A 144,179-nucleotide genomic window follows, 5' to 3' on the forward strand; every position below is an offset into this window, starting at 1 on the left:
TTGGGAGGAAAGGGGCTGCAAGGGGCCTGGGGGCCCATGTTGACAGCCTGGGCTGCTCGGGAGCACGAGCACCTGCAGAGGGCGCAGGCCATGCCAGGGTCTGCCCAGGGGTGGGTGCTGGGGAGAGGGATGAGGCGTGAGGCCTGACCTTCCCCCTTCCTGCCCCCAAGCTGTGTACAGCGGTATGCCTGTGCTGGCCTCGGCCATGCCCGTACAGTACCAGTGCCCCTACTGCGGGAACTACATCATCACGACGACCACCCCCATCCCGGGGATCCTCACCTGGGTGCTGTGTACCAGCCTCTTCATGTTCGGGTGAGTAGGCGCCCTGACCGTGGCAGCTGAGCGCCTGCCGGGTGGGGAGGGCCGGCTCCGGGCGGAGGGGGCAGGGCAGGGCCGGGCTTGGGGGGCACGGGCTTGGCTTAGCAGGGGTGAGTCCAGCCCACCTCAGCCTGGGCCCGGCCCCGGCCCCCTGCTCCCGAGGCTGCAGGTGTGTCCTGGGCTGCTGTCTCTTCCCCTTCTGCATGGACAGCCTAATGGACGTGAAGCACACGTGCCCTGTGTGCCGACAAGAACTCTTCCGCTACCATCGCCTGTGAATCCCCTCAAAATAAATGTCTATTGAGTGACCTTTACCTGCTCGCGTCTGTCCTGCTGGGTCCCCCCATCCCACCCCGGCCCGGCCCAGGGGGCTGTGAAGGGACTGAGGCAGTGCCCACCAGCCCTTCCCCTGCCCTCCTGTCTCCATGGAGGTCAGGCTGGCGTTCAGACCGGCACCTGCACGTAAAAGGTGCTGCTAGCACTGGGTGAACGGATGATGCCTAGCCCTCCCTTCTCAGGGCCTGTGCTCTTCTGACCCCTTCAAAACCACAACCCATTGATCAGCTCTCACCTCTCCCGCCGATTCCCATCAGCTCAGGCTTCTGAGTCCTCTTGTCAACACCTCTCTGCATCTCCAGCCAGGGGGACCTGTGCTCCCTGTCACCTACCTCCTCCCCTGCCACTCACTCTGCGACCCATGTCCAGGCCCACACCTGGTCCCCTGCCCCTCACCCCGCTGTCCACCTGTACCGCAGTGGTTCCCGGCCACCTCCTGTGGGCCATCCTGCTGATGCCCCCCCCCCCGCCCGCCCCCACCCATGGTCCCGTCTTAGGTCTCTTCTCACATCACTACTCCATCCCACAACCCTTCCCTCGGATGCCTCAGGGGTCCTGCAAACCCAGCAAGTCTCAAGGTGACTCCCTTTTCCCACCTCCTTGTGTGGCCCTGGGGGCTGCGGATGGCATGACCACCTCCCTGCAGCCCCTCCTCTGGTCCCAGTCCCTCAGCACCACCCTTCTCCTGTCCTTTTTGCCCAATAACTTTTCCCTCCTTGATACCCCACCCTGGTCTTCCTTGGAGGCACCAGTCTCTGACCGGCCTCCCTGCCCCAAGTCTTGCCTGCTCCCTCCAGTCTCACCAGCAACCAGTGCCCGGCACAGAGCAAGCTCAATTAACACGGGTGAGAATTAGTAACTTCAGCTCTGATTGTGCCAGACACCTGCCTACAACTCACCATAACAGGGGGTCACCTGAGGCCATTGTGAGCAGGCGTCTGCCTCCCTCCCCCACTCTCATGTGTCCGGACTCCTCCCCTTGCCGCCTCTGGAGTGCCCTGCCCGCCCTCCTCTCACCTACTCCCTCATCTGGCCCAGCAGTGCCATCACTCATTCTTGGGTCTCTTGTCACTTTCCCAGGCGGGGACAGGTGGGTTCATGGAGGCTGGGAGGGGGAAGCAAATCTTCCCAAATCTCTGTCCCCAGCCCCCAAGATGAGATTTAAATGTTTTTGATTTTTTAGAAAGAGAGCCTTCCTTTTGCAGAGGGAGAGGGATAGACAGAAACATCGATGAGAAACATTGATCGGCTGCCTCCTGCACTCCCCCCACGTGGGATCTAACCTGCAACAGGGCGTATGTCCCGACTGGAAATCGAACTGGCGACCTCTTGGTTAATGGGTGGACATTCAACTGGCTGGGCTAATTCTTAAAATTCCCTCACAGCTACAGCACAGTGGTAGGCTATCCTATCCTGTACAGCAGAGGTGACTATGCGGGAACTTGGCAGCAGCTTAGAACGCTACAGGCCCAAGTTGGCTTAGGAACGGGGTCCCTTGTAGGTAAAATGGGGTTTCCCTGGGGATGAGGTCAGTTGTGAGTATGGTAAGGAAAACCTGGGGCACACCTGAGGGACATTTGGCAAAGTACAAAAAAAAAAAAAAAAAAAGATCCCACCCATCTTTTCAATTAAAATGAACTTCATCGAGAAGGGAAGTGAGAGCATTAGGGGCCGAAGAGAGTAACAGGAAGGGCCTGTGAAGTTCATTTCATTCATTAAAGTGAGGCAGGTGGTTGGCTGCAATGCTCACCGCTGCCCAGGAGAGCAGTGCTCCCCCACCCAGCGTATACAGATGCCAGGGTTCCAGGTCCAGGAATCAGACCAGCAGCTGGAAACTCACGCTGTCTACCCAACGCGAATGCGGGGCAGCAGCAACGTGAAGCACAGCGGCAGGAAGATGCGCACGTGTCTGCTTGTCTGTGCGTGGGTGCCTGTCCCTGCGTCCGCGTGTAGGGCTGAAGTCATGGAGGCATCGGAGCATCACGGTGGCCTCTTTTCAAGCCATCTTCGGCAGGCAGACACGTTCCTGGAAGCCTAACCCCGTGAGGGGAGCGCTACTCTGCCCACACCTGTTGTGACCGCTGTGTTGCACCAGCCAGGGAGCTGGTCACATCAGCCACAAAGGAGGATGACAGATACCTCTACATCTGAGTATCAGCCCTGCAAAGATGCCCCTGCAGCTGCCCCTTTGCCATCCCCCACACTCCCAGATGCCCTGGAGAACCAGGTGAGCACCAGCTTCCGAGTAGGCACTAGCTGTGAGAACGAGTCCTAATTTCCACATCCAAACAGAGACCCATTTTAGCGAGATTTTGGGATTTCAGTAGAAGGTGAAGCATCTGACAAACCAGGCCCCCAGTTCCTGGGAACCCAACCCCTCATATATCATAAAGCAGGGCAGAGTAGTGTCAAATGAACCCAGGGAGACAGAAAGGCCTCAGGTCCGCAAGACAGGGCTCTGTGGTTAAAGGCAAGACCACGCCGTCTCAAACATGGTTATCGCTGAAAGGGAGAGCGAGTCACGGCGGCCAGGATGGGCCCACGGGCCACCATCCAGAGAAAGAAGTCTTTTTTTTTACGTTTTTATTGATTTTACAGAGAGAACAGGAAGGGGGAGAGAAACATCACTGATTGGCTGCCTCCTGCACGCCCCCTACGGGGATCAAGCCTGCAACCTGGGCATGTGCCCTAACCAGGAATTAAGCCAGTGACCTCTTAGTGGTTGGGCCGAGGCTCAACCACTAAACCACACTGGCTGGACCAGACGCAGAAGTCTTGACCTGGGACTTGACCAACCACTGGTTGGGAGGGGTCCACCCCTCTGCAGAGGTGCCCAGGCTTTGCGGATTAGTCACAGGGCATGCCTGGCTCTGCCAAGAGGCTACGGCTGGACCAGATATATCCGAAGAGCTTGACTCAAGGCTGGTGACTGATCCCATGTTCACAAGGCAACTTGCTTGTTTTGACTTGGATCCCGACAGCTCCACAGACACAGCATTTAGTCCCATGACAGTGACCACCACAGCAAGCGCAGGGCCACGGAAGCACATCTGAGCTCTGCCCGCTGTGGAGCTGGTGTCCCAAGGTCCTCCCTTCACTCACCTGGCTCAGACCCCACTGCACCTTCCACAGGGACCCATCTGGCCCAGGCAGCAACCTTGCGTGAGCCATGGACCAATCCCCAGGCCTTTCTGATTAGACTGCTCAGTGTTAAGAAAAAGTCGTTTGTTGACTTGTAAATATTGGGAAAGTTGCACTGAAAATCCAGACTTTTCAGCTTCTTTAAAAACTCTGAAGGTCCAGCTGCATAGGGCCCACACTCAGTAACCGTCACACTGAACGTGTCTCTGCGGCCCAGTATCCCAGGTGACCTTACTCACTGCCTTGGGCACCAGGGCCTAAACCACTGTTTCCACTTCATAAGTCTTTTAGTGTCTGAGGCCTGGTCCCAGGGCAGCCTTGGTTCTCCTGTCCCAGGATCTCACTGTAGAACCAGTCTGATGTGCATGGGGGGGCCAGCCTTTCTCCTTGCACACACCTTTCTCTAAAGGTTGACTTGGCTTCTCCATGCCCAAGTTTGTCTCTGCACCACTGGGCGCTGCCAGGAGTGTAGCCTGGACGGCATGTCCTGGAGGGCCCAGGGCTCAGAGGGAGACAGTTCTTGCAGCTCCCACCTAAAGGGGGACAGACCTCCTTCCACCCCGAGGGCTAGCTGGGGCACCTGGGAGGCAGGATGGCATGTGGCGATGAGGTTTTCAAGGCCAGCTCTGCACTTAGCAAGCTCCCCAAGAGCCCAGCTGGGCTGCTCAGCCTGTGTCCTGGTATCTCTGGGCCGCCTAGATGCCTCACCAGGAACTGATATGCAGTGCTCAGTAGTGAGTTGTTTGAGGACTGAAGACTTCTGACTCATGGCCAAAGGCAAGACAGGACAGGCCTTGCCTTCGTTATCACGGGAGCACAGAGGAGGGTGTGGTGCTGGCCTCCCAGTCCAGCACTGTTCAGTGGCTGGTGAGCAGGTCACAGCCTGGGATACCTCCTGCCCATTTCCAGTGGTGGTCACCTTAAGTCAAGCCCATGTTGTGTGGACAGAGGCAAGGAAGCAGCAATGCCTGGCAGGATGAAGGCAGGGAGGGGCCATGGTTGTATAGACTGTCACGCCCCCATCTCATGCCTGTGAGTGGACGCAGCTGACCCTGAACCTCTCTGCCACCCCCATGATCCACTGCAATGCCGACTGCAGGAAGGAGTTGGGGAGGGCTGAGGGCGCCCACTCCACTGGTGGGGAAGGGGACAGGCCAGCATCACTTGCTGAGTTGGGCTTCACAGGGGCTCAGCATGTAGGTTTTTCTCTCCATTTTATTGTGACATTTTTAAACACAAATCAAACTTAGCAGGATCTTGGGGTCAACACCCATATGCCCACTATGGATCCATTCATTGATGGTTCTTAGCCTCCTGGTGGGTCAGTGGTCCCTTGGAGCTGACGTGCACGTGCCCTACCTCTGGAACCTGCAGACACAACTTTGCCCAGACCACTCTCCTAAAGGCCCCAACGAACGGCTCCAAGGCCTCATTCTAAGTCAGCACAAGCCCCCCACCCCACCCTGAATGGCAAGGTACAGAGAACCTAGGAGCTTGGTCTTTATCTTTGCTTCCATCCAGTAAGTGAACACTCCGGAAGTCTTTGCTAATGAAAAGGTCAGAAAAGCTAGAGCCCCACTGCTCTAGTGTTTTCCATATCAACTCCACTGCTAATCATTGTAACAAACCAGTGAGGAACATTTGGTCACAGTGGCTTTTCCCAATAGGGAAGGCATTAGCCACATGTGGCAGCTTGAAGCTGTTTTAGCCACATATGGCTCATGGTCTACTGCATGGGGTGGTGCAAATGAAGCCGCTGTGGCAGACTGGACAGAGCCAGGTCACAACAAACTGCCGATGGCCAGACACGCCACTCAGTGGCCCACAAACACGAGGTGTGGCTCTCACTGGGCAGTACTTGTGCATGTTTTCAGGGAGGGGCAAGGCTGGCTCCAAGGTCACTCTGACGCACTTTCTCCCTAGTGGGCCACCCTCCCAATCAGACCGCTGCAGCCAGCCAGGAGTCCCCCACAGGCGCTCCTTTTCTGTCTAGCCCAGGGGTCGGCGAACTCTGACTTTTGCCTGTTTTATAAAAGAAGTGCGACCAGCTCGGCCTCACCCCTCCACTGAAGTGTGGTCTGCAGCCGCGTTCCGGCTCCAATGGCAGAGTTGTGGTCCCGAGACGACCATGAGGCCCACAAGGCCAAAGCTTATCACACACTCAGCTGCATGGGTGGTTTCAAACTGGAGGCTTTGGTGAACTACTAGAAACCTCAACCCCACGCACCACCCACACCATGAGCACTTGCCTCAAAACAAGGCATGGAGAGGCAGCAGGAGGAAAGCCCAGGATAAGGCCTTGCTTAGGAAGAGAGGGTTCTGGACACAGCTTGTTCTCACTGCTGTCACAAAATTGTGGCCCAGGGTCACCACTGAGGCCCCTAGTCACAGGGCACTCTGCAGCGGATGCTTCTTGTGCACAGCGTTATACGCCAAAGCCACCCCCACTGGTGTGGTACAGGCTCAGGGTTTAAAACATTAATATGGTAATACTTGCAAACACTACTGGAGACACGTGCCCCACTTCTTGCTAGATGTGGTGGTCCCCACACTGGACGAGCAAGGACACTGGGAAGTGCTCTGGGAGCTGCTGTTACACAGACGGCGATGACAGGCCCTGTTCCCTACCCTGCATGCTCCTTAAATTTTAAAATGCGAGTTTCTTCCACCACACTTCTGTCTACACGGGACTGGGCCCCTCTTCCCACCACACTATGGCTGCCAGGGACCCACTGTTCTAGGGACTCGGACCTCCATCACAAGACAGTGACACCGAAGAGGACGGGACCTCCTCAGGGCTCAGAGTGAGCTGACTGAAAGGCAGTTTGTTCCCATCCCTGTCCCCGAAACTGTTTTATGAACTTGATGCCGTAACTGGGAGTGGATGGAAAAGAAACGCAGCACATGTCATCCACATGGCAGAATGTTTTTGTAAAGTCAGTCATTTAATAATTTCAGGGAGACTTCTGTCTCAATTACCTAAGACTATAACCTACTCTCAGCCAAAAAAAGCCAAAACAAAAACTTGAAGTTCTTTAAAAGACTGAGGGGAGGGTGGTCCACACACTGGCCGAGGGCAGCTCTGGGGTGTGAAAGCACACGTCACAGCGGAACCGGACCGGAGTCACAGGGCACAGCCCAGTCTGGAGCCCAGGAACAGCACATGGGGTGAAGACACAAGGCCGCTGAGGACGGCCATGGCCACTGGCACGCCAGCGCCCCTCCCACCATTTCAGTAATATTTCCAGCCATTTTATTTGTACATGGTTCCCACCTGGAAAGCCTTTTATTCCTTAAGCTTAAATGAGACTAGTAAAAGGCAAAAAAAAAAAAAAAAAGAGAAAGAAGCCAGAATTGTACATCAGCAATATTGAAATTAGAAGGGAAGTATCTCGGTAAAACCTTGTTATAAATGAAAAGGTTTCCCAAGCCTCTTTCTGGAGAGGGCAGAAATCTTCCTCAATTTCCACGTCACTCACTGAATTATAATTTTAATAGAAAATTTTATTCAACATACAACATTTTCCAGCAAAAAGGCAATATACAGGAAGAGTTGGTGTACACCGCTGCTACAGAAACAAACAAAAGATACTGAAAAGAATGAAAAATAAGTGTGATCTGCTGATTCTATTTTACTGCACTCAAAACTAGACACGCAGCTGGCATTAGCTCCAAATAAAAGGTCGGGACTGAAATAAAACTACACACAATGAGTATCAACATCAGTGAGTCACCTGTAGATTCATTCACCCAACAGAAAGTCACCTCCTCCCAGCAGTAAATTGTACATGTTCATTCATTAAATATACAATTTCATTTTCCCTGTTTTTTTTTTCTTTTAACTTTTTTACAAAGTCAACAGCTTACTACCACTAGTGAGCATGCCCTCTTTGCTAAAAAGGCTCTCTTTTGCTCCATCTGTTCCATCTGAAGGAGATTCTATAATTTTCACCTGCTTGAAAGAACTCTTGAGATCAGTAAGTCTGCCGAAGGCAGCAGAATACACCTTAATTGTAATTAACAGTGCTTTCCACTTAATAAAAGACCCCAGAAGGTCTGTCAGACTGTCCTCAGTGCACCCACTTTGCCAATGGGCTGCAGAACAGTAGTGGCTGACAGAAGTGAGACAAGTTTATTAAAAAGACCCAGGCAGCTGGGGAGAGAACCGAGGAAGGGGCGACAGGACACGCAGTGAAGGAAAGAGCGCTATTTATTAGCTTGTGAGTTTCTCTGTTTTGCCTTTACAGATGCACAAAAGGCCATTGAAAGTATAACTGAAGGAAATACGTCAGATGAGCCTAAACATAAGACTTACTAGCTGCGGGGTGGTGATCGGGACCCCAGAGGCAGCCAGGCACCTTATGCCAACTAGACACAGACCAGAGACCGTTGCCAGTGCCACGCGTCCCACTAACCTCTTCTCCCCGTTATGCTGACAGTTGCCTTGCATTGTGGTTACCATAAAATAACTCTCATTGGCATCCAAGCTTTATAAAAACACCTTCATTTTGCTCAAAAAGGGCAGTCAATAGATACAGAGAAGCCAAACTGAACAGCCTCAACAAAATAAAATTAACACCAGCAGCAAATCCTCTTGCTGAAGACTTCGGCTAGAGCGCACGTGTACCAAAGTTCTCGCTGTTAAAAAGGGGCACACACCCACACGCGGTCCTCGCCTTGCACACACGGGTGAGGAAGTCAGTTATGGATTTTAATGGCCTTTTCAAGGTAAGTGTAGCGACTTCTCTTTGGGGCTTTGTTGAAGTGGTCGAGCCCTAGCCATGGCCGAGGGTGAGACATGTTACCTGGTAGGGAGAGAGGGGCGATGAGACCACAGAGCAAGTACCGGAACCCCACGCCAGGAGTGGTCAAAGTGACCACAAGAGCAGAGATGCCAGGTGTGGGTTCAGTGAGGCTGGGGCTTCTGAGCTGCGCACACCTGGAGCCAAGGGCACCCACACCCTGACCGAATGTCTTGGTGGCTTTGACATGCAGCACGGTCAGAGCCAGCCAGCATGTTTTAATCCTTAAGAGAATTCGTGGATTACAGGCTGCTGTTCCTATTACAAACGAGCCAAGCAAGCCCAGGCCGCCTGCTGTAGGAATGCGAGAGGTGGCAATCAACCCAGGGCTCTCCACCTCCATCTACTTACCACTTGCTTATTAGACTTAACCCGATACGGAAGGAAAGCAGTGGGAGGGCTCTTACCAGGCTGAGGTTCAAAGTCTTTCAAGTTTACTTCGTACTCATCTTCATTTATGTACTGGTGCCGGCCCATCATCACAATGGCAAATTTAAACTAAAAGACAAAAATGAAAACTCCTCCATCAACTCGGGATGTCTCTGGCAACGTCTAGGCCGCTTCCTAGTCAAGCCTCCAGCATGCTGCTCGCTGTCACTGGGCGTCCAGGAAGTGCGTACCTTCTCAAACTCCTTCTCCTGGATGTCTAGCAGACACTGAATCCGCTTCATGACTTCTCTGAAATGCTCGCCCTGCGAACAGGAAAGGACACGAGCGCTCACGCACCTGTGCTGCACCATGGCAGCGGCTCATGGCCCACAGGGATGGCACTGAAGCCCACGGTCTGCCCACAGAGGCAGGAAAGCAGATTTAGCAATGCTGATCCAAAAGGGGGGGGAGGGGGGGGAGGCTTCACGGTTTGACATGTGATGCTCAACCTTTTACCCAGAAAACCTCACCTGGTGTATCCTCAGCAAAAATGGGATTCCAAATGTCCCGAACACCTCCTTGTGAAAATGTGCCACCGTGATCAGCATTTCATTCTCCTTGTCTATGTCCACCTGGTCCAAAGGTATTTCCTGGGGGCACATTGAAACAGGGAGCTTAATAAAGCACCTGATGCAGATAAAATGCCACGCTTTAATACTGAACTGCTCCTGCAATGAGGAAGTTAGCTCATATTTTTGCCAAAATGCCATGTTTGGGTGTTGTTAGAATGGTAAGAGCTCAGAGCAGGAAAAATATAAGTTTTTAAGGAAAATGCTGGGTTTTAAGACACTAGATAATGGGTTTTTCTAGTTACTGTGGGAATTTCAGCAACTCTAGAAACCAAAGGGGACCCATTTTCTGAATAGATTTGTCTGGTGGCCAATATTTAAAATTAATTTCTAAGTACAAACTGTGTATGATTCTTCTTATATGAGGTACCTAGTATAGTCAAATTCAGATAAAGTAGAGTGGTGGTTGCCAGGGACTGGCGGAGGGAGACTGTTAATGGGTACGGAGTTTTCGTTAGGAAGGCAACGGATGGTGGTGACAAGTGCTCAAGTGTGAATGTACTTAATGCCATTGGGCTGTGCACTTAAAATGGTAAAGTTTAAGTTACGTATATTTTATCACAATAAGACAATCCAACGTGGCTGACAGCTGCCCCACCCACCAAGGGCTCAGAGCTTTCACTGGTGCCAAGAATGGGGCAGTTACCTCTATTCGAAATGTTCTACTTGTCGCAGGAGATAAACATTCTAATAGCTCATCTTCTTGGTGCACACCAATAATTTTGTAGCTTACAATTTCTAGCAGCCTGTACAAAACAGGATGAAAGTGGAAAATATAAATTCATGTGAAAACAGACTGACAAATTGTTTTCTTATTATAAAGCTATCAAGATTTGCGTGTCTTCTTTCTTCTTAAAAGATCTGAAATGTCCAAAGCAGGCACTCACAGAAGCAGACACAATACTGGCCAGGTGGCCCTGAGCGAGCAATTCGAGGAGCATGACCTGCAAGCCTCAGTGAGCCGAGTCTCCCGGAGCTGGTGAATCTCCCGCCAGTCCCACACAGAGAATAAAGGGCTCCTTCTTTTATTAATATTAGAGGGAAAAACACTCTGGGAGCCAATAGCCACAAGGGCTGTTTTGTCCTGAAGCTGATTATGAAGAGACATAAGAAAAGCACCCAGCTCTCTGAAATAAAAACCGATCATCATGCCTGCGGCTTCTGCCCACAGCATGACTGCTGGCTACACAAATCAGCAGTAGCCCAGTTTCTCAAACACAATCAGCGCAGCTTTTTCCAGTTTCAGTTATCATTCTATTGGAATCCTATCCTCCTGCTTGGCTTTTCTACCTGAAGCGCACATTTTTACTATAGGTTGTTAGTATCAGGAGACTGGAAGGGAAGGAGGAAAAAGGGCTTAACTGTGAAATATTTAAAAACTGCTGCAAAAGATGGGCTGAGAGATGAGTCTGGCAACAATGCACAGGGCTCTGGCTGTGCTCAATTCCCACTCACACACTGAGAGTCTGGGGCTGGTACCAACCAACTCCCGCCGCCTTAGGGCTCCAGGAAATACTTGCCTAAGTTTCCCTGATGCCTTCTCCCCAAGCTCTACAGCCTTTTTACATTCTTCTAACAGGTCCCGGACACACCCGTGCTTGTCTGGATATAGTGTTATTTCCTAAGAAATGACAAGATGAAATAAATGCTTTAAAGAAAACATAAAGAGTCTGTTACAGCAAACCAGTTTTGCTTGAAGAGAGAAAAAACGGCAACAGAAGTCCTCAACTGTGTCTAGGTCCCCAGGACGCCCTCACTTACATTCCCGCCATGAAGGCCCTGATGTGTGAGCTCACTCAGACGATCTGCCCAAACCTGAGACTCACGAAGTACTGACGGGACTTAGGAAATGCCACTTTCTGGACACCTGAAACCTATAACTTTATTAACCAGTGTCACCCCAATAGATCCAATAAAAGAAAACAAACAAAAAATGCCACTTTGATGCAAAAAGTTGCCATTTCCACGGCAGCTTCTCAGGAAATGGTCCCCCTGGAAGATCTACAAGCCTTTCCGATTCTCAGCAGAGAGAGGCTAATTAGTCTAGACCGTAACCAGAGAAGACCTTTACAATTTCAGTGTGATCAGCTCCACATAGGTGTAAATGTCTGTGGCATGTGGCTCAAATTTCCCCTCAAAACTGGCAGAGCAAGAAAGGTGAAAAAGACTTGCAATCCCAGGCAGTACAGATGTTCTAGAAGAACCACACAGCTGGACATGACTGCTGTGTGCAACAAGCATGACACTGGAGTGGCCCATGTTAATAACTTCCGATGTGTGTGCCCAGCACAGTCAGTGTCTGCTCACTCACAGAGGCCAGACATGGTTTGAGAAAAATGCTGCCCTGGGCCAAGCAGCAGTGCACTAACTTAAGATGGACACGTCAGTAAGAAAAGAGTTCCTGGAGGGTTCAGGCAGATGATATTGTTATTTTCCCCCCAGGGCTCAGAGGTAGTGCAGGAGGACACAAAGCTCACTGCCATGCCCAGGTTCTCAAACTCTGGGCCCAGGGGCCACTAACATGCTATCACCCATTGTGCTTTATTTTGTTGTTTTAGTTTTCAAGGTCTGGGGAGACAAACACTACAGACAAGCTCCAATAAAAATAAAAATTCACACCATTAAAAAAAAAAACTTACCTCTTCCCTAAATTGGCTGTTTAACCATATACACTTAAAACTTCGCCTGTTTTCAAAGTCTGTGATTTTCATCTTAAGCTATTAAAAAAAGAGAGGCTTGTTTTAGATGTGCTTCCACAAAAACCCAAGGCTTCTCTGTATTACCCATGGGCACATTAATTTGGACTCGTACCTGCTGATAGTAAAGTTTCTTAGGTTGTCTAGGCTTGAAGAACTGTAGAAGATCTCTTAAAGTACCTTCATAATTATGCCTAAGAGGATTACCTGGGCCGTCCCTATAACTACACAAGAAAACAGCATATAAGTAAATGACTTGTTTATCCGCCGGAAACAAATATCTTTGAGTGAGCAGAAAAGCAAACCACTGGCCTTGCACCTAGATTTGAAATTGGGGCCTGGCACAGGGTTCCACTCTAACGCTATTTCCCAAGTCCTAAGTCCCCCTGGCTGTCACACCTGAACGCTCTCTGCAATAGTAACACGGCATACCTAAGTCTGGCTGGGGTGGACCCAGCTGGACACAAGGGAGTGGGGAGGTGATGTGTTTATTGATGATGTATCTAAAGTAAGTCTGACTGTAGATGAGGCAGCCAATTATTTTGATATCTTGTAGTAGTGTGGTCAAGATATGAGTGGTGACAATTCTATATCTGAAACTAAGCAATAAATGGCATGTCAGGTGATGTGGCCAGCTACTTATTAAAATTAGTTCCAAGATGTCTGGATGAACTATGGAGAGCATGCGGTAACGACCTAACACCGAGTGTCCGTGAGTGTGGCTTACCCTTGAGACTTGAAAAACTGGAGTAACATTGGGTCGGTGTTGAGCCTCTGTGCAACAGTCTTTGCGACCTGGGAGAAGGGGATAAATCAGAAATCAGAAAAGGTTCATTTGGGAAAATGAACTGAAATGTGCTTATAAACTTTATCATTAATGAGCCTCTTCATATTCTTAAATGTGGTATGAGCAGCCTGAATGTAAATGCCCTAGGCATTTACTATCTAACTTAAAGTACAAAGCACATCATCAAGGAGTAGCATATCTGATGAAGAGAGCTTTTAAAGGGTTTTTCACTTTTAATGGTGAAGTCTATAGATTTTTTATTTCCTGATGAGTCCTAAAAATGCTTCACAAGTGGCATGTTATAACTGAAGCAAAGGAGCCTTCTTTACACCATCACCTCTGAAACCAAATTGTGCTGGGGTAGAGGATTTTGAGGGTCAAGAGTGCAGATGGACATCATGGTGGATGAGGGAGGGGAAGGGAGGAAGGGTGGCTTTGGTCCCATGGCAATCTTAGCACCAACCCACTTCAGTCAGGAATTTCTCAGACAGTGGGACTAACCCCTCCTCCTGAACCAAATCCATCAGCCTCATCAGCGAACATTTTTTTAAAGAACTTGGTCTTCTGGTGTGGAATCTGAAGGGAGAAGAGCACTTATCAAATACCTGAAAATAATTCATTCTATTTGATAACGTGACCACAAATCCAGGATCATTAGGGATTGTCTTATCACAGAAAATGACATCAACACGATGATAGAGGTCTCTGAAGTATTCTTTTGCGGTGGGTAATTCACTATTATCATTTTCAGGGTCATCCCTGGGGGGAGAAAAAACAATTTGTAGACTGAATCAAAGCCCAGGCTAGGGGTCATCATGTCTCATGCAACAGTGACACCAATAGCTCAGGGTCATATTTCAGGATGCTGGGGGTCTGCCCAGCTACCTTTGTGAGCCAGGGACAATGGGGAAAGGCCATCGTGTACAGAAGGTGTGCTCTGAGCCATGCACAGTGCCAACTGCTTTCTGTCCTTGATCGCAATACAAAAACCGGTGCCCTCTCCTCTAGAGATAAGGGGAAGGCCTCAGGTGAAGTAGGGGCCCACAGAGCTGGCTCATGGCAGAGCCTCCTTTCTGACCAAGAGTCGGCAGATGGCACTTTCAGGCCGAGGCAGCAGGATACGACAAAAGAGTGCCAGACCCTGCTCTTGGCCACTGCATTCCTCGGCCTGCCCACAGCCTATGTCAGGACCGCCCTAGCGAGATGCTTCAAGAACAAGGAAAAGGCACCCCAAGGCTGCTTTCAGACTAAGAGTGCAAGCCTGCCGGTTTTACGTGGAGGTTAAGTCAATTACCTATGTAGGTACATGCTAAGGGAAACCCTGTGTCTCGAGGACAGAAACAGTCTTGCCATTTCACAAAGCCCCCACCACCCTGCGAACAGCTGTCATGCTCACTACAGACAGTTCTCGGGAATCAGGGCCCTGATGAAATTGCTCACCACCCCAAATTCCCAAACCCAGAGAGAGCCAACTTCCTTCCCGGCAGCACTGTGAGGCGCTTCAAACAAAAGGACTCAGGATCTAGTCACGATTTTGTTTCCTGTTATAGGACTTATGAAAAACAATTCTGCTATCAGTACAAAGTGATAAAATCCTTCAGAAAGTACATACTTCTGAAACACGATAATATCACCATCCATTAGCTCATCAAGGGCTTTATCAAGAGACACATCATAGTCCTGAATTCTCTCTGTTAAATTCGGTTTAACTTCCTAGAATAAAAGAAATGAAATAGTTACAATGCAACATTTGTCTAATGTTTAATATGGTCATACACTATCTGTATTTTCTCTACACCTAATTCGATATATCAGCCCTGTATTTTTAATAAGTTAAAATGCTAACGGGAAATACTGATGTCTGTAAAGATGTAATAATCACTGATCAATCTCAACTGGTAAAAATCACAAATCTACAGATGTGATCCTCAACTGGAGGTCACCTTAGTTGCAGGCATTACATATAACAAATTCAGGGCTAGAAAACAATCAATAAAAACCCTCTCCAAACCACTAACAATACAATGATTATAAAAAAATAAACAATCCAAACCTCATAGAGGATAAGGCTAGTATCTGGGATAAATCCTGCTCTGTCACACATAACCGGAAGCAAGTCACCTAGGAGAAAGAAAAGAATCCAAAGTTGTAATACACCAAGACTTTAGCACTATTGACCCAGAAGGTGAATGTAGCGGGACTTACGTATTTTACAGGATATTGGCGTGTAGATGTGCCCACAGTAGTTCAAGCTCCGTGTTTTGGGGTCATACATCTTCAAAAATAACATCACATCATCTACAAGGTTCATAAACAGGTTTTGTTAGGATCTTAACACTCAGTATACCATTAAAAAAACAGTAATAGAAAACTCAGTAAGCCATTGAAATGACAGCTTAACTGCACCTAGTTATTGTGTCAGACGAGGCCTGTGACTGCAGCATCACAAACACCAAACCCCTGGAAACACTCCATGTGACACAGTGAGGATGGAATTGGGGGCAGTGAATTTAGAAATCCTAGCTTCCAAGACCTAGTAGTAACTAGATGGCTGAGTGTTGTCATCCATCACTCACAGGTTAATGGTTGTATATCTTTGCTAGAGAAGTGGACACTTATAGCAATAAAAAGACAATCTCATAGCAAACTCTGATCCACCTGTTTTGTGTATAAAGTAGTGCTGGAATACAGCCAGACTGTTCACTTACACATCCTGTGGCCACTTTCATGCTACAACGGCAGGCAGAAACCATATGGCCCACAATGCATGAAATACAGTTGACCTTTAACAACTCTAGGACTAGCAGAAAATCGACTCCTCAAAAACCTATCATTAGCCTACTGTTGACTGAAATCTGATGGATAACATAAACAGTCGACTAGCATATATTTTATGTATTATATACTATATTCTTCTAATAAAACAAGCTAGATAAAAGGTTATTAAAGAAATCATAAGAAAAATACATACAGTACTTATTTTTAAAACTCCACAAGTAAGTAGGCCCATGCAGCTCAAGCCCACGTTACGCAAGAGTCCACTGTATTTACTATTTGGCCCTTGGCAGAGAAAGTCTGCAATCCCTGCTCTGTATGAACTGCCCAATACATAGAAGACCAAAGTGATCAGCAATACACAGGATGAAGGCTAAAGATGGAACATGACGACAACACTGCTACCCCCCCCGCCCCCCCCCCCCCCCGCCAACACTACAAACCCATGGTCAGTTGTACTTGGCTTCATCAAGAAGCCTTGACCATGATAGTTTATGAGCATTTCTGGAATTAAAAAGATTTCACTGCAAGGGAACAGCGCTTAACCCAGTGAGTTTAGAAAGATGGTCCAGGAATCCAACTCTACTGCTCTGAAGGCGATTGGGTGTTTGGTGGACACTTACGATCTTTATCAAACTTGGGTAACGTCGCTCCACTAGCGGCCAGCTCCGGATCAACTGTTTCCAGGAATATAGTCCAAGGGTTTTCATTATCACTGAGTTCAATCATCTATTTCCAAAAGAGATGCTGATTTCAGAAAGTTTTACTGGTGAATTGAGAGTGAAAAACCATGCTCATGTCCTGAAGAAATGATCTAACTAGATCGAAAGGGGGGCACTGCTGCCTCATCAGCAGAGTGCACTGCGGTGTGCAGCTCATCAACACTCACTGTTTTATTGCCATCTGCCTCGTTATCTAACATCGCTGGGCGTTTGGTTCCATTGCTCCTGGCTTGCATGGGCCATAATCGAATTTGATCCTGTGGAAATCCCTGGAAAAAATTTTAAATTAAAACAATATCAGTTCATATTTTAATTCTGAATCACTGTAAACATTCTAAGAAAAAAATCCTAATTACAGCTCTCCCTGCCTTCAGAGCACTAATATTTCAAGACTCAAGTGCCCATTTTACCAAAAAATAAAAATTAAAATTAAAAAAAGGAGAGGGCGTGCAAAAGAGAAGACTCATCACACATTCAACTTCTTTCATTGCTGCTTCTGTTGAAAAATTAGGTCACAGTCAGAATAGGCACAACCCAGAAGGAAATGAGCTCAGGCCACTTACCTCACTTCTAAGGCAGTGCCTAGACGCAGCACCTACCCCAAAAGGAACTATCTTGTCCAGTTATAAAGGAGGAGGGTGGAACTGGAAGTCAGAATAAACCATCAGGAGAGCACCTGGCACTCACCATGGTCTGCGAGAGGTTCTGCACAAACTCAGAGAGCGAGGAGTTTTTCAGTACTTTGAACACAGTGTATTTTACTTTCTCTTCGTCGTACATGTCATTTCCTTGGTGGCCACAAAACTGGTCCTCTGCGACTATCTGGAAATCCGTGGAAAAATGGACATACAAAATGAAATGAGACCACACTTGTGAAGAATAAGTTCGAATAGCTCTGGCCAGTGTGGCTCAGTTGGCCGTGGCATCGTCCCATACACCGAAAGGTCCCAGGTTCAATTCCCGGGCAGGGCACATGCCCAGGTTTCGAGCTCTGTCCCTGGTTGGTGCACATATTAGAGGCAACAGATCGCTGCTTCTCTTTCACATCGATATTTCTCTCAACCGATGTCTGCCCATCTGTCTGTCTCCTCCCCATTCCACCTTCCTCTCTCTCAAATCAATAAGCATATCCTCAGACAAGGGTAAAAACAGTTCAAGTAGTAAAACTAGAACAACTAGTGTGGCTTCCATGAACCTTCTTCAGAAGACCCGAGGAGAAAAGTCTCAAAACGGTGAAGAACTCAATCAAGGTATGTATTTAGAAAAGACAAAAACCTACATTTTCATGCAGCCATTCTTAACTGATCTATAAGCATTAGCTAGAAATCCACCTACATGGTGATCAGGCTTTCCCACGGCCTGGTGTGCCACCTCCACACCCCCTCTGGGCTGCGCTCCCTCTCCCAGAGGGAGCCCTCCCTTTTTACACACCCTTCCACTGAGGCCTCCACCCCGCTGACCCCTCTGCACTTTCCATAAATACTCTGATGTACTGCTGCTCTGTGGTAGCCTGAGTACTTCTCACATCTAAGTCTTTACCCTGGACTGCAGTGTATATTCCAAACGGTCAGGAGCCTGGCCTATGTAGTCACTCAGGTAAACACACCCAAGAGGCTGCAGAGAGCAGCCCCCGACCCGGCAGCAGGAAGCCCGGGCTCCGCCAGCTGGGCGGGCGGGGGACTGACCTGCACTTGCATGTAGAGGTGCGCCTCCTGCCGCTCCTTCCGCTTCTGGGCCTCGATCCTCTTCTCCTCCTGCAGCCGCTCCACCAGCTGCTGCGGGATGTCATGGTCGGTGACAGCCTGCAGCACCTCGCCTGCAGGACAAATGCCTCCACTCAGGTTCCGCCTTCCCCTCCTCGGAAGGCCCCAATTTTACGGCATTACTACTACAGGAGTCTAGTCAAGTGAAACCACATGGTGCCAGGAGCCCGCATCAAAGCCCACAAGTCCTCCCGCCCTGCTTCCAGATGCTGTGCACAGGGCAGAATGGGAGCCCGTGTTTGGACAGGAGACACAGCTAAGGTCCACCGTAACGTGGCCTGAACACCACCGCAGGGACTGATGGTAGAACCGCAGAGCTCCCCACAGCGCAGAGCACAGCAGACCAGCTCTACTCACTCAGCTTGGATTCCCTGATGTAAACCAACATGTACGCGTTTGTGCAGTGCCGGACGGAGAGGTCGTCGTCGTGGCCCCCATAATTGTGCTCAATGGCTTCTTCTTTCGTACACCTTGACACCACGTCGTCATCAAATTTACACCACTGGACAGGAGAGCCAGAAGACATCAGCAGAGAGAAAGCGCTTTGCGAAGCACACAAATTCTCAGGCAGTGTTTTCCTAGAACAGATCCTCTGATGCTGTGCTGGGCTGCACTGCCTCAGCCTTCCCTCTAAGAAGACTCAACAGTCCCTCCGCTTTCCACGCTCCATATTCTGGGGATTGCTAATATTCACCCATTGGCAATTCCTGTAACGTACTCAGCCCACTTTCAACCTAGGTCCAATTTACTGACACTACAACCCTCCACAGAACTGAGAAAGCCATACAGAGTACACCTAACTCGGCTAGTAAAATTGTAGTTTTATGGTGTGGTTAATAAATTAAATGGGACGTTTTATCCTGTATCTCATGACATATTATCACAGCAAGTAAGGGCCTGACTAAAAAGTCAGGGCTTGCACATAGTTAGCTTCCAATCTCTTCATTGTGGATTGGGGTATTTTAAATGGTACTCAACCTCATAGTTAAAGCTAACTACAGGCCCACTGCTGTGGGGTTCCCTCAGCATGAGGTAGGCAGGCTCCACCTTTGCTGGGTTCCTCATTGGCCCTATGCTGCTGGATGAGGACCCTGAGACCCTCATCTGCTTCCCTTGGGGAAGATTATGTGATGAGATCCACGCAAACCAGGAAAAGATGGAGCATCACACAGTGTGCACAAGGTGGCACGCGGACTACCATGCAACCAATGCTGCCTCCCCTGCCTCAGCCCCAGCGAATGATCTGCGCTTATTCTGAAGTGGGAAATAAGTGCCTTATTTTCCCTAGATGTACAGGGATTCTGAGAGGTCCAACATTCAATACTAACAGACACACACATACATAAAGTGTGATCACTAATTTACTATTCACCTTTAGAGCATCAGCGATTAATACACATCAGAACATACAGATAAATCAGAGGCCAGGAAGGAATCCCTTGCTAACAAGGCCATCAGGAAGGACCAGGGAAAGGCTGGGCTGAGCATCACTGTAAATCCCCCACAGGCAATTACATTCAACTCCACCCCCCCACCCAGCACTTACTTTACCATCCCCTTTAGGGTTTAGATACACCACATAATGTCCACCATGATTATCTCCACTATGAACCAGGACTGCATGAAGAATATAATTTGCAGGGTCCTTAGGATCTGTTTTTTGCAAAAATTCATCAAGCGGTAACTGTTCGGGGAATTCAAACCTATTAAAAAAAACATTTTTTAAAGAAATCCAGGTTTCATTTACACATAAAGTATTTCACCTTTAGGCTTTATTTCTTGCTAGACCTAATTTACTGGCTCATCTTTATCTGGAAAGGGAAGTACGACTCTGACGTGGAAGGCCCTATGAACTGCTTCAGACAAAGCTCTTACTCATAAGAACAAATTAACAAATTAACTGTTCATACATCAGTGCAAAATTTGAAGCTAGACATGAAGAAAATGCCGATGAAGCACCGAGGTACCTAACAGTGTTAAATTCAAGGGTATGAGACAACAGTCAGTCTAGTGATAAATGTACACAAGGATGAGCCAAGGAGCCAAGACCCAGCTGGTGGCAGGTAATCTGACTGGGTTGTTTTCCCCTCAAGTGTGAAGGAAGGGTGTCTGACCAACCTCTGTCCTGTACAAAGCTGGTGCTTAAACTAACCAGGAAAAAATTCTGTATTCTAAACCAGATATAGTAGTATATAGTGTCATCTTGTAGTTTGTATTTTAATAATCTAGAAAACACCTGTAAAGAGGCACATGCACACCTAATTCAGCATTCCTGACAATAACCACATTCTACAAGTCAACACCAACTGAGATATTACAGAATATTGGAGAATCCAGTTTAAACAAATACAATACTATTGAATTCCAATTCTGAGGTGGCATCTGCATTCTGGTGACTGCAGTCTGTGGAGCAGGAAGGACTCCTCACAGACTCCAACCTGTCACTGTGCAGAGTGGCTAGGGCTCCCTCTTAAGGAGTAGCCCAAATTTAAGTAAAAATATTCCTTTAAAATTACACCCAGGTAAATGGGAAACCTAAATAAATCAGAGGTGAGACAGAAAATACATATACAGACTAAACAAAGCACTGAGATTAACCCCCTAAAAACCTGGTGGTGATTAAATCGTAACCTTCACACCCCACTTAGATTACCTGTCATTGATCTTGATGTTTTGGTCCGTCTGAGGGTCATACATAAATCTCATCAGTTGTAGATGTAACACTGGTGGCAATGTTAGGAATTTCACACCTTTCTCTGCCTCCTGAACATTGAATAGAAATGCAAATTCAGTTCAGCGCTATTTATTTCCTGAAGCAATGAAAGCAACAGCGTTTCAGCAAGATTGGAACACGTTGGGGACTTCAGGAGGCGAGATGCGAGCTTAGGTATCTATCTGGGGCACTTCTAAAATGTTTAGGCCTATATTTATTACTATGAAAATCATGCTTGTGTGAGAGCTTCCCTTACTTGGAATTATATTCTATCTTGATATCCAGCAATAGGGAAACAGTTAGGTAAATTAAGGTTTGGTCCCTTTCAGACATATTATATGGTTCGTTAAACCCTGAAACGTAAGAAGGAACACAGGAAAACCACTAAGTGGGAAAGCGGAAGATCAACTACAGTTATGTAAGCTCGGGTGTGCCATGACTGCCTGGACAGAAGTACAGACGAGCAGAGTTATGGTCGGGGGCACTCTTGGTGACCGCCTTCCTTCCCTGGACTTTTATGATGTTTACTTGAGAACGTGCATTGTGGAGCACAACCCAGTGCTTACTGTTTAGGCCTCTTCTACAGAATGTCCTGAGTCAGTATCAGCACGGCCTTTCCCGTTACTGCCTGTGCTACATGACACCCCCAACTCCCAAACTTGGCTTCTTCAGGGACCTGTGACTCCACAGCTCTCGCCCCTCTTCTCCATCTCTGCTCCAACTCAACGAACTTTTTTTTTTTTTTAAATATATCTTTATTGATTTCAGAGAGGGAGGGAGAGGAAGAGAGAGACAGAAATATCAATGATGGGACAATCGTCACTGATTGGCGGCCTCCTGCACGCCCGACTGGGGATCTCCTGGATCCTAGGTCAATGCTCAACTGCTGAGTCACCCCCGGTCGGGCTCAGACAACTCTTTTCCCCTCAATAAAACAAGCCTTTGCCAAACTCAGCCACTACCAGGCCATCGGTGACCCTCATATCAGGTTTATCTCCAACCCATACCTCCCTTCTGCACCGCAAAACTTTTTCCAACAACTGCTAGAGAATGTCCACCTAAAGGAACTGGAGGCTGTGCCAAGGCAAACCTACTTGGCAATGTTCTATGATGTGCACTAGTGTGTCTAAAAGCACAGGGTTGGGGGGGGGGGGGAGACAGGATATCTAGAAGGAAAAACACAAATCCAGGAACCTACTACCACACAAAGGAATGGCATAGTTTCAATACTACCTGGAATAATAATAAAAAAATTCTGTTTTTCCACCACTGCCCACTGAGACTATGATTCTGAAATATGTATTGCTCACCCAGGCCCCAAATATCCAGTGTGGATAAGGGTAATTCTCCAGAGTTAATGAAAGTATCTCCTAGCACATCCAGATGCATGTTCGCAAAGTGACTTTCTAATTTACAACTTGGTGTCCTGAGCGGCCTAAGCAGAAAAAGAGCAGGTCTGTGGCCACTGCAAAAAGGTACATTAGTACCATGAATTATATATCAGTAGGCTCAGTAAACACAGGATGGTTTAAAAAGCTGTAAGTCAGTTGACCAATGAGTCATGGTTGAGGTTACAATACAGACCCTGGAGGGGTCCAGACTAAGAAATGAAATCCTTTTGAGTTCTAAATACCAGCAGCATATAGAAAGATATGAGTAAATTGTTAGCTCACAATTAACCAAAAGATTTGAGAAGACAGTGAAAAGCTACACCAGGAGAGTAGTACAAAATTTCCAAGTTACCTGCAAGCCGTGCTCTCCGGCATCATACTTGTTGTCACCGTCTAGTTGTTCTACTGCCACATAATCCACAAATGATTCAAATACTTTAAAGAGAGAGAAAGAAAAGTCAGCCAAAGTTATCAGTAAAGCTTTGCTTACAATAAGGCCAACTCAGCACATTGAGGAATGCCAGAGGAGGGAATGTAACTAACTGGCTGTGAGCAGTAAGTCTCAGCCCCCGGCAGAGGCCAGTTAGACAGGCCATGCCCACCTTCACTAACCCAGCAAAGGCGTAAACTCTAGGATAGGGACGTGTCCTAAGGGTCTGACAAAGGATAACATGGAGTCAATAGTCTAGGACTTTAACAAAATCAAGTAACAAATTGTGACCAAAACACTTATTATAAAGCTACAATTATTAAGACAGTGTAGAAAGGAAGAAGGACTTGGGTCGGGAGGCTGGGTGGTGAGGGAAGTAAGGAGAGGGTAGTAAAAGGGTATGGACATTCAGCAGTAACACAGATGAGGTCTGAGGACCTAGTGTAAAACATGGTGCCTGGAGTTGTTAAAACCATATTGAACAATTGAAATTTGCTGGGAGTAGAATTTAAATGTACTCTGCAAAAGAAACAAATAAATACAGAAGCGAAATATGTGAGGTGATGGATGTATTACAAGTATATGTAGGTCAAATATGACGTGCACTTTAAATATCTTATGTCAATTAAACTGCACCACAGAGCAATGGAGAAAATGCGATGGGACCACTTGATACCCATATGGAGGGAGGGGTTGGGGGTGAAAATCAATCTTAACATCCTACCACACACAAAAAGAACTATTCCAAGTGGGTTGTAGATAAATAGAAAAAATAAAACAATAACAGATAAGAGAATATCTTATGACTTTCAGGACAGGTATTCTTAGGACACAAAGAGCAAAGACGCCTGGCCGAGCGTGGCTCAGTGGCTGAGCGTCGACCTGGGATCCAGGCGATTGGGGTTCGATTCCCAGTCAGGGCACATGCCCAGGTTGTGGGATCGATCAATGACTTTCTCATCATTGATGTTTCTATCTTTCTCTCTCCCTCTCCTTTCCTCTCTCTGAAATCAATAAAGATATATTAAAAAAAAACACAAACAAAAACAAAGAGCAAAGACTTCAGGCTGAAAACTCAGAAAGGTGTAGCCTTAGTTGTGGGGACAAATTAGCTCTGAACTAAAAACCTCACACAGTGTTTTAAAATAATTAAAACAAATATTGCCAAGTAAGTTAACTGTGTCCCAGAATAAAGGTTAATAAGCATATTCAACCTCCAGCAAAATGAAAATCACAAGGCTGGCATCCACTGAAAGCTTGCCAGACATACCACAACGCTGGAAAATGCAGCCATGATGAAGACAAAGGTGACTCAACAGAAACCCCATAGGTGGCAGAACTTACAGACAACGACATTAAGCTATTATTAACTGACTTCCATTATGTTTGGAAAGATAACCAAACTGCCAAAAAGTATTGGAAAAGGTGAGCACTTCATGATCTTTAATGTGAATTAAAACCCAAGATAGCACCATACTCCCACCAAAATGTTCACAGTCTGATAACTGACAGCTCTCACACATTGCTGGTAGGGGAGAGTGAAACTGATAAATCGACTTGGGAAACTTGCTGGCTTTATCTATTAAGGTGGACATATATGTACCCTGTGAGCCAGCAGTCCCACTCACCATAAATGAAAATATATATGCGCACCAGAGACAGAAATAAGCCTGGTCAAGGAGCTTATGCCTAACAGCCTCAAACTGAAAACAACCCAGACGTCTATCAAGAAAAGGTGGTTTCAAAACTCATACCATAGTTTCAAAGTGGAATCTATAAGTCAATGAAAATGACCAAATTATTGCTACTCACAACACAGGTGAACTGCACCGAAATAATGCTGAGCAAAGTAAGTGAGAAAAGCACTACATACTACATAAATATTCACAACACGCAAATATAACCTATAATAGGATGTTAGAAACCCAGGTAGTGGTTTCCTCTGAGGAGGCAGGGACTGGGAAGGGCCGGGCGGGGCTCAGTGTGAGTGCTCACTCAGGGAGCTGTGCCCTCGTTTGGGCAGTTTGCTGTCTATGCTTTGGCTCAGTAACAAGCACTTGGTAAGTGAAGCATTCAGCCACAACAGAAATGATCAGGTCAGCAGGCCACTGCATGCACAGAACTTACTGTTCTTCTTTCCTTTTATGCTCAGCTGGATGTCATAATAATCTTCTCTTCTATCAGATCGATAGTCCACCTCTTTACACTGGATATAGGACTACAAACAAGGGGGAAATGGTGCAAGTGTTACTAATCAGAAAACAGCTAGCATTTTAAAATCTTTTAAAATCAGTCTCTCAGAGCAATAACCACGTACCACCATCTTGCCTCTGAATAATTTAGGTATGGTGCCTTCCACACACGTGCCTTTCATCTTATTCTCCACGTTATCAAGCAACTGGAAGAGAAGGTTTTGGCTTTTGAGAAAATGTTTTGCTTAATTAATATACAGTAATTTGCAATTTGACTGGGAAATTTCAATGGTCAAAGAAATTCTAGACTATAAATATTATGACCTTTGGCATGCAATTATCAAAAACATACACAACCTTCTTCCTTGGTTGGATATTTACAAAAATATCTACATGCAACAGTTGAGATTAACCCTCTATACAGCTTTCGGAATGAATTAGTAATCTGTAGCACCTTTAGAAGCATTTTTATATTCATTTTACCTCTGTGGAAAAGCATGTAAATTGAGCACTAAACTTAACTCGTATTGGTCCACACCAAGAGATTAATGAGGTTGAGCCTGTCAACAGGATTGACTGGTTTGTCCATGGATATTTAATGAACTGGATTCAATCCAGCTAGTGCTGCAAAAAAGAAAACACACCTTGCCCAGCCAATCACCTTGAATAGCCATTTCATGTGTGTGTGTTTGTGTGTCTTTCATCACAACTGGAAGAATGGGAATTTGCTAGCTACTAAAGCTGGTTTGGGGGAGAATCGCCCACACAGAGGTCTGCCTCAACCAGAATTTCTGTGCAAAGGAAGGGTCTGGATGCTGCAGGGCAGTAACAGAATCACTCTTCTAAAGTGAGGCAGGGTAGTCAGGAGAGCTACTGAAGCCCAACTGTGATTTCTTTTAATAACAACTCAAGCAGATATTCTAGTTTAACACATTAAGCATATACTACCAACCACTATTTAAATTCAAGTTTCCCCTCATACTTCCCTCTCAAATAATTTCTTTTAATCCTTTCTGGCTTTTAAACTAGACAGATTCTGCTATTTCATTCTATCCTAGTTTTGGTCCTGAACAAAGATGGGTGTGTCTGAATTACAGTGACGTGAAGTAGGTCTGAGGTTTTACTTGGTAACAACTTCTGACAGTGCTTCAAAATTTTAGATGTCAGCAGTATACAATTATAGCTTCAAACTTACCACTCGACATAGCTCTTGAACATCATGTTGCATGAAGCTATCTAAAGTTTCCCACCTTGGAAAGATAAAATGAATGTTTATATTGCAACTTCAAAATCTCAAGTAAGAGTAAATTAACAAGCAGCTTAGACTAAAAAACTAAACTGTATAATCGGCCATTATCTTAAATTCCTTTTCTGAGAAGATTATTTGGGGGTTATAATTCAAACATAAACTGAGTTTTATCAGGACACCCAAATGTTCACAACTTTATCTTGCTCTAAACAACTTACTGCAAGGGGAGGTCATGTTTGCAAGGAAATATACATTCGTTTAAAGACTATATGACTATATGTGTCCTTTTCTTGACAGGTAAAGCTTTTATGTGGTGAATTAAACATCAAGCAAAGTTCTAAAACTAAGCCATTATTTCCAAAGGGGTCAAATAAAATGCAATGATAAAAACACTGACATGATTAAAAGCCTACACTATGCTCGCAATTCTTCTTATACTCATTCATCCTTAAGGAAAGCAGCAGAATGGGAAGGCAGATTTCCAGCACGTACCCGAATGACTTGGTTAGCTTTTTTGTTCCTACGGGCTTATCGCTGTGCTGTAGTTCATAGAACACCCTCTGCAATGCTAAAGGGACACTTTTGGATGAATCGTCACCCTCTGTTGGCATCATGTACACGGCCTAAAAGAATTAAGAAATAAAAATGAAATTTGATGTGAAAGTATCATTTCTAATATCACAGTGTCTAAGGTAGTTTAAGGCTTTCACTTATTCCCTAAATAGGCCAGAAAGTTTGTTGTTTTTTAAATCATGAACATCTTTAGAGACAATCTAAAATACAAGGCAAAAAAACATATTTTTTAAATTACCTACAGAACTCATCATCCAAAGAGAACCACATTTATTTCATACTTCTCGGAGCAACATTTTTAAACTTAGCATTACTTGTAAACAAAAGACTTGATGGAACAAATGCTACAGAAATTATCCGCATTCAGCTATCCCCAGGATAAAAGCCTACTGTGGTAACTAACTAGAGGAACAGTGCAAACATAAAGGGACAGCCAGCAGAGCAGCCAGTGGTGCCCCCAAACCAGGAGTCCAAGCTGCCCCACTGCTCCATGCCGCTCACAACATCCTTAAGGAAGAAATGACTCTCTCCTGCATTAGATTCAAGGGAGATCCGTCTTGGCTTACCTATTCTTACCAAAAAAATGTTTTATCTATAGTAGGTGAAAAAGATTTCACAGCCAGTAGTTGTCTAATTGATCAATTTTTTTTTTTTTAATCTTTATTGATTTCAGAGAGAGGAAAGGAGAGGGAGAGAGAGAGAGAGAGAGAGAAACATCAGTGATGAGAGTCATTGATTGGCTGCCTCCTGCACGCCCCTGACTGGGGATCGAGCCTGCAACCTGGGCCTGTGCCCTGACCGGGAATCGAACCCCGATCGCCTGGATCCTGGGTCAGTGCTCAACCACTGAGCCACGCCCCGGCTGGGCTAATTGATCAATTTTTGATCTAAAACTTTTCAAATGTTGCTAATGGCTTTCACATTTAAAACAAACCGTATTATTTGTAGTGCAGAGTTAGGACTGTTAGCTGTAGTGAACCTTTGATCACCCCATGAGGAATAAAGCTGTGCACAAGAACAGAACAAGGGCGCCTCTGGAGGCAGATAGCACTGTGGTACGGGGAGAAGACAAGGCCAAGTTTGGCGAGAGAACTTTGCTTGTCCCTTAACACCTGAGAGAAAAGGGCGGGTGGAAGGTGGAGGAGAGAAATGCCATCCATTTACCTTTCGTAGTTGATTTGTGAAAAATAAAGTCTGCAGCAGGCTGTTCATGTAACAAGTCGCTCCCTGATTCTTTAAACCGACATAGCCCGTGTGCTTCTTTGAATCCCACCTACAAGATCAGTTTGAGGTTGAGGGAAAACTGCACAGGACACCTCCTAGCTTCTGCAACGTGTGTGGAGCAATTCGACTAAATGTCAACATGGTGGCCAACATTTCACTGCTATTTCCCACCATCCAGTCACAGGAATGAAGGCTGAGCACTCCTCCAAGTTAGTAATTCATCGCCAGGCCATGGCACTAAGGACACCAAGGCCAACAGTTCTTATCACACTGCTCCCCTCTGTCTGCCCAAGTGCATGGACCAGTGCTTATTCAACCCCAGCCCTTGAGAAGCAGCTTCAAATGCTGTCTGCTGACAGTAGCATCCCCATCATTTACCAAGATCAACATTCAGATATGAATTCAATTCTCTACACTTATATCAAATGGACCCCCAGTGCAGTTCTATTACATACACAGTAGGTCACATGTAGTCAGCAAGAAATGCAAACAGCTGAGACCCCTCTTTTCTGTAGTCACATACACAGGAAAAAGACAAGCATGTATATTGGCAAGTTTTAATGCACACTTTTAAACATCTAGAGCTTTTTTTCTTTAGTCTTTTATTTTGGTAGTTGAAGAAAAGGTAGATTTTTCTCAATTAATACACTGTCTCCACTGCCCGCCCCCTATAACAGGAAGCTGAAGAGAAGCCACCTGAAAGCAGGACAATCCCCCAACCTCCATCTCCGTCTGTATATATATAATGCAAAGACAAACAAACGTGATCACCACTAAGTGACCAACCCCAGAGGAGACATTTATTGTGAAGTCAAATGTCACCAGTACTCTGATTCCAGGGGTTAGTCCATGGCCATGCAAACACACTCAGGTGTGTCAAATGGCCCAGTTAAAATTGGCACGAATGTAAAAATAATTTTTTTTAATTGCAAGAATCCTGAATTATAGATGGTTATTTTAAGAACTATAATCATAAAGATTTAAGTAATAATGGTTGAATGAGTTTTGACAAATTTGGCTAAACCAATAAATCTGCTTTGATTTGTAAAGCAGAAAAACCGAATTTACTTTTTATGACAAGTAGGGAATAGTGTTTTTAAATGGGGGTTGGGGGGCAAGGCAAAAAAATTTGATTAGAAAATACCTTGTTTCAGCCCCCACTTCTGATATCAGAATACAATGTAAGTATATGTTTTAAAAAGGCACTCAAGAAAAGAGTGATTCTTCCTGTATCAGTCCAATTAACATAAAACTAATATATGTTATTTGCTTTTTAAAAAAAAAATTCCCAGTGCCACTCCCAGGCCATGTTAGCCAGGACCTGGACTAAGTCACAGCTCCTTCATGGCCACCCCACTGCTCTCTGCCCCATTCTGTCAGGGTCAAGCCGATGATGAGCTCTTGCCTGAGAGTAGGGCCTTGTGGAAAAAAATTATTGCAAAGTAAGAGACTGGTATCTGTCACTTCTTCGTAGACAGAATGTGACTGTTGTCGCTTTGGGCCCTCCAAGTGTGTTGGTCTTCTACAACCTGATCCCAACTCACCATCTCACCTTCAGTTCCACACTTCACACTTTCCTGATATTCTGCCCAAACCCAAACTTTCCTGCTGGTATCTGTACTCACGCTGCTCTCCCTACCCCCAATTCCACAGTCCCTCCTTATCAACCAATAACACACTCTTTAAGGCCAAAACTTCCTCTTGCACACAGACCATCCTGGACCGAGTGAGAGAAGAAGCATCTCCTCCCAGGCCCTTCTCTAAGCTCTATGGTACCATACCCACTGCTTCACAGCTCAGTGGCACACCCCCATCAGCATGCACTGAATGCTCCCTGATCTGTTCATCCCTGACCTCTTCAAAATAAAAACAGAGCAGCTCCTGCTGTAGTTATTTTACAGACTGGTCTTACTCCTTTACCTGACCAGCCTGTATGTTCTTTGAGGACAGAAACCCAAGGCTATCGTGTTGGCCCTATAATTTTATATTCCTAGTGCACAGCAGGGTTTGGCATAAGGAAACTACTTACAACGGCTAAAAGCAAGCAGTGAATGTGAAGCTGGTATACTTGTCTGTGTTCCGTGTGTGCCAGGGGGCAAGCACAGAGTGCTTATCTGTGGAATACATGCATCTCTGACAGTAATGCAAACTCTGCCCTCACTACAGCACAAAACACTTCTTAACAGCACCCAGTTAAAGAAAAACTTACGCAACTCCATGGGGAGCATCCGCCTGTACAAAGACTTCAAAAGTCACTTTGTCATCATCTATAAATCCTTTCTCGGGATCAGTCACTTCCTATAAAAAAAATTAAAATGTCCAACTTGCATAAGATCACACATATGCCTACTTCATTCCAAAGAGATAATTACCCTAGTGTCCTGTACTTAACAGATCAAAATACCAGTTTTTCAAACACCCAAATTATGCTTTTAAGTTTTGTAATGTTTTGGTTTTAAACAGTGTTCTCTGAACAAAAGGAAGCATCCCAGAGGCATTGGGGGTGCACATCATAGCATGGAAATTGAGGGATCAGTGTCTGCTTATCAGAGCAGGGCTGGGAGATTCCAGAGAACACATGCTAGAAGAATGTCTCCAGCTCTGCAAAAGGCAGCCAAAACGAACTGACTTGAGAATTAATGAAGTACATGAAACCACCTCATACTATGTGTGACTCAGGGAAGGACCCCAACTGGTATTATTTCTTTTAAAGGAAATTTACCTATCAGGAAAGCTACTAAACTAGCTTATGATGTTTGACAAAATATTGAGACTTGAGTCCTGTTGACTGCTAAAACAGGAAAACACAAATAACAAAACCACATATAGATACCTGTCCAACTTATTCTAAAATAAATAGAAGGCTTTGAACAATGAAAGATTTAGGGGAACACAGAATAATGCTCAGATTATTCAGGCTAAATCCACTGTTACTTACACTCCAGGCCATAAAATTGGAAAATCCCCAATCATTTTCTTTATGGAAGAACAAATGACTAATACGACGACTGAATGACTTCTCGTCATCTCTGTAATTTATTATCTTCAGCACTGCTTGTGCATGACAAGACCACGACCTGTTTAAAGAAAACAATCTAAGGCTTAGGTGACATATTTTGTTGATGTTTATACATTTTTAAAAACACAGCACATAAAAATTCGCATATTTATTTTCCCTTTTGGAGGGAATAGGAAGGAAATATTTCTCTTAGATAAAAAAGCTAAAAGGGTTTGGGGGTACCCCTAAGTACTGATTTATTAACTCATGGTTTTGGGGGTACCCCTAAGTACTGATTTATTAACTCATGGTTTTATTTATTTTTTAATTTTTCAAAAGTTTAAGTCAAGATTATTGGTATCTATAAAACATGTTTAGATTTTATAAGAGATTATAGCTTTTGGATCAGGTTATAGTTCTATTACCTGAAAAGAATAGAAAAAAAGGTTCTACTAATAAAGGTGTCACTACAAAGCATCACTCCTACCCCTGGGTAGCTCACAGATCCTGTGCTGTCAAGTTCTCAAGAGCAACTATGCCCAGAGCTCCTGAGAAACCTTAAGCATGGGCACCAAATCACAACCAAGAGACATGACCATAGATGCCATCAGTCATGTTTGGGGCAGAACACAAAGGGTCAATGGATCAATGTTTAAAAACTAAAAAAGAAACGCCACTTTACAAGTCCACCATTAGATTTAGAGTGAAAGCTCTGCAAACCTTATGTTATGACTGCACTTTGAACGGGCTGCAAACTCACTGACACCTAGGAAAGCAGTGCTGTCGGGACGACACTCCTACTTGCTCAGGATCCTTATACCAGATGGACAGCTCGCTGTGCTTACAAAATTCTGTCAGGCTAAAGCTGTAAGACTAGAGTCTAGCCCAATACTCATCAGATCAGATCACATAAAATGGGGTTGGCACTTCTTAAGATTCAAGTAAAATGAAAAATACAATGAGCTGTGTTCTCTGGAGCTTTGGCAGAACAGCTAGAGCCAGTGCCCTCGGGGGTGACACCGAGACTGGGCAGATGTGGTCCAAAGAAGCAGCTTGGTGATGAAGTGATCTGGAATCTAGGGGATTAGTGTTAACTAGGGGATCTGATAAACGCTGAACAGTGACAGTTCTTAACGAAAGGGGAGAAGAGTAGTCAGACTTTCTGGAAATAGGCAGAAAATGTGAAGTCTTTAATCTTCGGCTTCATCTGAATAGAGAGACCACCAAGACACTTCTTAATTCTAAGGTCATTTTATAATATACCTCTTTTTAGAAATTACATGCATAAAAAACAATTTCTAGAATAAGCCAGATAGGTTCATGTTATAAAACCCTTGAATGTTTTAATTTCAATTTTCTGAATAACCCACAGGAATTAACACACAATGAGAAGGATGTCATCCTAATGAATTTTCCTTAACTACAATTTTCAACTTGGAGAGTTACTGGTGAAAAAGAATTAAGCCTGGTAACCAGTAGTCAGCTAATCCACTGGGCCCTGGTTCTATGTTCATACAAACTTTAGGTTTTTATTTGCAAGAAGAAAATATATGTTTTCTAGTTTGGATATAATACCTACCGGTGAGTTTTAAAGAGGGACATGTATTTAATCTAATTTAAAATCAGAGGACTATGTAGAGGTAGCAAGGAAATTCCCCCCAAATTTCAAAATTCAAAAAGAATTCAGCCAATCAAATTTGACTTCCAATGTATTATAACTATCTGTGGATTTGTAATTGCATCATTTAAACTGTCTTACGTGGAATCAGATTCAGCATTGCACTGGAGAAAGAATCCTACGCTTTTTTGGTGTGGTCTGTCTGGATAAAAGCGTGGCATCACCATAATCTTCCATGGCAGATTTCGCACAAAACACGGAGGGCTAAGGACCGACTCACTCAGTCTGCTGAAGCGCTCGACAGTGAACTGAAAGGTTGCCTCGGAGCGCCAACTCGTGTCTGCAAGAAAACACGTTGTCAATCAGAGCCCGCGCACTGTAAAAGAGCCCTGAAAACACCAACAAACAGAATAAACTATTCTATACAACCGCAACCTAGCTGCTGAAACCTAGCTCTCTGGAAAAATGACAGTATCAGTCCAATTGACTAATGACCTAAAACAGCACAATGACATACAGTTTCTGTGAATTAAACCCCAAACTCAGAAGGCTAGCAACACACACCTGCCTTCCCTCCTGGATATAAGAGTCCAGTGTGATAAGAACAGCTATTCTACTCTCTCTTAATTCTCACAGAAGCCTTAGCACATGGAGGGGCTTTCGAGTGAGGGGATGAAATGTAACGCCTGCCAAGGACAGGGGTTGTGAAGGAAAAGGCAAAGGCTTGAGACCTGAGCTGAGCTGGAGAGGGGAAATGAAGGGGGCACTGAGCTTGCGAACACAGGCGGCCTTTGGAGGAAGTGGGAAGCCAACACTCCCAAGGAAGCCCAGCACTGTTTAGAGACGACTGCTAAAAAGTTAGCCTAAAATTAAAGGTAAACTTTTGTTAGTTCACAATTTTTGTGAAACATCAGCCTGGACTCCCTAGGAAGAATAACTTTCAAAAGGCAGAAAGATACTGGTATTCTTTATTACTTGAGAGTGAAGGCCAATTTAAGGAATTAGGATTTTCTCCAGTAAAAAGCAAGGTGTTGATATGGTGCCTCAGACGGTCAACTAGCGTCACACACTTTAGAATGCAACCTTTTACTGATGGTGGCTGTTCATTTACAAGCAAGATGGGCCCAGATTAGCTTTGACAAACCCAGCGGTGTCCATATTGATGGTTCTCAGGCTCCTTGTGTGAAGGAGTGGTTCTCCCAAGGCCACCCGCCGATCTGTCCCTGCCAGCACTTCATAGCAAAACATCCTAAAACTGCCACAGCAAGGTACGTTTCTAAATGCTTTCTCTCACTTTCTGTACCTATCTCCTTGCAGACTGGGAAAGATTCACAGCCAGGAAGGGGACCAAGGGCCACAGTGTGAAGAGCCACAATTGGTCTAGGAATAGGAGGAGCCCGGAAGGTTTTTTAAGAATCAGGCACTACTGTGACATCCTGTTCCCCAGGCTCCTGAGGTACCCAATGAGCCTGGAGGCTTCAGGGGAGAAGAGCGGGTTAAGGGCACACTCCCTTCCTTTATCCTTCAGTCTCCAAGCTGCACCAAGACAGCTGAGTGCTCAGGATGCAGACTACTCAGTGTAAACAAACTGCTTAATTTGTGACTAACTGAATTTGTTCTTAGGAAAACATGTCCATCAGTCCTCATGAGAGGGTAATATTCTTTACCAAAGAAAGGAAAACCGAAAGTATGTGTGACAGTTGGCATTTTTACCTTCTTTTAAACACTCTTTCTTCATCCCTAATTCTTTTTCCTACACGTAACCCTGCTCGGCAGTTTACACAGAAGCCCTTTGAAAGGAGAGCAGCTGAGCAGGGTGAGTCATGTCTAAGAGGTGATGGCATTCTGTATTCAAGGCTCTCCTGGTGGCAGGCAACCCTAATCCCTTTGATAGTAAAAGTCCACAGAAGAGGCAAGAATCTTGCTCAAGAAAATGGTGTCTAGAATGGCTTAGGAGAAAAGTAGCCATTTTTTCATAGACACACAGATCACATTTGAGCTGCATCTAAATCCTGCAAGGTAGACAAGGGCAACTATTACTTAATTCCTACTTTATAGATGAGGAAACTGTGGCTCGCTGAGGTTAAGTGGCTCATCTTACCAAAGGTGTTTTACAAAGTGACCACAGGGGTTTCAATATCCAGGATCTGTGAACACTAAGCACAATGACCCTGACTCTGATTTATAGATTGCCATTCTAACACTCCACCAAACACAGACCCCAATAAAACTGACCTACATTACAGTGATTGAAGAACTGAAAGGAACCAAATGAAAAGCATCCCAGGACACTAACTTCTGGGCCCTAAAGAGTTGAACGTTGCAGGATCTCATCTCTCTTCTAATTCTCTGATTTTGTTTTCAGATACAACTCAGCTGTTTGTAGGATTAGATTTTTATATAGATAAAGATTGATACATATTATAACTGCTTTTCTGTTCTTCTACCCCACACTTTTAATCAAATCCTAAATTAATCTTTAAATATTAAATAGGACCTAACAACAGTGAAGTCAGTGAGGCACTGAGTCCACGAGATGGCAGGCCCAGCAGAGGCTCAGTGCCCCAAGCCTGGTGCTGCCCGGGCTCATGGTACTCAGTTCACACTCACTGAATTATATACTAGATGTGAGATTCTGCCTCACACTGAAGGCACACATCCTTAGAACAGACTTATCTTCCAAAACATGATAATCAGGAAATTTAACATAAGATTTCATGTAAACAGAAAGCTCACCCTATGGCTGGGAATTCTTTATACAAATTGAATGACTGAAAAATTATACTAAATACCAAAAGGTCAAAAACAAATTGTCTACAAAATAGAGAAGCTGACTTGAAACCCATCTTTGGCAGGTAAGGCTGGTCTAAAATCCCCCTATGAGGAATTACAAGAGGCCAATATAAGTCTTTGCTCAAGAAACTGGATGAAAGGTACTAGGGATTCTATGTACTATTTTTGCAATTTCCTGTGTCTATAATTACTTCAAAACTAAAAATGTTTTTAAAAGCAGTATACCTAGGATTATGAAAGATACCCCACATTCTACAGTATTTGTATTTCATACAAACAGAAACTCTAAACCACCAGAATGCCACAGAGCACCTATCTCATCACTCCGAGGACCTTCCTACTGTAAATAATAGGACCATGAGCTGTGTTTCTGCTGTCATCAGACATCCTCAGTCAGAAAAATACGTTCTTCCCATCCTGTCCCCAAAGAGCAGCAGCTCCCATACAGTCCCCAACTACCACTATGCCTATTCTTACAACAATCTTTTCTTCCCAGGTCAAAGGCCAAAGTACCAGCCTGGGGTTCAGTTGTGTGAAAAAGTAGAGGAAGATACAACACTTTGGTTTTCTGAATCAGAAAGATTAGCCTGAAGTTTTCACAAAGGGCACTGTTGCAGCTAATTTTATCAAGCCTCAATTATTCATTCAAATAGAAGTCTTTACAAGTCCTAGTTAACTCCCAGAAATTACTGTTGTTTCAAGGGTACAAACAGTTTCAATATAGGATCCATCTAGATCTCCAGACGCTGTATTTGCTCTAAAACTGTTCATGGTCATCTCAGGAAAAACAGTAAGAAACTAAAATCAAAGTAGAGTAGGTGGGCACAACCAGAAAATGATTCTGATACCTGCCCACAATTCTATGTTAACAGGATTTGCAAATGCTCTGTATCTCATCCAATCTGTGTTATTAGCTATTTAACCTCTGTATAAGAAAGGTCCCTTACTAAAGCCTCTCTGCACAGTTAAGGCACTGATCACTGAAATCCAGTGTTTTCCAGATTGAGATGTTAAAAGGAGATTCAGGGAAGGGGTTCTAAAGTCCAGAGTCTTGGGGAATCATTAACAAAAAGAGTCTTTCAGAGAAAGATGTTCGGGTACCAACGGCTTGGAGAACTATCATATAGAAACTTATTTAACAGAGCACTCCTCAAACTTCCTAGACTCACAACACACTTATGTTCTGCAGAAAACGGTCTGGAAATACACATCACGGCTGGGAAAATGCTGCCCTTTTAAGTAAGGCTTCCACTCCTGGAGCCAGAAGCACCTCCCACCCGCATCTCTGCCATCAAATGGAAATAATTTTATTCACTGTCTTACGCCTGGGCCTTTCAAAAGCACCTAGAATCCAAACCAGGAAGAAAGTGCTATTGAAGACCACTCTATTTTCTCCTACAACATGCTTTTTTCATTTGGTAGTTCACAACAGGAACATTTCCACTTTTAGGTTCTATGGTTCAGCATCATTACTACTAATAATTCAGTAAAACTGCCTCAAGAGGAAAGGGATTTTTTACATACATTATGATCTCATAAAAGTGGTTCACAAATGAGGCTATTCCAGATCCCAGGAGACAAGTGCAGTGTTTAGCCATCTGGTTGTCACGACTGGGGGTATATGGGTGGTATAACACTGGAGTCCTATAATGCATAGGACAGCCCCCTACAACAAAGAATGACCCTCCCAAAATGGCAACAGAACTGAGGCTGAGATGCACCCTGCCCTTTTATCTGCACCTGTGCCTTCTCCCAAGCCCTCCCCCCATAAAAAACCCAATGGAAATATCAGATTGAAATTGCTCTGAGAAAACTAGACTGAGAGTGCTGAGACTGGGTTGAGACTGCTATGCTCTACAAGTGGCTAGAATTGGTCCTTAACTCACACCTGGCATATCAGACCTGGCTATGCCTTCCCACTGCGTTCTCTGAATCACTTTTGGCATCTCCGGTGTCTAAAATAAAACCAAGAGCCCAGCAACCAAAGAGACCACACCCACACCGTTGCCCTTGGTCTAGAGTGGAAAGCGCACTCCACAGGTAACAAAGCAGCGGGGTTTAGACCACGCCTCTTTACCTTCCTCAGATATTGCCTCAGCCAGCTGCCAGGGGGTAAACCGCACTGTGAGAGAACTCTCAACTACGGCTGCAGTTTCTCATGGAGGCTGAACTTTTGGCAGGAGGTCTGAACAGCAGTCCTTCTGGTGGTGCAGCCCGTGGCTGATGAGGTTTCTTTCAACTGCCCCGTTACACCCCTGGGAAGGACACAACCCTCATGAGGATTGATGGACATGCTTTTGACAGAACATGGTTTCATATTACACTGCAAGATTCCAGGAGCTGCATAAAGTGATTACTAGCTGCTACCTGCTCACGATTTTGACCTTGCAAATGTACAGGTCACATAATCTGATAAACTATAAAGAAGAAACTGCCTCAAAAGCAAACGGTTCCCTAGGCACAAAATGTCCATGCATGTACATATGTATATGTTTTTTGCATAGAAGATTCAGACCTAAAGTTAGTGTGGGAGAATGAAGCCCAAAAATCAGTCTGATTTCACACCTAACAGGAGTGGGGTATAGACAACTGACATACACGCTACACTAAGAATGTAATGGAAAGCCAGGTTACAATGTCTAGAAGTATCTTGTGGCAAACAAGGAGGAAAGGAGAGTAATGTACTTATTCTGAATACTAACAGTGGCTGGAAAATTGCAGGCCTGAGTACCCATCTATTACAAACTTCTGTATTTAAACCTTCTCGCTTAGGCTGGGGAAAATCAACTTACCTTGAAATTTGTAAATTATCTTGAAACCCAACACCAATTCAACGCCTAATTTTTCTTCAGATACAACAGCCTAAAAAATAGCTACTTTTAAGAAACTTCGAAGTACTTGAGGAAGAAACAGGGACCACATCTACTTGTGTTTCTGACAGAGTTTTCTGCCCAATGCAAGTAAGCAAACCACATGTACTTACCATCCTCCATGTCTTCCTCTGTGTTGTTGTGCCCATCACTCATGGTTACATTCCCATTGATAACGGGGTTTTGAGTAATTCTTGGTGGGTCATCTGTATCTCCAGCTTTAAAGAAAACAAAGGAATTACATGATTTTTACCATCATAACTTAACAAAAATATATTGGTATTTTTATTTCTATGCACTAAGTTCAAACTGTGCCATAATAAATGCGCCCTAACCCAAAGGGTATTTACTAGTATGTTTACTAAATATGAACTTGAGCTGATTCCAAAATGCTACATGTACTTGAACATGCACTTGAATTGGGAAGGAGGTACCACAAAATAATCTATGGTATTTATTTTGAAGTATGTTTCCTACTCATTAAAACCCAATAGATCTTACAGAAAGTATTGCTGAGGATTTACTAAATATATACAAAAGAGTGTACATACATTAGATCTTTTTACAATGAATACATGTCAGTGCCTTAAAACATTAAATTGTCATTCTCAAAGTCTCTGGAAAATTACTGTATTAATCAAGTATTAATCCATGCAAAACTAGGACCAATGTTTTGGAGGGCACAGGGAATTGGGAAGGAGGTTCCTGGGAGGATTGGCACTTATAAAGAGTCCAGAAAAGATAGAGAAACTAATAAAAAGGTTTTGTTATTCTAAATGTTTGCTGAAATTTGGCTTGAAAAACATTTACATATAATCAGAAGTGGGGACTCAAAACTTTTAAGAAATGACTGGCAAATATAAGGTGTAATTCTAACATTCTCACCACTATTTTCACGAATTAATTTAAAAGCAATCTTCTTACACTGGCATAGGCTCATGATTTAAAAGGGGGGGGGGAGAGAATGATGGCAAGAAAGGATTTAAACTGTCTCTACTGGTCAAAAGGCCATACTTCACATTTTTAGATCCTTCCCTTCTTCCACATATCAGAATAGCTCACTACAACTAATGCTGGTCCCCATGTTGCCTGTGCCCTCAGCTTTCCCTGGGGCATCAGATACTTCGATAGAAATAAAAAAGTCTCAGCTACAAACAGGAGATGTAGTTTTAAAAATATCTGCATAGGTATGTCCTTGGCCTCCAATATTTTAGAGCCTTTCCAGCATTCAGATCTGGGCCGTCAGGTTCAGCACCACGGATAGCACCCTCATCTTCCCTCTCTAGACATTCTCCAAAACCCCAAACTATCAGGTTACGTATCTCAAATAATTCCAGATCATAAAATGTATTTTATCCTTCTTTTATATATATATATATATATATATATATATATATATATAATTTTATTGACCTCAGAGAGAGGAAGGGAGAGGGAGACAGAAACATCAATGATGAGAGAGTCATTGATCGGCTGCCTCCTGCACACCCCCGACTGGGGATTAAGCCCGCAACCCGGGCATGTGCCCTGACCAGGAATCGAACCACGCCTGGATCCTGGGTCTACGCTCAGCCGCTGAGCCACGCTAGCTGGACTATTTTATCCTTAAGTATCTCACACATACCTTAAAGATCCTTGGAAGCCAAGAAACAGGCACTGCCACCCACATTTCGACAGACCATTCCCAAAGTTGCTTTATTAAATAACATATACCCTTAATTAACAGTGTTAAAAACTATTTTTAAAAATAAACATTGTTTTAAACTGGTCCCTCGACCACCACACCCTGACAGAAAAATTGGGGGAGTGAAATGTGGCAAGCTAAATTCCTTTTACCACTGCTTAACTAGCTCAAACTCTAAATGCTAAAACATATGTGCTCAAAAAGCAATGAGAAACCAGGCACTTTGACTGAAATGTCTTTCACCCACATCTTCCTAAATTAACCACATGAAACCACCATAAAAATACTTTATGAGGAAAAAGTTCTGAGAAGGCCTATGAAAGACATACAAGTCCACCAATGGAATATTATGCAGCAGGTTTTTTTTTTAGAAGTACCTATATGGAAAATTCTCTAAATTATGTTTAAAAAAATCTTTTAGACACCAAGCAATAAATGCAACTATTGTTATGAAAGAGATAGAATATGTTGGAACAATAATATATAAATTGTTATTTCCCTTTATATGAATAAACCAATACTGAGAGGACCCATAGAAACTATAAAGAGGTTATATAGAAACAGAAGAGTAATCACCATATACACACACTAACATCATGTGAATGTACTATAAATCTTAAAAGTAATTTGATGCATGGCCAGTACTTTCAATTTAGTCCCTTGGTTTAAATCTGTCCCACTACAACTGCTTTAAAACATGGTTTGTAAAATTAAGATGTTATATAAATGTAAGCAGTCTAAACTGTGGCAAGTCATAACTTGCCTGATCCGTGATTCTGAAGATTCTGAGATCCAAATGAATTCATATTATTGCTGAAAGTATCTTTCAAGGTTTGTTTTGGTGACTTGAGCTAGAGTACTTTTTCACCAGAAGTTATGGTAATAAAAGTCGAGATCAATTCAAGAGATCTTATGGATCACCATCCACACCACCTTACTGTGTAGGGTGGGAAAATGAATAAACTGGACCACCATTTTTCAACAGCAGAATTAACTGCAATATGGAGAACGAAGAAAGCCTAATATTTTATAAAATGAGAGATCCTGTTCTAGTGTTAATGAAAATAGGATTTCTCTGTAGTTGACCCTGGAAGGCAAGGCAAGTAGAGTTCTACAGTTGAACAGGGTTCTCCTGAGCAATAACCCATCTTTTACACAGCAAGGTACACATTTTTGCTGGCCTGACCAATTTGCTCTTTTCCACCTTTCATAAGCATGGAGATGGTGGTCAAAACCAGTGGATGTGAAATGGCACAAAGTCCCAGGTTGGTCCACCATGACATGAGAAACCAAGACAACAGGCCCCATGAATCTCCAAACCACCATGGGACCTTTGCAGAAAGTTGGCAACTCAAGTCTGGCTCTTGGGGGACGGAAGATCCAATTTTTAAAAGCTCCTCATGAATGAGTTAGTTCAACAAAAGGATTAAAAATTTAATTAAGACAGTAAATCCCTGACCAGAAAGCACCCGATACCCACAAATGTCTGTACTAGGCTTCCAGAAATATTCTAAATGATAAATAAAACTACCTTCTTTATCATCAAAAAAGTACAAGATTGGTGTATATATACATTTATCGCTGTGTGTGTACGTGTGTGTGTGTGTATATATATATGTATATAGTGATCACACTTCTGAATTTTGTCCCGCCTAGCTGGAATTTTCCCAGATATGTCAACTCTCGTATGTCCCATATGAAAACCACTAATTTTTTGATACACAATGATCTCAAATAATAAGACTGGAGACATGCCTGGCAAACACCAATGACAATATCGAATGCCTCAAAAAGACAGACCAAAGTCTCTGATAGGCCATATGTCTGCAGGGTAAAAAAAAAAAAAGCAATTATCAATGCAAAACATACACGACAACCAGAAAAATAACAGATCATTTGTATTACTCATGATTGGTAAGCCTTTTCACAACAAACCTTGTGATAAGTATCAGAGGCAAAATTTTAACATTTGTGTAAAAAAGAACAAAAGTTCCTTTTTTTTAAAAAGTAACTTTAGAAACACACAAAAGACTACCTTTGCTAGTTACAAATCCTCTATACCCTCCTCTTTTACTGAGGATGCCTATACTTATGTACAGCTTTCCTTCCTGCTGATTTTCATTTGTGATGTCATAACAGAACTACTAACCCAGAGAACATGGCCAATTGCTATGGAAATGATGCAGCACTAATTTAGCATCTGACTCTCACTCCTGGATGAGCTAACAGATAAAGAACATTATTCCAATTTGTTGGTTTTGGCATTTTCTGTCACTTCATAAAGATTTCTCAAACCTCTCCCAAAAAGGCTGGGGTTAGGGAAACCAACCACCACAATAAAACTTCAGTCTTCCAACTAAGATAGTTTCAGGACCACAAAGATCCTGGTACGCAAAGATCCCGACATGCCTCAGATTCACTCTCTACTCAGTCTCCCAGAGTCCTACTTGAATTTCCCAACTAGTGACACAGCCCAGTGAGCAAAATGGCAGAACACAGACTACCAACTCAGTCCCTGAAGTGGTCAAGCAAAGCCTTTAACTGCGCATCTTAATCCCAAATCTACCAGTTCACAGTGAATTCCAAGTCAACCCCCCATCCCCAGCCCCCACTGCCCCAGCTTTTCTTGGTCTTCCTCATCTATCCTCCAGCACTGAACCCATTTTAAAGAATATTACATAAAACAGAGGTTATAGTGGTAAATTAGAACACTGGTATCTTTCTGGGTACTCATTTCTTAATTGGCAATCCCAAATATATTTCAGAAGGACAGTTCAGAAATATCAGTATTGATTCTGGAAACCCATCAAGCAGCATTAAGTCTCCAATCTGAACTCTAGTCACCTTCTTGTCCAAGTCTGTGGTTTCCAGCCATGTCTGCATGGCTCTGCAGCAGAATCTGCTGGGCTGGGGGAGGGGAGGGTTCTCTCATCCACATCAGAGTGACTACATAGAATCTCTAGGAGCTCTATACCTCAACATTCTTTTTTTAAAGTTCCCCACAAAATAAGGACCAAAAATAGATTCAAGCAATTTTAGCATTTAAATAATCACCTTCAAAAGGCAAAGTACCTGGCTCTATGGGGTGGCTTTCAGGGCACAATACTACTCTGTTAGGTTCTCTATGTGTGTAGTTTAACAAGATGTAAACTGTGCGTGTGGTTGTACGCATACATTCTTATTGTGAAGCTGTACATTGTGAAGTAGTTTGGAAATTTGAAAAGCACTAAAGCACAACCACAAAAGATGATGTGCAGTTATCAAACTTGATGTAGCTTAATTGTAACATTTAGCTTATAAAAGGTTCTCTTTTGTATGGCCATGATTTTGACATCTGAAAAAGAGAAGCAATATTTGATTTATTTTTGTTAAGTATTTAGGGTGGTGATCTGGTTGGAAGCATTTGAGATCTTGCTCCCCTGTATATGCTGTCAACTTAGCTCAAATAAACTCTTATAAAGAGTTTATTTTTTAAAATCTGCTTCCCTGGCCTGTTTGGCTCATTGGTTAGAGTATCGGCCCATGGACTGAAGGGTCCCGGGTTCGATTCCAGCCAAGGACATGTACCTCAGGTTGCAGGCTCGATCCCCTGGGTCAGGGAGGATGTGGAAGGTGGCCAATTAATGTATCTCTCTCTCATCAATGTTTCTCCCCCTATCTCTGAGAAGAAATGGGAAAAATATCCTTGTGTGAGGATTAAAAAAAAAGAAAAAGTTTAAAGAATAGACTACTTCTTGGAAAACTCCATAACACAATAAATTGTATTGAAACCTCTTTTAAAAATCTGTTAAAAAAAAAAAAATCTGTTACTCGTTCCTTAGTTGTTGATTTAAGTTGCTAACACTGGGAAACCAGGTGAGGGGAACATGGGGACACACTGCACTAGCTTTCCAACAAATCCAGAACTTAAAAGTTTAAAAAGAGACAACATAGCAAGCCCTCAAACCTAGGAAGCAAGGAATATAACATTAAATTTATATATGAAAAATATGAGCATGGAGCATCCACATAAGCATATCTGAAATTCTCACACAATTAAGAGGAGAAATGGAGAGAGACTTGATTTTGGGAGGCGAGCATACAATGCAGTACACAGATGATGGTGTTAGAGAATTGTACACTTGAAACCTGTGTGGTTTTATTAACCAATGTCACCCCAATACATTCAATAATAAGTGAGTGAATAAATAATGGAGAAAGAAAAAAAAAAAAGAACCTGGAAGCTGAGGAATGAAAAGCTTTCACAGATGCCTGGGCAGGTGCACAGAGCAGAGCTCTTCAGGAGGGTCACCGGGAGGAGAGTTTGTGCCTGGGCTGGGGAGGTGTGAGCAGCACCTTGTTTGCTTGGAATAGTTCATGAAGCATTTACTGGCTCCCTACTGGATCTCAGGTAGTGATCATAAGCCCCGGGGTGAGGGCTTATTTTCCCATTTCCAGATGGAAACTTGGGCTTGGAGAGACTTTGTTGCCAGACCAGGGTCACAGGTAGGTATTGTGAGGGCACTGCCACCAGAGGAACCCAGGTCTGTAAGGCTATGGAGCCCCTGCTCTTTATCTTCCCTCCCTAAGATACTATCTGTGGCTCTTTGCTCAAGGAGGCATGCTCACTCCTTAGGTACAGTGCAAGTTTGATGGAGCAGCCAAATGAACCCAGAGGCACTAGTCAGGAAGAAATAAAGATGAAAAAGTCCTAAGCCCAGAGGCATGATGCTGTGAGAAGGCTGAGGTTCTTAACTCTACGGATATACTTTTTTAAATGCCTAATATAAACATAACCTTTAGTCCTGCACAACTTCTACTATATCCGCCCAATTTCATTTTTCTATGAAACTCACTGTGATATCTGCAGATTCACAATTACTATAGAAATAGCAGAGGTCCCTTTCCCTTTACCCAATTTTCCCCAAAAGGAAGATTTATGACATGTGTATGTGTGTCCACCACAGTCAAAGACATTGAACAGTAACAGAAGGACTCTCAGTGGGGGCTTTCATAGACACACTCATGTCCCTTATGTGTGCCCCTCCCCAAACCCTGGCAATGACTAATCTCCACATCTGTAATTTGTCATTTCGACGACGTTACAGAAATGGATGTAGGTATGTAACCTTCTGGAAGGAATTCTGAGACTCAGCAACTCCCCTGAGACATATATTGCTAAGCAGAGTTCCGTTCCATTCCACGGCAGGGACACACCACCATCTGACCACTCACCTGGATAAAATCTGGGCTGTTTCCAGTTTGGGGATAGAATGAATAAAACTGCTATAAATACTTTTGTACAGGTCCTGGTTTCACAATTATTTTTACTTTTGTATTTTAAAGAATGAAATGCTCAGAGTGGAAAGGCAAGGGGTGCAGAGAGAAATTATGACCTTCCCCCCTTTGAGCCAAATGGGAAGAAAGCCATCATTTGATGTGTCACCTTCCACCATTTCTCAATGTTCACATGTAGGCACATATGCATAACATGCATGCACTTTTTCTCAGGAATAGAAAAAATGGCACACTAATCACACTACATGGGTAAATTACAGCTATCCTGAGTCAGTATGCATATACATATGCATAAATATGTAGATGGATTTAATTCTGAAAAGCACCATAACATTATGTGATGATTTACTCAACCATTCCCTTACAGATGATAGTTTCCAGTTTGGGGGGATTTTTATTGGGGAGGGGGGCACATGCATGATGCATAGCAAACAACTCTGTACTACGGTTTTTGCCCTGCTGCACGTTTTGTAACCAGGCCTATTCTCAAACAGATCTGGTCCCCACAAGTAGTTTGCCATGCTCGTCCCAGTAGCATTTATCAACAATGCAGACAAGAAGCAGAACACTACCAAATGGCTCCGAACAGCTAACTCCAAGACACACCTCCGGCATAAAGCTCACATACTGTTCAGAACTCCTCCTGCTCTTACACACAGGTCCATTACTATTATTTGGAGGAATTCAAATACAAATTCTCAATGTATGGAGCCTAGCTCCAAGCTCACTGAGAAAAGCAAAAGGCAGCTGACAATCCAACAGAGAAAGACAGAAGGTACGCTGAGCGGGACTGAGAAGCAGGATGCAGCAATCGGGCCAGTTATAAGGGAGGGTGTCCAAAAGCCAGGGAAGCACTGACATGTGGGGCACAGCAGGGGCAGAGCAACCAGGAGGGAGGTGGGTAGACATAAGGGACACCCAGGCTGGGAGCTGCACACTCCCTAAGAAACCAGAGCCTCCTGAGATCTGAGAAACAACTTCCTGCCACTCGGAGAGAACACTGGGTTCTGTGGGAAAACTCGGCAACTGTGAAGTCAACTCCAGTTCCCTCTGGGGGAGTCTTCCACGGCAACCCTGGGCCTCAGATGAGACCATGGAATACAGCCAGTCCTTGGACAGACCTGGAGGTTGCCAGGGACTGAAGTTCTTACAAGGATACAAACGTAAAGATTCGCATGTCTGAGTTACTCTCATACCCCAAGTCTGACAATCAGTCTTTTCTCCCTTCCCGGACTCGGTGGCTCCCAAAGTTTATGACCCTCATGGCCACTGGGTGGGGGGAAGGAGGTGCCAACAAGGCAACATGGCCCATTTGCTAACAAGCTCACCTTCCAGTTACAGACAAAGGTGCCCGCTGCCCACTGGCTCTGCGGAAACAAAGCACTTTTCAGCCCTCACTCCCTCTGTGCCTCACTAGGAAAGTGGAGCCTCCCAGAAGCAGTCCATTTCTGAATGTGGTCCTAAGTGGAAATCTTTACGTATGCTCCAGAAAGATAATTTCTAATCCAAATCAATCCAGTACCAAGGACTTCAAGTATCCCCCCTAAAGGGTGGGCATTACACTATTTGCCTGCAATTACAGACATTCTAATTACCTCTAGCATGTCTTTCCCAAGCAGGAAGAACCTAGAGGTGCAGGCAAGCATTTCTGGCCAGGACTGACCAGAGCCCACGCTCTTCTTTCCGAAATTAGTCAACCTACTTATCAACTGTCTTGTGTATGCCAACAGCTGGGAGGGGCCCTGGGCATCTGGAGGGAACACACAGATAAGCTTCCCAGTCCCCTGGAGCTTACTTACTTTCTTGTGGGAGGAGACAAGAGGGGACAATTGCAATGGAGGGGAAAAGAGAGTATTAACAGAGGACATGTACCATCGGCTATGAAGAAAGAGGCAACATCTAGGTCAAAACTGCAAATGAAAAAGAGCCAGGTGGGCAGAGATCCTAGAGATGCACATTCTAGATAAGCAAAGGAGAAGGTGGGAGGCGTGATTCGGACAAAAGCTGGGCAGGGCCAAGGCTGTGGATGGCCTTGAAGACCATGATAAGGACTCTGAATTTCATTCCAAATGTTTCCTCTGGGCATGTGCCCCTCACCAAATGAAAAGAAAGCTGCCATTGGGGGGAGAGTAAAGGGGCGATAAATGGTGACAAAAGGAGACTTGACTTTAGGTGAACGCAACAAAATATACAGATGGTGTATTATAGAATTATATATATAAACCTATTTAATTAATAACCTATGTCACCCCAATAAATTCAATAAAAATTTAAAGAAAAAAGAAAAGAAAGTCACCATGACCTTGAAAGCACTGCTCAAAGAGCGGCTCTCTGATCCGTGACAGCTAAGATGGTTCCAGTTTGGACCTTGGCTGCCAACCCCATATACCCACCTGGTCAAGCCTGTCCTGATCGTCACAGGCAGACAGATGCTCCCTTGCTGTTCTGCAGAGGGTGTGAGTGCCCCTTAGGGCTAGCCTGCCAGGTTAGCAGGGCAGCATCCTCTGGTAGCTCTACGAATTCCTCTGGTCATATTATTAACAAGGAAATTATGGCTTAATCAATACAACTCCAAGGTGTTCTGGTTTTATTACTTTTATGATTTTTACATGATTTGGCTACATGTACCTCCCATTAAACTGGCTGGGAGCCCACTTCCAGGTGGCAGTCCTGTCCTACTAAACCAGGCCGCCTTTGGTCCTCTGTCATTGTTGGGCTACCACAGAGCCTAAAGTCAGTCTCTGCCCAGCTACTAAGTAGTAGAGCCTGAAGGTTCGAAGTAGACACTTGTATTGAAACCCAATGGTTGGTTCTATACTCTGAAATTATCCCAATTTAAATTAGTTATATGAAAATAAAGCCACAAAGAAGGTCACATATAAATTTGTGTTCCTTAAATAAAACTATTTGTTTGGGGCTTTCTGTTTGGCGTGATTATGTAAAAACCATCTGCTCCCTGGAGGATCATCCTAACTGCCAATCATGTCCCACAAACCCTAACTGATGACTATGAATGCTGGCTGAACACTGAGAGGGGTATGCAATCCTGCACAACTGCAGAGCCTATAATTATGTCTGTATTACTTTCTTACACATCCGGTCTTGTTCCACAGAACACGAGGACCAGCATTATCTGCTAAGTTGTGTGGCACAGGCCACTTGTGGAAAAGAAAGTCCCAGCACACCCTGCAGAAACAGCTTCACTGAAGCTACAGGATGAAGGGAGAAAATGTTTGCAACACGTAAGAGCCACAGGATTGATACCCAGAACACACCAAGCTCCCAAGAGTTAAGAACATCCCAACTACAAAAAGGAGAAATTCATAAGAAAGAAAAAAGACTAAAAAATATGCTCAACGTCCCTAATTAACACAATACCATTTTTCATCTATCATATTACCAATGAAAAATATTGGAAATGCCCACTGACAGTGAGGGTCTTGCAAAATGGGTGGTGTTAAATGGCTAGCTGGAGCGTAAATTTACAATTATTCCCCCCGAAGGTAGTATTTAATAAAACCAAAAGTCAAATCTTTTCACACAAAATGTCATTTCTAAGAATTCATTCCAAAGAAAACTAGCATATATACCCAAAGATATACACAAGCAAATTTCTTACAATGAAATACCTTTTTACAGAGAAAAATGAACAAACAATATAAGTGCCCATTAATACCAAGGGCCAGCTATTATATGGGTCCATTTATATGAAATGCCCAGAAAAGGCAAATCTTTAGAGACAAATGTAGATCAGCGGTTGCTTAGAGTTGAGAGGGATGGGTACATAAGGAATGCAGAGAATGGAGAGGGGTACAGGGGTTTCTTTCTGGTGTGATAAGAATATTCCAAAGTTGAGTGGGGTGATGGCTGGAAAACTCTGGGACTATATTAAAAGCCTTTGAATTGTACACTTTAAATGAGTGAATTGCAAGGTATGTGAATTATGTATCAATAAAGCTCTATTAAAAGGGGGGGCACAAGAACAAATAAACAGGCCTTTTCACCTGAGGACAAAGAGTTCCACAATCACAAATTTCTGAGAGATCTGCATAGTAAATGATGTGCATACTAAGCAACAGTGTCATGTATAAATGGTATATTTTCTGCAGAATTTCTCTAAAAATAATATTAAACAGTTTGGTATTTTAAAAATTCAATTATATAAACGTTTTCTTATGTGTGTAACTTTACATTCATGTAGGTTTAAATAAAGTAAAAGTATATAATCAGGAAACATATCCTTCAACAGAGGAATCATTGAATAAATTACAAGGATGTCCTTACGGAATGAATGAACCTCATGTATGGACCTGTGGCAATATCCATAATATATTAAGGATACAATGTTTACTCTTCCGAGGAATAGAGTCTTTCTTTCTAGCTTCCATGTTGTTTGACTGTTTCAGTGAATATGTATTACCTTTACAACCAAAGTAAAAACATACACATAGAAGGAAAGCAAATCATGGTGCAAAAACAGCATGACCTATTGCACAAGCATGGCACCACCTCAATAGCCCTCAGAAGTTGTGGCAGAGAAGGGAAAAGACGGTGTGCCGGCTGCCTCTTTGGAGTCAGAAGGAAGCGGGAATCTGGAACAGAACCCAGAACAAAGGTATTGCCTAAGCAATCTGTGGCCTAGAAGGTCAGTTTACACCTTGGCAAAAGGCAACACCCTCTCTTAAATGCCTGGATTTTCCTTAAAAACTATTTAAAAAGACAGGGCAGTGGGGGCCGGGGGGTGAGGTCAGAGGTAGAGAGATTTTAAACAAGCTAATTAAAACTCAACAATTAGTCAAATACAACCAATTTCAAAGGAATTCCTTTATTTGAATAAAACCACAAACAGAATAACCTAGAACAGAAGACTAAGTTGTTCCGTTTTGTTTGTTTTTAACAGGTTGGTGCAGGCAGACAACCACTCAGGTTTTACCCTCCTTTTGAGGGGACCCACCCTGGGTTTTAAAAGAACACCCCCATTCAAGACCTTATGAAAAACGGATGGCCAAAGAAATGGTTTAAAAGTTCCTGGAAGACTAGTTTCCCAGGAGTAGCAAAACAATTCTGGGCTTTTTTTTTTTTTTTTTAAAGGGGGGTGGTCAGTCCACAAACCAGTAGAGACCTTGAATATCTTTGGTGCACTAGCAATGTCCCCTGTGAAAACTGGACATCAAGAGGTAAAGTCACTGGCACAGGAGACATACAGTGTTCACTGACTGGAAATCTCACAGTAAAGATATCAGTTCTTTTCAAATTAAACTATATGTCTAAACACAGTCCCAATGAAATCCCAGCAGCATTTTTTTCTACCTCTAGGCAAGCTGATTCTAAAATGTATATGAAAAAGTAAAGGAAATGAAGTAAATAAAACAACTTGGAAAACTAAGCACACAGTTGGAGGAATTCCACTACCTGATTTTAAGATTCACTATGAAGCTTCACTAATCAAGATGGTGTTGCACTTGCAAAGTGAGACACACAGACCAATGAAACAGGAAGTGTCCAAAAACAGACCCACATAAGCACGACTATTTGATTTAACAAAGGTATAAGCAATTCAGTGGAAAAAGAACAACTGGACACCCACAGGGCAAAGCAAAGACCCTCAACCTCATACCTTATACAAACATTAACTCATGATTGTAGATGTAAATATAAAATTTAAAACTAAAACTTTAGATGAAAACAAGTAGGGTGGGCAAAGAATTCTTTGTCATAACAACAAAAGCAATACTCATAAAAGAACATTTTGATAGACTAGACTTCATTAAAACGAAAAAGTTTTGCTCCAGAAAGACAATGTCAAGAGAATAGACAAAGTACAGGTTGGGAGTAAATATCTGCAAATCACCCATCTCACAAAGAACTTGTATCCCAAGTATATAAAGAGGTCTCAAAACTTCATAGTAATAAAAAACCCCAATATTTGAACAGATACTTCAAAGAGGAATGGCAAATAAACAAAACCTGTTTGACCATTGGCAAGTAGATATATGCGAATTAAAACCGCACGAAGACACCACTACCACTACCACTACAGGACCACCTTTAAGTGGAAAGCAAATTTCGGGTCTCCATTTCCAATTCATAGTATGCCCCCATCCCAGGGACCATCCAGCACGGCTTGCTCCCCACCCCAATGGTATTAACTAATACAGAAGTGGGCAGCCCCCTCCTGTGGGTGACTAGGCTGCCACAAATCACCTTCCAAACATCTTCACCCACTCTGCCAAGGAGTTTTAAGACTTACATATAGAACAAAAGTCAATGCTCTCTTTGTCCCAATGAGCTTTTGGGAGTTAGAACTACTACAATTCTGTCCCCAGTTGGGTTAATAGCACGAGGCTGCCACACACATGAATGTGATGTTTTAGGCACTTACACTCAATTTTTTAAACTGGAACTGTAATAATGAAATATGTCAATATTTAGAAGATCTGTGTAACTCAGTGAATCATATTTTCCAAATAACCAACGAATGGTATTAGAAAAGATCCATTCAAAGTACAAAACAGACCAATGAATTTTAACATATTAGAACATGAAAAGTTAATTCACACGGTTCCAATCTGCATGGTGCTATTAACCTTAAGAAGCTACCAAGCTTTGGTGTGACACTGAAAAACTGCCACAAGTATCTGAAAAGGGTATTCAAGTACACTCCCTCTTCTAACTATATGCCTCTGTAAGACTGGGTTTTCTTTACATTTCCACTAAAATTTCCACAAGCAGCTATGAGAATCCAGCTGTCTTCTATTATGTAGACAATAACAGAAATTTTTAGAAATGTAAAACTAATGCCATTCCTCATTAAATTGTTTTGAAAAATAACTTATTCCTATAAAAAGTGTGTTCTTTGTGTTTCCATCTACTGGTTTATAATCTTTAAGTAAATACCTAAGATTGACCTTAGATTGCATTTTTAATATGGCAAATAATGATATAACCCACTTACCCAAAAGCTCGTTGGGGTTCTGACTTAAAAACTCTAACAGGATTCTCACGACAAAAAGTTCTGATAGTCCAAATATCAGACTGACTGGTGGATTTGTAGTGTGTTGCTTTAGTTACATGCCCCTCCCTGCAGGGTTCCCACTTAGGAGACACTGCTAGCAATTTGGAGGGCGAAAAGTAAAGGAGCCCCACATTCCTTTATGCCTGGGGTTTCTCTGCCTTGCGGGCCCTTAGCTTTGTGAGATTTAAGGGCACCTGAAATGGATGCTAGTGTTTCTTCCCTTGCACACCACATACGTGCCTGATAAACTTCAGCTCCAGAAGAGACCAAGACTCAGAATCCATGGACTGTCAGCAGCATCTACAGCTGTCCATTGTAAAAATCTAGAAAATTCCTTTATCCATCTCCACTGCTACTCTGATTGGACCCTCAACTGACAGGGATAACCTCATGTTATGCCAATCTGTTAATTTCATTTAGTGGTGAAGCACATTCATAACCACAAAAAAGGTCCGTTTTAAAAACACTGAATAAAATCTAATACAGAGACAGAATCATGAGAACCTGCACATTCTTTGATCCAATATGGTGAGGTTCTACAGACAAAATACTATTCTGCAATAAAAAGGAATGAAACACTGAAAGGGCTGGGGGAAGACAGGAAGTGCCTTAAAAACTACAAGATTTCTTTTTGGGGTAATGAAAATGTTCCAATTTTGATTGTGTTGATAGTTACACAATTGTGAACATACTAAAACCTACTTAATTATACACTTTAAATAGGTGAATTGTGATGTATGCGAAATATACCTCATATAAGTTGCTATTTTTAAAATCATGCTGGTAACTAACATTTTATCAGAAAGACATAGAAGGGCAGATGTAAATCTAACCCTTTGTAACTGTTACCAAAGTGGGTAAAATTAAGGTTAACTAACATTGTGGCATGTTTCAGTCTGACAAACTAAAATATGAAAATGCATTTGATTATTTGGTACTGAGGACAAACTATTGTTCAAGGAGTAGAAAACGACCTTGGCTTGTCCCTATGCTTCTGACCTAGACCTAAGGTAGGGGAGAGAAAAGCAAAGGAACACAACTCTGTGTGTCAATTACAACACAATGGACTGCCCAGGAAATACGAAGAAGATACCTCTATTTTCCTATTTTCATCTCCCCAGAAGCCTTGCCTCTGGAAGTCTTACCTCGAATTCCCCTGAACTCAAATCCTAACCCTCCCTTACAGGCGAATGCAAGTACCACTTCACCAAACCTTCCAGCTTCCCCACAGCCTAATGTGATCCCTCTCTTCTCAACTTCCAGAGCCCTATCTTTTCAACCCTACTGGCATTCATCCCTTTCTATCTGACATTAATTATGTATGCATTAATTATATATATAATCTCCCCTGCTGACTTCCTTAAGCAAAGACATCTTATCATTTCTTCATCTTTGAACCACCCCACACAGTGATTCAGTGATGGCCGGATTCTGGGGCAAGTATGCAATATTCTGAGGCTGTTTGGAGAGCCTTCTTTCTAGCTTATTACAGAAGAAAATGCTTGGTTTCCATTATTCTAAACATTCTTGTTCAAGGCAAAAAGCCCACTAGAAAGGCAAAGGTAAAACTGAGTTCACAGGCTGGGTCTAGAGCAGCACTGGCCATACAACTTTCTGTGACCATGCAGATGTTCTACAGCTGTGCTGTCTGATATAGAAACCATGTGGCAACTAAGCCCCTGAAATATGGCTAATGAGACTGAGGAACTGTTTGATTTTACTTAATTTTCATTAATATAAACCTAATCAACCAAGAGGCCACAATACTAGACAGTGCAGGTCTAGAAATCACTTCATCCTTCAGAGCCTGGGTTTCTTCGCCTGTAGAGTTGGGGGTATAATTAACACTTTCTGACCTAAAACAAATTCATACAACCAAGTGCCCTCTGATATCAACATACCCAAAATGAAAACAGCATTTTAAGAAAAATAAAGGGCTTCTTTAAGAAAAAAACAAAACAAAAAAAGGATAGAACTGAACTTCATCAAAAGAGAAATTAGACTTACACGACTGAGCTGGGTTGGCTCAGTGGTTGAGCATCAACCTATGAACCAAGAGATCATGGTTCAATTCCCTGTCAGGGCACATGCCTGGATTGTGGGCTCAATCCCCAGTGGGGGGCAGGCAGGAGGCAGCAGATCAATGACTCTCTCATCATTGATGTTTCTCTCCCTTCTCCCTTCCTCTCTCTGAAATCAATAAAGATATATTGAGAGAGAGAGAGAAATTAGATTTTAAGTACTGGCCATTACAGGAAGCATTCTGATTTGCAGTAGTTAATTCCCCCTCTCCTCATATCCCCACTCCCAAAGTAATTAATAACCAACTTTAGAATAATCCTGAAGATTTATTAATTTGGCAAGGACTATGCTTTTAACATCACAATCCGGGTGAGCTGAGAATGCTGAAGGAGGCGACAACCACCTGTCACTAACTCACACTGCCGTGTCTAAGATACAGAAGCTGTGCAGCTGGCTGCCATGTGTCTTGAAGCTGAACTAGTCAGCTCAAGAAACCATATGCAATTCTGTTTATCACTAAGAGGTCCACAGATGACCTCACTTATTTGCATCCTCTCCAGACACCCCCCAAATTAACTTGCTTGACGGTCCTGACTTTGCCAACCCACTGCTCAACACATTGGCAATTATCATTTGGTACTATAGGTCATTCTGTAGACATCTTCACTCCTGGCCAAGTTCCTTGAGACCAGAATTTGTCTCTCATCTTCACATCTTTTCCCTGCAGAAACTTACACACAATTGGTAGCCAATAAATATCCTAAATCTACCATCTGCACAGTGACTGAAATCACCCATCTGATGCAATGTCCAAAAAAGGGTAGGCTTTCAGAGGAAATCACAGAAACTTAAGACTCCTCTGCTCACACAATGCCCGAGAGATGGGTCCTACACTACATTGTGAGAGCAGAGGGGACATTCAGAAAAACTAAGAGCAAAAAGCCACATTTGTTTAAGCTTTCTTCAGTCGGTGACTTAATAGGTAAAGGCTGATATCCAGCCAAGTGAGGCTTTCTGTATATTTAAAACTGTTTTGCTACAGTTTTTGACTACTACAATCACTTTACAAACTAAACATGCTTCCCGAAGTTGCCTATGAAGATAGATATCCTATTTTAAAATTCCATGTCATGAAAAGAAGCCCCAAAGAAAAACATTCAAAATATGCCACAAAAACAATACCACACAGCTAACTGGAAGTTTAGTTGGGCAAGGAGACTAGCCTCTAAAGTCACCTCATTCCTTTGAACCCCTACTCAGTTAAGGAATCCTGGAGCCCTGACACCTCTGACCCAGTATTCCTTCCACCTCGTGAAAGTTTGTGTCCCAAGAAAGAAACCAAGTGATCTGTAAAAGTGAAGGAAAACAGAGCTGGCCAGGGCTTTCGAAACAGAACATGGTCCAGGGAGAACAGCCAGGTTCATGCCATGTGTGGTGGCCTGCTCATCTGTAATGCTGTTGTGGGGACAGGACCTGAGTAGACGAGGTCTGTACCCTGGATTAGGTGCCCCACTAGCTAACCCTGTAGGTCTACAGAATTGGGTGCTTTGAAATGCATCACACTTGTGCCCTGAGCCACAGCTGACAAGACTTGGGCTTTCTTCATATGCCCAGAGCCCAGCTAGTTTGCTTTAGGGATGATTCATTTCAGCTCAGGATCTTACAGCATGATACTGAATATCTGGATTCAGTTAGTTACTTCAATCCTCGGAGGGAGGAATCATCTACCTTTAAAAACTCATACTATTTTGTTCTGTGTCTTCTGCCACCCTATTCCACTTAAACTGTAGGAGTGACCCCAGATGATTTTGGCAATGAGCTACTTTCTATATTCAAACCATGTGATGAACCACACAAAAATGTTCAGACTAGGAAAACCAGCTGCACCTTACCAGTATGGGGTGGTGAGGGAAGAAACATAGAGAAAGCAGCAGGGGTGTCCCTTTTGAAGTTAAAAAGCAGTGACTGCCCTGGTCGATGTGGCTCCGTCGTTGGCTGGAGCACTGTCCAGTGCACCAAAAGGTCACAGGTTCAATTCCTGGTCACGACACATACCCAAGGTTTTAGATTCGATCCCAGATCAGGGCATGTAGCCTGGGCACGTATGGAAGGAAACGGATATTTCTCTCTCACATAGACGTTTCTCTCTCTCCCCCTCTCCATCCTAAGATCAGTAAAAATATATCCTTGGGTGAGTATTAAAAAAAAAAATAGTGACCACTACCTTTATGACCAATGGTGTCTACTGGCCAAGATGAATCTCAAATGGCTGTGAAGCCAGAATGTGTAGGTTCATATCCCCTAACTGTCCCTGAGAAAGGTTAACTTGCTCAATGCTTGTTTTGTGCTGCTGCATCTATTTTAGTATTGCAGTAAGGAGCGCAGCCTGCACATCATATGTCCTGGCAGAGTGAGGGTTAGCTGCCTCGTACTCATCTAGCTTCTCTGCAGTCTCTAGTTCAAGGCTAGCTACATTTATTGGGCACCCACCTCCTTAGGTCTTGTATTAGTTTCTAACTGCTGCTAGAATTACCACAAATATAGTAGCCTAAACAACACACACTTATTCTTTTACAGTTCTAAAGGTCAGAAGTCTGAAAATGAGGTTCACTGGACTAAATAGGAGGTGTCAAAAAGGCATGTCCCTTTTGAAGGCTCAGGGGGAGAATCTGTTTCCTCCCCTTTCCAGCTTCTAAGACCACCTGCGTTCCTTGGCTCCCCTTCCATCTTCAAAGCCAACACACCACACCTCTCTGACACTCCAACCTCCCTCTTTCATATGTTAGGACCCTTCTGATTACAGTGGGCCACCTGGATAATGCTGAATAATCTCCCCATCTGGTTATCCTTAACTTAATCACATCTGCAAAGTCCCTTTGACTTGCAGGTGACAGAGTCACAGGTTCTGAGGATTAGGACACAGACACCTTTGAGGGCCATTATTCGGCTGGCCATAGATCCTGAACCTCTAGTGAGAGGCCTGCAGGTCCCTACCCCACCCTGCTGCTATTCTATACCTCCAGCACAACCATTCCAGCCCTTCCCTCTTTTCTAACGCAGCTGTGCATCCCTTCCCCAGTGTAAACCAGTCCTGTAGTGCAGCCACCTCCTCTTCACCATTCCATTAAAACCCTTCATGACGCCTCCCCTGCACATGTTTAACAGGTGCCTTCGCTCTATGATGTTGTCAATTTGGGGGGGAAGGAGACGGGGGGGGGGGCATGGCCTGCACTGTACTCGCTAGTCAAGAAGGATTTCATGAGTGTCTGATAAAGAAAGCCCTACGACAGGCTCTGTGAGCACCACACCAGAGTCAACTCTCCTACCACTAGAGTCAGGAGCAAGCCATGATCAATGGCCCACAAGGAAAACCAGAAAGCAAAAGTGGTGGGACTAAAAACAAAGACGCTCTGGGCAGAGTCTGCACAGCCCCCGAAGCAGACCTGCCAACATGAAGAACAAGTACAGGCACTTTTTAGCAATTGGACTTTCCTGCGACATCCAAGCTTGGGCCAGTGGGGTTAACTGGGGTATTGTCAAACTTGTGTGGCACATGTCACCTAGGACCACATTACAGCTTGGCAGACTTTAAGGCTAGTCTGTTAACTGCAATCCAAAAGCAGATGTAACCCAGAATCCATTTCTTTCAATGGAAGATAATTTAGCCTTAAGTTTATAAGCTACAGTTGAAGGTGTCTCCAGATAGATTTTGGAAAATTCTTTAAAGATCTCTCCCATTCTCATTGCTACCTCTGCAGCACTGGGTTCACACGGTTCACGTGAGTTATCAGTAAAACAAAGAAGCAGTCTGAATAGCCATCATCCTCTCTGAGGAGCAGGGATCTGTCCATCCAAGCAGGAAGATTATGTTACCTCAAAAACTATTCGTGTAAGCTGCATTCTTCAAAGTGTGCATGTAGGCTTCCAATATAGGGAACTGTGATAGCATTTCTTTATATTAATGGCCTATACACATACTTTTAACACACACATACAGTTGTGCAATACTTTTCTTTCCTCCTGTGCATGTTTTGTTCTAAGTGTTGAAATGAAACTTTACCTTTGTTGAATTTAATAATAACCTGGGGCTTGTATTCTGTGTATTTTATTTCACTTCTTAAATAATTTGTTTGCACTGTATTTCTACAAAATACAGTTTCGAAATTGTCCACAATGGACTGGAAGTTAAAGAAAAAAAACCTGCTTCTGTACCACAAATAACCAGAGAAGCAGAGCTCTAAATAAAGGGTTTGCCCAAGAACCACTTACCCATAAGTTTCCCAATTTTCCAATGTTCTTACTCATTTTTACTTTTCCAGGACACACTGGAACACTTTCCAAAATTCAATGTGACACTAATGCTACCAGAAACACCTTCAAGCCAAGGATCCAACCAGACCAGTGCTAGCCACTAACACATTCTGCAGTGAGGGACAGGTTCATCTGCACTGTCCACCAGCACGTGTGATTACTGAACGCTTAAAATGCAGCTCATTGGTTAAGAAATGGAATTTTAATTTTATTTTAAACTTAAAATCACTACCATGCGGCTGGTGGCTACCATATTGCACAGCACAATAAACCCTTAAGGGTCTTCTCGCACGTCATCTCCCCATGCCCCCATATGAAAACAAGTGGCTTTCTGGAGAAAGATGGATCTAAAGTAGGAAAACCACCTCAGTTTGTTACCATCAATACCAGTAACAGGAGACCTGGAGCGCTCCAGAGAAATAAGGACTCCTTCTGGCTAGGGAAGACAAGATACCACACTGACCAGAAGAAGCAGCCATGGGCCACCAGTGTTCCCAGTCTTGACAGGGAGCGACAGTCCAAAGGCTGGGGCTCACAAGAGGCCATAGCAACCCTCACTCCACCAGCTACTTTTGAGGGTGTTCTGCAAGTCAGGTACTGCCCTTATATGGTCACCTTTAGTCCTCACAAGCTCAAGACAAAACACAAAAAAGCTGAGATTCTTGGGAAGAATTCTGATAAGCATCTATGATGGTTATAAAACAATGATCTGCCCAGCCGGGCATGGCTCAGGAGTTGAGCGTCGACCTAGGATCCAGGCAATCGGGGTGTGATTCCTGGTCAGGGCACATGCCCGGGTTGCAAGCTTGATCCCCAGTCGGAGGCATGCAGGAAGCAGACCATCAATGACTCTCTCATCATTGATGTTTCTAACTCTCTCTCTCCTTCTGCTTTCCTCTCTCTGAAATCAATAATGATATATTTAAAAAAAAAAAAAAGAGAGAAAGTTGCCTGTTTCTCTGTGGTTTACACTGCTAGTAGCAGTTTCTGTTTAAAAAAGACAAAACAAAACAATGATCTGGGCTATGGAATGTTTTTAATGACTTCACACACAGTTTACATGATTGAATAATTTCTCCTCCAAGATGATATAAACTACTAACTGTACGAAGCAAGCACTTCGAAATGATCTACCCTACATTTAAAAAGAAGCTGGATTATGTAACCATGTAAACAGCTTAAGGAGTGTTAACATGTGCTTGTTTTACTTCATTTCTTTTTAATTTTATTTATGGATTTTTAAATTTTTTTTTTAAGGCAGAGAGCAAAGGAGAGGGAGAGAGAGAGACAGAAACATCAACTTGCTGTTCCACTCATCCATGCACTCCTTGGTTGATTTCTGTATGTGCCCCAAATGGGGGTCAAACCCACAACCCTGGCATACCACGACAACCTCCAACCAAGCTACCCAGCCAGGGCAACATGTGCTTGTTTTAAAACAGCAAGTGATCTGAGATCTTGCTTCCTGGCAATGTCGTCAGTTGGGCTCAAATAAACCCCTATATAAAAATTCAAAAAATAAATAAACAGCAACTTGCACAAGGTCAATTAAGAGCCTGAAATAGAATTTATTCCCCAAAGTCATATTGATGAAATGTATTTGCAACTCTAGGTAAATCGCCCATACACCTGCCTTTTCATAAGGGGCCATAGAGTGGCGAGGTCTGCTCAGCCACCATGTTATAGCAATGACACATGGTTTCCCTTGGAAATGCTCCCTTCAACTCTTTCTGAACGTCCCATGAGTAGGGTGGCAAGAAGGACAGCCAAGAGAAGTGAGATTACCACCTAGACACCTGTGGCTACACCCTGAGGTGTGAGCTCACTCTGCAATACAGGTCATCCTCACAAACGCATACAACTACTCATTTCCAAACCAGAGGCCAGCTCAACAACTTATTGCAAGGGCTAGACCTTCCCTGGTCAATATTCTGGAGGCTGGTACATAACACAGGACCCTGCCCTCCCAGTAGTAGGATGCTAGGGAAACCAATTTAGTCACTGGCATGAAATCAAAACGGAGGGAGGGCCTGGGTTTCAAATATTCTATGCCAGGCAGGAAAATCAGGTAGAACTGTACTGTCATACAAGGGAACCTCCTTCTCCATAGCTTTTTTAGATTCTCTGTGACCCAAAAAGAAAAAGAACCATCACCTTGTGACTCAGACAATATTCACTCACGTTTCAAACATTTAGTAAAATAAAGCTCCTGTCAATGAGTAGCTCAGGCTCCTTGAAAGAACATCTGGGCATCTCTGTGAATATTAACAGCTGTGACCTCACAAAAGTGGTCCCCACACCTCATCGGTTGACCAAGAACTGAACTGGCTACAATGGCCTTTGCACAGCCTAGTGAGGTCCCAGCCAGCACCAGGCAGTGAGCCAGCCGTCATTATAACCCCAGTGTGGTCTTCTATTCCCAGTTCTTGTCCACCCAACAACACAGGCAGTGATGCTATTTCTCAGGGTATGTTCTCCAAGAGGCTCCTCTTTCTTGCTAGTCTCATACTCAATGTGTCATCAAGTTCTGGAAGCATTTGGCTCTTACCCAGGTTGGTATATTTCCCTACATGAGAAACTTTCTAATTACCTCCATTCCCAACTTCCAAGCTTAAACTGCCAACCCTCAGAAGTAAGCCTGCTTCTCTTCAAGAGAATTTCAACACATCTGACTTCTCATTAGCCAAGGCATGTGTTAACGCACTAGAAAAATGGCGTAACTAACTTTCTTGCCTATACATGGCACTTAAAATCCTGCTTCCTCCAACTTTCCTAAGTCCAAATTAATTCAGAACAAGAAGTTTATGAAGCAGGTGACATTTAACATTGAATGCAGTCACAATATGTGTCAAGAAATACCTTGTTACAACTCTTGGTCTACCGAGTAAAATTTCTTTGCCTTGGAAATAGAGAAGAACCCAGGCTACACACCGCTCATCCAAAAACCAGAAAGAGTGACAAAAACAAATTTGAAAACACTCAAAAGATATCCCCAGTAATTTATAAAAGGCCTGTCAATGTCCTTATCTGGAAAACAAGTTTTTCCTTCAAAAAGGATCAAAAATATCATTTGAAGCAAGTTAACGTTAAAAGCAATAAAACTGAATTAGCAGCTATCAAAGCAACATTGGTTTATGGCTTCGGCATTCTCTTTACAGCCACCTTGCCAGCCAGCCAGCAGCCATATCCTGTTCTGCTACCGTTTAGCCTTAGAACTGCTGCTTCCTGAAGGAGTATCTTCCGCAGTACATTTAAGAAAAAGGGGAAATAAGACGTCACCTTCGGCAGGAGCAATCCAACAGTGAGGAAGATGGGTACACAAGTGATGATCTCACAGGTGGCACAGGGGGCAAAAGGTTGACGTGCCTCTTAAGCAAGGCAAGTGGCCGAGGTGACCAGAAAGGTTTAGGAAAAAGGTGGCATCTGAATGGGTTTTGAACCTCCTTCCTGGGGTATCTGTCCCGTGCATTCCAGAAAAAGAAGCTGTCGCATTGCCATCTATGCAACTGTGGAGCCTGTACCCTGGAGCTGTACCCCATGCAACACAAATGTGTGCCTGCTGGGAGCCTGAAGCAGGAGGCTGAGGCCATCCTGAGGACCCTGATGGTCTAGACTAGGCTGTGTGATTTACCCTCTACAGGGAAGGCAGCACACCTGAGTCCTTTTAAGCAGGACAGCGACAGGGCCAAGGAGTCCTGTAAGCGGTCTGTTTTTATAGCTGTGTGGGAATCAGGAAGGGTAGAAGCAAAGACCAGTAGGAAGACTATTGCAAAGTCCCAGCATGAGGCAACAGGGGCCTTGCTTTAGGGTGGCAGCTGGAAAACCAAAAGGGCTTGGGGGATCCAGAGAGAATTCAAAGCCAATTCCCAAAGTCTGGAGGCTTGGCGACCTGGCTCCCCTGCTACGGCCTGATGCTCAACCTCCCATTAGATGATCTAACACTAGTGCCAAGAACAAGAACACCCTTCTCAGAAGGCTACAGAGCTGACCAAACCGCAGTACCAGTGTCAGAACACGCCGAACACACTCAGCTCCTCTATTACCCATTTAACCTTTCTTAAAATATTTACCCCTTTGGCCTTAAATACCTATTCAGGGGCATCAAGTCCAAAATTTCATAAATAATGTTGCTTACACTGAGGCAGGTTGTGTTTTCTTCCTAATCCACATTAGGATGTAATTCCCCTAGGACATTTTCCCATACCGTCAAAAATCAACTGGCCCCACCTGGATGTGGCAAGCGCTGTTCTTCCTCAGGTACAAAGGTTTGACCATCACAGCAACACCACTGCCTGAACCTCTTCCGCACTCCCAACTCTGTGCCTTCACCCTCACAATCTTGCAAGATAGAATTCACCTCCTTTTCGAAGGTGAAGAAACTGAGGCACCAGGAGCTTAAGCAATGTACATAGGGTCACACAACAATTAAATGGCAAAGTCAACATTCAAACTCAGGCCTGGCCCTAAGCCTATACTTAGTCACTGCACTGCCCCAAGTTTTCAATGGCCTCTTCCCACAAAACCGATTCCAGAAAAATAAAAAAATCAAGGAGGAAAAGTATATACTTTCTTCCCATATTTGCTGTATCAATTTTTTATTTGTTTACAGAAAATAAAAAATCAGCAGCCTGAAAGAATAAGGAAGGCTGATTCCTGTGGGTGTAACTTCCAATCTGTTCAAAAACTGACAGGCTCACATCAGATTATGTTTCTAGGTTTGGCCTAATTTATTCTATATTTCTTCTGAGTCCTCCAAGTTGATGTTCACTTTGTAGCTTCACAGAGTTCTTCTACCAAACCAAGCTATCATTCTTCTACCAAACCAAGCTACCGTGAGAAGAAAATCAATGTTCTCATATTATTTAATTTGTCTTGTTACAATGCTATTTGAAAAGGAAATGTTTTAGATATAATAAAATGCACAAGTTTGGTTTATCTGGGTATATGTGTGCAAGAGAACTCATTTTCCACCCTCAAACCTGCTTTAGCAGAAAAGTAGCTTGAAACTCCATCTACCCACACAAGTTTGAAAGAAAAAGAAACCCACCACTGTTGGCCCCCCAAACAAAAAACATGGAAGGCAGCAGTCAACTCTTCTCAGAAACTGACAATGACTGACTCACTGATTTGCTCACAGCTTGGTGTCCCTAATAGCAGTAGTCTGAGTGCTGTACAAAAGTCCAACAAAACTGTCCCCATTAGTCTTAGAGATTACACTCTGAAACAGACTGCTCACAAGGGCAGAAGAAACACACCAGGGAAAAAACATGAGGATATTTACATTGGTGCTAGCCAGCCTATGCAGCAGAAGCAAGGCCTTGGGAAAAACTTCCTGTTGACAGGACATAACACCGACCAGATTATCACCTCTCCAAAGTACTCACAGGGGCCTGTGCAAGTCCTTCTTTCAGCCTCTTGGTCTGCACTGCCTCTGAGTTAGTGAGTAAATAAACTGCCAAGAACATTCATTCCTGGCCAGACCTAGTAGAGTCACCGCCTCCACAGTGCTATATGCCCCCAACTCAAAACGTGAGATTGGCTGCTTCGGGCCTTACAGGAAGCATGTGGTCCCGACCCCAAAGAAATGTCGTGTCCCCACCTATTCCCTCTCTGCCCTTCACCCTTCATTACTTTCCTAACTGCTCAGTCCTTTTCACCATCACTAATCCTGAGCACTGTTATTCTCCAGAAGATATGCAAGGACTGTGCAGAGTTCAGTCAAGAACAAATGCAATCCCAACAAAGTGAAGGAGGGCAGCAAAAACAAACCAAACACACCAGTCTCCTTTGAATCCGCCCTGACCCAGGGTGGCAGGCAGGACGCTCACCGACGAAGCCTTCCCTTCCTCGAGCTGATCAGACACAGGAGATTCCAGCTGCTGATGCTACTGGAATTAAGGCAAAGGCACTGAACAGGTGCAGGTCACTATCACGGCCTGACATATGGAGCCAACCAGACTTAATAAGAACTAAAGCCCACCCCGCTGCCGTCTTGAGAGCATTCTTTCACTCTTCCTGATCCTAAACTACAACACAGGGTGGGGCAAACGTAGGTTTTCAGTTGTTAGTATGGAAAATAACATAATAACACAAGATTAAACTCTGAGTTTTGTGTACTCACAACTGTAAACCTACTTTTGCCCTACTTGTATATTAACCTAGCACCACACTGTAGGAGTGGGAAGGCTTAAAAAAAAAAAAAAAAGAGGGCAGAAATAGACTGCTTAATACATAGGCAGCTTTTTAAACCACACACCTGTGGGTTGCTCAACCACGGTGTCAACCACAAGCCTGACAAAGACAAGGTACCTTCTGGATGATGAATCTGGGAAGGAAGCCCACTTGAAACAAGTTTCTTACGTTTAAGGAATCAGCCTAAATAACTGCAACCTTTGCCATTCAATTTGACTTTCTATTAAGTCTGCAGATGAATGGTTTAAGGGGGGGTGACCTTTCTAATACAAACCCTGATGTGAAAGCATGCACCAACTTCTAAAAATTCTTCCACCACTCTTCAAAAACTCCTTCAAACTTGTGGACATGAACATTTCCCCGAAAAACAAAGTTCTGTACCAGAAATACTCTTCAGTGACGTCTATGTCTATTAATTGTCACTAGTATCCCAACACTTGAAATGAGGTAAAGCAATGCAGGTGGAAAATTGATACACTAGCACTTTTGGATATTTGTCCTGACTGGGTGATATCCCACAAAGAAACTGAAAAGCAACCCTTTTTGTTACGTAGCATCAAAGGAACAGACAAAATTCAGCAATGTATTCCTTCAGCTAGGTGCGTGCCAAAAGCTCAGCAAAGTGACTGCCTTGCTGGGGCCAAGTGAAATAGATAGCCCAGCCCTTGGGGGGACTCGGCTCTCCTGTCCCCCATTACTGCCATTGTAACTACCACTGGGCAGTGCTTTCTGCATGCATCTCAGCCACTCGGCCTTTTGCAATCTGGCAGGCCAGTTTTTCAGTCAACACCCAATTATTGGCAGTAAATTATTCACAAGGGAATACCAGTCATGGTAAGTATTTCCACCAACCAGCACAGCACCCCACATGTTTAGCCAGGGCACAGGACAAATGCTGCTTTCCCCAACTTCCTTGGTGCCTCCATTCATTTACGCAACTCAAGATCCTTTGCTAAAAGCAAAACAAGAACAAAACATTCAATGCCAGCTTCACTCAAGTGTCCCCTTTTGAATCGGGCCCGTCGGACCTCTCCAGGTGTAAGGAAACTATTTTCATTAAGACAACTCTGACTTTACCCTCTTAAGGACGGGGCGCCGTGAGAAATGAAAGAGGCCCCCAATGACCATCTCCGCTTGAGCTAGGTAAGTCAAAGTCCCTTTCCCTTCCAGCGCCTTTACAAACCTTCTAACCTCAGACCTTACATCTCCAAGTACAGCGCCTTGGAAAACTGCTGCCACACGGGCAGAAAATTAAATTCCCTCCGGAGTCGGGTTTGGTGAGGACGCAGGTAGCCACGTGTGGCGGGGCGCTCGCGGAGTTTCACACACACACCTGGCCGGATGCTGACTGCGCCGCACACAGTCGCGGACCAAACTCCCCGAAAAGCTGCTAACTTAGAAACCGAGCGCGCCCGGCTCACAACTCCGAGCCAGTCCGAAGGCTGGGGATACGTGCGCTCCCGGCAGGTGTTTCAAAATGAAGCCCGACGCTGGCAAGCGCTGCTCCGGGGCGATCGGGGAGACGGCCGCCCAGCCCGGCGGGCTCTCCGGGGCAGCGCGCGGGAGGAGCAGGTGCCGGCGAGCCCCGCGTCCACCGAGACCGAGTTCCCGAGCTTACCCGGCAGGACCCGGCCGGGCGAGCGGGCCTCAGGGACGCCCGACAGGGGAGACGGTCCCGGGAGCCCAGCTCCCCGCCCGGGCGGCGGGGCGGCCCCCAGCAGCGAGAAAACGCCCGCGTCCCTGCGCGGCCCAGGCGCCCTAATTTACAACTCCGAGCGCTTTGTGCCGGGAGGCCGCCCGGGGCCCGGGGCCGGGACAATGAGCCGAGCGGGGGCCGCCGGCCGCCCCTGCCCGCGGGCCCGGCATGACGGTGCAGCCTCGCCGGCCGGGCCAGCCGCCCGGGCCTGCTTTAAAGATGGCGAGCCCCCCGCGTGGCTCCCGCGGCTCCCCCCGGCCACAATGGAAGGCGCCCCCGGCCCCGCCGCCGCCGCCCGCGGGCCTCACCTTCCATCTCCATGTCCTCGGGCTCGCTCAGCTGCTGCTCGCCCGCTTTCTGCTGCTGCTGCTGCTGCTGCTGGTGGTTCATGTCGGCCGCGGCCTGGGCCTCGCCTGCGGCCGGTGGCCCTGGCTGCGGGTCCGGAGGGCCGGAGGCGGCGAGCCGGGGCGGCGGCGGCGGCGGCGGCGGCGGCGGGGCGGCCTCCTCCTCCTCCTCCCGCGCGTCGTCGGCGGCGGCCCCGGGGCGGCCGGCGGCGGGCGGCGGCGGCGGCGGCGGCAGGGAGACGCGCACGTACTTGCTCGCGATTCGCCCAATCTCGGCGCCGAGGCGGGAGGACGGCCGGCGGGCCGGGACGGCCGGCCTCGTCGCTGGCTGCGGCCGCCGCCGCCGCCGCCGCCGCGGGGCCCGCCTCCCGCCGCCGGGGCCGGGGCTGCGGGGCTGCGGGCCGGCCGGGGGCGGAGGGCGGCCGGGCGGGGGCCGCGGAGTCAGCCCCGCCTCGGGCCGGACGCGGCGGGCGGGAGGCCTGGCCTGGCGCGGCGGGCCTGCGGGGCCTGGGGCCGGCGGGAGCGGCGGCGGCGCGGGCGGGCGACGGGCCGGCCGCGCTCGGGGCGCTGCGGCCTCAGCCTCCTCGGCGGCGGCGGGGCTCCGGCGGCGGACGCGGCGCCCAGCGGCTCGGCTCGGCTCGTTCTCAAAATGGCGGCGGCCTGAAATGTCACATCCGCATGAGGGGCCCGAGAGCGAGCAGCAAGCGAGGAGACCAAACGGGCGGGCGAAGCCGGGCCGGAGGGCGGAGCGGGAGCGGGAGGCGGAGCAGGGGAGGCGGAGCCCGGCGGGGCCCGCCCGCCGCCTCCGCCACCGCCGCCGCCGCCGCGGTCGCCGCCTCGGCCCCGTGGCCCGCCGCGCCGCGCCCCCCGCGCAGCCCCGGCCCTCCTCGGCCCGTCGCCCAGTCCCCGCCTTCGCCCCTGCCCCTGAGCCTCCGGCGCCGGCCCCGGCGCCCCGAGGTCCGTTTGGCCCCGAGGACGCTCGGACGCGGGCGGCCCAGCCCCCCCCAGGTGAGTGAGCGCCCCGGAATCTCCCCATCCCCGCCACTTGGTCGCCGAGACGGAGCCCGCGGCGTCAGGGGCGGGGGCGGGAAACCTGCCCCCGCCGGGTGACCTTGGGCAGGCGGCCGGTGCCGCCCGTCCGCGGCCGGGGCGAGGGCCCGGGGCCGAGCGGTCGCCGGTGTCCCGCATCCTTCCGCCGGGACCTGCCTGCTCGCCGGCGCCCATCGTGAGAGCGCTGACTCCCCGCTGCCGCCCGAGCCGGGAAAGTTGGCTCCTCAGAACCGGCCCGAACAGCGCTCCCCTTGGCGTCGGCTGTCGCCCTTCCTATCTGCCCGGGGCCTGCGGTGCACGCAGAGCCTCCCTCGTTCCCGTGGATGCCCGGCGGACCCCCTAACGACGCCGCCTCCCGGCCCTGAGACCCGCGGTTGGGTCCCAACTCGTCCGCGGTAACCGCGGCGGTCTCCCGAGCGCGGGTGCGGGAAAGGGCGCGTACCTCTCCACGCACCTGCACGTCTGCGTGGCCGTCTCGAGTGAGGAGGTAGTTTTACACTGAAAAAGGCCAGGAAGTTGGCCCGGCCAGGTAGCCCCGTTGGTTAGGGGGCTGCCCTCATAGGCCAAGGTTGTGCCAAGGTTTGGAATTCCTTCCCCATCAGGGCACAGACAAGAATCATCAGTGAGTGCCCAAAAAAGTAGGACAGATGGATGTCTCTGTCTCTCTGTGTCTCTCTCTGTCTCTGTCTCTTTCTCCCCCTTCCTCTCTAAAATCAATAAAAATAAAAAATTTAAATAAAAAGGCCAGGAAATTGTCATTCTGATCACTTGCGACCTTTCCATCTCCTCCCCCTGCATTTTTCTCCAGGTTACTTACTGTCCATATCCCCACCCACAAAAGATGTTTAGGACACTGCAGTCTCCCCAATGCCTGGGACACAGCTAGAACAAAGTGAATGTTTGTGGGGTGAACGTACGATTCGAATGTGACTGAATCCTCCCAGGCATTTCATACACTTGAAGGTTACCCACCAGTGAAATTCCTGCCGGGGGAAAGTGAGCAGACAAAAGGAAGCAGGTACTTCATGGGGACTCAGTCTTAGCCCCGGATGCCCCCAGATTCTGGACAGGTGTTATTCACACAGTTCTCCCAGATGCTACAATAAACACTCCCCAGGCGCAAAGCTATACTTCCCTCCAGCTAGAGACTTGTGGGAGGGCAGAAAGGACTCTTCCGGCACAGGAAGGGCGGCAGGGTGAGAAATACCTGTTGAGTTCCACTCTGGCCCACCTGATCTTCATCACTGGGTTCAAAACCAACCAGGAAGTTAGGAGGAGTAAAAAGGCTACCTTGCAAGATGCATAATTACACATTGTACACCCATATGAGGAAATGCTGTTTGGCAATAAAAAAGAATGCGCACTGACAGAGGCTACAACTGGATGAGCCTTGAAAACAGTCTTGAGTGAAAGAAGCCAGAAGCAGAATACCACATAGTATGCGATTCCAATTACATAAAATGTGCAGAGCAGGTAAGTCAGTTTATAGAGACAGAAGGTAGATTGGGGACTGAGGAGTTAAGGGTTTGGTATAGGATTTCTTTTGGGGCTGGTGAAAATGTGCTGAAATTTGATTCTGATAATGGTTGCACAACTCTGTTGAATATACTAAAACCTATCGAATTGTACACTTTAAATGGGCAAATTGTATGGCACATGAATCATATCACAATAAAACTAATTTTTTAAAGGGTATCTTGCAAAGAAAAAGAATGAGTGAGGAAGCACAGAGTGGGGGCTGTTCATAGTCTAGACAAGAGATGGAGGGGGATTGGACTAGGGCAGCGGAGACGGAGAAAAGAGGACAGGTTTGGGAAAGTGGGCAGGTAGAACTGGCTGCACTTGCAGATAGACTTGGAGCTGGATGGGAGGGGAAGGGAAGAATTGAGCACTGCTCAGATCTTTGGCTTGAGCATAGAGTTCATTTCTAGGACACAACAGCTACTAGGAAAGCAATACCAGCGCCCTCTGAGGCCTACCAAGAAGGCCCAGACTCAATTATTCCAGGGGCTGTGCTAGCCTGTTTTCTTCTTTCCCTGGTGGAATTATGCCTGCATTAGCCATAAGGCCCATTTGCACACAGAAGGGGTGTGTGTTGAAGAACTCCACAGAAGATGTGAAATAGCTGAGTAATGCCAGCTTCCTGGGAGGCTTAATGCCAAGATGCCTCAAAGGACCTGGAGAGTTCCAAAGAGGGAGAGGACTGAGGGCACCATGTCTGATCATTGCAAATTTTTTATAATTTTATACCACCTACCCTGGTTCAGAAACCAGGGACCAGAGGACAAGGGGGAAAACCAAAAACCGGGAAGACAAGAACCACTGGAGCAGCTGACTTGTCATTAGGTATAGTCAGTCAAGTGTAGGGAGGGGCTATCCTATCATTACTCTCAGAGCAAAACATATTTTGCTGCTCCCAGGGCCATGACTTGGCATAAACAGAATAAACAGAGGGTTGGTTTTTCTTCTTGAGAACCAAAATAATTACCTGGAAGCTATGTTGGTCAGGGTCTGAAACAATTTAATGGAAGTATCAGAGAAGAAATGGGCATTAGCAGGTGGTTTTTGTATTTTGGTGTGTTTTTTTACAGGACATTTACATTCTTAGATAATCCATACCTGTATAGATGACCTAAAACCCCAACCACAAATTTAGAGAAGGATTTCAGTTTAGACAAGATAAGGCATTTGCCAAGGGCAGGCATCTGGAAACAGTTTCCGAGGGCAAGGGGTTTCCTGATTCAGAACCAGATGGGGGGGGGGATCTGCAAACTTGAAATTGGGAAGTTGATTTAACCTCTTATCAGACTTAACTTTCCTATCAGAGAAATGAGGAGGAAAGTTTCTACCTAAAGGGACTATTGTAGAAATCATATGAAATGTTAAAACGTTATCAAAACTCTTCACAATCCAGAGGTGGTGAAATGGTTATTGTAAGAGCAAGGGCAGAATGAGATGAGGCCCTAGCCCCTAGTTCCTGACCTACCATCCTTGCACTCAAAACTGTTCATAAGTGGCCCAGCCGGCATGGCTCAGCAGTTGAACATCGACCTAGGATCCAGGAGATAGGTTAGATTCCAGTAGGAACATGCCTGGGTTGTAGGCTTGATCCCCAGTAGGCAGGAGGCAGCCGATCAATGACTCTTTAATCATTGATGTTTCTATCTATCTCCCTTCCTCTCTCTGAAATCAATAAAGACATATTTAAAAACAAAACAAAACAAAAAAACTGTTTATAGGTGGAGAACCTATGTACCAGGGGCTGGGCTGCCCTATGTTAGATGAATGGCAAAAATGAGCACTGGGTGACTAATTAAACAGTGTCATGTTACCAACATTCTTCTCTGCTGTGAAATGGCAAAATATTAATGCAATGACTGCTCATGGTTGGCCAGGTGTGCATACAGATGCTGGCTCTAGTTCTTTGGTTTTTTTAAAAGTCACAAAAGATGCTTTGGTAGTGTGTGACTGGGTTGACTCAAATTTTAAAAACAAAGATGCAGTGCTGAGAGTTAATGAGAACATGAGCAGCCAAGGGTGTCTTCTTTTTCTTTTTGGTTATTAGGAAAATTTATCAAACTTACCCACTCCTCTCGGTTAGACCTTTTTTTGGGGGGGGGGGGAGAGGAAGGGAGAAAGAAAGAAATATCAATTTATTGTTCCTCTTATTTATGCTTTCATTAGTTGATTTTTTTGTATGGGCCCTGACCCCGATCGAACTCACAACGTTGTCATATTGGGGCGACACTCTAGCCAACCAAGCTACCCAGCCAGGGCTTAGTCAGACTTTTTTAAAAGGATAAGAATAGGGAATAGTGGAATCTTTTAAATTGTGTGATTTTGAAAAAAAATTGGATTCAGCAATACATTAAAAAGATCATACACCATGACCTAGTGGGATTTATTCCAGGGATGCAAGGATGGCACAATATTCCCAAATCAATAAATGTGATACATAATTTGAAAAACAAAAATCACATGATCATATCAATAGGTGCAGAAAAAGCATTCGAAAAAATCCAACGCCCATTTTTGATAAAATTCTCAGCAAAGTGGGAATAGAGGGATCATACCTAAACACAATAAAGGCCATATATGACAAACTTACAGCCAACATCATACTCAATGGGCAAAAACTAAAGTAATTTCCCCTAAGAACAGGAACAAGACAGGGATGTCCCCTTTCACCACTTTTATTCAACATAGTGTTGGAAGTCCTAGCCACAGAGATCAGATAAGAAGGAAACATAAAAGGCATATGAATTGGAAAGGAAAGAAGTAAAGCTGTCACTATTCACAGATGACATGATATTGTACATGAAGAACCCTAAAGACTCCACCAAAAGACTACTAGATTTAATCAATGAATTCAGCAATGTAGCAGGATACAAAATTAATGCCCAGGAATCAATGGCATTTTTATACACCAATAATGAAGTCTTAGAAAGAGAAACTAAAAAGCAATCCCATTTACCATTGCAACAAAAAAATTAAGATACTTAGGAATAAACTTAACCAAGGAGGTAAAAGTTCTGTACTCAGAAAATTACAGGACACTGAATAAAGAGATAGAGGAAGATATAAACAAGTGAAGGAATATACCATGCTCATGGATTGGTAGAATCAACATCATTAAAATGTCCATACTATCCAAAGCAATCTATAGATTCGAATAGCCACAGCAATCTTGAGAAAGAACAAGGTTGGAGGGATCACAATACCAGATATCAAGTTATACCACAAACGCCACTGTAATCAAAACAGCCTGGTACTGGCGCAAGAACAGACATACAGATCAGTGGAACAGAACAGAGAACCCAGAAATCGACCCAAGCCATTATGCTCAATTAATATTTGACAAAGGAGGCAGGAGCATACAATGGAGTAAAAACAGTCTCTTCAATAAATGGTGTTGGGCAAACTGGGCAGGTACATGCAAGAAAATGAAACTAGACCACCAACTTACTCCATACACAAAAATAAACTCAAAATGGGTAAGTCTTAAATGTAAGTTGTGATACCGTAAAAATCCTAGAAGAAAACATAGGTAGCAAAATATCAGAAATCTCTAGTAGAAATCTGTTTGCTGATACATTTCTTAGGGCAAGGGAAACAAAGGAGGAAATAAACAAGTGGGGCTACATCAAAACAAAAAGCTTCTGCACAGCAAAAGAAACCATCAACAAAATGCAAAGGGAGCCTACTATATTTGCCAAGGATACATCGTAAGCGGTTAATATCTAAAATATATAAGGAACTCATACAACTTAACAAAAAGACAAAGAATCCAATTAAAAATGGGCAAAGGACCTAAATAGACACTTCTCCAAAGCAGATATACAGATGGCCAAGAGACATGAAAAAGTGCTCAAAGTCACTAATCATCAGAGAGATGCAAATTAAAACCACAATGAGGTATCACTTCACACCAGTCAGAATGGCTCCATCAACACACCAACAAACCACAAGTGCTGGCGAGGGTGTGGAGAAAGGGGAGCCCTGTGCACTGCTGGTGGGGATGCAGACTGGGGCAGCCACTGTGGAAGGCAGCATGGAGTTTCCTCAAAAGATTGACCTGCCATTTGACCCAGTGTTCCCACTTCTTGGAATATATCCTAAGAAACCTAAAACACCAACCAGAAAGAACATATGCACCCCTCTGTTCGTAGCAGCGCTACTCACAATCGCCAAAACAACCCAAGCGACCATGGGCAGACGAATGGATAAAAAAATGCGGTCGGCCCTGGCCGGTCTGGCTCACTGGTTAGAGTGTCGGCCCATGGACTGGAGGGTCCCAGGTTCAATCCCAGCCAAGGGCATGTACCTCAGTTGCAGGCCCGATCCAGAGGCCTCTGTGAGAGGCAACCATTGGATATGTCTCTCTCACATGGATGTTTCTCTTTCTCTCTCCCTCCCTCTCTCTCTTCCACTCTCTCTGAAAAGCAATGGAAAAAAATATCCTCAGGTAAGGATTGAAAAAAAAAGGTGGCCCGGCCAGGAGTGGCTCGGTGGTTAAACGTCAACCTGGGATCCAGGCGATCGCAGTTCCGATTCCCGGTCAGGGCACATGGCCGGGTTGCTGGCTCGATCCCCAGTAGGGGGCGTGCAGGAGGCAGCCGATCAATGACTCATCACTGATGTTTCTATCTCTCTCCCTCGCCCTTCCTCTCTCTGGGATCAATAAAGATATATATATTTTTAAAAATGCGGTTGATCCATACAATAGAATATTCTTCAGCTATTAAAAAGAAGTTCTGACACATGCTAGCACATGGATGAACCTAGAAAACATTCTGGTAGATGGAAGAAGACTGACACAAAAGGCCACATATCGTATGATTCCATTCATATGAAATACCCAGAGTGGGCAAATCCACAGAGACAGAAAACAGATTAGTGGTTGCTGAGGGCTGGGTATGGGGATGGGAAAAGTGGCTGCTTAATGAAAATGGGCTTCCCTTTTGTGGGTGATGAAAATGTCCTGGAAATAGAGAGTGATGATAGTTGCATAACATGGTAAATGTACCTATTGTCACTACTGGTAAATTTTATGTTACATGTATTTTACTCCAAAAAAAAAAAAAAAGCAAAGTAAAGATTTCAACCAGAGTAACCTCTCATTCCATAGTAGATGCCTCTAACCACTGTGCCATGCTTTACATTCTGGTAGAAAGTGCTGTTATTCTCATTTTACAAAAAAGGAAACTGAGGCACAGCTAGGCAATGGGATTCAAGCTTAGCTCTGCCCATAGCAGAAGTCAAGGCACCCCCTGCTGTTTGCCTTAGTCAGTGACTCAATTTACTCTTAACAACCCTAAAAATAAGCTGCCCCTCCGGAAAATTAAATTATTTTTGAAGACATTTGAAAATGAGGGTTGAGAATATCTATGTGTTAAAAGTAAAATTCATTGAACAGTTCTGAACCTCACACACATTCATTCATTCACTCAACAAATATCCGTGGACCGCCTTTCCTGGCCCCACATTCAAAGTCTAGATCGGAGGCCGCTCTACCAGGAGAAAGGGGACTGTGAGGCAGTAAGATGGGTCCCCTGTCCGGTAAAACCGAGGCTCATGTTTCCAGCTGGAAATGTCTTTCTTGGAAGCTTCCTCTCATCTCTTAGGACACCCATGTGCAGGACACAGCTATGCTACTGGCCTCTGCATGTCAGTCAAGAAGCAGATCCTTCCTTCATTAGTTCTTGCTCAAGAAATATTTTTTTATCTAATCAATGAATATATACACTGACAACAGTTAAATGGCATATTTTTTGCAACAGTTCAGTGACTGTTGCAAGCAGTAACTGGATTTTATCTGCCAGAGGGGAACTCCTGGAATTTAAATTAATTAAAATAATGGCATTTGATACCAGGGTTGATAGGGAAACAGTATCAGTCTCAGATTCTAAGGGCTACAAACAAACTTCAGAACACCTTTGTGTTAAAGAAAATCACACATACACAATGGCCCTTTATTTAGCACTTACTATGTGCCAGGCACCCTGGTGAGTGTTTTACCTAGCATTTTTTCTGAAATAACCTAGAATCTCCAAAGACTTAATACAGAAAGATAATGTCCCATGTTAATAACTGTCATATTTTTTTAGAAAGTAATTTTTGTTCACAAATAATCTCTGCTCCTCCCCACCATGTCTACCAAAGTAAAATGTAAAGGAAATTCTTGTCTATAACACAAGTATCCCCATTTTGGCAGAGCCTTTCAAGTTTCTTTTAAAAACAACATCAACAATGTTTTTAAATGGCACAGAACAACCTGTGTTAGGATTCGGTGTTATTTAGATAGTTTTCTCACAATAAGAAAAATTGAGGCCTTAAAAAGAGTGACCTAGTTAGCTATTTTTCAGTCAGAGGGCTCCACAGGTTCTGCCATAGTCGGCATCACTGGACACTTCCTTTGTCTCTTTTTCCCCCACAGTCACTTTGCTGGCTTCCAGCACTACCTTCCCACCCCCAAGGGACAAAGCTCTGCCCATGGCCTCTAAAATGTCTCGTAGTTACAACAGCTCACCTGCAATGGGCACTTAATATATGCCAGGCCCAGTCCTGAATGCTTTCTATGAACTAACACATTTAAATATCACAACAAGCCCATGAGCAGAGCCTTGCTTGTAGTTGTGTAGTTTGTGTGTTGTACAGAAAGTGGGGCTTGGGGAGAAGGCTTTGGCTGCAAAGGGACCAGCAGGGGAATCTGAGGTGTTCGGTTTGATAGTGGGGAAGGGGGATACATGACCCTATGCGTTTGTAAAACCCATAAAATTTTACATCACATGCAGTGACCTTTAATGTATGTCATCTTTTTCAAAAAGTTAAGAAGGACACTGGGGGAATCCCAGGATGGAATGCAAACTATGAAGAGTGAATCTCACTGTACCCAAGGTCTAGGACATAACCTCATCGAAGGGAGTGGAGAAAAAAAAGGAGCTGATCTCAGTGACTTTGGAAAATTGCATTTAATGGAAACTGTAAAGCTAAAATCGAAGAACTGTACATTTAAAGAAAAGGGGGCTGCAATCCTGCCTAAGAACCCCTGGTAACAAAGGCTTCATCTGCTCGCCCTGCCTTGTGATGAGACCGGTGTCTGCCAAGAGGGGCACTTCTCTCTGATTTTAAAAAAAGGGTCTATAATGTAGAAAATGAACTCAAAATGGATCATAGACCTAAATTTGAGACCTGAAACAAGAAGTTACATAGAAGAAAACATAGGTACCAAACTCATGGACCTTGGTTGTAGAGAACATTTTATGAACATGACCCCAAAGGCAAGGGAAGTAAAGGCAAAAATAAACGGATGGGGCTCTATCAGACTAAAAAACTCCTGCACAGCAAAGGAAACTGACAACAAAGCAGAGGCAGCCAACCAGATGGGAGATGATATTTGCAAACAGGAGTAAAACAAAGGTTTAATTCCCAAAATAGATAAAGAACTCATAAAAGTCAACACCAAACAACCAACCCAATCAAAAGGTGGGCAGAGGACCTGAACAGACACCTCTCCCAAGAAGACATATAAACAGGCAATAGACATAGGACAAGATGTTCACCCTCACTAGCAATCAGGGAAATGCAGATCAAAACTACCATGAGATACCGCCTCACACCTGTTAAGAGCGGCTGTGATCCACAAGACAAGTAATAGTTGGCGTTGGAGAGGCTGTGGAGAAAGGGGAACCGTCCACTGCTGGTGGGAATGCAGACTGGTACAACCGCTATGGAAAACAGTCTGGCAATTCCTCAAAAAATTAAGACTAGAGCTGTCATATGACCCAGCCATCCCTCTCCTGGGTATATACCCAAAAACTCAAAAACATGTATTCACAAAGATGTATGCACCCCTATGTTCATTAAAGCAATATTCATGGTGGCCAAGGCATGGAGACAACCAAGGTGTCCTGCGACAGAGGACTGGGTAAAGAAGATCTGGGACATGTACACGATGGAACACTACTCAGCCATAAGGAAAGATGAAACACTGCCATTTGTAACAAGGTGGATGGACCTGGAGAATATTATGCTAAGTGAAATAAGTCAGTAGGAAAAAGCTAAGAGCTATGTGATTTTCCTCATATGTGGGATATAAAACTGCAATTCATGGACACGAACAGCATTGTGGTGGTTGCCAGAGGGAAGGGGGTGGGAGGTGGGGAGTGAAGGGGGTCTTAATATATGGTGACAGGAGAAAATATGACTTTGGGTGGTGGGCACACAGAGCAATATACAGATCTTGTAACATAGAAACCCACACCTGAAACCTGTATGTTCATATTAACCAGTCACCTCAATAAATTTAATAAAGTGTTTTTTTAAAAAAGATAAGACATTGACTTGGCTATTAATCACCGATTTTGACCAAATTTCTTAACTAGTATGTTTTATATTATTAATTTCATATATTAAATAAAAGTTATACAATATAAATATTTAAACCAGAAAAAAAAAAGGTCTATATAGGCCAGAGGTGACCCTGCCTATGATGAGGGGGCTATTACTACCCTATTTTACAGATGAGGAGGCCAAGGCAGCAGGAGCTAAACTGGCCCTGAAACAGGTCAAGAAAGTGCCAAGATTTCACCTCTGGGAAAAGCTCAAAATACCCATAGAAAGATGATTGGATAAATAAGTGGTATAGCCTACAATGGAATACTATTTAACCATAATATTGTATGATTCTATTTATATGAATTGCCCATAACAGGTAAATCCATAGATACAGTAAATAGATTACTGGTTGCCAGCAGCTGGGGGGAGGGGAGAATGGGGAGTGACCACCAACGGGCATAGGATTTGGGGGTAGGAATGAAAATGCTGGAAATCCACTATGGTAATAGTTGAACAACTCTCTGAATACATTACAAGCCATTGAATTAATTGTACACTTAAAATAAGTAAGTTGTGTAGTATGTGAATTATATCTTAATAAAGCTGTTATTTAAAGGGGGGCGAAAAAAAGACTTCTACTCTGGCAACCTGCACACCACTTCACAGGAGTTCTTAACAGTCACACCGGGCCGCCTTCACCCCTCGCAGGCCTGTCAATACTTCAAAACCCACCCAAGGGATTCCTAAATTAATACTCTGCCACTGAATACAAATAGCTGTTTTTTTGCTTGGTCCTTTCCTTATATTAAATCCACTTTTCACACCAGCAGGGCAGGTTGGAGTCCAGACTCCCCTACTTTCTGGGAAGATTGTGTCCCTGAAGACTTGCCCACATTTAAAGACAATCATTCAAGACTAACGTTGACAATCGAGGGTGTGGATTTCTGTTTACCAGCTCCCTGGGGTTGCCCTAGTGGTAAGAGTATGGACACAGGATTCTGCAGGCCTCTTGGTCCTATCCACCTTGAGGTTACTGGATCCTTAAATTAATGTTTGGGGTAAGGAATTTGCATTATTTCACTTCAAGGCAAAAAGTGAGACTTTACCCATATTTTTGTTGTATTGATTCAACTTGTAATGAAAATGACAACCCTATATGACCATCTTTCTTTTATGATCAACTTTGGCAACTTGTCCAAAGTCACACAGCAAATAACTGATGGAATCAGGATTCTAAGCTTATCCAAATCTGAAGCTGGGGCTCCATCTCCCCCAGTTCTTCTGGTCATTTGAAAGGCTCAACCTCTCAGAGTTTTAAGTGGAAAGTATTGATGGGATCCAGTCGGGCAAGTGTTGAGACAGCTAGTCTCAAAGAGACATAGTATTCCTTTTTTAAAGTATTTGGTTGCTCTCCGAACACACACACACACACACACACACACACACACACACACACACACACGCGTGTTTGGTCTAGGAATTGTTAAAACCTTAGATTTGTTAAAAACTTAGTTTAAGCTGATGATTGCCAGATGGGAGGAGAATTGGGGTTGGGTGAAGGGATTAAGGAGTACAAATTGGCAGTCACAGAACAGTCACAGGAATTAAAGTACAGCATAGGGAATAGTCAATAATATTGTAATAACTATGTGTGGTGTGAGGTGGGTGCTAGACTTATGGGGGGGGTCACTTTATAAGTTATATAAATGTCTAGTCACTATGCTGTATACCTGAAACTAATATAATACTGAATGTCAACTGTAATCGAAAAAGTTTTTAATCTAAAAAGATAAATTTAGAGTTTGGAAACTTTTAAGTTTCTAAAACCTGGAACAGTTTGTATTTGAATAACTTTTGTCCCCCATGGAATCATTTGCTCTTTTGTTTATCTTTTGTGCATCTGTGTGGAATGGAACAGGCTCCAACCAGACCCCCTGAGCTTGCTGCCCTCACCCCCCTGAACCTGCCTCTGCATGTACTGAAAGTGGGAAAGCGTTGACCAATGTCACCCCAGTAAGTGTAATAAAAATTAAAAGGAAAAAAAAAAGTGGAAAATCGTGCCTCCTTGTCCACCTCACTGTGCCACAGTCAAGTTCAAATGGGATAAAGCAGGACTTGACAAACTACAGCCCCTGGGCCATGTCAGGTCTGTTTCCTGTTTTGTATAACCCAAGGGCTAAGAATGGTTTTTACATCTTTGTAATGGTTGAAAAAAAATCAGAGAAGAATAACATTTCATGACGTGAAAATTATGTGAACTTCACATTTCAGTGTCCATAAATAAGGTTTTACTGTAACGTGGTCACACCCATTCATTTACTTAGTGTCTACGGCTGTCACAGTGGCAGAGATCTGGGACAGACTGGACAGCCCGTAGCAAAGTCCCAACTATTTCCTAGTTGGACCTTTATAAAAAAGAGTGCGGCCCCTGGGTAAAGGATGCTCTTGGTAAAATACCACATGCTATGGAAATATCAGCTATTATTTATTCTTCCTTATGATCAATGTTCCTAATATACACACCGAACTTTCTTTAACTTCCTATATTTTTCAACTATTAGAGTCATTTGTGAGCATGCATTTCCTTCTATAAGATATTTTTCAAAACGTTAACTCAATAAATGAAAAATAGGAAAACATCCTCATGACATAGTCAAAGGACAGAGATTTTTGATGTGAAAGGAATACTTTTAGATAAAGACAAGCTAAGCTTATATCATTCAGTTGGTCATAAAACTAAATAAGTAACAGTGAACAAACAAAAGATGTTCAACCTAGTTTGTAACAAAGAAACCCAAATTAAATACAAGATGCTTTTCACCCAGCAGATTGGCCATGCTTAGAAATTAAAAAGGTGTATACTGCCTTAGCCAGCTTTCTCAGTGGCTAGAGCATCGGCCCTCACTGTTGATTCCTGTCAAGGGCAGGTACCTGGATTGCAGGTTCGATTCCCAGCCCCCTGCCCCCCACTCCCCACCCCTGTGAGTGCGGGATGCAAACAATAAATGTGTCTCTCTCACATCGATGTTTCTCCACCCTCCCTCCTTCCCTTCTACTCTCTCTAAAAATCAATGGAAAAAATATCCTCAGGTGATGATTAACAAAATAATTAAATAAAAATAAAAAAGTGTATACTCAGTGATGGAGAAGATACAGAAAAATGGACATACGTTGCACGTGGTATGTTTCCCTGAATAGTAAATAATTTTATCTGTTTCATTTTTTTAATGTAAAATGTCTTTAAATTTAATATATATATATAGGTTTGGAACAAAATAACATAAAATATTGTCCATTATTTGTTCACAAATATTTCGTGGGTGTCAAATGAATGCCAGACCATGGGAAAGAATTTGCATTTGATATCATTGCAATGGGAAGCCATTGAAGGGTTTTAAGCAGGGAATGGCATGATCAGATTTACACTTTTAAAAATATCTCTGGCTGCTGGCTAGAGATTTGACCCTGGAGCAGAGACCAGTTAACAGGCTTTCGAACTTAGCATCAAGAGAGATGAAAGTACATAAAGTAAAATATGAAAGTTACCAAAGGGTGCATCCCCATTGTCCATCACAACCTTCAGTTTATTTTTCCAACTTTTTACCAAGACACTTGAGCCCAAAGTAGACTTCTAAGCTGGCTATGCAATACAAGTATAATATGAGGCACATAAGCAATTTTTAATTTTCTAGGAGACACATTTTAAAAAGTAAAAAAACAGTTCCTCATTAAGTTGAGTTACCATGTGATCCAATAATTAGATATATATCCAAGAGTACTGAAAACTTGCCCACACAAAAACTTGTACATGAATGGTCACAGCCACTTTATTCATAATAGCCAGAAAGTGGAAGCAACCCAAATATCCATCAGCTCTTGAATGGATAAACAAAATGTGCTATATAACTACAAATAAACTATGATTCAGTTATAAGAAGGAATGAAGTACTGATACATGCTACAACATGGATGAACCTTGGAAACATTTTGTTAAGTTAAGCCAGCTACAAAGAATAACATATTGTATGCTTCCATTTATATGAAATGTCCAGAATAGGCTAATCCATAAAAAGAAAGATTACTGGGAAGGGAGGGGGCAATGGAAAGCAACTGCTAATGAATATGGGTTTCTTTGGGGAGTGATGAAAATATTCTGGGATTATAATTGTGGCAATGGTTGCACAACTTTGTGAATATACTAAAACCCACCAAATTGTACATCTTAAAAGGGTGAATATTGGGCTTGTGAGTTATATCTCAATTAAAAATATACATAAAAGGAAGCTAGTGATATTAATTTTAACCCAATTGTATCCAAAATATCATTTCAATAGGTAATTAACATAAAAAGTTATTAATGAGACATTTTACATTATTTTTTCTTACCAAGTCTTCAAAAACTGGTATATATTTCACACAGATTATTTCAATTTAATAATCTTTTTTTAACTTTTTTTTTTTTTTTTAGAGAGAGAGGAAGGGAGAGATAGAAATATTGATGAGAAACATTAATCCGCTGCCTCCCACAGGCCCCCTACGGGGGATCAAGCCTGAAACCCAGGCCTGTGCACAGACTGGGAATTGAACCAGTGACCTCCCCTTGCATGGGCCGGCCCTCAACCATTGAACCACACTGGTGGGGCAGATTTAGATGTTAAAATTTCATTGGAAACACTAGATCTGCATTTAGATTTCCTAAAATTTACCTTTAAAAAAGTAGAGTCAAAATGTTATCAGGAGCTGTTTAAATGGTGTTTTAAAGGATTTTTCAAATTTCCTTTGGCAATAATATATTAATTTTTAAAAAAGACAACATAGTTGTTACAAACACACTTACAAAGTCTTCCAATAAACAGAATCAGCATCCACTTTTAAACTTAAATTAAAATCCAATTCAATTAGAAGTTTAGCTCCTCAGCTCCACTATTTATATTTCAAACACTCAATTGCCACATGGGGCTAATGGCTCCCATCCCAGGCGGCCCAGATATAGACTATTTCTACCATCACAGAAAGTTCAGTTGGCTGCACTGTCTTTGAGGGTTATTGTGAGGATTAATGAAACTGATGGACTGAAGTGCTTAACACTATGCCGGTCCAGCTGTCAATGTAGTACTGGAGACCATGTAGTTATTTCATTGCTAGATCTTCCAGGGAGCCCCGTCTTCCTCGAAGGGCAAGGCCCGAGCCTGGCCAGCATGCCTTTCCCTCTCTCCCCACTTGTAACTCCGTCCTACTTCCTAACAGCCCTTAAAGGATCTCCCAACGTCCATCCCCACATCCACCTCTGCCTGCCCCAGTGGAGGCCACCATTCCTATCACCCTCCAGTCCTTTCCCCCTCCACCCTCCCTGGGCCAGTGCAGGTTTCCTAAGTGCATCCCTACGCACTCTCCACCTCTAGACCATTCTTCCACAAGGTGGCCAGAGTCATCCTTTCAAAATGAAATTGAATGGATTCACTTCTTTTTTACACCCAGATCTGGCCCTGTCTGCCTTTCCAGCCCATGTAGGTTCTTGAAGTGCCTCTAGCCTCAAGGCCTTTCTCCAGACACAGGAGCCTCTTCCCTCCAACAACCTTTGCCCCAGGTGACTCCAGTCGCTTTCTTAGAGTCCCCTGTCTCACCTCGTCAGTGTACCTTTTACTTCTTCACAGGACTGGCAATTGGTAGCCATTTGCGTGTGATTGATGAAAAGCTTTGAGTTAACAGTGTCATTCCTGCTAGATGAGATTTTCTTGAATGAGGCAAGGCGCCACCTGCCTCACTGATTCTTTATCCCTAGGGCCAGGCACACCCAAGTGCCTGTATGAGTTCATTTTTTTTATAACATTTCCTTTTTTAAAAAAATTGTTTTAATTTTTATTTTTAGAGAGAGAAGAAGGGAGAGGGATAGACAGAAACATCAACAAGAGAGAAACATCTTCGATTGGCTGCCTCCTGGGGATCAAGCCCAAAACCCAGGCATGTGCCCTGACTGGGAATTGAAACCGCGACCTCTTGGTTCCTAGGTTAATGCTCAACCACTGAGCACACTGGCTGGGCAAGTTCATCATCATTACTATTATTATTTATAATATATCTTTATTGATTTCAGAGAGAGGAAGGGAGAGGGAGAGAGAGAGAGAAACATCAGTGATTAGAGGGAGTTATTGATCGGCTGCCTCCTGCACGCCTCTGACTGGGTATCGAGCACACAAAACAGGCATGTGCCCTGACAAGGAATCAAACTGCAACGATCTCCTGGATCCTACCTAGGTCGATGCTCAACAGCTGAGCCACGCCCAGCCGGGCACAAGTTCGTTATTTTTAAGTAGACCTTTTTTTTTTTAAGGTCTGTCTCCACCCTGGCCAGGTAGCTCAGTTGGTTAGAGCATCATTCCCATACACCAAGGTTTCGGGTTCGATCCCCAGTCAGGACACACACAAGAAGCAACCAGTGAATGCATAACTAAGTGGAACAACAAATCTCTCTTAAATCCATTTAAAATTTTTAAAAAGTCTGTCTTCTTTAGAATGTAGCCTCCACGAGGTAAGAGGCTTGCCCTTATCTGGAGGAAAGACAAATACGGCCTGAAGGAACAGACGGGTTCATTTGTAGGCTTCAGAGAGCTAGGATGCCTGAGGCAAATGTAGAAAGTAGCCTTGGTAGCTGCCCCACCTGCACCCTCCCTCAAGGCTCCCACTCCAACCCCACACCCGCACACAACCTTCTCCCTATCTATGGGGCTCGGAAGGATAAATTCTCCTAGTAGGCAAAGCAAGAAAGGGCATCCTCGCCTGGCCAGGCGTGGCTCAGCGGCTGAGCATCGACCTAGGATCCAGGCGATCGGGGTTCGATTCCTAGTCAGGGTACACGCCTGGGTTGTGGGCTCGATCCCCAGTCGAGGGCGTGCAGGAGGCAGCCGATCAATGACTCTCTCATCATTAATGTTTCTATCTCTCTCTCCCTTTCTCTGAAATCAATAAAGACATATTTAAAAAAAGAAAAAGAAAGACCATCCTCTGTACGGTGAAACAATAATTACAGGAGGAAGCTGAAGACAGTGCTTGAATGTCCAGTAGAGTGTCCCTTACAAAGGCGTGAGAATAAGGGCCTTAGAGTCAAAGGAAATCATGGGAGGGAAGGGGCCTTGCAAGTTGACGGAACTGGAGCAAGTGTTCAGTCAGTTCATATTAGGTTATATGATCTCAGGTCTGGACTGGTGTGATTAGAGAATTTGAAGATTTTGGGCAGGGAAGGAGAATTTAATAACATTTCTAAACACAATAGTCAATTCAGCAGTCCCCAATAAGATGATCTGTTCCTATCTTGGAAGAGAATGATTTCAAAAGATTTCAAAGGTCACTCAAGGGACTTTTAAGGTTAATTATGCCCACACCTCAGCATTTGTACGGATCTTGGAGCTGGGGCTCTGTGTAGAAGCCCTTTAGCCACTGTTCTGGTTAGACCCGATAACAACCCGTCCTCTACTTTCCACCCAGCCTCTAGCTTCCTTCCCCACATCCATCTTCTCACTAGTTGCTCAAAGACCCAATTCCATTTTGGTTGATCCAATCAAGTTCCAAAGGAACAAGGCCAAAGGCAGGAGAACAAAACACAGGCTCAACTGCCAAAGGTAAGGTCAAATGCTTACTTGCAGATCCCACGCTTGTACGCCTCAGACCCTCCAGAGGAAACCAAACCAGCTGTGGGAAGCGAGATTTCCATAAGGCACCCAACGGCAAAACCCACTCTAGTCCCTGAAATCGACAGTTTTCTCATGAACCCGCAATAAAGTTGGAAAATATGATTCTAAAAAACATACCTTGGTTTTTGCTGCTCTCCTCCCAGGAAAATTTAGCCAGTAACACTCTGTTTTGGAAGCTGGTGCTGGGGACGTGAGGGGGAAGCTCCCGCAGACACCTTGGAAGAGACCAGGGCCGAAGCCGGGCTTTGCGCCTCTGGCTCCGCTGAACGCTGCGCGCAGGCCTCTGCTTCCCAGGACCCATGACCGCTCCCTGAATCCCGGGGACTCTAGTCCTCTGGGCCTCCCAGCGCGTCCTTCACACTTTCAGGGGGACCTGGCAAAGAGGGGGAAGAGATCTGGTCCTCGCCTGCACAGCCCTCAGCCTTTTTATAGGCCCTCTCCCAGCAGACCCATAGGCAGAATCCTTGCTTCATTTGCATAGCTTTAAAATTTACTTAAGGCGAGGCTCCAGGACAACAACAACGAAAACCGAGAAAGAGATTTTGAAGGCTCCTCCCTATTTTGAGATACAGGGCAAAAGGCCCATCATTAGGGCTTTCACTCCAAATATTCACTATGACACTGTGTAAATAGACAGAGAGATGACAGATGATAGATAGGTAAATAGATAGAATAAACGTAGCAATGGTCAAAATGAGTGTCTGCTCTTTAAACCATGTGCGTTTCCTCTTACCCATTCCTTCCCTGAAGACTTAGTTATAGATTGGGTCCCAATGTTGGCTTTTGCCTCCTACCTTGGTGGCTACTGAATCAGGCTCACTTTAGCTAATATCCTTATAATTTTTAACATATTATTAATTGTTTAATTACATTCCAGTCCAGGTTTTTTGCACGGTTAAAGAAAACATAATTCAGCATAACATAATTGCATGCCATACATGTTGTACAATATTGAGGCATACTTCACATGGCTCCCACCAAGGAGTTCACTAATGTGAACTAATCGGGTCATTTTAAAGGCTTTCTATTTTGCAGAAATCCTTAGTCGGTTGTTATGTGGGTGTTTAGGAATGTTTTAATAAGTTTGAGGAACATAGTATTAGCTGGGAATGCATTATTCCTTTTTTTAAAAAATAATGGAATATGCTAATAACAACAACAAACTAGAAACAACCCAAGTGGCCATCAACAGGAGAATAGCTAAATTATTTAAAGTATAATCATACAGTGGAATATTCTACAGCGATTTAAAAAAAGGCCAAATTATTGAGACATGCAACAACATGAATCACTCTCACAAACATGTGTGATTCTACTTATATGAAATACAAGATGAGGCAAAACTAGTCAATGGTGCTAGAACTTGGTCTCATGGTGACCATTGGATGGGAGTGGGTGCTGCCTTGGATGGGGCATGGGGGAAACCAGGTGCTGGAAATGTTTTATTATTGGTGTTGGTCTGCATGGTGGTTGTGGGATGTGTACATATGCAAATAGCCATCAAGCAGTTCATCCAAGATTAGTGCGCTGTACTGTACGTAAGTGTCGATTTGAGGGTGACAAGTCATGATTCCTCCCACATCTAGCTGTGAGGCCTTGAGGCCTGGGCAGGAGTCCCTCTTCATGGTTAAAAAACCCACAAAACTCTTCTAAAAGAGTAGTTTCAGTTTCTTTTTTAAAAAAATTTTCAATGTCTGTGTGTGTGTGTAAAAATGCGGTTTCTTAACAAGGGTAAATTTACCATACAACCAACCATTCCACTCCTAGGTATCTACCCAAGAGAAATAAAAATATACAGCCTGACAGACTTGTGCTCTAGCAGCTCTAGAGACATTTTTCATAATAGCCAAGCAGTGGAAGCAATCGAATATCTATCAGCTGGTGAATGGACAAATTAAAGAGGATCTATCTGTGCAATAGAATATTATTCAGCCTGCTTGGCATGGCTCAGCGGTGAGCATTGACCTATGATCCAGTAGATCACGGTTCGATTCCCAGTCAGGGTACATGCCTGGGTTTGGGGCTTGATCCCCAGTGGGGGAAGTGCAGGAGGCAGCTGATCAATGACTCTCATCATTGATGTTTTCTCTCTCCCTCCCTCTCCTTTCCTCTCTCTGAAATCAATAAAGATATATATATATATATTTAAACATATCTTTATTGATTTCAGAGAGAGGAAAGGAAGGGGGAGAGAGAGAGATAGAAACATCAATGATGAGAGAGTCATTGATCGGCTGCAGCCCGCAACCCGGGCATGTGCCCTGACCGAGAATTGAACCCTGATCTCCTGGATCCTAGGTTGATGCTCAACCGCTGAGCCACGCCCAGATGGGCAATAAAGATATTTTTTTAAAAAGAGAATATTATTGAACCATAAAAAGGAATGAAGTTCTGATACAGCTACAACATGGGTGAACCTTGAAAACATAGTGCTAAGTGAAAGAAGCCAGATGCAAAGGCCACACATTGCAGGATTCCATTTCTATAAAAAGTCCAGAATAAGCAAAAGCATCAGGGCAGAAAGTACATCAGTAGTAGCCTGGGGCTGGTGGACTGAAGGTGGGAGTTAACTATAACCTGACCCAAGGGATCCTTTTAGCATGATAGATTCTAAAATTAGATTGTAATGATGGTTTCCCAAACTCGGTAAACTTTCTAAAAATCATTGAATTGTGCACTTTGAATGGGTTGATTTTATGATATGCTAAGTATACCTCAATAAATTAAAAAATAAAACCCAATGTAGATGTGTAAAATCAGCTGCGGATATAACCACTAGTTAAACATGCAGTTACCTGAGTAATAACTACTCACCAAAGGATGCTCTGGCCTGACAAACTGCTACTCCCTCCAAGACCCCTCACACCTAGCTACCCAGGCCCTCTGCTGCATGCAGTCTCACCTCTACACCTTGGGTCTGGTCATTTCCATGGCCTGTGGGTGAAATCCTGGTCATTTTTCAGGGTCTTGCTCCAGCTCCTGTTCTTTCTGAAGTCTTCCCCAGTGACCTTCCTCCCTCTCTATACCCTACCGCAACCCCAACCCCTTAAATAATTGATTATTTCCCCTTCTAGCTTTGTTCTAACTACGAGATGAGTAAGTTCTAGAGATCAGCTATACAACATAGAGCCTGTAGTTAACGTGGTGTTCTCACTTAAAAATTTGTTAGGAAGGTAGATCTCAGGTTAAGTGTTCTTGCCACCAAATAAATAAATGAATAAATAAACAAATAAGTAAATAAAGCAAGGGGGGAAAAAATAAAGCAAGGGAACACGAATCTTTGGGGGAGGATGGCTATGTGTATAGCCTTGGTTGTGTCAGTAGTATCGCAGGTATATGCATATGTCCAAACTCATCAAAATGTATACATTAGCCCTGACCAATGAGGCTTAGTTGGTTGGAGTATCGTCTTGTACGCCAAAAGGTTTGGGGTCTGATCCCCAGCTGGACACATGGGGGGCAACCGATCGATGTTTCTCTCTCTCTGTCTCCCTTACCCTCTCTCTAAAATCAATAAGCATGTCTTCCGGTGAGAATTATATACATTAAATATGTGCTAATTTTGTACATTAAGTATACAAAAAAGCTGGAAAAAGCATGTGATGGAAAAATAAATATAATAAAACAGTGCTTTGCACATTATAGAGAAGGAAATTTTTTAAAATATATCTTTCAAACCTACTTTTTTTTTTTTTTCAGAATGGAAGGGAGAGGGAGAGAGAGAGAGAAACATCAATGACAAGAGACAGTCATTGATCGGCTGTCTCCTGCGTGCCCCCACTGGGGATCGAGCCCTCAACCCGGGCGTGTGCCCTGACCGGGAATCGAGCCGAGATCTCCTGGTTTATGGGTTGACACAACCACTGAGTCGTGCCGGCTGGGCTCATACCCATTATTTTGAGCTTCATGTCACTTTCAGCTTGTTATCCAAGGTGCTAAAAAAGTACATGATATCAAGGGGGAACTTAAAAAGCGTGAATAGCCCTGGCTGGTTTGGCTGTGTGGTTAGAGCATTGGCCGGTGGACTGAAGGGCCCTGGGTTTGATTTTGGCCAAGGGCACACACCTTGGTTGCAGGCTTGATCCCCGGCCCTGATCTAGGCAAGTGCGGGAGGCAACCAATCAATGCATCTCTCTCACATCAATGTTTTTCTCTCTCAATCTCCCTTTCACTCTCTCTGGAAAGCAATGGAAAAAATATCCTCTAGTGAGGATTTGAAAAAAAAGCGTGGATAGCAGGAAGGGAGGGAAGGAGGGAGGGAGGGAGGGAGGGAGGGAGGGAGGGAGGGAGGGAGGGAGGGAGGGAGGAAATGAGGACAGTGTGGATAGGATTTAGCTGTGAAGTTTTACTCACTCTTTCATTTTTTCAACAAGTATTTACTAGAGCCCTCATCTGTGCCTGGCATTGTGCTGAGCCCTGTGAGCAAGAGTGTGAGCCAAACAGGTCTAGCAACAGCTCCAGGAATAGCAGAGCTCCTGGAACTGATAGGGGTTTAAAGGGCTAATCAAAGTCAATTGAACTCATTTCTTTCTAAATCCAATTATTTTCGGCTGCGTGCATGATGCCACCAGCAGGGGATGATTCATCTGTAAGCATTCCTTTGGCCTTATGTTCTCATGAAAGAGACAGGCAAGGAATGAACCTATTTCTATATGCCAGTAAGAGAAGCAAGGTGGGCTGAGGGAAGAGAGTGGCAGAGGGGGTCCTTTCAGAGATGGTGGTCCAGGGGCACCTCCTAAGGAGGGGCCATAGAAAGTAACAGTCAGGGGGCCTTGGTGTCACTGACCACCAGCCCTGCTACCTGTCGGGACTGCCTCTCGGTGCCTCAGCCTCTGGATTCTGGGAAACAGAGATACTGATGCTAGCCCCTGGGGTTGCTCAGATGGAAGGAAGCCACACACAGAGAACCTGAGCTTTGGCTGTCGCTGTCATGAGTACTGGCTGGGCAGGAAGCCCTGTGTTTCTAGGACGCCTCCTTCAAACTCTGACATTGTGCTACAGACTGAGAAAGGTCAACTCATCTCTGTTCAAAATGTCCAAGATAATGATAATTAATAATAATAATAATAACTTGTTCAGATATTTAGTTTATCTCCCCCACTCATCTGTCAGCTGCACAAGCAGGAAGAGCTTCTTCTGCCCCCTCACCACCTCTCCAGAGCCTGCACATAACTAGGCTCAAAAACAATCTGGTGAAGGAAGGAATGAATCTAAAGACGAGATGTGAGAAAATGCCCTGGGTTGTGTTTTCCAATAGAACCAGAGCAGGCAGGGCCTGGGGCGGGGGACGGGACGGGGGTGGGAGGTGCATGTCTCTTCCACCTTCTCTGTGTTCGTACCCCAGCATACAGCAGGGGCTCAATGAATGTGCACTGGATGTGTGAGTGGACGTCCTGCCTGGTCCCCTCTGTCCTTGGAGGGCAGGAGCCTGTCCCACCTCACTTCCAAGACAGAAGCACACTCATGTGTCCATGGGCATTTACTCATGTCTTGTCTTCAGGTTGTTCCATTCATTCGCCAGGGGCCTGGGGGACCAGCTGAGACTTGGATGGGCTGAGTTGCCCAAGTAGAAACCATGAAGCACCCACTTAATCCCATGTGGTCTGACAGGAGCTGATTCAGACCCAGCACTCAGCTCCCTCTCGGCACGTCTGCCATCAGAGGGATGCCAGGCAGCAGTGCCCAGAGAAAGGAAACAGGGTGGCATGCCCTGACCCCCGGGCCTTATGCTGAGGTGCTCATGACATCCCAAATACGGACTGTAACTTCCCTCTCCCTGCTGAGGTTCTCTACAAAGAGAGAGCAGTTTTCTTTTTTCTTTTCTTTAAATGTTTTTTATTGATTTTTTAGAGAGAAAGAAGGGAGAGGGATAGAAAGAAACATCAATGAGACAGAAAAATCAACTGGCTGCCTCCTGCACACCCTCTACTGAGGATCTAGCCAGAAACCCAGGCATGTGCCCTGGCCGGGAATCAAACCGGTGACCTCTTGGTTCATGGATTGATGCTCAGCTACTAAGCTACACAGGTCAGGGGAGAGCAGTTTTCAGATTTAGTGAGCACAAGAATCCCTGGGGAGTGTTAAAAATACAGATTCCTCAGCTCCACCTTGGGTGAGGTGGGGCTGGGGCCTGGACAGCTAGTTTCCACCATCCCTCCTCTACAACACCCCCCCTCCCCAACCACACACAAAATGACTCGGATAGAGCTGGTTTTCGGATCACTCTTTGGGAAACCCTAGGAATACAAAATGCTATTTTTATTTCCAGTGGGGATAGGGCTAAACCAGGTGTGAATTTCTCTCTCTCTTTATTCACATTCTGATGGAACCAACTGGGTCTAGAAAACTTCTGATCTTTCATTTCCTATCACTCCTCTTGAAGTAATAGTAGAAGCCAGAGTAAACATTTATTCAGAACCTCCTAGGCAAATTTGCATGACATTGCATCCACATTTGCATTTTTACCCTCACAACACATCCAGCAGACAGCACTGCAATTATTGACTTTATTTTTCAGAGAAGGAAACAAATAACCTGTCCAAGTGCCCTGCAGTCTTCATACACCAGAGACCCCGAACAGGTGACAGGTTCCAACATGCAAGATGAACAGCAAGTGTGGGCACCTCTGCAGAGATGTTTCCCAGGGCGTAGATTTGACAGTGAGACCTCATTTGTCCTTTCCTCCAGCCAGGACCGAACCCTCTATCAGACACCCCTTCAGCTCGTAGGATGCTGTTGGCCATAGGTGGAAGTCGAATTGGTTAAGAATTTGATGCATGAGGCTGGGGTGGTCAGGACCAAAGTTTGGATCCAAAACGCATTAAGTTTTTTTTCAGCCTGGTGTCACCCAAAAAGGATAGATTTTACTGCCATAAATGTTCAGACATGTAGACCTGGTTGGCCTGAGTGGGAATATAATGTGGACAGTAGGATCACTACCTGGTGGTCCCCTGTCTGCCCTGCAGAGGTCAGAGATGTCTCGGGGAGATCATACCTATTTTTGTCTCCTCCGATTTGTGACGGCTACGTGCACTCTGTATGGCAGGGTGGCTCATGGCAGCCAACACAAGCTGTTCTCTCTCTGAAATGGACAGAAGTGAGATCTGGCGTATGGCTGTCCCTGTTACTGACTTCCTAAGAGAGGTGCTGTGGTGGGCAGAATCATGGCCCCTCAAAAAGTGTCCACACCCTAATCCCTGGAACCTGTGAATATGCAATTTTACATAGCAAGGGGGGAATTCAGGTTGCTCATCAGCTGACCTTAAAATAGGGGTTAGTATCCTAGATTATCTAGGTGAGACCAAGGTAATCACAAAACTTCTTAAAAGGAGCAGAAGAGTCAAAACCAGGGGTATGAAATGGTGAGAAATATTTGGCCAGCCATGACTGGCTTTGAAGACCAAAGGGTGACACCAGCCAAGGAATGTGTGCAGCCTCTTACAGAAGCTGGAAAAGGCATGAAAAGAGATTATCCTCTGGAGCCTGGAGAAAGACACACAGCCCTGATGAGATCTTGCCTCCCCATTAGAATTCTGACCACTAGAGCTGTAATATAATACAGCTCTAGTGTTGTTGAGGCCGCTAAGTTTTGGTAACTTGTTACAGCAGCCATAGGAAACTAATACTGGTGCAGAGCACTGACACTGGCCATGATGCTCAAGGGCCCTTGTGCAGTAGGGAACCTGCTTAACCATCCATGGCCACCCTATATCCTGTACCATACCACAGAGAGAGAGATTGAGAGAAAGACACTGTGTGGCCAGGACTAAGGTCTGGAGCTGGACAGTCCTTGGAGTAGTCCAGGAGTAGAGGGAGTCAGGCTGGAGAGAGAAAGAATGAATCCAACCTGAAGACAGAAACAGAGCCAAGAGGCACTTGAAATGCAAGTCAAGTCTGTGTTTCTGATAGCTTTCCAATTCTGGACTCTCCTGAGGTTCTGTGAGCAGCTCCATATCCTCATAGTAAGCCCTCCCCTTTGCTTAACTGAGCTGTGTTCCTGCGCTAGCAGGCTCCTACCAACCCAGCAAGCATTTGGTCACAGCCATCATTCTCCTGAGTTGACAAGGAGACACTTTTGCTGAACACCCCCGGGAAGGGAGATTTAGATTATATCCAGTTTACAGAGGGGTGCGGTGGTGCTGGTGTCCCTGGAGGTTGTGATGAAAATGACATTTGATTCTCTATCGTTGATGGGTGAGAATTTACCCACCTCCACTCACATGATCTGTAGCTATTCTAGGAAAGCATCTCTGGCGGCTGAGAGTAGCTTCTACAAGGAGAAGCCTCTGTGGTATATTAAAAGAAATTCTTCGATGAGCCCTAAAAGAGTCCCTCTAGACAATCTGACTCCAGGCCTTTCCGGTCTTTCTAGGTCACAAGACCCAGGAAGATGAGTTCATAGCCAGCATCATGGTAAACGTGGGGCCTTCTCCCCTCCCTGTGAAACACCCCAGCATGTGGAGTAGGATTGTTTTATTTTATTGTTTTAATTTTTTAAAATTTATCTTTATTGTTGAAAGTATTACAGATGTCCCCCTTTCTCCCTCATTGATCCCCTCCACCCTGCCCCTGCCCCTCCCCCTCCCCCTCCAGGCCTTTACCACACTATTGTCTGTGTCCATGGGTTATACATATATCTATATAAGTTCTTAGGTTAACCTCTCCCACCCCACTCCCCCACCCCTGCCTTCCCTCTGAGATTTGTCAGTCTGTTCCATGCTTCTATGTGTCTGGATCTATTTGGTTCATTGGTTTATTTTGTTCATTAGATTCCACATATGAGTCAGATCATGTGACACTTGTCTTTCTCTGACTGGTTTATTTCTCTTAGCATAATACTCCCCAGGTCCCACTATGCTGTCTCAAAGGGTAAGAGATCCTTCTTTTTTGTAGCTGCATAGTATTCCATGGTGTAAATGTCTGAGGAGATGCTTGATATGATGTCAATTTTCTTGAACTTGTAGAGACTTGTTTCTTGTCTTAAAATGTGGTCTGTCTTTGAGAATGTCCCATGTGCACTTAACAAGAATGCATATTCTGCAGCTTTGGGGTGAAATGTTCTGTAAATGTCAATTAAATCCATCTGATCTAGTGTGTCATTTAGAGTTGCTGTTTCCTTGTTGATTTTTTGTCTGGAAGATCTATCCAGTGAAATCAGTGGGGTGTTAAAATCCCCTACTATGACTGTATTGCTGTCGATCTGTCCCTTAAAGCCCTCCAGAATTTTTTTTTATATATTTAGGTGCTCCTGTATTGGGCGCATATATGTTTACCAGGGTTATATCCTCTTGTTGGATCGGTCCCTTTAGTATTATGTAGTGACCTTTATTGAGTTGTTATGGCCTTCATTTTGAAATCTATTTTGTCAGATATGAGTCCTGCTTGGGGTAGGATTATTTTATATCAGGTCTGTGATTCCATAATACTGATTGATCTACTGTGCAAATACTGGGTAACCTTGTATACATGGAAATGTCCCTTTTCTGGGTCACACAGCACCTTCAGTGATAACATGATGGGGATGGAGTAAAGGGCTGCAGTCCTTGTGCAGCAAACTATGTAATTAACCATTGCATATTTCCACCTCTCTCCAAGTTCCTCTGGGAGAACTTCATGTGGTCCTGGGCTATCCCTTCCTTTCTTCTCTCCATGCGCCTTAGGTTCTTCAGGGTAGTTCACCCACCCTCGGCCACTGGATTGGCTCCCGAGATAGGCATGTGATGCACCCTGGCCCAATCAGAATCTTCTCTAGGATTAGTAGATAGATTCTGGGAGGCAAAAGTTCTTCTAATGGGGCTGCTGAACTGGGGAGTGGGGGTGGGGGTCTAAAGTCTCCAGAGGTCATTGTTTCTGCTACTTGGAGAGACTGTCCATGCAAATGAAGCCAGGCAGCAACTCACAGAACAGAGAGAAAGAGAGGGAGCAAAGGAAAGAGAGAGAGAAAGCTCTTACCTCTGAAGTTCCCAGTGACTTTCACCTATCAATTACCTTTTAGATAAACTCTTTGGGTTTGGGTTTGCACTTAAATGAGAAAGTGGCATTTTGTGGGGCCTCCAGTTTATGTGATTTGGAGAGGCCCTTCTCAAGTAAAAAAAGTTTAATTACAATTACAAAATTAGTAGGAAACAAACAGCAGACCAGATTTGCCCAAGAGCTATAGTTGGCTGACTCCTGATTTAATGCATCAAAGGAGAACACATGACTTATAAACACAACACCTAAAACAAAGAAATTACTAGGTCTCCTCCCATGGCTTAGGAAGGGATAAGATAGGGCCCCCTATTCAAGCTGCATGACCCTCACATTTAAGGCACCTCTGTTTGCACCCAGTTAGGATAAGTGATTTTATTTGTTTGCATCTGCTACTTTTTCTCTGGATATTATATCAGATTTAGATCACACACCACCTCATAACTACATTCATCTCTGAGTCTGTCTACAGGGCACCTGATAGCTGGCAAATGGTTAAGAATATTTGTACTCTTTTTTAACTGTACCAAAAAATCAAATCAAAACAAAACAAAAACAATTCCTCCAGTACTCTGTCCTCTCCTTTGGAAACCAATTAAGCAGTTCCTGCACTCAATTTGGCTCCAACTAACAACACAGATAAGCTTAATAATAGGTGTGAGGCACTGTGCTAAGTGTTTTAAAGGCATTTTCTTATTTAATTTTCTTGATAACACTGGGAGGCAGCCTGGGGCGGGGGGTGTGTGTCTTGGAGGGGGGCATTGTTGATTGCCTGCTCAGCATCCAGACAACATTTTCTTGAAATCCAGACATGCTTGTCCCGTATCTGGCTGAGAGCGGGTCAACCCCTGATCTCAACTGCAGGGCTGGGCTCTGATTGGTTTAAATTTGGTAATCCCATTTCCCTGCCTGTGGTTGGTTCAGGAATCTAGGCCTAAGCCAATCAGCTTTAAGCATTCCCCAGCGAAAAGATTTTTCAATCTGTGGGTGGGTATGAAACTTAAATTGGACTAATCACAATGAAAGGAAGGAATTTTATTCCATGATGGAAGGGGAAACTCTATTGCTCATTGAATATGAACAATTGGGCATGTGGCCTCAATTGCCAGAGAAGCCAGAGCCATCTAGTAATCACAAGAGAAATCAACCACATAGAGAGATGGAAAGTTTCCAGGTCCTTGATGACCAGATTCAGCTTTTGGATTAGCCATTACAGAAGGCTGCCCTACCTCTGGGCTTTTTGCTATGTGAGATGACACATTTTCTTTATTTTTTAAATTTTATATTATTATTATTATTATTTTAATCCTCACCTGAGTACATGCTTAGAGAGAGAAAGAAAGAGAGAGACATCGATCGGCTGCCCTTCATACGTGACCCAACAGGGGATCAAACCCGCAACCCAGGTTTGTGCCCTGGCTGGGAATCGAACCAGCAACATTTCAGTGTGCAGGACCATGCTCAACTAACTGAGCCACTCCAGCTAGGTGACACATTTTCTATGGCTGATAATAACTTTTTGTTCTTTACAGCCAAAAATATCTGGCTGATGCATGTAGATATTTACCCTCATTTTCATTCGAGAAAACTGAACTCAAAGATGTTATGTAATATAAATGACTCACTCAACTAGTAAGTGGCAGACCTGAGTCTGTCTGACTTCCATACTAATGCTTTTTTAAAATTTTAATTTAATTTAATTTTTTTTCATACTAATTCCTTAATCACACCAGTATGAGGATTAACTTGAGCATCCATGCCCTCCCACCCTATTTCTGCAGTGCAACTGATGACAATACCAAGAATAATAATTATAATAATAATAATACTTGCTAAATGTCTACCACCTGCCAGGTACTGTTCTAAGGAACTCATCTGCATTCATTCTTATAAATAGTTACTATTATCCCCATTTAACAGGTGAGGAAACTGAGGCACCGAGGGTTTAAGCAACCTGTCCAACATAGCTAATAAAGTTCTAATTGTAAATGCTCTTACTCACTACACTAAATAGAGAAATACACTATTCCCATTGGTCAAACTGAGAAATTCTCATCTTAGATGGCTTCTAACCCCAGGTATTTATTTCCCTGTCACTTAAAAATCTAAAAGTGGGCTGGGACTCAGGCTCCTACTTTTTGCTCTGCTGTGGATGGCCTTCATTGCATGGTTAGGATGAGTGCTCCAACGTTCCCCTTTCAGCCAAAGGACCCACTCCCTCTTTCAGGACACTGCCTGTAAGGGGCACACACCACTTTAGTTTCCCTCCCATTGACCAGGACTTGGTCACATGGCCATGCCTGGTGCAAGGGAACTTGGGAAATAATGCATGGCCACGTGCCCAGCTACAAATTAGGAGATCTATGACTTTACTTATTTATTTAATTATTATTTTAAAAAATATATCTTTACTGATTTCAGAGAGAGGAAGGGAGAAGGAGAGAGAGATAGAAACATTGATGATGAGAGAGAGTCATTGACCAGCTGCCTCCTGCACGCCCCCGACTGGGGATCGAGCCCACAACCTGAGCGTGTGCCCTCACTGGGATCCTAGGCCGATGCTCAACCGCTGAGCCAAACCTGGCTGGGCAGGAGATCTGTGACTTTAAAAGAAAGAAGAGATATGGTGAGGATAACCTGTCATCTCTGTTCCATTTCCTATATGCAGGCTCCTTCCTCTTTATTTCCCAGCACTGGGCACAATCTAGTATTTAGTTATGTTTCCTTTGGGACACACTCTCTTCTTTATACATAAGCTCTGGGAGGTCCAAGGTAGTGCCCCACTACCTGGTACACTTCCTAGCACAAACTAGACACATAGTAAATGCTGTCTAATAGATCAATGCTTATTAAAGCCAAGTCGTTTCTAGAAGATACATCATATAGGTAATGAGTGGGATTTATAGCATTTTGCCCGCCACAAAGCCAGGGTATTAAAAAAAAGTTATCCAAATGATTGCCAGGGGGCAGTTGTGCTGGCAGCACCTCTAACTTCCCGTTATACTAACCCGCAGTGTGCCACAGGTGGACAATCTCCAGAAAGAATGAATCGTACCTTTGCATGGCTAGGACCCTTCACCAATCTTAGAAACCTCTTGGAATGTTCCTGGAGTTATTATGACAACCCTCTGAGACTCCAAGCACCACTGCCAAATTCATCTCCCTAAACGCCACTTAGCTCCTTTCCCAAAACCTCCCAGTGTTGTCATCTTATGATAAAATCCATTTCCCATGACTGTCATTCAAGGATTTCTCTTTTCTGATTAGCATCACCTCTCTTAGCATATAGAGCCCATGGCCTTGGCATCCCAGAGACCCAGGCTAAAATCCTGCCTCCTTTCTTACTAGTTCTGTGATCCTGGGCAAATTACTAAACTGCCGTGGCTTCCATTTCTTAATCTGTAGAATGGGAATAGTAACGCCCACTTCGTGAAGATGTTGGAAAGATAAGGTGAGACAATGACTGTGTTTAGCACAAAGCAGGGTGTGTGCACGTTGCACTCACCACTGTTGGTCCCTGTCATTACTTTGGCTGTATTTATCTTTTCCCCAGCTGGGCTGGGCTGATGACCACACCCTGAGGAGTGGCCCATTCCTGCCAACCTTGGCAACCATGAGGAAGCTAAAACAACTCACATTTTTCGAGGATTGTTCTTTACCAGGCACCATCAGGGCCACACTATGACTTTCATGGGCCCTTCCTCCAAAAAAACTTATATTTTATGACTGTATCAGTGCAAAGATAATTCTATTTTTTCTTCTGACAATAAAATAAATCAAAACATTTTTTATTTTTTTTAATCCTCACCTGAGGATATTTTTTGCCATTGCTCTTCAGAGAGAGTGGAAGGGAGAGAGAGAGAGAGAGAGAGAGAGGGAGAGAGAGAGAGAGAGAAACATTGATGTGAGAGTGACACGTCTATTGGTTGCCTCCTGAATGGGCCCTGACCAGGGCTGGGGATCCAACCTGCAACCAAGTTAGGTGCCCTTGGCTGGAATCGAAATTGGGACCCGTCAGTCTGGGAGTCAATGCTCTAACCACTGAGCCAGACCAGCCAGGGCTGGCCCTGGAATTTAATTGTCCTAAACACAGTCTCATTTGATTGTCTCAACAGTTCCATGGAGCAGGGACAGGGCGAAGTGCCTTTTATGTCTAGGATTCATTACTATAGACTCGGTGTAATTTTAAATTTTTTATAATTCACCACCAAGCTGGACCCAAATTGGCAAACGGTTCCGTTTCCCAAAGGCACACGTGTAGCAGGAGCCATCAAATCATATTCAATATCCTGAGCCTCACATTCCTCAGACCTGGTAACTTTGGCAATCTCATGATTTCTGATGCATTTAGATTTCAGGGGGAAGGCATTTTCAATTCTTTCACATTGGGCACACTGAGCAAGTTACATTGACATTTGGTCTATCGTACTCTTTCAAATTCACAGAATTCAAACAGCACTATATTGTTATCCCCATTTTAGAGCGGGGGCTCCAGAGATTGCCCAAGACTCTCTGATCCCAGAGCTCAAGATCTCAGCCACAACCAATCACCTCTGTACCCGTCTTCTCCCGACCCCAGCAAGCTCTCTTTAATTCTCCCAACTCCTTCCTTGAGGCCTAGCTGGAGCATCGCCTCCTCCCTGCAGCCCCTTCCTGATCACCCAGTCCACACAGGTCTCCTTTCTTCCACTCCCTTCCTGTCCCAGTGTCACCCGATGGTCGATGGTTGGTTAGTCATTGGTGTCAATTCAATGCGAGCAGGAATCCCCAATTTGGGATGTGGTGAAGAAAGAAACTTTATTCAGTGCAAAACATGTAGAATGTAATGCTGCATGTCTATAAAAGCAGCAGAGCTGTGAGACGGCCCCAGAGCGGGTGGCCCCACCGCGCTCCTCTGTTTGCTCCTCGCTGGTCCGCACCGCCGGCCCCACGCAGGTCTGCTCCACTCCGCTCCGCTCCTGCGAGGCATCTTTGGGGCTTCAGCTCAGCCAGGGACACACAGTTGTTGGTCTTTGGTAGAAAGGGAAAGAGGCAGTGCTTATCATGGATGACCGGATTAAACATGGCTTTGACTTAAAATAATAATAATAAGGAAAGTATACTCTCAGAGCCAGGGGGGAGCTGGCTAATATAGATACAAGTCCCCGCCCCTGGTCCCTGACTTGTCCATCCTCAAATGAGGACTCCAAATAAGGACCCTAATTCCCCAAAGTTTGATTGGTCCAAAAGGCACTGCCCGGTCTCCAGGAACTCCTTTATTTTATTATTTTATTTATTTATTATTATTATTTTTTTTATGCTCACCCAAGGATATGTATTTTTTTTAATATATCTTTATTAATTTCAGAGAGAGGAAGAGAGAGAGAGAGAGAGAGAAATAGAAACATCAATGATGAGAGAGTCATTGATCGAGCCCGCAACCCGGGCATGTGCCCTGACCAGGAATCGAACCCCGATCGCCTGGATCCTAGGTCGATGCTCAACCGCTGAGCCACGGCCAGCCGGGCCACCCGAGGATATTTTCTCCATTGCTTTTCAGAGAGAGTGGAAGGGTGAGAGAAGCATCGATGTGGGAGAGACACATCGCTTAGTTGCCTCCCACACACACCCCGACCAGGGCTAGGATGGAGCCTGCAACCCAGGTACGTGCCCTTGACTGGGAATCAAACCCGGGACCCTTTAATCTGCAGGCCGACACCCTAACCACTGAGCCACACTGGCCAGGGCCAGGAACTCCTTTAGGAGGGCGGGCTCAGGTGGCAGAAACACAGCGCAGGCAGGTAGTTCCTTCAGTGCAGGCTTCTCCCAGAACTGCAGTTTGTGTGAGGCCCCTGTATAGAAATAGCTGCTAGGCTCCGTTTTCTGTTTGTTTGTCTTTGTTTTTCATTTGAGCCCAGTTGGCCACCAGAAACCCTTCTTAGGGTTCTCTTCTTTCTCAGGGTCCACATTTTCCTTTTCCCATTTCGATCAGCACCTGTTGATAGTGTTGGTGATCAGTCAGGTCAGTCTGGCCCACGTCGGTGCCAGGGTGGCTTGGCCACCTGCTCCGGTTCCCTCTAGTCCCTCAGTAGCCAATAGAACAACTAGAGCCAATGCTTACAAGAGTTCCCTCAAGCACCTGCCAAACTCAACACTCACAATCTCTTATAAAAGCAGCCAAAACAACTTGGGAAAGGTTAAAGCAACAAAGGCACTTAGTTCTTAAGCAAACCCCTGGGTACTTGACAAAAGGTATTTGGCACCAGGAATACGGGTTCCAACCATCATGAATTACACACATGGAGGGGATACAGTAGCTTGATGGATTATTTCTATCCTTCTTGCAACCATTACTCAAGTTTTTGTAGGAGGTCTTAAACATTTGGTTATACAGAACATCACTAGTTTGACAATAAAATATATTAAATTATAATAATTTGCAACTCAGAACTTAAAATAGCTCTGAGCCCAGATGGGAGTTAACTGAAAATGTCAGAACATTAAAGTCCTAACCAGCCATAAGCACTAGAAGCAAAACTGGCCAGGTTAGGGAGTTTGGGAGTTTCTACCTGGAAAGAAGTATTTTCCCAAGTACAGAAAAAGGTATTGGCTATAACAGAAACTCCGCCTTGGGCTACATGCACATAATCAAGGGTGAGTCTGTGGTTGAGAATTACTTGCACTCAGGAGTCTAAAGATATTTGCTGGGCTCAAATTGCTCAAAGAAGCGAGCAGTTCGATTGACAGTTCTAGTTTGGTTTCACATTATATTTAATTAAGCAGTTCCAAGGCCACCCCATGAAAATATAATTCTGAGAGAATAATTACCCCCACCTCCTGAAAAACCTGCTAGCAAGTCACATCCCACACAAAGGCCATGAGAGTTATCTTCATAAACAGAGGGCTCCACATCAGGGTACTAATGTACTGTGACCAGGCCTTCCTTTTCCTCTGATGAGAACTTGGAGGGGTGGCTGTTATCACTCTGAGGATAGTAAAAGAAGATGTCAAGTGTCCCAAAAGGTATTGTCCAGTCAGCCTCCAGCTCTCTAGTCAATCAAATGCCCAAGGCTGATTTATGTTTGAACAGACAAAAATATAGCATGTGGGGACACAGAGGGTGCCTGCAGGAGTTTGTTCATTTATACATTCTTTAACAGGAAAGGGGTGAGAACATTTTCCAACCAGGGCTCAGCCTGGTTTGAACATCCCTCTAGAGGCCCTCCCGGGTGTGTTTGAACATCGTGGGGTGAACATTTAGGTGCATGACAGTGTGGGCTGGTTCCACTCGCAATGGCCTTACAGAGGGGAGCTCCAAAGCAGTCAAGGTTGATAGATGCAACCACATTTCAGGCATGTAAGATAAGACACAAGTAGCAGCGTGGTAAGGGGTGGCTAGCGACTAATTCCACTGTGGGAGAAGGGTGGGTCCCACCTGGGGAGAGTGAAAATGTATAGGGTGGGTTTAGGTAGACACAGGGAAAGTAGAAGTCCCTTTTGCAACTTAACCTGATAAGTTTCAGAAAGTGGAGGTTTGATGAAATTAATAATAAAGTTAGGGATAGTTGAGAAATAGCTAACAGAAATAACTATGGGATCATCAGGTTTACCAGACGTAGAAACAGACACCGGATGGCGATCCAGCAGATGGGTGCCATGAGAAGGATAAGGTTTTAACGTATGGTATCATAATAGGTCTGTGCCCAAGGTTTCCCACTCACAAGGGTTAAAACAGCAAAAATCAGGAAGTACTGTATAGTCAAGGGTGAAATGATGTGGAATAACCAGAACATACGATTTAAAACATGGGTGACCAGCTTGTTGTGAGAGGGTTAAGGTTGTAAATAAAGGTACAAGTTTGGGAGCCTTTTAAAATGAAAAACAGAAATTCATGTGTCAATACCTTGTTAACCTTGCAACTCAGGGATCAGTTAACAATACCTGGTGTGGTCCCTTCCAGAGAGCCTGGGGTGAGGCCTCGTGGAGATGTCTTTTTTGATGAGCCAGGCATCCAGGTTGTAGGCCATGCTGTTCGGTGTGTTCGTCTCCTGGGCGCACGCTGTGCAGGCTGCTCTACGAGCTTGCATTAATTTCAAGAGCCTCTGTAAGTTCTTTGCAATAAGTTAGAAAGTCTCCTTAATAAGGCAGGTTCGCACATTCCCTGATCTAGCCTCACAGGATAGGTCTTACAGGAACAATTTTAGGAGACAAATTTTAGTGTTTACCAAAAGGAACAGACCTTAACAATTTTAGTGTTTACCAAAAGGAAAAGATCTTAAGAGACATCAAGGGAAAGGCTTTAGGTCAAGGCAGATGAAAAGATTCAACAAGTTTTACCAATTGAATTTTACTTATCTGGTCAGTTTGTTCTATAAAACCAGAGGATAGCCCTGGCCGTGTGGCTCGGTTGGCTAGAGTGTTGTCTTGTACACTGAGAGGTGAAGGGCTTGATCCCAGGTCAGGGCACACACCCAGGTGGTGGGTTCAGTGCTCCGTCAGGGTGCTTCTGGGAGGCAACAAATGGATGGGTCTCTCTCACATCGATGTTTCCCTCTTTCTCTTTCTCTTCCCCTTCTGCTCTCTCTGAAAAGCAATGGAAAAAGTATTCTTGTGTGAGGATTGAAACAAACAAACACAAAACAAAATAAAACAAAACGAAACAAAACACCCAGAGGATAGTGCAATGGAAATCCTGCGGTATCAGCCAAGTTTTGCACACCTGGTATAGTATCTGTCTGGTAAAATGGGTTTCCCTTCCTCTATGGGACTCTGCAGGGATTTTCCAAGCAGGAAAAATCCTCTCTAGAAGTATTTTAGAAACTGCTGTGGCTGTAGCCCTTCGATGTAGGAATGCCTCTACCCAATGAGAATACACATGGATCACCATTAATGCATTTTTTATCCATGGTGGGAGAGGGAGCAATTGGGTTGAAGTCCACCTCGCAAACATCAGATAGGCTTCATTAGTTTCATTTCCCCCTTTTGTAAAGACAGATTCCCTTTAGTTATGCATTTAACATTCAGTTAAAAAAAACAACAACACAAAAAAACTTCGCAAGCAATTATAGAAAGTTCAATGGTTAGAAGGAAATTTCAGCTCTTTAAATATTAAGGTTTGGTTTACCTAGGTAGTCAAAGACCTGGTGACGCAGCACACATCTTTACCTCCTCTTTTTAATTTCCCATTAAGAGCACATCAATAGTATACAAAAAAAAATTTGTCCCTTTAACAGAGAGAGAAACCCAGCTTCTAATTTTGTGTCAACATGCTTTAAGTTAGTAAATCTGTTCCAATCTTAGTTTGACCACACATAAGATTTCTTTTTCAAGATTCCTTTTCTGTGAACTTTCTGCAACATGCACAAATTTTCTGCCACTTTTGTCCTGTCTTTTTCCTTTCTTATTGTAGAACAATCATTTATGACAAAATAACTTTTTTTCTTCAATAAAAATGTATTTCCATCCCTCATACCTTCTTTTACCAAACACACATCTTATTTTCCGTATGCAATCATTTTCAGTCACCATAACATTCTAATCAGGCTCTATCACAAGTGTCTAGTTTCCAAACTGAGGCATCTGTGCCCCTCTACCCTCAATAAATGAAATAATTTCTCCATCTTATACCCTGGTTTTCCATCCGGTCTGTTAGTTCCAAAGCTAGAGAGCAGTGGACAATGGTATGTCCTTTAATTAAACCAACATCCCTAAGCTAGTTTTTATTTACTAAAGATTAATCTTAGATCATGGAACTTCAAAAGCAATTGCATTACTTTCTGTTATTTCTCCCACTGTATGAACGCTCATTTATTTTAAGCCAATTGAATAGAGCCCTTTTATAATCTAAATTTGAATTTACAAAGCAATTTTTGGCAATGCCATCTAGTGATAGAAACTTACCTTACCTATAACATGCATACATAAGCACACATAAACACACAGAGAGCAAAATACAAAATTCAAAAGAAAAATTATCGATCCAAAAGTAAAGAGAATGGCCTCGAAAGGTCTTAAAAGGGGCTGATTTTCCTGGGGGGGGGGGAGGGAGGAGACTTACAAACAGCTCCAGAGGTAGAGTCTCAGATGGCTGCTAAGCATCTGGAGACAAAGATGGGAGAGGGGGAAAAAGGTAGAGGGTAGGTAGGGTGGTAGGCAAAGGTGGGGGACTGGAAGTGAGGGATCTCCAGGGGTTGGTTCAGTAAACCTGGTTTTCGAGTTGTTAGCACAAATGTCAGAAGAAAAGTTTTCTGACGATCCCCCTTTGCTCCAGTTTCACGAGCACTGGTTTCCTTTTTAATTTACTAAGACATTTACCTAATTTAGCATTATTTTTCCTAAGGGAGGTGATGGTAGTCTTTTGATTTCATTTAGAGTTCTCAAAGTACCAGTTTTTTTGTTTTAAAAGCTTCCCATTATTTCTGGGAGGACAGTATTTTCTTTGTTTTCATTGAGCATGTAAATAAACAAGCTTTGGGGTTGCAAAGAACCCCATCTTGGCCAACAAAACTTGAGATCGCCTCGTAAGATTTTTGTCCCGAGGCCTAGCCAATTGCAGTTCTCTGGACCATAATTTTGGTACATGTAATCAGCCAAAGTCTCAAATGGTGGCTGATCAGCATGTGAAAATGTAGAGCACTACTTACCCACTGTGCACTCCTCCTTATGGGCGGTGCTCCCCTGCCCCCCCAAGTGCCCATTAGTGTGAACACCCTCATGCACCTATGGGCAAGGCCTAGTCCCAAACTGGAGGGTACTCTTCCTAGATCCCAAACGCAACAGAGGAAAGCCCTCCCTGGCAGGTACCCTCCTGGTGCCAACCGAGACTGAGGGGTACCCCTCTTAGGTACCAAACCCGAATCATATGGAGGAGCCCTCCGTCCTAACATATGAACAGAGATCTCTGGATGAGGGTCCCCTACCTAAACCAAATAAAGTCTTCGAGACCTCAAATGCAAGCATGGAAGGTCTTGGATCTGAGAGGACTTACCCAAGGTCCTCAGTGCCGCCAGGCAGGGTCGACAACCTGAGCACAAGGGCCTTATGCAGGTGCCAGACCAGTTGGTTTCAGAATGGTGTCAGGAGATCGAGTCATTGCTTCAGAGCCCCACATTGGGCACCATGAAATGTTAACTGATGGTTGTTGGTGCCAATTCAGTGCCGTCAGAAATCCCCAATTTGGAATGTGATGAAGAAGGAAACTTTATTCAGTGCAAAACAACTTTATTGTGATACAGCACGGCTATAAAAACAGCGCTGCTGTGAGGCAGCCCTGGCTCCAGGCGGCCCTGGGGCCAAGTCCCTTTCCAGCTAGACAGTTTTCTGCTTCTCACTCTGCTCCACTGTGCCCTGTGAGCTGGTCTGCTCCACTGTGCCCTGTGTGCTGGTCTGCTCCACTGTGCCTTGGCCTGTGCTGGTCTGCTCCACTGTGCCCTGTGTGCTGGTCTGCTCCACTGTGCCCTGTGAGCTGGTCTGCTCCACTGTGCCCTGTGTGCTGGTCTGCTCCACTGTGCCCTGTGAGCTGGTCTGCTCCACTGTGCCCTGTGTGCTGGTCTGCTCCACTGTGCCCTGTGTGCTGGTCTGCTCCACTGTGCCCTGTGTGCTGGTCTGCTCCACTGTGCCCTGTGAGCTGGTCTGCTCCACTCTGCTCTGGTGAGACATCTCAAGAGAAAAGTCCTGCCCTAGCTGGTTGTGCTCAGTGGTTAGAGCACTGGCCTACGGACTGAAGAGTCCCAGTTTGATTCTGGCCAAGGGCACATACCCCAGTTGTAGGCTCTATCCCCGGCCCTGGTTGGGGCGCATGGGGGAGGCAACCAGTCGATGTGTCTCTCTCACATTGCTGTTTCTCTCTCTCCCTTCCACTTTCTCTGAAAAGCAATAGAAAAAATATCCTTAGGTGAGGATTAAAAAAAAGAGAGAGCGAGCGAGAGAAAAATGGTCTTCACTGGAAAGGGAAAATGCACTCTCAGTTCTGGCATCAGGGCGAGAGCTGGGGTGGGGGGGGGAGCTTTCTGCCAGACAAAAGTGCTGGCAGAGGCCATTGTTCCTTTACTGAGACCTCCGCCCCCACCCCACCCCCACACAGAGCCACAGGCAGGCACCATATCTGAGCCTCCATCAACCTGGCTCACACCCTTGGCCAAGCCCTGTGGTTCCCGGAGACCCTGACCCACCCAGCTTGTGGGCCCGCCCAAGCTGTTTCCAGTCTCGCTCCCATACGAATGGCCTGTTTTGGCTCGTGCTTCAGACTTTCCGAAACTCTCTGAAACAAGCAGCACCTGGCCTCAGAATGCCCCATACCTCTCACTAAGTAACCCCAGGCCCAGCACTAGCAGCAGCCGGCCTTGGTTTGCAGCTTGGCCACGCCGGGCACCTCCAAGCCCAGCACAAGTAGCGGCCACCTGCAGGTTGCTTTGCAGCTCATGCTAGGCGGCCTGGGCAGAGCACAGGCCTGCACCTCCCGGGAGGCCCCAGAGCCAGCACGCCTGGTGGACCACTTCAGATCATGTCGAAGTACCACCTAACCACCTCCACAAGCAACACACTCAAGGGGCAGGCTCAGCAGGCACCAGAGTTCCACTGAACTGAGTCCTGCTCTGTGGGGTGGGCCCCTGCATAGCTGATCCTCCACAGTGGTCAGTGGTCACAGCCAGTTCTTGCAACAGATTGGTCTGGGGGTAAATCCTTCCAGTGACATGCCAACAGCAATCAAGGCTCAACTACAAAAAGGAGGCTGTAGGCAGTCCACGTGGGGGGTGTACCTGGAGTGCCCAGCTCGGGTCATTAGGGAGGCTAATCACCAGGCCACTGGACCCTACAGAACACCTACTACATTAGGTCACTCTACCAAGCCTGGGAGATGTAGCAGCTCTACCTAATACATAGCAACAAACACAAGGTTCTGCCAAAATGAAGAGACAAAGAAACATGTCCCAAATGAAAGAACAGAACAAAACTTCAGGAAAATAACTAAACCAAACGGAGACAAGCAATCCACCAGATGCAGAGTTCGAAATACTGGTTACAAGGATGCTCAGGGAACTTAGTGAGAACTTCAATAGCATAAAAAAAGTCATAGAAACTATAAAAAGAACCCGACAGAAGTGAAGGCTACACTAACTGAAATGAAGAATGATTTACAGGGAATCAACAGCAGAGTAGCCGGGCAAGTGTGCTTCAGTGGTTGAGCATCGACCAGGAGATCACCGTTTGATTCCAGGTCCTGGCACGTACCTGCCAAGGGCATGTACCTTGGAGTGCGTGTGGGGGGCAACCAATCAAAGTGTCTCACATCGATGTTTCTCTCTCTCTTCCACTCTGTGAAAAGTGATGGAAAAAATATCCTTGGGTTAGGATTAAAAAAAAATTCTTTCCAGACAAGAAAAAGCTCAAGGAGTTCATCACCACCAAAACAGTGTTAAGTGAAATGTTAAAGGATCTTCTTTAAGAAGAAGAAAAAAGAAGATAAAAAATATGAATCATAAAATGGTAATAGAGACATATCTAGCAACAATTGAATCTAAACAGCTAAATAAAAGAACAAGCAGAACAGAAACAGACTCATAAATACAGAGAACATTTTGACAGTTGCCAGATGGGAGGGGGGTTGGGGAGATGGATGACAAAGGAGAAGGGATTAAGAAGTAAAAATGGGTAGTTATAGAACAGTCATGGGGATATACAGCATAGGGAACATAGTCAATAATATTCTTATTTATTTATTTATTTACTTTTGATCCTCAGCGAAGAATATTTTTTCCATTGCTTTTCAGAGAGAGTGGAAGGGAGAGAGAGAGAAACATCGATGTGAGAGAGACACGTAGATTGGTTGCCTCCCTCAGGTGCCCCGCCTGGGGCCAGGGATCTAGCCTGCAACCTAGGTACGTGCTCTTGACTGGAATCGAACCCAAGACCCTTCAGTTCTTGGGCGATGCTCAAGCTGCTGAGCCAAACCAGCTAAGGCATCAATAATATTCTAATAATACCCTGGCCGGTGGCTCAGTTGGTTGGAGCATTGTCACATAGACCAAAAGATTGCGGGTTCCACCCCCCGTTGGAGTGCATATGAGAGGAGGCAACCAATCAATGCTTCTCTCTCACATCAATGTGCCTCTCTCTTTCTCTCTCCCTCCCTCCCTCTCTCTCTAAAAATCAGTTTAAAAAATATTCTAATAACTATGTATGGTGTCAGATGAGTATGGGATTTATTGGGATGATCACTTAGTAAGTTATATAATGTCTAGTCACTGGAGTGTACACCTGAAACTAATATAATATTGTATGTTAACTGTAATTGAAAAATAAAAAAGGATTGAAAGAAGAAAGAAAGAAAGAAAGAAAGAAAGAAAGAAAGAAAGAAAGAAAGAAAGAAAGAAAGAAAAGAAGGAAAGAAAGAAAGAAAGAAAGAAAGAGGGGTCTCTCTTGTCAATGCCACATCCTCTGCATCATTCACACTGTCAGGCCAGAGCAGCAGTTTACTAAATACTTGTTGCAGAAACAGAGGAGTTTAAGAATGAACTGTGTATGGAAATATAGTCTAATTACTTCCTGGTTGAGCTCCATGCCCCGCCCTCTTCATAGCTCCACTGTAATGTTTACCCCTAATTAGTTTCCTGTGGCTGCTGTAACAAATTACCACAAATCGGGTGGTTTAAAACAATAGAAATTGATTCTCTCTCAGTTCTAGAAGCCAAAAGGCAGAAATCCAGCAGAGCTGTGTTGCCTCTGGGCACTGTAGGAAAGGATCCGTTCCTTGCCTCTTCTAGCTTCTGGTGACTTCTGACTTGGCGCTCCGGGCCTTGTGGCTGCATCAATCCAGTCTCTACCTCTTTCTTCACATGGCCTCCACCTCTTCATGCCTTCTCTTCTGTCTCTTCTAAGAACATTTGGCATTGGATTTAAGGCCCATTTGGGAAATCCAGGATAATCACATCACAAGATCCTTAACTTAATGACGTGTACAAAGACCCTATTTCCAAATAAGGCCACATTCACAGGTTCTGGGGGCTAGGATGCGAACATAGCTTTTGGGAGGCCACCATTCAACCCCCTACACGCATTCAATTGTCATTGCAGCTTTTCTTTTTGTCTCCCCACAAAAATGTTGTGTCATTTATAAATATAGTTAGATGCAAGTTCTAGAAAACCTCACCAGTGGTCCTCAGATCATAAGGATTTACTGTTGTGTAACAAGAAGTGCAGAGGAAGGCCATCCAGAGTTGGTCTGGCAGTTCAGGGATGCCACCAAGTACCCAGGCTTTTGCTATCCTTCTTCTCCACCATCCTCAGTATTGTGGCTTTTCAACCTTGAGTTCATCCCCTCATGGTCATATGACAGCTGCCATAGCTCCAACCGTCAAACTCTTACGCAACAGCATCCACAGCAGGGAGAGAAGGTGATAAATAGAGTCACTTCCTCCTCATGCTTGTCTTTATATAAGGGTGGGAAAGCTTTTCCAGAACCAGACCCCCCTGCCCCTCCCCATCCCACAGTGGCCTTCCCATTATGGTTCATTGGCCAGGGATGGTTATCATCCCACCCTATCCCCAAGTCAATCTTGTTAAAGGGGAACAGAATTGCCATGATTGTCTTAGGCGACTGGTTCTAGATCTTAGCTGCCCAATAGAATCACCTGGGTAGCTTTTAAGAAATACTGATGCCCAGAACCCACCCATAGATAAATTAAATTACAAGCTCTGGGAGTGGGGGCTGGGGGTTTGTTTGTTTTTTTTTTAAAAAGATCGTTTCCCCAAATTATTCTAATATACAGCCAGGGTTGAGCATCACTGACTTAAACCGGGTTCAGCCAATTTTTCTACAACGGGCCAGATAGTATATATTTTTGGCTTTGTGGGCTACAGTCTTTCTTGCAACTACCCAACTCTACCTTTATAGTGGAAAAGTAGTCACAGACAATATTGTCATGAATGAATGTGTTTGTGTTTCAATAAAACTTTATTTACAAACCCAGGTGGCAGGCTGGACTTGACCTGTGAGCCATACTGTTCCCTCTTTCACTCAAACCAGTCATGATCATACCCTGGACTTGGGTCCATTTCAGTCTGCACAAAATTCTGTGAGGAAGAGCCCTGGCCGGTGTTGCTTAGTTGGTTAGAGCGTTTTCCTGTGCACTGAAGGATCTCGGGTTCAGTTCTTGGTCAGGGTGCATACAGGAGGCAACTGATTGATGTTTCTCTCTCCCTTCCTCCCTCACTAGAATCAATGAAAAACATATCCTTGTGTGAGGATTAAGAAAAAATTCTGGCCCTAGCTGGTTTGGCTCAGTGGTTAGAGCATCAGCCCATGGACTGAAGGGTCTTGGTTTCAATTCCGGTCAAGGGCACGCACCTCAGTTGTAGGCTTGATCCCTGGCCCCATTTGGAGCACATGCGGGAGGCAACCAATTGATGTATCTCTTTCACATCGATGTTTCTTTCTCTCTCTCTCTTTCTCTCTCTCTTTCCCTTCCACTCTCTCTGAAAAACAATGGAAAAAATACCCTTCAGTGAAAATTTAAAAAAAAATTCTGCCCAGCTAGTGTGACTCAGTGGTTGAGCATTGACCTGTGAACCAGGAGGTCACAGTTTGATTCCGAGTCAGGGTCCATGCCCGGGTTTCAGGCTCGATCCCCAATGGGGGGGGGGGTGCAGGAGGCAGCGGATCAAGGATTCTCTTTCATCATTGATGTTTCTCTCCCTCCCTCTCCCTTCTTCTCTCTAAAATAAATAAAAACCTATTTTAAAAAGTCTGTGAGCAAGAAGAAAGGGAAGTGGTTTCTGGGGAGGAGCCACAATTGTGAGCTTCTCAAAGGCGGGGATGGTGTTTTGTTCATCTGTTTTGTATAGTCTCTAGCACAGGGACTTGCAGGTCAGGCAATATTTGTTGAATGAAAAAAAAATGTCCAAAGGGAGAGTTTATGTAAGAACATGAGGAACATTTTTCCTGAAACATCACTCATGATCATTTTAACCTCTAAGAATGTTTTGGGAAGGAATATAGTAAAATCAATAAAGTGTCTTTCTTCCTACTTGCGGAATAATGTCCCGCAAAGTTGTCCATGTCCTAATGCCTGGAACCTGCGAATATGTTGTTGTATCGTGAGGGGGAATTAAGGAAGCAGATGGAATTAGGACTGCTAATTGTGAGACCCTGAGATGGAGAGATCATGCTGGATTATCCAGGTAGATCCAATGTAATCACAGGGGCCCTTATAAGAGGAGGCAGGAGCATCATAAAACAAAAAGGACCTGCTAAGCCTTGGCCTGGTAGCTCAGTTAGAGCATAGTCCGGATGCACCAAGGTTGTGGATTTGATCTCCAGTCAGGGCACATACAAGAAGCAACCAGTGAATGCATTAATAAGTGAAACAACAAAATCAGTGTTTCTATCTCTCCCTTCCTCTCTCTCTAAAACCAACAAAAATAATAAAATAAAATAATAAAATAAAATAAAATAAAGAAAAAGGAGCTGTGATGATGGGAGCAGAGGTTGAAGTAGTGTGCTTTGAAGATGGGAGGAGCCCAACTCAAGGAATGTGGGTTGTCTCTAGAAGCTGGAAAAGGCAAGAAAAGGATCCTCTCTTAGAACCTCCAGAAAGGAAAGCAAACGGGTACACTCTTGACTTCAGCCCTGTGAGACTTATTTTGGACTTCTCTCCCCCAAGATAAGATAATAAATGTGTGTTGTTTTCAGACATTAAATTTGTAGCCACTTGTTAAGGCAGCAATAGGACACTAATTCATCATTCTGGTGTCTAGTCCCTAATAGTGGTCCCCTATGAGCCACGTCTGGAGTGTCGCCCTCTGGGTATGTCCCTCCCACACTGAGTCTGTGCTGCCTGGGGCTTACCAATGGATGATAACAGATTAGATTGGTGTCAGCTCCAGATCCAGGCATCAAGAGGACTTGGCAGCTCCACTTTTGCATTTTGGGGAGTCCCCAGATGCAGTATGTAAAGCTCAGCAGTCCTGATGGAAAGATGGTGTGGAGAGAAGAGACCCTGAGGCAGCCTGGAGTGGAGAGGGGCCCAGTCTTCCCGAGTCCCAGTTTAGCCTCCAGATGAGCTCAGCTCTTCAGACAGCAACAGCATGAGGAACCCCAGCTATGGAACAGCCCAGCAAGCCCAGTCCATCCCCAGGACTGGAGCGAGAGTAACGTGATTGTTTGAAGCCACTGTCTAATTTTAGCTACCAGGAGTTAAGGCCCTACTGTGGTGGGTGCTAGGGAACCATGGGCTCATAATACTGTGCTGAATATCATTCCCATTTTCCAGATGAAGAAATTGAGGTCCTGGGGGAAGATAACTAGACCTGCTGGTAGATAGGAGAACTAGGTTTCAACCTGTCAGTCCAACTCTGGAGCCCCAGGCCCTTTGCACTTCCCAACGTAACCTCTCCTTAAAGTTTATTAGTTAAAATTCAGAGGCCTAGGTTGGTCCCAGTCACCGCTTTGGTGCCACTGGTGCTAAAACCATGTTGGTTTCAGCAAGCTCATAGCTCTGCCCCGGCCTCTTTCCTCCTCTTGCTCTCAAGTCTCATAGGAGAAACAGGATTACTTACAGTAAATGAAAACCAAGACTTGTACAGGAAGCGCAGCCTGATCCATTACAGGGTTATTCTAGCCTGTAATGTACCTGTGCGCTCTCAGACACAGCCAGGCTGTCTGGAGAGGGCCTGGGAGGGTTCAAACTGCCCTGTGGCTGCTCCTGGGGTCAAGGCTCAGGAATGCAGAACTGAGGAAGAGCCAAAAACCCCTGAGGCTGTTCCTCGGGGTCTCCTAGAACGGCCGCCTGCCCCAGAGGCCAACAGGTGCTGTGAGGCGGGGCTGTTTGTTTGCAGCCCTGGGGCTTTGGAGAGCCTGCGGCTCCTTCCCCCAGGGAGCAGGAGGCCCTCTATGCTGAATCACCAGCCACAGCCCTGACCCAGGCTGCCTGGGCTGCGCCGGGTCCCGCAGCTGCTCGGGGGCCTGGCACCACCTAGCGGCCAAAGGAGAAAAGGCCCGCTTCTCCGCAGGTCAGCGGGCATTAGCAAGCTGGGTCCCAGATGGCCCTGAAAAGTCAGACTCTCCTGTTCCTTCACTACCAAGTGAACAGAAGACGCAACTCAGAAGAATGGATGGCCCCAGTCAGACATCTCTTTTTTATTTTTATTATTATTATTATTTAAAAATCCTCACCTGAGGATATTTTTTCCATTGCTTTCCAGAGAGAATGGAAGGGAAAGAGAGAAACATCAGTGTGAGAGAGACACATTGATTGGTTGCCTCCTGCAAGTCCCCGACCGGGGCTGGGGTTCGAGCCTGCAACCCAGGTGTGTGCCCTTGGCTGGAATTGAACCCAGGACCCTTTGGCTCTAACCCCTGAGCCAAACTGGCCAGGGCTAGACAGACATCTTTTTTTAAAGAACAACGGTGCTGGATAAACACAGGTGTCCATGGCCTTATCAAATAGATGTATCTCAGCCATGTAGCTATACAAAGAATCTTGTCTTCTCATTTTTTTCAAAATATGTCTTTATTGATTTCAGAGAGAGGAAGGGAGAGGGAGAGACACAGAGAGAAACATCAGTGATGAGAGAGTCATTGATCGGCTGCCTCCTGCACGCCCCCCACTGAGGATCGAGCCTGCAACCCGGGCCTGTGCCCTGACCGGGAATCGAACCGCGATCTCCTGGATCCTAGGTCGACCCTCAACCCCTGAGCGATGCCAGCTGGGCTCTCATTGTTTTGTTTTAAAGACCTTTTTTTAGAGCCATTTATCGTTCACAGCAAAATTGAGGGTAAGATACAGAGATTTCCCTTGTACTCGCTGCCCCCCCACGCACAGCCTCCCCGTTATCGACACTCCCCGACCCGATCGGTACATTTGCTACAACAGATGAACCGATGTCGACACACCGTCGTCACCCAGAGTCTGTAGTTCACATGACAGTTCACTCTCGGTGTTGCACATCCTATGGCTAGAACAAATGTATAACGCCACGTGTCCATCATTACGGTGTCATAAGAGTATGTCCACTGCCCTGAAAATCCTCTATTTATCCGTCTCCACAAACTCCTGACATCCCCTGATCTTTTTACTGTCTCCATGGTTTTGCCTTTTCCAGAATTTCATGTCGTTGGAATCATAGAGTATGAAGCCTTTTCAGGCTGATTTCTTTCACTTAGTCATATATATTTAAGGTTCCTCCATGTTTTCTCATGGCTTCATAGCTCATTTCTTGCTGGCACTGAAAATATTCATATACTTCATATAAGTGGAATAATAACAGTACTTGTCCCTTTTCTGACGGGCTTATTTAACTTAGTATAACGTTCTCACGGTTCATTCATGTGGAAGCACATGGCAGATTTCCTTCTTTTTAAAGGCTGCATAATATTCCACTGTATGTATATGCCGTATTTTCTGTATCCATTCACCTGTCCACGGACACTTGTGTTGCTTTCATCTCTTGGCTACAGTGAATAGTGCTGCAGTCAACATGAGTGGCAAATATATTTTGAGATTCTGCTTTCAATTCTTTTGGGTATATACCCAGAAGTGAGGTTGCTGGATCATATGGTAATTCTATGTTTAATTTTCTGAGACACTGTCATACTGTTTTCCAAAGCAGCTATAGCACTTCACATTCCTACCAACAGTGCCCAAGGGTTCCAGTGTCTACATATCCTCACCAGCACGTGTTATTTTTGGCCATTCTAATGGCTGTGACAAAATCATTTTATAATTAAGAAGTAATACATATTCTTTGATTGAAATAGCTCAGAATGTGTTAGAACTTGTTTGAACTGACATATAATAAATGGCATACATTTTAAATGTATATTTTGATTTTGAGTTTTGACATATATGTACACATGCAAAACCATGGCCACAATCAAGATAGTGAACATCTCCATACCCTCAAAAGTTTCCTGTGTCCCTCGCACTCTTCCTTCCCTGCCCCCTGCTTCCTGTCTCCAAGCAGCCACTCATACCTATGTCCAATAAGGACACACCTGAATTGACTGCTACTGGGAGCTGCAGTTCTTTTTATATTTTATTTTTTAAAATACGTTTTTATTGATTTCAGAGAGCGGAAAGGAGAGGGAGAGACAGAAACATCCCTGACAGAGAGTCATTGATCAGCTGCCTCCTGCACGCCCTCTACTGGGGGTTGAGCCCGAATTGAGCCCGAAACCCCGGGCACGTACCCTGACTGGGAATTGAACTGCGACCTCCTGGTTCATAGTTCGACACTCAACCGCTGAGCCACGCTGGCCAGGAAGTAGCCGCAGTTCAACATCAGGAGTTGCTGGGACTTGAGGACCATTTCTAACCTAATGACACCCTTGCTGCCCTGTGGCTGGAAGCTGGGAGCATTGTGCTTTCTGTGGCTTTTCCAGGACCCTATAAATACTAGGTTATAGGACATGAAATTGCTGATATCCAGTTATTTTTGACCCAAAAAAAGTCAATTTCATATGGTTCAGCTTAAAATCCAACAATTAGGGTATTTATTTGCTCACTTTTCCAAAGGGATCTTCAGAGATTCCTTCCTGAGATATTACGACCCAGAGTAAGCAAAAATGTCCAAAAGGAAAGAAAAGAAAGAGTTGTTGGCAGCAGTGAGAATGGCACCAGATGTGGCACCCTGGGGTCAGACCAGACCCCAGGCCTGGGTTCAGCAGCCTCGGCGCTTGAGTTCTGGCTAAGAATTCAGAGCCAAGGTTCAAACTGTAAGAGAGAGTTTTTTAGAAAGTCACAGAGGGGGACAGTGAGCCGGCTGGGCGTGGGCTCAGGAAACAAGTGAGAGGAAAAAGAAAGCCCTTGGAGCTTAGGAGAGAGAAGGTAAAGGAAACGAGCCTGGAGGGAAGAAGAGGGAAGGGGAGGCGAAAGGCTCAGCTTTGCCCCTCGGGGAGGGAGAGCCACTGGGGCCTCTGTCCTAAGGGCCTTTAAGGGTGATGATTTTAGGGGAGGTCCCAAGGCAGGGTCTCAAAAGAATGTCCATCAGCTTTCCAGGTGTGTCCTTTCAGGGCCCTGGTCCCCACTGACTGGCCGGCACCAGGGCAGGGGGCCATCCGTCACTGCAGCTGGTCCTGAGGCAGCCACAGCATCGCTCGTCTGATTCTGCTGCTTCTCGGGGCCTGGGGCTGAAACACAGCTGAGGCCTCGTGTTACCCTTAGGGGTTAATGCCCACGGGAGTGGTCGTGCAAGGCCCACGTGGGAGTGACAGCGAGGCCACTCTTAGGCCCCTTGTTCCTCCTTCAACGGGCTCTACCGCAGGACTAGCGACAGGCCAGGGGAGGAAAGGTCACCCTGGGGGCGGGGTCCTTGTTTCCCCAGCTTTGCCCATTCCTAGGCACCCAGGACTTTCCGCCCTGGTCACCTGTACCGGGCCGTCTTCCTTGTTCTGCTCATGACCGCCTAACTGCTTACCATGCGGTGGCCTCTGAGCACTGAGAAGGAAGACCGGATAACTGCACCAAGATAGTCAGTGCATTGGATAGTAATTGTACTTACCTTTGGTTGTTTCCGGGAATTTAAATGAAAAGGGAAACAGAGAATATAGGCTTTTTGCTCCCAGATGAGAGAAACTAAGTTCAGAAGGGGAACGAAATATAATTCTCCAAAATCCAGGAAGAAAAAGGTCAAGTTAGAACCCAAGTCTGGGTGATTCATCCTCTCTTACACATCAGTTTTGAGAAAATTGCATTTTTCTTTAAGCTGGAGAAGTCAATTGGTTGACTTTTGGTTCCAGCAGGGAGGCATCACTCCAGCAAAAGGCAATTATTAGATCAAAGGGACAATTTAATGCATCTTTAAAAGCCACTAATTTGATGCAGATGTGACAATCAAACCCTGCTCCCAAGACTGGCTGGCTTGACCTTGAAAAAAATATTGTCATTTTGTGACATGTTTTAACTTTTCAAATAAATACTCTTATTCTCACAGCATTAAAATATAAAGAAACAACAGTGACAGGGACCCAGAAAGCTTCAGAGGTGATTTCATATAGGCCTTCCTTCAACTGGCTGAAGACGTGGCAGTGGGAATCTCATCTTCAGAGAAATCCAGATACAGAACCCAAAGGCTCCCTTTCCCCCACTGCTCCAACCCATATTATCTCACAGATAAAGGTTTCTTCCTTTAGGCTAGTGGTTCTGAAACGAGGGGGGAGGGAGGGGTGATTCGCGCACACACACACACATTTTGGCAATGTTTACATCCATTTAGGGTTGTCACATCTGAGGTGTGTGTAAGCTATTAGCATCTAGTGGTTAGAAGAAGGGGTAGGGGGGTTGGAGAGAGAGGGGGAGAGAGATAGGTAGGGGGTGGAGGAGGGTAGTTAGAGGAAACACAAACTGAGACAAGAAAAGAGAGAGGAGCCTGGAGAGGAAAGGTACCGAGCCTCACACAGGTGTTGGTTGGCTCAGCCAGACCTGAAATCTCGCCCTTGGACTTTTCAATTATGTGAATCACTCATTTCCCTTTTTAGCTTATGCTGGTTTTAGACGGGTTTCACTCCCTTGTAACCAAAAGACTCCTAGCTAACAGAAGTGAGTGACTGTCAACTGTTTAAGGGGGCTGTAATGTTGTGTTACTGGTGAGACGATGAGACCTTGGTTCTTGTCATCTTGAGGGAAAGATTTCAATCAAGAGACAAAGTGTGGAAAAGAAAGCAAGAATTTATTGACCGCAGCAAAAATAGGGCAGTGACCGCAGCAAGGAAGGGCCTAGAAGAAGCAACAGGAGAGCCTAGGCTGGGCTGCTTTGGCTCACTGGGAAGTCAGAGAAAAGGGGGGGGCTTAGAGGCAGGTTCAGGGGGTTAGCCCAGAATGAGGTGCCTCTGCCCATTGCTTTCCTGGTTGCAGGTCTCCTGGGGTCCCTTAGAGGTTACGGAGATACATGCCTGTGATGGAAGGAAGGGAAGTTTAAAGGCTGGGCATTTAGGGGAGGTCTTAGGGGCTGATCAATAGAGTATTGATGAACCAAAATGAGATTTATTCTCTTAATTTGTCTGTCCTTGGGTGTGGTTCGCAAATGACACTATTGGATTTCTGTTATCTGTCTCCGAAAGTAGGGTGACTTAAGGTATTTACCCTCTGGTTAGGGGGCGGGGGGAGAAGTGCAGACCATTTACTCTTAAGTGTCCTTGGTGTAGGGAAGACAGGATTTACTAGGTGACTGCAAACTGCTGTTTAACTATCTGTTTCCCTATTCCGCTCGTCCTGGAACTTTCCTAGCTTTTACTCTGCTGTAACAGTTGAATAGGAAGTTTCCTGCCCTGGGTTGCTGTCACCCCTGATCACTCTCCTAGCCAGGGGAATATTCCGCTCCACACAATCATCTTGGGTTTATGGCATAATGTGGGCACGAAGACAGAGAGACGGTGCCCCTGTGTTAGTGAGAAGGGTGGCAGGCACAGGAGCCTAAAGAAGCAGACTGCAGCCTGTTAAACCTTCAGCTTGAGGTGGCAGTCCCATCTTGCCTGAGATGGAGACAGCTTAATCTGGATGTTGACGGAAAAGGTGGCTCCAGAAGAGAAGGGCCCTCGGGGCCAACTGCGTTCCTTGGGATGTGGCATTCAAGCACAGGCGCGCAGCAGTCAGGAGCCGGTTGAGGGTTTGTTCCTCCAGCTTCCTCTCCTCTCCTCTCCCCGCCGCCTGCCTGCACGGGGTGGGCTGGGATCCGCCCAGCAGAGGAGAGCAGGGCAGGGCTGCTCTGCACAGCGCCAGCGGCTGCCAGAGGGTTGGCTGGGAGTAGGGGCTGGACCACTTTGGGGGTCAGGATCGGAGCTGGCTGGGGGAGGAGGCAGTCCCAGCAGCTGCCTGCCTGCACCTTTCTCCCCGGCCCCCAACCAAGCTGCACTCCTGTTTCTCAGCAGGTGGTTGTCATGGTGGTGGTGGTGGGGGGGACAGAACAAAGGGAGAATACTCTTAGCTCCTTCTCTAGCACGTGGGATGCAGAGACGTGGGAATGAATCACCCAGGCCTCATCTGCTTTGGCACACCGTTAGCGAGCATGATAAAATGGCATCCACCTAGACAGTAGGGAGCGGGAATGTAAGGTCACCAGAACAGCTCTGGGATAGAGGACGATGGTCCCACTCAGTTCTCAACCCTGCCTGCAAGTGAACTACCTGGGGAGCTAAAAACAAACCAACGACAAAAGACTGGCCCCTGGGTGCCATGTCCAGGCAGTCTGGGGGTGTGACTTAATGCAGAGGAAAAAAAGTAAAAACAAAGAAAAAGTCTACTGAGCAAATAGTAACCTTAAACCTGTAAGCACCCTATAAACCTGGCTTGGAGTCCTGACTTCAGCGGCTGAGTCGTGACTTCACCCTGACATCACAGAATCAGACTGTGACTCTGGCCAACTTTCTTAGCCTCCCTGATCTTTAATTACCTATAACACAGAAGGTTGGGGCAGCTGCATCCTCTCCAGAGACCTCTTGCTCTTGATTCTTCAGCCACCCTGGACTTCACGTCCCTAGAGGCTGTCATCTTTCTGGTCTCCATGCTTCCACCCAGGCTGTTCCCTTCGACTAGCTCACTCCTAATCAGGCTTTAATACCCAGCTTTAATATCATTTGCTCTGAAAGTCTTTGTGTGCACACACAGTTCCTTCTGCCTGGGGCAGTCTTCCATTGCTTGTGGCAGAGACCACTAACTGTCCCCTAAAATCCCTTCACCTCTTATTCCTTTAGTACTAGATCCCTGGGCTTTAACTAAGCACACTCAGAGGAAGACTATATTTCTCACTTGACTAAATCCTGGCTAATGGAATGTGAGCCATGTGATGTGCCCAACTTCTCCGTCATGGCCTTAAAGGAAAGAAGCATGCACTTCATTTCTCTCTCCTGCTGGGTAGTATATTTGTGTGATGGCAGGTGCTAAACCAGCCATTTTGGACTATGAGGTAACAATCTGGATGTCTGACCCTGAGGGGCTGCCATAACAGCCCTGGCCTGAAGTGACTAAATTAGTAAACCTCTATCTTGTTTTCCTACGGCTAGTTTGACCTTTGTTGTGTTAACTTAAAAAGTTAACATATATATATATGTATATATATGTGTGTGTGTGTGTGTGTGTGTATATATATGTGTGTCTTTATTGATTTCAGAGAGAGGAAGGGAGAAGGAGAGAGAGAGATAGAAACATCAATGATGAAAGAGACACTGACTGGCTGCCTCCTGCATGCCTCCAACTAGGGATCGAACCTGGAACCCGGGCACGTGCTCTGACCGGGAATCGAATCGTGATCTCTTGGATCATAGGTCAATGCTCAACTGCTGAGCCATGCCAGCCGGGCTAAAAAGACCTTTCAAAGTGAGAGGCAACAGCATTTATTTGAGATCAATGAGAATAACTATTCCACAATCATTAATTCAGGCAGAAGCCCAAATAGTGTTCCTATTAAGAGAAAAAGGCGATGGGTATTTATGAGAAGGGGAAGGGGAACAATTACATCGGTGGAAGGAAGGGGTTTCTACTGGTGCCAATAACATAACATAGTGATGGTAATTCTAAACAATGTTTTAATTTTCAGTCCAGGGGTAGTCATAATGACTGCTTTCTTGTCTTTGCAACACAGTGCTGCCTTAGGTTATTTTGCCCTGTGTTTAATATTCTAAGGTTTGAGGTATAAGACATGCAAAGCATTTCCTCTGGCATGGCAGCTCCAGCTCCATTGTCATGTGGGTTCATTTATATTAGATACAGTTAGAGCATCCGGTTTACCGTTATAGCATCCAACACACCGCTCACTCCCTGGCTAATACCTCCTTGCTCTTCACACCTCAATATAAACACCCTTTTCAGAGAAGTCTAACATCTCCTTACCTAAAATTGGTCCCCTTCATGCCCATGCCTTCATCTAATGTGCTAAATGTTTTATACGTACTGTACCTTTACATTATCTCAGTGATCCGAGGAAGTGGATCCTTATTAATCCCATTTTACGGACCACACAGTGGAGCCACAGTGAGATGGACTCCTAGGCTCGTCTGCTTCCAGGGCCCATTGCTACAATACAGGCCACAAATGCGCTGTGCAAAATGCTCACTCCCTGTCTTCTAGAGCTCAGGTTCCTCCAAACCTGCGTCCTTCCTGGGACACCTGCCCCTCTCTCTCCATGTGTGTGCTGTGGTCCTGGAGCCTTGCAGGTGCCAAAGTGTCCCCTCTGTCACTGACCCACATGGTTGCCATGGGTCCACCATCTGGGTTACATGGCCTCTGAGGCTGGAATCCTCTGCTGCTTCTATCCTGCTCGGGGCTCCAGGAAGCCTGGGTTCAGCCTTAGCTCTGCCATTTGCAAGTCCCTTCACCTCTCCTGCCTTTGCTTCCTCGCCTGTGAAGCGGGGATGGGAGATTCTGTGGTGTGTTTTGTCCGGATGCAGCCCCAGCAGGCCCCTCTCGTCCATCGTCCATCCTGCGCCCTCACTCAGCCCCAGGTGGAGGCCTCGGCTCCGATACGCAGGGACCACAGCCGCCGTCACCTGTCTCTCCCCTGTCCTCAGTCCAAAATGGTCCTTTTCTGCTCTGTGGATCGAAGCACCACCCTTCTTCCTGCTCCTGCCCCAGGCATTCTGACTTACCTTTAATCCATTTTTTTAGATCAAACATGTGTATGCTTAACAGACATAAAGAAGAAATAGAGAAAAGGCTCCCTCCTTCACCTGTCTCTCTCCCCACAATTCTCACCCCACATGTCAACATTGTCAGCAACTCCTTTGTCCTTCCAGGGATGGTCTGCATATCCTAGCAACTAGTTTTACACATCCTCTCCCTTCCCACATACACACTGTTTTTAAATTTTCTTGAGAAAAATTTCAAACATATGCCAAAGTAGAGAGAACAGTATAATGACCCCACCCTGTGCCCAGCACCCAGCTTCACCCACTCTCAGCTCACGGCCAGCCTTGTGTCATCTCCACCCCACCCACCCACTTCTTGCTCCCAAAAGATTACTTTGGCACTTCATTATTTCATTCATAAATATTTCACAATGGACCTCAAACATATAAGGACTCTTTCTAAAGATCATAGTCACGATACCATCATCACATGTAATAATTTCCACAGAAATTTCTTAATGCAATAAACTATGCAGTCATGTTCAAATTCCTCAGGTTGTTTTACTGTTTGTTTGGATCAATATACAAATAAGGTCCATTCAGTGGATTGACGTGGCTAAGTCCCTTTTAGTATTGGTTCCGCCCGTCTCTCTCTTTTTCTTTGTAAGGTTTTGCTGATTGCATCCATGGCTATGTCACTTATACGTCCCTCTGTTCTCTGTACTTCCATTAAATTGGCACTTAAGATCAATCCCTTTGACAAAGCTCATAGTAATGCGATCCGTGCCAGGCTCTCCCACAGTCTATAGATCCAATGGCTTGATCAGAATCAGATTCCATGTTTTGGCAGACTACTTCATCAGGATGGCAAGCATATTTCTTTCTGGAAGCACACCATCTCCTGTTGTCTCTCTTTTTGTCATGTTGGATGCCATTCATTGCCTCAGCCTACTAAGTCATGAAAAGTTGCAAAAATGGTGACAATCGGAATCAATGATTCCTTCTTATTATATCAGATGGGATCTTCCATTAATCCACTTTGGTTATCTCGAGGTGCCATTCAGAGAAGAAAGGCAGAACAGATGCTTGTTTCTTGCCCTTGATGTACCAGTTTTCAAAATAATGAGTTGGTTAGTTAGCACCCTCCAAGGTGAGGCTTTTTAAACAAAGTATGATTGCTCAGCAGTTGAGCATCGACCTAGGATCCAGGCGATCAGGGTTCAATTCCCGGTCGGGGCACATGCCCGGGTTGTGGGCTAGGCAGCCGATCAATGACTCTCTCATCATTGATGTTTCTGTCTCTCTCTCCCTCTCCTTTCCTCTCTCTGAAATCAATAAAGATATATTAAATAAATAAATAAAAGTATGATTATGAATTTATGGATTTAAATATATTTGCTATGTTTCAATCCATCTCAGTTATCCTTATTGATACTCAAATGATACCCTCTTTGGCCTGTGGAGGATTCTATTAAAAAAAAAATATCTTTATTGATTTCAGAGAGAAGAGAGAGGGAGACAGAGATAGAACCATCAATGATGAGAGAGTCATTGATGGGCTGCCTCCTGCACGCCCCCTGGTGGAGATTGAGCCCACAACCCGGACATGTGCCCCAACCAGGAATCGAACCATGATCTCTAGGATCCTAGGTCGATGCTCAACTGCTGAGCCATGCCGGCTTTACCATGGCCCCTGAGACCACTGATATGACCCCAGCAGTCCTCTACAGCTGCTGTGCTCACCTTCTATATTTCCTACTCCAGATCTGAACAGCCATTTGTCCCAGGGGCCATCTGGGCACGAGGGCTACACAGCTTTCTTTTTCCTCCCAAAACGAACTTCAGGGAGTGAGTCAAGGCATTCTGCATCTTCTCCACATCATGGTATATCTTGGATTTCATTCCGCATACTGTGCTTTGGACTTTGGAGAACAAAAGCCCCCAAATGCACAGAACACATTGACTAGGTGATCAGATAGGTCATTAACCTAATCTTTCTCATTTCCTTTTCCCCCCATCTTAAAAGAAACCCTTTCAGTTCAACAATTCTTATTAACATACTACTTCTTACAAAGGAGGCCCAGTCCTTTTTTTTTTTTCATTATTGATTTTTAGAGAGAGAGAAAGAGAGAGAGAAACATAGATGTGAGAGAGAAACATCGATGGGTTGCCTCCCGCACATGCCCCAACTGGGGATTGAACCCGCAACCTGGCCATGTGCCTGACTGGGAATCGAACCCGCAACCTTTCAGTGCACAGGACAGCACTCAACCAACTGAGTCACTCTGACCGGACAACACACTGCTTATTGGAGCGGGAAGCTGGGCTGCACCCAGCAGTTGCGTTTTAATGCTCGTGGCTGACGAGGTCCCCTGGCCCAAGACTCGCTGCACCGCCCGGAATGCGGGCCCTGTGCTGGAGCCTGAGGGAAGGGGCAGTTCGTCTGTCGCCTGTCCCTCAGAGCCTCCCGGGCTCTTTCGTTCCCCACCAGCTGAGACTGTAGCCATGGAGCCAACTGGGCCCTGGGAGCGCCTGTGCTCTCCCTTCTCCCCGCACCCAGCCCCTCCCTCCTCGTCTCGTCAGCTTCTGCCAAGTGTCCGCAAGAATCTCAAGTTCAGAAAGGTAAGTTCGGGGACCTAAATGCCAGGGAGACCGAGTAATCTTTCTTTGCATAACTCAGCACTTAGGGTACTTTTCCAATGCCAAACAGCCCCGCTGCCTAACTTTCTTTCCCTGTTTGATAGAGAAACGGGTACTGAGAAATGTCGCTCGGCCAAGGGAAAACCAGCATCTGGTGTTCAAATAATAATTGGCTTTGGGTTTCAGCCTCAGTGTGGGGGGCAGTAGGGAGCAGTGGGGACCGCGGAGAACTGCAGTCTCTCTCTAAAGGGGCAGCTGCCACTGAATTCCCGGGGCTTGTTGCTGGGAAAATGTGGGCAGTGCTGCCGCATCTTAGGAATTTTTCAGCGAAACTGGAAATGTGGGCTTTGATGTCAAAACAACTTTTCTTTCTTTCTCTTTTTTCCTTTTTTATTTATTTTTATTTATTTTTAATATATCTGTGTTGATTTCAGAGAGAGGAAAGGAGAGGGAGAGGGAGAGAGAGAGATAGAAGCATCAGTGATCAGAGAGTCATTTGATCAGCTGCCTCCTCCTACATGCCCCCGACCGGGGACTGAGCCCGTAACCCGGGCATGTGCCCTGACTAAGAATCCAACAGCGATCTCCTGTATTCTACGTCGATGTTCAACCACTGAGCCACCCCCCACCGGGCTCTTTTTTCATTTTTTAGAGAGAGAGAGAGAGGGATCCATCTTGTGGTGCCACTTATTTATGTATTTATTGGCTGCTTCTTGTATGTGCCCTGACTGGGGGTCGAGCCCCCATCCTTGGTGTATTGGGACGACACTCTAACCAACTGAGCTACCTGGCCAGGGGTCAAAACAATTTCTTGAGTTGTACATGGTGACTTGATTTTTAAAAAATTATATCTATTGATTTCAGAGAGAGGAAGGGAGAAGGAGAGAGATAGAAACATCAAGGATGAAAGAGTCATTGATCAGCTGTCTCCTGCATGCCCCTGATTGGGGATCGAGCCTGCAACCTGGGCATGTGCCCTCACTGGTAATCGAACTATAAGCTCCAGGTTCAAGGGTCAATGCTCAACTGCTGAGCCACACTGGTCATCTCCCATCAAGACATTCTGATGGCCCTTGTCACTCTGCCACTGTCCCAGGGGTCGCTATTAGTCTGTGGTCTCTGTGCATGTGAGTACATTGTTTATTTACACACATAAACCAACACTTATATAAGGCCCTATGCTACGCTCTTATATACATTATTAAATTGAATCTTCACAAAACTATGAGGTAGGCACAAGTATTAGCTGTGTAACAAATAACCCCAGATTCAGTGGCTCTAAGCAATAGTCATTTATTATCTCACAGTTTCTGTCAGTCAGGAATCTAAAAGCGGCTGAGCTGGATGGTTCCAGCGCAGGGTCTCTTGTGAAGTTGTAGTCAAGATGTTGGCTACAGTCGCCGTCATCTGAAGACTTGACTTGGGCTGGTGGGTCCTTTGCCAAGGTTGGGTTGGCTCACGTGCCTAGAACTTAGTGGCGGCTGCTGGCAGGAGGCAGCAGCTCACCACATGGACCCCTCCATCGGCTGCTCGCATGTCCTCGCCACATGGCAGATGGCTTCCCCTCGGAGTAGGTGACTCAAAAGGCAGCAAGACAGAGCTGTCTCTTATGAAGCCACACACTGTAATTCCCTTAATATCCTGCTAGTCACACAAGTCAGTGCTTGGGGTCCAGAAAAGCTCACAGTCACCTTTGTCCCATCCTGTGGAATCTGCCGTCCTTTCAGGGCAGAGCCCTTCCTGGGTCATCAGGGAGGGGCAGGGTCTCTCCCTAGGACCCTCCTTCTCCCTCCCGTCTCATTCTTGAATCCCCTGTCCCCTCCTTCCCTCTTCATTCCCTCTACATTTCTCTTTCCTGGGAACTGCTGAGGCTTCGACTTCTTTAGCTGTGATTCTCAACCACACACACACACACACACACACACACACACACACACACACGCCTTGTTAGGACAACCCCTATACTGTCCCAAGACCCTTCAGTGTTAGGAGACCCCGTCCTCCCTCCTAACTGTCTGAGGGGTAGAGGCTCATCCCAGGGACAGCCGCGGACACTTGCTGGCCTCCTCCCATGCTGACCCCAGGCCCTGGTCTACAGGGAACATGCTCTAACCCCAGGTGTCACACGGAGTGACATGCTTCTGTTGTGTGGTGTCCCTCAGCCATTTAACCATGTTTGAGACGCATGAGCGAGGGTGCAGACAGGCAGAGCTGGATATCCGCCTGGCTTCTGTCTCGTCCTCACAGATACTGTCGCTCGAGTTGAGTCCACAGTTCTGCTGAGTTCCTGCCTGGGCACAAGGACTGGACCTTCCCATCTGTCATCAGGGGCTGATCCCAGATGCCAGCGCTCTGGCTCCACCTCCTGCTCTCACTGCAGGTTCCTGGTCAACCTCGGACTCCACACTCCCTCCTTGCCCTGCCCCAGGCCTCAGCAGGGCCTCTCTGGCACAGGGTCCCCGCACTCAAGGCGCAATGTGACCAAACCCTGTGCCTCAGTAACCCTCCCGCCATCCATCCGAGAGAAGGGCCAGGTGATGGGATCCGGGTCAGGTTGTGGGAAAGTGACTCCAAGTCTCAGTGACTGCCACCTGCAGGCACTGGCACCTCTAGTTCAGCAGCTGGGGGTCGTGGTGTCCCCCCTCCCCACCCCGCTCCGTGAGCCTCCAAGAGATCTGACTGTGCTTTGGTCCTTTCCAGTAGGGACTGGGCTTCAGGAGCTTCTAGTTGTCCTTGGACACTGCCCGGTGGTAGGGTTTGAGTCATGAAAACCACCGCCCAACCTGCTAACCAGTGCCCCCAGGGACAGCCTCAGGGAGTCCCTGCTGTCTGAGGACCAGAGGAGCCCAGGCCTCAGCACATCCTGCTGCTGTTCTTAGGCGGAGCGGCCTGGGTCAGGGCCTCTAGTTCTGCATTTGAGGTTTAAGGGGGAAAAACAGAGTAATTCCTACTAGGTCAAAATTGTAGGTAGCCTATTGTCAGAGGGCGCTCTTCCATCATTGCAGGATGAAAAGGATGCCCTGGGTGCTCTTTAAAGGAAAGCAAACAATCCTTTTAAATTTGTCAGTAACCGTGATGCATGTTTTACTTTTCTAGTTCATTTTTACTTTTCTAGTTCTCTTTTTGAGGCTTAGCTCTTAGGAAACCGTGAAAGCTGCCCCATCCATGCTTTTAGCACTGGAATGGGGGTTTTATGTGGACTCACCCATGATTTTCAGCTCTCAAGGGTTCACAGGGAGCATCTTCTGTGAACGCTAACACGATGTCTCTGTCCATTTTGGCTCCTCATCCCGGTACACAGAGAGTCGCATGTTCCCCTAGAGCTGGAAAGCATCTGACCACCCAAACCCCCTAAAAGTGTACAAATGTGGCAATGTGGGCAAAGGTAACTGTTTTGGAGAACTTTTCCCTCAAAATCACCTGCAGAAGGCGCTTCCCGGGTCTGTCACATGTGAGGATGGATGAAAGTCATTGGAAGCTGGTAATTTAAGTATCACCCCCAAGAGTGGACAGCAACTTGTGCCCCAGAGTCTGAGGTTTGGAGGGACAAACAGTGAGGACACTACAAAGAACCCTTGTTCCCTTAATGAGGGAGCCTCAAAGGTGCGTGAGGTTCAGAGAGGGACCCAGGGGCGGGGACAGGGTGCTGTCAGCCCACAGGTGCCAGGAGGAGGCCGGGCACGGTCCAGTCCCCAACCAGTCCATTTCGGTGGGAGTAGATCCATACTTAAGAAATAAAGCCATGGTTTATGATTCTGAAGATAAAGAGAGACTCCTATGAGAGAATATATGTATATATTTTAATGTATCTTTATTGATTTTGGAGAGAGGAAGGGAGAGGGATCTCCTGCATCCCAGGTCGATGCTCAGCCGCTGAGCCACGCCGGCCAGGCAGATGCACCCCTTCTCAGGGTACTGTCAGCACCCCCTGGGTGGCTGGAGGCGCTCCTGGTGGGAAGTCTTGAAACCGGACTGATCCCTGCACGTTGCCCTGAATACACAACTGTGGAAAACTAGTTGGCTCAGCATCCAACCAGCCCTCTCGGGAAAACAGTGCAGTGACGGGCATGCTCAGAGGACAGGGAGGGCACATTATACTGCAGAGGTCCTTCAGGTACCATGAACTGTATATGAGCAGATAGCTCTGACCCCTGCAGAGGACCCCGCCTCAAGTTGACCGCAGGCATCTGAGGTCCTGGGTCCCCAACCCTCCTCACCGCTTTCCTCACTCCCTTGGGCCCAGCCAGCTCCAAGGACACCTTGGACCCCTGCCTCTCCCCCCTTCCGTCAGGAGCCCAACACCCACCACCAGGCCGCTGCTCAGCCTCCACTCGCTGCCTCCTTCCTGTGCACTGACTCCCAATTGCAGCCTGGGGGTCAGAGGTCTTGGGGTACTGGGGAGATGACAGTTTGTGTTTCGAGGGCGCTTCTGGGAGAAGCTGAAATTACACGACCCAGACCCACCTTGGGGAAGGAGCAGCAGCAGTCTCGCCCTGGTGGGGAGCCAGACATTGAAAACCCTGGCTCTCAATCTGGAAACCCAGAGCCCTGGTCTCTCTCCTGTGCTCCCTTCAACATTTGCTGCCCTCCTTTCCCACCCTTCCCCCAGGAAGGAGTTTGGGAACCCTGCTCAGCTCCAACACCAAGGGCAGACCCCTCCCCTGCACTACCCCTTTCCCCCACCTCCTCCCTCCTTAGGGTCTCTACCAGCCTTTTTCTAGCCCACCTGCACCTGCGTGTCCCTCAAGCCCTCCCATCCCTCCTTGCTCTTTAGGCTCCTGGTCCCCAGTGGCTGCCAGTCCCCTTCTCCCAGCTCTCCCAGGGTCCGATGCCCCTTCCCCTGGGGTCGCCAAATCGTAAACTGTGGGCCTCTAGTCATAAGCGTCCCACCTTTCTCCCTCTACCTGTTTTTAAGGACTCACACCCCTCAACTCCCACCCATGCCCCTGTACTTTTTCCTTCCTTTTTTTCCTAAATGTTTTCCTGTGTTTCCCCCCCCACCTACAGGCGTGCACACCCCACCATGTGTTCCCCAAATCACTTCTTTGGGCCCAGGATCAAAGGAACCCATCTGAGTCTTCAAGAATCTAACTCTTTCTTCCAAAAAGCCACCCTGCCTCTCAAGACCACACCCGGGTCTGGAAGAATGGCTCCCTCTTCATACCAACCCCTCCTCCAGCTCCAGGGTCGCCTCTGAGGGTGGGCCCACCATTCAAACCCCACCCCAATTTGGAGTCCTCCGCTTCCCCTGCACACTACCTCCCCTCCTAATACCTTCTACATGCCCTTCACCGACACCAGAGTAACAAACTCTGCCCCTCCTTTCCTCTCTTCCTCTTTAATGATTACAGTCACCATGGAACTCTGCCCTTCTTGCCCACTCTTGCAGCCCCCTGGTCTCTGAAGGCCATCTGGCCTGCAGGTCTCTCTAGCATTTTCTCTATGCTCAGAAGCTAACCAGAGCCAATAAACCCCAACAGAATGTCAAAGATAGGGTCTATTTCCCAATACCCTGTATTCTGTTTGTGGTCTCTCTTTGAAACAGGCATACAAAGTTTTTGAAAATGACATAGAAAGCCAAGAACATCTCCTGTGTTGTGGCTGAGCCCCTGGAGGGCACCCGGTGATCACAGGGCAGTGGAGGCATTAGGAGCGCATGCCCAGGTGGACATGTGACTGTCCAGTAGAGACTCCCCACTCTTCCGCCTCTTTAAGGAGTCCTTACACCCCATACACCCCACACAGTGTCAATAACAGAATATCTTGAAAGATTTTTGCTTCTGCTTTCTTACATGGAGGCAAAGATGCAAGTGGAATTGCTACAGTGTTGGTGGTTAGGGTCCTTCCAGCTCTCTAGCCAGGAGTGGGTCATTCACCACACGTGTGATTTTTTAAAAATATATCTTTATTGATTTCAGAGAGGGAAAGAGAGGGAGAGATATATAAACATCAATGATGAGAATTATTAATCGGCTGCCTCCTGCAGGTCCCCTACTAGGGATCGAGCCCACAACCCAAGCATGTGCCCTGACCAGGAACCGAACCTCGATCTCCTGGGTCATAATTCGATGTACAACTGCTGAGCCTACAGGATTACTCTACCCAGCAAAGCTGTCATTTGGAACTGAAGGTCAGATAAAGAGCTTCCCAGACAAGAAAAAGCTAAAGGAGTTCATCACCACCAGACCAGCACTACAGGAAATGTTGAAGGGTCTTCTTTAAGGAGAAGAAAAAAGATCCAAAGTATGAACAATAAAATGGCAATAAATACATATCTATCAACAAATGAATCTAAAAATCAAAATAAATGAACAAGGAATCTAATGAACAAAATAAACTGATGAATAAAATAGAACCATAGGCATGGACACATGGAACAGACAGGAATCTCAGAGAGAAGGGGGAGAGGGGCCGGGAAGAGATTAACCAAAGTACTTATATGCACACATGCATTACCCCTGGTCACAGACAGCAGGGTGCTGAAGGCCTGGGGCAGGGTGGGATCCGGGTGGAGGGGCACAGTGGGGGGGAAAAAGGAGGGGACATCTGTTCTACTCTCAACAATAAAGATTGAACTTAAAACAGAATGGATATACAGAGCAGTTAAGAGAATCCTCACAGTGGTTTCTAGATCTGTAGGTAAAAGCTATCACTGTAGGAAAAACAAACGATGCTTAGTGAAGACTTCTCAATCACTCTCTCTCCTCCACTAACAATTCAGTAAAAGAAAAACATATCGCGTCCCAGGGCAAATGAGAGAGATTACAGCCATCATCCAAATGAAGGATACAGGGGTCACGGTTCCCGGCATACCCCCATTTAATTCATTAGTATCTCCAAAACCCAGATGGGTAATGGCAGATAACAGTGCATTACCACAAACACAACCTAATTTAAACAAAACTTGTCATTTTGTGACAAATGTTGTATAATAACTAGAGCAGCTAACCATTCACATACGTGCTAGGCAGCTGTTGATCTGAAAACAGTCTTTCCAAAACTCACCAGGAAGTGGTTCAGCAATAGTGAGCGTTTACAAGGCACCAAAACTACACATTCATGGTCTCTCACTCTCCACCTGCGTAGCCCACAGGATTCTGGGCAATTTCAGGACATCACATTGGTCCATTACAGCGATTTTCAACCTTTCTCATCTCATGGCTCACATAAACTAATTACTAAAATTCTGAGGCACAACAAAAAATATATTTGTTGCTGATGTGACAAAAAAATAGGTATAATTTTGATTCCTTCATGCCACATGGCTATTGTGTTGGCTGTTGCATTTTTTTATTTGATAATCTAAAGGAAAAGAAGTCAGTTGCCCTGACTAGATAGTTAGGTAGTGCATGCTTTAAAAATCCTTGCAGCCCACTGGTTGAAAATCGCTGGTCCATTATATTGATGACACACGATGAGCAGACTATCTGAACCAGAAATTGCAAGTATTCGGAATGCCTGAGGAAGACCCGGGGCCTTATCTTCCTTGATGGTCAATGACAACAGCCAAGGCAATCAGATCCACTGACAAGAATGATGCCACTGACAGAATCAGCTCCAGCGATCAGCAGTTTAAGCAAAATTTGAGAGATCCATGAGCTATAGGTATAATAGGCAGCTAGACAGACACAAGCAGAGCAAGGATGATGGGCCAGGTAGAGAAGCTCACCAGGGCAGAAAGCCCTGGGTGCCTAGCAAGGGGCAAAACTGGGGGAAAAGGACCCCACCCCCAGGGTCACCTTTCCTCCCCCAGCACATTGCTAGTCATGTGGTTTGGACTCCTGACCTTTTATATTGATGGTCCTGCAGTTTACACCCCCTGGCATTTCCTCCCTAAAGGTAACATCTAGTACTAAGTTGTATTTCAGCTCCCAAAACCAGAAAAGCAGCAAAATTAATCAAGGGACATCATGGCTGCCCCACGACCAGTTCTATTGCCTAATGACCCCCTGCCCAAGTGCTGGCCAATCAGTGGGGACCAGGACCCTAAAACAGCACATCTGGAAAGCTGATATTCTATTGAGATCCTACCCTGAGACCCCCCACCCTAAGATTTCCACTTGCAAGAGAGAGATAAATACCCTCAATGCAAAAGACCCAGGCTGCCCTCGCCCACCAGGGAGCACGCCCATGCCATTCCCTTTCCCTTCTCCTTCCCCCACAGGCACATATCTCCTATACTCCAACGGACCCCATGAGACTTGCCAGAAGGAGAGCAATGGGAAATGGAAGCTTGTCCCCGGCTCACCCCCTGAACCTGTCTCTGAGGCCCCATTTTCTCTGACTTCCCAGTGAGTCAAAGCCGCCCCGCCTGGGCTCTGCTGTTGCTCCTTCTAGGCCCTTCCTTGTTTCACTGTCCTGAGTGTGTTTTTGCTGCGGCCAATAAATTCTTGCTTGCTTTGATGTACTTTGCCTCTTGAATAGAGTCTTTCATTCAAGGAGAAAAGAACTGAGGTCGTCTCCTCTTGCTGATAACACAGGGACGTGCACATCTGCGACCATTCAGGGATCTGCTACATCTATGAGGCTTTTAGGGCTCCATTAGTCTGGGCCATGCTGGACGTACCCTCCAGAGTAAAGGACCTGTTGCCGCACTTGAACCTCTATCTAATCCATGTTAGAAGGATGAAAGGCGAGTTTTGAAGCCTCTGGTGGGACCTAATAAGAGAATGGCATGCAGATGCCCAGGGTTTGGAGCAAGGCCATGTTTCTACAGCAATAGAACATTCCTGACCTGCTTCTAGCTTGAGGAGACATGGAGGATCTGAACGTGGAAAGTAACATGCCCGGTAGCCAGAACTGCTCATCGTGACCTGGGTTCTATCCCACCCACCAACCTAAGGACAGGTGGGAGAGCAGCATCCACAACAAGTGGAAGTGTTACAGCCTGGATTAGACAAGGACAGGTGGCTGACACAATTGGCACCTACCGGTCCAGCACTGCGACCTGTCACACATCTCTCCCCTGCAGACTCACAGAAGTTCACTCTGACAAGTCAACAAAAAAGGGAAAGGGGACACATGCTCCAAAGTGACGCTTTACCTCAATCCCTGACGCACTCACAGTTTCCCCACCCGTCCAAACTCCTATTCAGCCTTACACACTCGCATACAAATTCTTGGGACGTGGTTAGCTTGTTTATTGAAATAAAGGAGGACTTTGCTTTTCTGTAGCCCACCCAAGAGATGCTGAAAATGTCTAAGCAAGCGGCACACATCAACCTGGTCAGAGGCAGACACTGTGAAACCTTGGCACTCACTCTGGAAACTGCCTGCTGTGTATTTGTTCCCTGCTGGTCATTCATCAGCTTCCCCAGACTGCCATCCCAGTTCCTTTTCAAGTCTGATTACCTCACACTCAAACTCCCTTCCTGACTCAAGTCCCCAAACACCCTCAGCTCATCTTCTGTGTTCATGGCCTCCTCAGTCCGCCAATCCCTCATCGCTCTCCAGACCCATAGAACACCCCCCCCACACACACATCAGATGCCCCCTGTCCCTCTCCCACTTGGCTTTTGTCTCATGGCCCCTGTTGGCCTGTACATCTGGGGCTCCCTCTTGTCCCCAATGTCAGGGCACTAATATGAGTTTTCTTCTTTTCTTTCTTTTTTAATATGTCTTTATTGATTTCAGAGAGAGGAAGGGAGAGGGGAAGAGAGAGAGAGAAACACCAATGATGAGAGAGTCATTGATCGGCTGCCTCCTGCCTGGCCCCTACTGGGAATCAAGCCCACAACCCAGACATGTGCCCTGACTACTATTCAAACTGTGATCCCCTGGATCAGGTTGATTCTCAGCCGCTGAACCACACCAGCCAGGCTCATGTGAGTTTTCAAGTCCTTGCCCATCCCTCCATTCTCCATATTGCACCCCTAAATCCATCCCAATCTAGAAGAGCAATACCCTGGGCTTCAAGGAGGCAACTTCAATTGTTCCCCCCTCAAATGGTAGGTTCACCTCCCATTCAGGGTCCTCCTCTTCACCCTTAAGCCCTTCCCCAAAAAAGCTCTCCTCCCTGGCACCACTCCACTCACCTAATCCCCAAACTATCCAACATCCCAAACCCCACCCAGGCTTTACAATTGGCTTATCCCGACTGCACAGGAGCCCATCCCTCCATGCCATTCCCTGCTGCCCATCTCTGGTCTCAACTCCCCACCTCTGGGACAGATCCTCTAGGATTCAACCCAATGCTTGCTGGCCATCAGGAGGGACAAGCAAGACAACTCACAGGGTAGAAGCTCTTTCTCAGCTTCTGAGTGGTTCTTGCCGTTTCAGATAGGCACGGCGAATCTGTGAAATGAACGGAGACAGCCCACACTTGAGAACCCAAATGTAAGCCCTGAGGTGGAAACCCAGGTGGGCACTGGGGAGAGAGCCTGCGGTGAGGCCATGGGCAGCTGACAGCAGCCGGGACCCTATTCCACCAGAGGGGGGCGGCCGATGGCCTGTAAGGGGTCATTACAATAAGCAGGCTGTCGTTGTTATGACAAAATAGCTGTTAACATCTGTGTGATCCTATTCCTCAAAGCAAACATGTGGATATGTGGAATTACAACAGTGTTGGCGCTTAGGGCTGCTGCGGGTCTATGCCCTTCCTGGCCGCTCCCAGGTCAGCGGGCTTCAGCTGCCGGGGACAGAGGCTTGCTCTCGGGGACCCTGTTTAGCCCATCACAACATTAGAAGAACTTCCAAATAGTCAAACTTCCTATGCAAACAATGCTGGTCCTGTAGGAGGACTGCTCTATGCTCCCTGGCACTGTGTGTGTTGGGGAATGGGTGTCTTTCCCTCTCAGTCCCTCCTGCATTTGATTGTCATTATGGCCACCCAACTGGCTGGGCTGGAGGAGAGGTTGGGGAATGTGATTAGTGGGTACCCTACCAAGGCTTCCGGTGGTGGGCGGGAGGGGGCGGGGCCCGCCTCTATAAAAAGGGACCTTCTCCAAAGAACATTCCAGTTTGAACTCAGGAAGGACAAGGCCATGGATCTTCTGAAGGAAGTTGTAGCTACTCTTCTCCAGAGGCGCACAGAAGAACTTGGGGCTATTTTCAATAGGCGCAGAGAGGCGGTTTGGGCTTCCCTGTTTTCTGCTTTCTCTAAGTACTTATGGACTTTCTTAAGAAATAGACTGACAGCCCTGGGATTTGAGCAAGCCAGGCTTTTAGACCCATTCGCTCCGAGGGCCATCGAGGTTTCTATGCTTCTTGTAGCCACAGCGATTTTAGAGGCGTATAACTGATAGGACATGAAATGTTTACTTTAGAAAGATAATAGTTCTCCAACTAGAAGTGACTGTGCTTTAATTTCGGCTTATGAATCCTGCTTGCGTCTACACAATCCTTGTGAAATCTTAAAAGAGAAACTGACACTTGTATGAGATTCCCGGGGGGCGTCCTCCCGAGGCTGCAGAAGTGCCGGCAGGGATGTGCCCTTCTGAAGTTGGTCGTCGCCGTCCTACCACCAGCACCTTGAGCCTGACAGGACAAAGGAGGCCCGACAAGAGTGTGGGGTCAGGGCGGGTTGTCCGGTGACTTTCTTCTCCTTGTGAGGTGAGTCTCTGGCCCCGGCGCTGAACAGGGAAAGGGTGGGGGGTCCGGAGGGAACCGCCGCGAGGGGCCGGAGGGAACCGGGAGACTAACATGGGGCAGGAGGACACACCCAGGGGGCAGGAGGTGCCAGCTGTGAGCCTGCGTGGGGCCTGGGGGATAGGGAGATTTTAGGGGTGAAATTCTGTAATAGAGTCACCAGCCTTTGAAAACATGGCGTCAGCTGGAAGACGTGAAGGCGCCACCCGGAAGAAGACGTGAAGGCGCCACCCGGAAGAAGACATGAAGGCGTGGCTGCCACGAAGGCAGGGGAGAGGACAGGAGCGGAGGGGAGGGGAGAGGGGACGGGAGGGGAGGGGGGAGGGGAGGGAGGAGGGGAGGGGACGGGAAGTGGAAGGGGAGGGGAGGGGGAAGGGGAGGGGGGAGGGGAAAAGGGAGGGGAAGGGGAGGGGGAAGGGGAGGGGAGGGGAGGGGGAAGGGGAGGGGGAGGGGAGGAGAGGGGGAGGGGAGGGGGAAGGGGAGGGGAGGGGGAAGGGGAGGGGAGGGGGAAGGGGAGGGGGAGGGGAGGAGAGGGGGAGGGGAGGGGGAAGGGGAGGGGAGGGGGAAGGGGAGGGGAGGGGGAAGGGGAGGGGGAGGGGAGGAGAGGGGGAGGGGAGGGGAGGGGGAGGGGAGGGGCGAGGGGAGGCCACTTCCGGGTTAGCGGGGAGACTTGGACAGAATGGCGGCGCAGAGAACATTCTCGGTAATGCAGTGGGTGCTGGGAAGAGGGCCCCCAGCGGGTCTTGGGCAGGAAGTCTTCAAGGTCCTGGCTGCCGCCAGCGGGCCTGCGCACCGATGGGTTGCGGGCTGGTACCCGGGCTGCAGATTCGCCCCCCTCCTCGGGGCGGGCGGGCGAGACAACCAGCCAACGTGTCTCTCTCACATCCGTCTCTCTCTCTCCTCCTCCCTCCCTTCCCCCTCTCTGAGAACACAGTGGAGCCCGGCCGGGCGTGGCTCAGCGGTTGGGCTTCGACCTAGGATCCGGTCGGGGCACATGCCTGGGTTTCCCGCTCCAGCCCCAGTGGGGGGCTTGCAAGAGGCAGCCGATCAATGACTCTCATCACTGATGTTTCTATCTTTTTCCCTCCCTCTCCTTTCCTCTCTCTGAAATTAATAAAGATATATTTTAAAAAAACAAAAAACACAATGGAAGAAATATCCTCATGTGAGGATTAACAACAACAAGAAGGGACAAGTGACAGTAGGGACGGAGGGAAGATGAAGCTCCGTGCTGCAGAGGATCCCCTAGAAGTTTAGAGACAGACCTTGGCTGGGCAGCGTGTGGACTTGAACAAGGGGGCGCTTAGACCTACAGTTTAAACAGCCTAGGATATGACTGAGGCCTCTGGGCAAGTAGTCCAAGCCCTGTAGGATAATCTCTCACCCCGAGATTGACCCCCCTCCTCCAGGGAATGGCCTTTCTTCATCCTTCCCTCACCCCTTTCTTCTTGCCCTCTCCCCCTCCCTCTCTTTTCTATATTCCTCTGGGCTCTGCCCATCCTGGCCCTCCAGGCCACAGCCCTCCGTCTCCATTTTCCAGATTTTCCAGGGCTCCCTACACTCCACGTCTCCCCGGTCCTCTATTCCCCTCCACCACAGCCTTCCCTGCTTTCTACATTCTTCTGCCTTCAGAACGCCAAGGTCTTCCCGCCCTCACCCTGCCCCCTTACCTCTCACAGGCTCCTTTTCAACCTCCATATGGGGCCTCGGTTAGTTTCACATACAGATCTTGGCATCTTGCTAACTGGAAAGCTTGGCTGAAGGACGTCTTGAAGCTCAGAGGTTGATATTAGCTTTCCTATCCACAACCAGAGACGCCACAACCACCCAACCCGTGGATGCCTTTGAAATCAACTGCATCACAGCCTGGTCGGAGCGCTAACTGGAAGCTGCCCCACTGCGGAAACAGGTACTTTTTCTGTCGCACCCACGGGCCGGGGCAGGAAATACACCATATCCTGTTTTGAAGTGACAAACACCCTCAACCTTCTGTTTCCACAGGGCCCTGATGTCATTTTCCAGTCCCTGCCCATCCTCTGTATTTCTAGCCCCATCTGAAATTGAATCTCCCTCTTCACCTTTGTCCCTGTCTCCTCTCCCTTGTCGGTCTGTCCAGTGAGTCTTACTCCTCAACCTGGCAGCTCCTGCACCCCTGGAGTTTGCCCCTCTGTGTCCCTTAGTGTAACTCAACACGTGCAGACACACATACACACAGTTACACATACATACGCATAATTGTGCACATACACATGTACATAGACACACATATACACAGATATAGATACAGAACAGGCCTAGTATATGTGCACATTCACCAGTCACTGTGAACAAGCAAGTGCACACGCCCGGAGCGTGGCTGAGTGCACGTCAGAACATTGCCTGGCGCGTGTTAAAACTGCTGCAGAAAGTCATGCCAGGCGACAGCAGCACCAGTTACCACATGCGATGCTGTGTGATCACGTGCTAATCATTCGCTGGACATCATTTACAAAGACCAACTCTCAAATTTAAGTATGTGGACTATAGTCGTAGATATGTTGGCATAAGCATTGGAGACTTGGGGACCTGTGGGTGAGTATGAGGATGCCCCCAAAACACACCGCAGAGTAGTAGAGTTAGGGGAGAGGCTGGACATAGATAGAGAAAAGATGCCAAGGCCACAGTGGCCCCTGTAGCCTGGCCCTCCCTTTGCACTTGGAGGTTTTCTTGAGGCGAGGCACTAGTGATGACTGCTAGGAATCGCCCTTTGGAAGATGACCTCCGACTAGAGAGCTCCTGCAGAGTTCTCACTATGTTGGTAGGAAAGCGATGAGAAGGTAGAAACTTTCACCTACGTCGTAGCCTCCTGTCTGGACAGTCATGATCAAGGCAAATTGGGATCCCAAAACCTGGGACCCCAAGGAGGCTGCACTGCTCTCATTTTTGTCTGAGGCGATGATTGACATCGCTTAGGACTCCCTACAGGCGGGTTATATATGAGAGACAGTATCGTTTACCTGGGGGGGGGGGGGGGTTGCCCAGACCATGGTATGGTGAAAGAGCTCCACAGAGTGAGCATGATTTGTCCCACCCATAGCTCTGGTTAGTCCATAACCAGTTCACGGACTAACCAGACAGGTTGTGGCAGGTGACTGTGGACTACCGGGAGCTCCATAAAGTGGTGCCCCCAATCCACGTCGCTGTACCTAATACCACTCAGTTACTAAACGAAGTCAGCGAGTGTCTGAGCATATGCCATTTTGTATTAGATCTTGCTAATGCCTTCTTCAGTGTTCCTATAGACCCTCAGAGTCAAGATCAATTTGCCTTCAGCTGCAACGAAGAATGCTGGTTGTTTCAGGTGTGGTCGCAGGGCTACCTGCATAGCCCCACCATCTGTTAAGGCTCAGCAGCCAAAGGTTATCTGTATGGAAAGGCGGGGAGGGGGTTGCATCACATCATTCTAATGATGGCATTATGCTAACCGCTAATGACCTTGCTATTTTACACATGGGGTCGGGAGAGTCTGCTGGAGCATCTAGAAGGATGAGCATGGGTCCTAAGCCACAATAAGGTGCGAGAGCCTGGGGCCTCTGTCAGATGCTTGGGAGTTGTCTGGTCCCGTAAGACAAACGTCATTTCAGCTGCTGTGCTGGATATGTTTCAAAATTTCCTATGTCAGAATCAGTGAAACCATTGTAAACGTTCTTGGGCTTGCTGGGATATTGCAGGCCTTTCATTTCCCATCTAGCTCAGCTATTACATCCCTTGTATAGATTAGTAAAGAAAGGAGCCACCTGGGACTAGAGACAAGAGGGCACTGATGCCTTTACCGGTGCAGAGGTGGCAGTGAAACAAACTCAAGAATTAGGGGCAGTGGATGCAACCAACCTGTGTGAACTAATGTTCTGGTCTATCCAGAGGGCTTTGGGTGGGGCCTATGGCAAAAGCAGGATGGGTGGAAGGTGCCCCTAGGTTTCTGGTTCCAATTGTGGAAGGGAGCTGAGAGGTAGAGTTCTCTGGAGAAGCATCTGCTACAGCACACGTTAGTCTACAGCATGTGGAGAGCAGCACAAAGCCCTGCCAGTGATGTCAAAGACAGAACACCCCACTGCTGGGTGAACTGGGAATTGGCCAGACCCCACTCGGACATGGCTCAGTCCACTACCCTGCACAAGTGGTATGCCTGCGTGCAGCAACGGGGTGCCCTATCGACCAGTCCACGTAGTGCCGAGCTGCATGCCACCCTGTGCCCAGCCATGTTTATCAGTGAAACGCCTGTGGGCGCTGCCATGGATCTGTGGACACACTCACTGTGAGAATCCCGTGTTAAAGAAGATCAGGCACCAGTCCCTTCAACTGCCTAGTACATCAGTGGGTCCGCTAAAGGCAACCCATCCCCAGTGGCCATACAGCTGCATGCAGACGCTGGATGGAAGAAGTCAGCAGTCAAGGGGCTGAGCTGAGAGTGGCTTGGATTGCGCTGATGCATGAACCAAGTCCTATCGCCAGGCCTCACTGTGTGGAGAGGACAACAGAATACAGACAACCGGGAAGTCCAGCACCTCCCACTATGGGGAGCTGAAAAGTGTGATGACATCGGGGAAAAGACAAGAGGCTTGAGGTCACAGTTTACCAGGTACCGGCCCACAGTGTTCCGTCCCCTCCAGGGAATCAGAAGGCAGATGAGCTGGCCAGGTCCGATGCACAGAGGAAAGCAGTGGCCCTCAAGAAGGGACCCTGCTGGCGACACAGAAAGATTGGACACGACGGGTGCATACTCTTTGGGAAACTGCCAAACAGATGGGCCTGACCCTCACCCACACCCACAGTAAGGAGGCCTGCCAGGAATGTATGTCTTACTCTCTCGGATACAAGACACACTCGCCATGGCATCTTGGACAGACAGCAAGTGCAAGAGCACCAGCCGTGAGGAGGCAGGTAAACTGCAGCAGACCCTTGTCACTGTCTCAGGACTGCAGACCTGCATTATTACCACGTGTGCAGGGTAGTGGACTGAGCCATGCCCGTGTGTTGATACTGCCACCGTTGCAAGCATATCCGAGTAAGAAAGCAACCCAGAAGGCAGCCATACAGGGACTTAGGTAACTGTGTGCTACACGTGGACGGCCCATGGATATCAACAGTGACCAGAAGACTCACTTCATGGGTCACCAGGTGCAAGAATGGGCCAACGAGAACTATATAATGTGGCACTTCCATTTGCCCTACAATCCTAAAATCCCTGGATTGATTGACAGGATGAATGGACTGTTGAAACAGGCTCTGCAAAGAGAAAGCTACTCTTTTGATGGGTGGACACGTGGATTGCCAGAAGCTCTGATACAACCCAACAGCTACACCAGACAAGCACATCCTAGTGTATAGCATCTCTTAACCAGTGGACCACTGACAGCCATGAGGATTCTGCTGAGAGCTTGACAGCTGAATGGACTCTGCAACTGGGGCCACATATGCCATATTACTGACGGCTCCACACAACCTAGGGCTAGGGACCAGTCACCTACGGGTACCTTGGGTATGGCAGGCTCCTCCCAGATGGTTTTGGCTCACTGGAGCCTACAAGGAAGGCCACAATCTTAACTTGCAGATAACTCGTTGGTTGCTTCCAACACCCCCTTGTTGGCTGGTGGTGCAGAACCCATCAGACCAAACACTAAGGGCACACCCTTCGTGGTGATTTGGAGTACAGTAAAAGCTTGATATAACCAATTCAGATGAGGGGATATCCGTTAAAGCTGAAAGTCCATTATATAATAAAGTAGGTTTTCCTAATGCATATGTTAAAAAATTGACAAATCAGTCACCTCGAGTAAACAAATGCACATGACTGGGGCGTGGCTTAGCGCACTTTGGAACATCGGCTGGCATGTGCCAAACTGCTGCAGAACATCATGCCCTGGGACAGCGGAACCAATTACCACATGCGACGCTGTGTGATCATGTGTTAATCATTCCCCCCGAACATTGTTTAAGAGCAGTGACTCTTGGATTTAAATATGTGGGTGAGTCGTAGATATGTGACATTTACTTATGTTGGCAAAATTACTACAGTGTTTTTACCAACATATGGTCTACTTGCTAAAATTTGTTAAAAATAACAGTGAAGTAACAAAACAAAAAAAACACCTGTTGATTTAATTGTAAGCAAATCTCGGTTAAAAGCATGTTAAAATTAACAGTGTTAATTTCCACGTATGACATATGGACTGGAAACTTTGTCCATTAAATCCAAAGTTTGTTAAATCCAGAGTCTGTTAAATTGAGGTCCATAAAACTAAGGGTTTACTGTATTATGATTTCTCTCCTTATGTTAGCATCCCAATTGCCCCATCCCCAGCCAGGAACTCCATGTGGTATTGTAAACCAGAGCAGAACCACTCCCAGCCACAGCTCTCAGTACAGTTGACAAAGTAGCCTGTATTTTGCCTGAAGCTTATAGTTCACCATTGCTTGTGCCTGCAGCTTCTTAGTCTTTCCTGCCATAGCATGCACGGTAACCTACTTGCCAACTGGGCTCACACATTGGCCCTACACCATAGTAAGAACTACTGGGTCCATGGGGAAATGCTTTCTTCTGCCGCCAACAGACTCCCATGGAAGAGCCAAGTCTCTACCATTCAGCAGTTAGGGACTGACCCTCTGTCCACTTGGTTCAGTCTTTATCATACCCGGCAAGGGGGTTCTAATAGGAGTTGTCACCTGCTTGTTGATTATGCTAGGTTTCTGTGGAGTGTACTGCTGTTGTCCCCTCAGACTCTAAACCATTGTGGTACAAAGTGTGCAAGGCAATTCATGGAAGATTGTCGCATGGAATGGAAGCACCCATATTACCTCTGGGGTGGAGTGTAGCAAGGAGCTCACTTTAGAGATGCAATATGGCTCCAGCAGCAAGGCCACTGGCAAATGTCCAACTCTGTGATTGTTTAACTCTCTGTAGCCTC

The 144,179-nt window shown here is 45.7% G+C and overlaps 2 protein-coding genes across 2 annotated transcripts; one reads left to right on the forward strand and one right to left on the reverse strand.

The window, feature by feature from the left end:
- Positions 1 to 205: 205 nt before the first annotated feature.
- Positions 206 to 599, forward strand: LITAFD (LITAF domain containing; the record flags this gene model as incomplete). Its single annotated transcript, XM_081132832.1, has 2 exons — positions 206 to 315; positions 491 to 599. 2 exons carry the CDS (start codon positions 206 to 208, stop codon positions 597 to 599), a joined length of 219 nt encoding a protein of 72 aa, XP_080988958.1.
- A 6,682-nt stretch (positions 600 to 7,281) lies between these two features.
- On the reverse strand, positions 7,282 to 67,086 carry USP7 (ubiquitin specific peptidase 7). Its single transcript, XM_081131119.1, has 31 exons — positions 66,898 to 67,086; positions 38,506 to 38,610; positions 32,871 to 33,069; positions 31,052 to 31,190; positions 30,323 to 30,411; positions 28,054 to 28,162; positions 26,809 to 26,939; positions 26,263 to 26,317; positions 25,193 to 25,273; positions 25,003 to 25,093; positions 22,798 to 22,880; positions 20,995 to 21,104; positions 19,888 to 20,044; positions 18,699 to 18,843; positions 18,264 to 18,394; positions 17,266 to 17,400; positions 16,746 to 16,847; positions 16,480 to 16,585; positions 15,287 to 15,379; positions 15,135 to 15,202; positions 14,694 to 14,794; positions 13,687 to 13,840; positions 13,022 to 13,089; positions 12,410 to 12,518; positions 12,238 to 12,315; positions 11,119 to 11,219; positions 10,245 to 10,344; positions 9,500 to 9,619; positions 9,221 to 9,292; positions 9,008 to 9,098; positions 7,282 to 8,603 (listed from the first exon to the last, which is right to left on the reverse strand). The coding sequence occupies exons 1-31, from the start codon at positions 66,977 to 66,979 to the stop codon at positions 8,497 to 8,499; spliced, it is 3,312 nt and encodes a 1,103-aa protein (XP_080987245.1). The 5' UTR covers positions 66,980 to 67,086; the 3' UTR covers positions 7,282 to 8,496.
- Positions 67,087 to 144,179: the final 77,093 nt, after the last annotated feature.

This window comes from Miniopterus schreibersii, assembly GCF_964146895.1.
Source record: "Miniopterus schreibersii genome assembly, chromosome: 3".
NCBI lineage: Eukaryota > Metazoa > Chordata > Mammalia > Chiroptera > Miniopteridae > Miniopterus > Miniopterus schreibersii.

Coding starts and splice junctions, on each gene's coding strand:
- USP7 (XM_081131119.1), bottom strand. CDS start 66,979: ATGAACCACCAGCAGCAGCAGCAGCAGCAGCAGAAAGCGGGCGAGCAG. Junction 14,795..15,134: donor CTAGCCTTATCCTCTATGAG/GTTTGGATTGTT, acceptor CTTTTATTCTAG/GAAGTTAAACCGAATTTAAC. Junction 10,345..11,118: donor AAGGCATCAGGGAAACTTAG/GCAAGTATTTCC, acceptor TGTTTTGTACAG/GCTGCTAGAAATTGTAAGCT.